This window comes from Schistocerca gregaria, chromosome 1 (genome assembly GCF_023897955.1).
Source record: "Schistocerca gregaria isolate iqSchGreg1 chromosome 1, iqSchGreg1.2, whole genome shotgun sequence".
Taxonomy (NCBI): Eukaryota; Metazoa; Arthropoda; class Insecta; order Orthoptera; family Acrididae; genus Schistocerca; species Schistocerca gregaria.
The window spans coordinates 859,889,265-860,033,443 of NC_064920.1; the positions used below are offsets into that span (position 1 = coordinate 859,889,265).

The 144,179-nt window shown below is 39.8% G+C and overlaps 1 protein-coding gene and 1 pseudogene across 1 annotated transcript; both read left to right on the plus strand.

The window, feature by feature from the left end:
* The first annotated feature begins 474 nt into the window (after positions 1-474).
* LOC126272840 (4-aminobutyrate aminotransferase, mitochondrial) lies at positions 475-93,928 on the plus strand. The gene is made up of 10 exons (XM_049976047.1): positions 475-701; positions 6,574-6,707; positions 18,028-18,195; positions 19,046-19,126; positions 25,187-25,385; positions 37,770-37,942; positions 46,338-46,475; positions 51,135-51,292; positions 54,361-54,629; positions 91,775-93,928. Exons 1-10 carry the CDS (start codon positions 623-625, stop codon positions 91,894-91,896), a joined length of 1,521 nt encoding a protein of 506 aa, XP_049832004.1. The 5' UTR covers positions 475-622; the 3' UTR covers positions 91,897-93,928.
* On the plus strand, positions 4,876-4,993 carry LOC126290582 (5S ribosomal RNA; annotated as a pseudogene).
* Positions 93,929-144,179: the final 50,251 nt, after the last annotated feature.

A 144,179-nucleotide genomic window follows, 5' to 3' on the forward strand; every position in this document is an offset into this window, starting at 1 on the left:
GATTTTTTTACGGAAATGTACATGTGAAGAGCTTTTCATTTTTTAAAAAATCAATTCTTTCATTATTTTCCGAAAAACTTACCTTTTACTACACTGATATCCACGCGTTGTACATCGTGCGCAAACTTACGATGTCCTCCTATTTGATGCAATAGGTCTATACTCCACAACATTACTACCTTGCAAGCTGCAATTTATTTCTCTCTATTTCAGAATTAAAATTCTTCTACTACATTAAAATAGCGCATTTTACTAGCTAATGTACATGTAGAAGCACAGTTGTAAATTCAACCCTTATGTGACCAATGAAAGACCTTAATTCCGATGCAGGCTTGAGAACTTTTACTTCAAGATAAATATATCAAGTAATGCTGCTACGTCGACTTAAAGTCGAGCAGCACACAATCAAGCGCCGTAAGTTAAACCGAGGTCAAATTCATAAACACAGTAATTTATGGCAATTGAATTATGTTCCCCTTCAGTAGCGTCACGTTACGCGGGTCGCTCAAACACAGCGCCAGTATCCGCCGAGCACCGTATCAGTACGCACGCCCGAATAAAATCAGTCTGCTTCGGCGTTTGCGTATTCAGTGTGCGACGCTCACCTGAAGGTTTAGGGAAGATGGCACAGCTATGCGGCGGAGGCGTAACGCCCGCAATTAATTTTGGTAGATTGTGTCTTAAGCAAGGGTGGAAATCAGGTAAAGACTAGACATTTGTTCTCTTAAAGATCTTTCCTAAATGACAATATGAGTCTTTTGAGAAAAAAATACAGTGAGACTGCATTTTCAAGTCGTCCGAAGACTGGGAGATGAAAAGCATCCTATAATTTGTTAACGCTTTATGCATACAGATCTTTTGAACTGTTTTAAGATGTACATCGACTAAACATTAGTTCCGCCGTTAGTCGTTCAGCATTTTGATATTTCAATGTGTTAATGCAAGTTATCGTTGCAAATACTGTAACTCTTTAAGTCGCACACACACAGAAAACCTGTTTGCCGCAGCACACACAATTTTTCTAGCGAATTTTATAACATTCGGAACAAATATATTACCTCTACTGTTGAATTCCTGTGTTGTTTATTTTATTGTGTAGTAGCTGCAAAGATTTGTGACTGTGCCACCAAAAAGTTCGGCTATTGTAGTTTCATGTATGTTGGAAAATATCGTAAATGATATCAATTTACATCGAATCATAAACAGTAATTACTTTGCAGATTTTTCCGGCTTCGCTGTGATGTACTGACTGTATGAAAAGTTGCAGTATTCTGTACGCTTTAGTTGGCTACACAAATGATTTTGAAAGAAGACCACATTCTGTACTTCCCATATGGCTATCAAAATTAAAGTTACAGTAGTCTTTTTTTTCCTGCAATCATTATCATTGTCATATTAATCCTTTACATCATCTGTATGTAACCGATTTTGATTTTTGCTACAACAGTGTTCAGTAGATAATATTGTTGGCTTACTATCCTATTTCTTTAGTCGGTTTTCTTGTTCCCACCCTGACTTGTGTTGAAACATATGCTATAATATTTTCTCATTTAAAGAATTTTTTTTATCATACCCTTAATTCTTGATTTTTGGTTACGGTCTGCAATTGTGAAAATGTCACTGACCTGGATATCTGTGAAATTAATAATCTCTAAAACTGAAATTCTAATGCTTGTTGGTGTTCAGTAATTGATGAGTTTAAATGGAATACACACTTTCATAGAATAATAGCAAAGAGTCCATCTAGCTTTGTACTTACAAATGTTCTTATTCTCTGGGTCTGATATAAAAATAATTTTGTGTTTTTCATACTGTCATTAATATCATTTAATGAACTATTTTTCAGGGGAAATTGTGCAGACATCTGTATTTTACTATTGTATACTCCAGAAATTAGCGTTATGAATGTTTTTGAAAGTCAGTAATAGAACCTCTTGCAGCATTTATTTACATGCTAAGAAATTATTTGTTGAAATTATTTAATATTTTTACACATATGGAGCTGATCTGTGGTGTAGACAACCAAGTGTTACAAAAATAATTTCCGTATAGACTTAGTGTTACAGACTATGGTTCAGAGTAGAGGCGAGTAGTATGACTTTGACTTTCGAAGCTGCCCACATTAATGACAGGAAATTGAAAAGCTTTAAAAATTCTAACTCAGTTAAAGTATCAGTTGTTATACACACATGAACCAATGCATTAGTATGATTCTGGGACTTATGAGGTATTCATAACATTTGGAACAAATCAGACACATAGAGAAATATATTTGGATATCTAGTTAGCAAATTATCAATAATTTCATCATGGGAAAGGAAAAGCAAAGATTAAGAAATTCACAGCAAGTAATAATTAAGTCATTGGTGTTAAGGCTCATATGAACAGTTGCTCAATATGGATGCAATCAAAATGGTTCTTACATTTGCATCTGAAGCATGTTGTGTAAATCCCACAGTATTTCATCAGGGCAACATTAGGTGCTTGCTGGTGGTGACTGCTGGGAAGTAGGATCTGCTGTATAAGCCCCTTCCAGCATGGGCTCACTAAGAATGTTGCTTTAGTGAAGAACCAGCAATTGCCACTTAACAACAGTCAGCAGCAACATCCTGAAGATGTTACACAGTTGTCTGAATGAAATATTGTGGGCTTTTTCGCAACATGCTCTAGTGGCAGATACAACAACTCTATATTCAACAGACTACCAAGAAAAAGTGTGAAGTGTGGCAACATGATAAAGAATGTTGATGTGACACACATTTGCAGTGTACCTAGTTACTCATGTAACATGTTCTTTCGGTATCTTCTTTTGCCAGAAAGACTTTAATAATCAGTAATGATATAACTTTATAAGAAAAGTAAACTATATGAAGTTGACAATTAAAGATCAAAATAGCGATGTATATATTGTGGATTTTTTTAGCTGAGAAAACAGTATTAAATAGCTTACTGACAGCCCCATGATTTGGTATCAGGGAGACCTCATCTGTGAGCCAGTTAAGTCGTTGCATAAAACAATGGAAGATTTTGATAAACATAATTGTGCTCATTGAGTATCTGTTGTCGCTCAGTTTGATTTGTGTCACAAAGCACAATATGATGATTTGCCTTGTTACATAATAGAAAATGATATAGCATTCCTTGAGTTTTCATACATGATCCTATTTGGCCTCTAATACACTTCCTATGGAGTGAATCAAATCACTCCAAAATTATTGCAGGCAACGATACCAGCACAACTGTTGCAAATTTGGGTCAGGAACTGAGTAAGAAAGTAGATAATGGGTTGGACTTAGTTGACTGACAATAAACGCAATACACTCAATCTTTAACAAGTGCAAGTAATTCTGTTAACGTTAACATTCTGACCCCTTCCAATACTTAACAATAAGACATTAGATTTGTGGATGGTTGAGAACCTTTCAAGAAGACAACGTGTATTCATGATCACTCCGGAAACTAAGAATAACTACAGACAATGAGCCATGCCTGGATAACAGTCAGTAAGACTAGGTTGTGGGTCAGTTATACCAAAGCTGATTTTTCTTCCAAATTATCATTCATTGACCATGTGTTGCACAATTTATTGGGTGCAAGTAGAAAGAATATTTTTATTCCAAAAGTGTGCCAACCAGACCTTGTGTTGCATTAATTCATGAACCGTATAATGGCCACTATTTAAAGTGCTGAAGGTTTTTACATGACAGTGCAAATGCACCAACTATTTCATGAAATTTGTTGGGAATATTTTCTAGTGTGAAAGGAACATATGGATCTATTTAGCACCAGTTAGAGGTACAATTTTACGTTGTGATGAAGTCATTGTCATCCAGAAAAATTGGCATTACTTCATAGCATACATTTTCAGCTGATTTCTGTTTTAATTAAAAAGAGCTACAATTGAACTATATATATTTACGTATCTAAGTGGGAGGCTCTGTGAGGATATGTGATGTCAATAGAACTATGTACTTGCAGGACTTCTTTGAACACTTCTCCTTGAGTCTTGAAAAACATAAGAAAAATTTTCCAGTATACTATGTTGTTAATACCATCTTATCTTTCAATATGTTTATTTTGATTTTTCCTTGTAGGAAGAAAGTGTACACCAATGTTTTGTTCCCCTTCCTTGCTCGTATCACTTTTGTTGACTGATCATAATTGGAGGAGATCTAGTTACAAGACTAGCACTTTGTCTCAAGGTTATATTTGCACAGTCCTTTTTGACCATCACTTACAATGTGAACTTGGTGGAATTAAACCTAACAATTTTCTATTGACACAATAAATGTCATGACTTATGCTACTATACTACACAGTGTAATATCCAGTGGTTGAAAACCACCTCCTCTTTGTTCCTTCCTTACAACAAGTATCATCTGCATGCACTCCACTTTCCTGTCCTATGCCTCTCCCTTAACCTGCTGGTAACTTTGTCCATGTTTAACAACAAATTCTCTTCCTTCTTTTCGTCTCTTCCCAGCAGTCTTTCATTTTATGATTGTTGCAGGCAATTTCTTTGCAGTACATATTTCAGCTAAGATATTCTGTTTCTAATTTCCATTGGTTTTCTTTCCTCTCCTTTTCTTGGAAGTACTTAATTCAAAATCCTCTTGGTCCATTTCACATTTGGCATTTTTCTCCAAAATCACATTTCAAACTATCCAAGCATTTTTCCTGTTTCTATTGGACTGCCCCTGATTCACTGACACATAATTTCAGAAAAAAACACTTGGCAAATCTTTTTCTTAGTTCTTTCAGAATTATGTTTGCTGATGACAAACATTTCACCTTTACAAAAGCTCATTTCGTGCATAGATGTACTTCTTACTTCCTCTTCACAGCTTCAATTTTCCATCAACAAACTTATTAACTGCCAACCGCCTTGCCACAGTGGTAACACCGGTTCCCATCAGATCACCGAAGTTAAGTGCTGTCGTGCTGGGCTAGTACTTGGATGGGTGACCATCCGGCCTACCAAGCACTGTTGGCACGTGGGGTGCACTCAGCCCTTGTGATGCAAACTGAGGAGCTACTTGATTGAGAAGTAATGGCCCCGGTCTCGGAAACTGACATACAGCTGGGAGAGCTGTGTGCCGACCACATGCCCCTCCATATCCACATCCAGTGATGCCTATGGGCTGAGGATGACATGGCAGCCAGTTGTTACTGTCGATACCGTTGGGCCTTCATGATCTGTTCGGGAAGAGTTTGTTTTAAACTTCTTAACTGCGTGAAATATTTTACTTGTACTGAAATCTTTCCTTATGGCATTTTCATGGAACAACATGGTTTGATCATTAGCATGCTTTATGGTTCCAGACGTCGCAAAAGGAAAGAGAATAAGAAATGTGGGATAAAGGAAACGTGAACATTTAGTGCTTTGGGAAAAAATTGTAGAGTATAGAAACAAATGATGGAATTGTCATAAAGTATGTCCAATGAAAAGTTACAAAATGCTCCATTACAACTGAGGAGAAAGAAGATATTTTGTCAGACAAAATAGAAGATACATCAGTGCAGAACTGAAATTCCAACAGGCTGTTAGATGTTTTGCTAGGTGGGAGAACAACTACTTTTGTCCTTTTTAGCACTGTAAGTGTCCTGTATGAGATTGATTTTATTTCCATTGCTCATGAATAAAGTTTTAAATTGTAAGTTTTGGTGCAAATTGTCATGAAATTATCACCGTGATATTGCTGTGATTGCAACTTATATTTTATACTTCTGATTTCTTAAAGTGGAAGAACAACAGAGAATTACTTACTATGTTCACCACAAGTAAGCTCTTCTTGCTCAGCAATCTATAATGCACTAGAATAAAAGCCTTCAAACAAATTAATGCAATCTGAGTATACACAATTTGCAAAAACTAGGAACTGAAGAGAACTTTAAACATGATAACTATTAACAACACTCTTACCATGTTACTAGGTGACAAACCCGACATTGCCTGGGTATTAATTTTGTCAATTTTCAATTAGAAACAAAATCTTATATATATTATATGTAATTGTGCTGTAGACTTGCTGTAAGATGATCCATGAGAATTTTTGTACAATGGCTGCAGCTGCTTCACATATCTACAATGCAATTTTGTGAATGTCTCTGTACCAACACATTTTCTCTTTTGTTCTTGTCTGCAGCGATTTGCAGTTCACAGCTGAAAGCTGTCAAAAGTGCTGCCAGGTGGTGAGGATTTCCTTTTTGAGTGAGCTGTAGCAGTTTCTTAATAGTAAAAAATATAAGTATTAAAAATTCATGCATAATGCTTAATTTTTTCACACATCTTGGTATTTGACTTAATGTGGTGGGTAGGTAGGTAGTACTTACCCTGGAAGCAATTGTTGCTTGACAGTAGGGGTATGTGTAGCAGGTTTGGTTGAAATCGCTCCAGTGCTTTGAGAGAACGTGTGGAAAACGCATACATATGTATATAATACATACATACTTTTTTATAATATGTGTGGATTACAGAAAAAAGAAGAGCCAGCTGAGAAATGCATAACAGTATCATTGTATAATGTTGTTAGTACCCTGAAAGTGTGTGTCACGTGATGTATATTTTCATAGGTTCCATTTGCCAAAACATTTATATAAGGAATGTTTCAAGCCTGGTTGTTGGAGAACCTGATGGACCAAGTGTGAAAACATCCATTCCAGGTCCAAAGTCAAAGCAGCTACTAGATGAACTAAGTGCTATACAGGTATTTTTACAGTTACACGATTTCAAACCTTTCCTCTAAAATATTTGGCGTAATTTATAATTAAATCTTTACACTAAGAATATGCTGTAACTTGTGTAAGTAGTGTGTGTGTGTGTGTGTGTGTGTGTGTGTGTGTGTGTGTGTGTGTGTGTGTGTGTGCGCCTTTGTGTTTTATCTCTGTTACAGTGGTCAAAACAAATATTAGATGAAATGTACCATACTATTGACATATAGTCTTTTAATTCCCCCAAATATCATACTCTAAAACTGTCTCTATACAGAATACAATATGTTAGAACAGTCAGTATAGAACTGCCTTGTAATTCTCCTCTGTACATTTGCATAATTAAAGAGCCAAGGTGTAGTAGAAATCCCTAGGTAACTCAGGAAATACTGAATTTAACTGACAAAATGAGAAATGCAGCAAATGAAGCTAGCAAAAAGAAGTACACACATCTAAAAAACAAACGAGATTGACGGAAAGTGAAAAATGTCAAAGCGGAGATGGTTAGAAGATATCTGCAAGGCTTTAGAAACACGATGATCTAGGGAAAGATTGGAAAATTAGAGGTTTTGGAGAAAAAGTAAGCAGCTCAATGAATACAACAAGTGCAGATGACAAACTTCTACTAAGCAAAGAAGGGAGGGCCAGGAGGTGGAAGGAGGGTCTATGTAAGGGAAACATACTTGAAGACAGAGAATAGGAAGTCAGTGAAGATGACATAGTGGATGCAATACTGTGGAAAAAATTTTCTAAGTGCAAGCCATGCTCCTGGACCATATCATTTCCCCTCAGAATTATAGAGATCCTTAGAACCAGCCATGACTAAATTATTCTATATTGTGTGCAGGACGTACGAGATGGGCAAAATGACCCTCAGACTCCAGGAAGAATCAGATAATTCCAGTTCAAAAGAAAGCAGATGCTGACAGGTGTGAATACTGCGGAACAATCATTTCACTAAGTTACATTGCAAACTACTGACGCAAATTATTTACTGAAATTGGAAATCAACTCAAAGGAAGTCAGTTTGGCTTCTGGTGCAGTGTAGAAACACAAAAGGTAATACTGACCCTGTAACTTGTTTTGGAAGGTAAGTTGAGAAAGGCAACCTGCATTTATAAAAATTTGCAGATTTAGAGAAAGTTTTTGATAACATTGACTGGACTACATTTTTTAAAATTTTGAAGGTGGCGGAAATAAAATACAGGAAGCAAAAGATTATTAAAAACCAGATTTCAGTTATAAGTTTTACAGGATACAAAAGGAAAGCCACAGTTGAGAAGGCATCAGATATGGTTGTAACCTATCTCTGATGTTGTTCACTAGGTACATTCAGCAAGCTGTGAAGGAAACCAAGGAAAAGTTTCAAAAGGGAATTAAAGTTCAGTGAGAAGAAATAAGAACTTTGAGGTTTGCTGATGATGACATTGGAAGAACACTGAGCAGAGCAGTTGAATGGAATAAATGTGTGTTGCAAAGAGCTTTGAAAGTGGATATCAACAAAAACAAAACAAGGGCAACAGAATGTAGCCAAATTAAATGAGGTGATACTGAGGGAATTAGGAAATAACTCGCTAAAAGTAGTGGACACTTTTTGCTATTTGGGCAGCTCAATAACTGATGATGACCAAAGAAGAGAAGGTATAAAATGAAGACTGGCATAACCAAGTAAAGCATGTCTGAAAAGGAGGATTAAATTATTATCAAATGTAAATTTGAGTGTTAGGAAGCCTTTTCCAACATTATTTGTCTGAAATGGAGCTTTACATGGAAGTGAGATGTGGACAGGACGTGGTTCAGACAAGGAAAGAATAGGTTTTGAAATGTGGTGCTGCAGAAAGATACTGAAGATTGGTCGGGTACGTCAGAGAACAGATGAGGAAAAACAGAACTGAATTGGGGGAAAAAAGAAATTTATGGCACAACTTGATTAGAAGAAAGAACTTGTTGCTAGGACACATCTTGAGACATCTGGTATAGTCAATTTCGTAATGGGAGGAAGTGTGAGAGATGGAGGGAGGATGGAGTAAAAATTATAGAAGTATACCAAGGCCTGAATAATACAGAAAGTAGCTTCCAATAGACATGTTGTGCAGAGATGGAAAAATCTTTCAGAGGATAGTCTAGAGTGGAGAGCTGCTTTAGATTTAGGACCATCACAACAAGAATTATTGCAGACAGAACATGGTTTTGCCCCTGTGGATTAACTCAGAAACAGGCAAAGTCCTGTTTGTTAATCTCTCTTGATATAGTGGTTGTTCTGTTCAAATGGCCCGTACTGCTCAACATTTATGGATTTCTGTAAGACAGTTGATGAGTTCCTTTGGGGCAGTTTACTACTCCTCAGGAAGAGCTATCCTCAACTTTGAAATAGTCATGGAACTGCTGGTTAACTGCAACATGTCTGGATTTTGATTAGTAGGCATGTTCAGTAGGATTAAAGTCTGAGGAGCAATGTTTACATTGTATCTTGTGGTTCGCTGATTAAGCTCCATGGGAATCTTCACCAACCCACTAGGTGAATATTCAATTCCTGTACATCAGTGTTGTCAAAGGGCTGTTCTAATTTACTTGAATGAGCATATAATGGCAATTGCTGATTTATCCTCGTGTCATTAGTTTGCCATCATGATATTGGGATGTTTCAGTGACAAATGTAAGATATTTTTTACATCTTACTGCCCTTCCATCTTCCCCCCCCCCCCCTCTCTCTCTCTCTCTTTCTTTTTCTCCCCCCCCCCCCCATATGTTAATATATTCTCATGTTGTTACTGAGACAAGACTGATGTCAGGAGTGGCCAAGATTTCAGCATGCAGGCCACACCTAGACTCAAGTGCCAAAGTGCTCAGCATTGCTTCACATTTACCCACTGCCATGCCATGCTGTCTGAGCGCAAGAAGGGGGAAAAGGGTAAAACAGCAAATACACTGTAATTGAATGGCAGTACAGTTGTACTGCTTAAGATTTGGTTTTATATTTCACATTTCCCAACAACATAGATCACAAACAAAACAAGTTTTAAGTATTATTTATTTTTGGTGCACTTAGACATAATTTTTATCTGGTACAAACGGTCAGCTTAAGGACAGACATAGACAGTTTCGAGTTTTTTGCTCAAGTTGCCATGTAGTCGTGACTTATTTATTTCATAATTGGAAAAACAGTCTTTCACACAAATTGAAATATTGTAGCACTTTTGCAATCTCATTGTGGAGACTTGGAAAATCTACCTGAGAAAACCAATGTAGACAGCCTGGACAGTTTTAACTTAAGAAAATTTTTAATTGAAACTGGAATTACCTTGGACATAAGTGCTTTCAACTGAAATGGTAAACGATTGTGATAATAGCTTGAAAATATATTTAAGATTGGCAGTGTCCTCAAAACATTTGTAAAACTATTGTTGTAATTCTTGCAGTGAACTGGATTGTCTTTGTCAGAATGTCTCCCTTCTACAATGCGATTTTCTTTTTAAAATGCATCCCCATCAAATCAGAAAGACATTACAATGCAATCTCTTGCTGTGGGCAACGTGCAATCAAGTCTACTTAAAATTTGAAGTCTGCAGTCCATTCTGCATGTTCTGATTTTTGTTCCTTCACTCCTTTTTCCTTCAGAAATTCAACAATAGCGAGATTTAAATCAAAAAATATTCCAGGCATGTCCCTTGCCTTAGTCAACTCATGTTTCAGTGATATGTGAAGTTTCCATAATCTTTGTTCATTTCCATTAAAAACTGTTGCAACTGAGAATGGAATAATGGTTGCGACTTCAGGAATTTTACTCTTCATACCTCCAATTTCTTCAAGTGCTCCATGCCTGCGAATTAAGCACAAAATGCTTCTTGCTGTACAGAAAAATGAATCCAGTTTGTCAATCATTGTAATATTTTGCTCTTTCATTGTCATATAAAAGTTTAATTTTTTTCTGCATGGCACTGTAATGTCATTTTGTAGCAAATAGTCACTTTTAAAGGATTGCGACGATAGATCGCTAGACTGCCTCTTGTGGTAACAGCCACTGGACCTGTGAACATCTTTCATACTACGAACAAATAGTGAAGGTTAAACAGTGGTGATAGCACAATTCTGTTGAACTCTGACAGTTGTGCCGACTGAAAAATGGCCGCCTCGCAATGCTAAATGAAATATGGCATTGTTCCAGGTACTTCTGAGAAGCAGTGAGCAAAGCTTAGTGACAAACTGCCTTGGCCCACCCATGGCCCACACACACTGCATGTGTGAAGTGTATGAGCATATATGTCATCTTCACCACAAAAAATTGCAAATAGTTATATTTGATGTTCTGTACCAAGTAGCCTTTTGCGAGGCTCTGTGGTAGAGCTCCATTGCATCATCTCTCCCTACTATGAACAGTCATCCCTGGCTGCAGTTGTGTTTTGACAGCTTTGCTCTTGTGTCATTTAAATATCTCCGTTTGGTTGAAAGTGGAAAGTGTCAAGAAATGGCATGAGCCACCTCATGTTGTGACAATGTCTCATCTTGATATAAGTTCTGAAAAAAATCAGTGTTGCTGAAGCACTGCACCAATTTACTCAATTGAAAAGTGATTTCTAACAGTGAACTCGGACACCTTCAAGTCCATACTTCAGCAGTGTCCTCACTTTTGTGACAGGAGCTCAATAAGTAATGAAACAAATTTTCCTGAAAACAGGTTGCTTTTATTCAGGATTGCAATACACCATATTATTCCCCACTCTTTTGGCTACAAAACTCTATTTTTCAATGTAATCTCTGTTCAGTACGATGGACTTATGCCACATCACTCCAAGATCCTGTAAGCCTGCTTGGTACAACTATCCTGATTGACATCAAAGCCAACAACATCTTGCTGCATCTACAACCTGCTCCTCATCCATGTACTGCTACCCACAGGGTGAATTATTCATTTGGCCAAACGGATGGAATTTGGCAAGTACAAGATTTGGGCTGTAGGGTGAGTGAGGAAGAACAGTACAGTGAAGTTTTGTGAACTCCTCTAGAGTGCACCATCTTGTGTGGGGCCTTCCATTCTCATGGAGATGGAGAAATTTGTTTGCATTTTTGTGGTGACAAATGTGCTGGAAAAAGATTTTAGGCTTGCAGTTGGTCGTCATAAACCTCATTGCACGATATTTCGGCTGGACAACTGCCAGCCATCTTCAGCTGAGCGAGGACTGACAAAGGCATTCTCCGCTCTGTCTTCTACAGTGCGCTGGTAGTACTGTCGCGCATGCGTTGCAGTCATGGAGACAGAAGGACCACACTGCCTAGCAACAGCACCCTCGCTGGTGGAACTGCAAGACTCAGCTGCCGTTGGTATTGTCGCTGGCCGCAGCTGTCGAAGTCTTCAGGCATCTTTGTCTCAAGAAAATTTTGAAGGTGATGGGATTCCATGTGAATTAGTAACCATTGTCAAGGCTGTTTAGATTTCCCACAGTGTGTATTTCAACGGATTCTTTGATAATGGAATCCCAAAAAGTTGTTGCTTTGGTCGAAGTCCAAGTTTTGTTGTGCTCCATTGAATGTCCGTTAAAAATACAATGTTCCGCAACTGCTGGCTTACTAGGTTGCAATAGGCGAGCGTAATGTTGATGTTCTGTACAAGGATCCCATCATCTCCAAAATTTGCTAGAGACGAAGATGTCGGAAGACTTCGGTAGGTGCAGCCAGCAACAACACAGACAGTAGCTGAGTCTTGCAGTTCCACCAGTGACGGCACTGTCGCTGGGTAGTGTGGTCCTTCTGTCTCCACGACTGTAACACATGGGTTGCAGTACTATCGGCGCACTATATAAGACGGAGCGGAGAACGTCTTCATCAGTCCTCGCTTGGCTCACTTGAAGATGGCCGGCAGTTGTCCAGCTGAAAAATCGTGCAGTGAAGTTTACAACAACTGGCTGCAAGCCCAAAATCTTTTTGAACAGTTGATTCGCCAGGAAAATTTCAAATTTTACAAACATACTGAAGTCATTTCTTTGATTTCCTGAGGTTGGACATCGAGCAGAATAGCCCCTTCAGAGTCCCTTAAGAGCATCGCTGTGACTCTACCTGCCGATGGAGTGGCTTTGGACTTTTTCTTGAGAGAGAGGTGGTGTGGCACCACTTGATGAGTTGTCATTTTGTTTCTGGTTCAAAGTAATGAACTTACTTTTTTTTTTGCCCAACAACTCATCATGCTTTCACTTACTGTCAAGTCTCCACAGTCATTTTGCAAGTGCCTATGAATATTTGCTACACTCTGGTTTTCCATGAAAAGAAACTCAATGACAGCTCTCTGCTTGGAATGCACTTCCATTGCAATTTCCATTTTGAAAGCTACATATAGCACTGCCACCTTTGGAACTTTATGAAATTATGGGGGCTGTGGTGGGAGTATTCCACTGTGTCCCACAACAGATTCCACTTTTTCATCTTAAATTGCCTGAGTAAAAAGGAAATGTTGCACTACATATTGAATGAATGTTATTAGAAGGCTATTTGGATTGTATAGTAATACTGGATTTGTATACACATCCTAATTATTATCCACAGGGAGCATGAGGACTGGAAATTTAATGACGGTATGAAGGTTAACTTTGGCTGTGGTAAAACATAGAACAGGATATTTTACATTATATAACCACCAATATTTTCCATTACTTTTTTATGGTGGCTTTGTAATGCTGTTCAAGGCCACAGATATGTTGATGTTACAGATGAATCATTTTTTTTTGTGTATAATGCCAAGATATATGCACAAGCAAAATGGCTTTTAAAATTTTGCTGATAAGAGGTAAATGCTGGGCCACTTGTCTAACAAGCGGATAGGAAAAGCTCAAGGTCATGGCTGATCACTTATCGTATCCTATCCTCGTACTTATATATATTACCATGAAAATTTCTATATTACTGTGGACTGATCCATGGATGGATGGATGGATGAATAAATAAATGATACAACTATTCAATAACTAATCATGTGAGCCAGTTTTTAAGAATTTCTGCTCTTTGTCAACAGATATTGTCTTAAAAGTAAGATGGTGCCATTAAAAGATAAGGCCATTTCTTTCATGTAGCTTCAGACTTGCTTGTTCCAAAAAATGTGAATAATAAGCACCATTGATAGTTTTTCATTAGGACACCTTTTGAACTAGGATCACTTTCTCAATTATAACTAAAGAAAGCATGTTTTTCACATCCTGTTAATATCTGATGGACAGGACAAATGTTTGTCAAGCTTCAGGGACTGCCTGCATAATTAGTCTGAAAATTTGTACACGTATTTAAGCAGCAGCAACAGGTTTCTGTATGTAGAATTAAAAGATTTGTCAGCACGATACAAGGAAAAAAAATGTAAATCATACATGCAGCCATATAAATATGTACAGTTCTGTTTAATAAAAATAGAGCAGGTGGTCATCCATGGCCCTGATGAAGGAACAATCCTGCAATCCTGGAATTTGTCTGAAATGATTTCAGAAACCATGACAGAATGGGGTCAATATCTTAACAACTGCACTTCCTCATTTGACTTATCCCTAGTGCAAAATTTTCTTTTGTTTACACATTCTTGGAACAAGTGCTTGTGCTATGTTGTGTTGTGCTCCTTAGGAATGATCATGAAAGTGGAAGGGAGGGAGAGGACAAATCTAATTGCAAGCACATAACCTGTACTTTTGATTTGTACATAGAATGCTGCTAAACTAAATGACACCACCTAATTGCTGGATACTTACCAAAAGCTTTGCTTACAGACAATAACCTGCAGTTAGATGATCAGGAAAATAAAGTATGTTTGCTCCAAACTTGTCACTTCTAATCAAAAGTGACAATGGAATGTGATTATCCATGAATACAGCATCTTTTTAGTAAATTGAGGGAAGCTTGTTAAAAATTAGAAAAAGAAGTATTGTAGGTATTGGCAACTGCCCTTCCTTCAGTCATTCATTTCTCCTTTTTTCTGGAAAGAATATGTACTTAACATATATGCACACCTTGTAAGCATTCTGAAGGAAATTTATCATCATTATTCACATTTACATTTTACAAAATTAATAACACACTTTTCATACAGTAATGGTGTTAGGTGAAGTCATACTACTATTGTAACAATAGTGCATCAGTGACTGCTGCAGCAAAAGAATCTGTAATCACATTCGCTCATTGGCTTTTGTAATGATTATAGAAGTCCAAATGGAAAATAAACAATTAAAAGGATAAATTGTGTACTTCCAGGCATCCTGCTATGTTATTTGCATTCTATCCACAGTATTCTGACGACCAGCCATCTGCCTTCTTCAGCTGCTGAGTGTTTTGCTGTTACGTGTAGTCACTGCTTGGATGCCAACCGGACTGTGAATTATTATTGATCTCGCTCTGCTATTTAGAGCAGAGTTTGACTTCTGACACTCGCTACAACTCTTGAATGCTCTATTATTTTTCTGAGCCTAATTACTACTCCATAAAATGGAAATACTTTCAGCATTATCCAGCTCTGGTAGATGTGATGGCCAGTGAGATCTTAATAAATTAATACTGGCTACCAAACCTTGTTCAAATTTATGCCATGATACCAGCATCATTGTATCGTTTCATTTTTTGGTTATACTGATTGCAGTGCTCAGTGATGGCTGACTTGATTTGAATTCCTCAATTGTTTTGGTAATCTGACTCACATAAAACATGCCACATATGCATGAAATGCGATACACACGTGACCTTGGAGACCTATATCGTCTTTAACATTACAAAAAATACTTTTTATCCTAGTTGAAGGGAACAACATAAAATGGTTGCTGTGTTTCAGTAGGAATCTACTGATCTTTTGGGATATTGGGCCAGTGTAAGGTAGGTAAGCAATTTTTCTGCTTTTTGTCCATGCTCTGTCTCAACCTCTTTCCTAGATGTTCTTAATTTTGGTTACATTGTTCATTCAATTTGCTGACCTGAGTACCTATTCCTTCAGAACACTCTTCATTGATGTTGTAATTCTTTGGTGAGGCTCTCCTTATCTTCAGCTTTATGGACTGGTCTTTAGTAATGTATTTGTAATGGATGATCATGGCTCGAGCCATATAGATGGAGGTCATTGTACGTAGGGTTCCTATGTACACTGTGACATAGGGATCTGTCTGTTCTTCTGCCAATGAACATGTCAAGGTAAGGTAGTTGGCCTTGTTTTTCTTTCTCTCTTTCTCTTTAGGATTTAAATGTTCTAGGAACTTTTCAAGCTTTTATGTTCCATTAAGCCTTGCCAACAATGCATGACATTGGTTTCCACTTGGTGAATTGTAGTGCCTTTGTTTCGAAGTGTTCCATTTGTAGAGTCACTATAACAGGCAATAGCAGACTACCCACTGCCATGCCATCAGTTTGTTCAAAATATTTTCTTCTGGATAGGAAATACATTGTCAGAAAAAAGAAAATCATTTAACTTTCCTGATTGGTTCAAAGGAATCAGAAAGTGGAACTCTCATAAAGAGGGAAATTACCAGCTGGTATGCAAGTCGGCCAGCATTACTAAGTATGGGTCTTAGAGGACTTTCTTTCTTGTGTACCTTAGAAAAGTTGTATTGGTTTGGTGGCATGAGTGCTTGGTTCCTAAGACCTTTAATGATATGTGGCAAGCCACACTTATTAAGAAGAGCCATCATCCACTGTATTTTACTTCCTACAGCTAAGGTAAAAAGTATTCTTTGTAATGTTAAAGATGCTCTAGGTTTCCTAAAGTTGGGTGTGTATCACATTCCACGCAAATGAGGCATGTTTTTAGGTGCAAGGAACATCAGTGACACACCAGATTAAAACAACCAAACGACTCAATTACTGCTGACCACTGCCACAAATGTAATCAAGAAATGAAATGAGATAATATCATTACTGTGATACAAATGCCGAGTTTCTGGGACAATGTAATTAAAGAATCTATCGAAATAAAAATGTCAGAAATCCTAATTAACAGGGTTGGACATTTCAATTTGAACTGGGCTTTGATCTGCCACACAAGTTATTAAGATCTTGTCAGTCACCATGTCCACCAGAGCTGTAAACTGCTGAGAGACTTTGTATTTCACAGAATATTGATGCAAGCACTGAGAAAGAAGAGCATCAAACAGTGTAGGGGGTGTTGGGGTCAATTTGGCTATAAGTAGTTCTGTGAAACCAACAATGGCTCAGTCTGGTAGTGGCACAGGTAGCATGTGCACATTATGGCAAATCTTGCAGCACCTGACGAAGCCGGATGGCTTGGTCATTGAATTATTTTTCATAACATTGAAATGAACTCTGAAGAAAAATCTGGAAGCACACTTAAATAAATCAGTAACACCAAGAAAACCTTTATGTTATTGACTATTGCGCATACCGGCTTGGTGCCTTGCTTCTTAGACACACTCTAGTTACTAGGTCACATTTGATAACGTCTGTATGTGGACATCATCAGCTTGGATTTTGGCAGCTAGAAAAATCTTAACAAATATACTCAGTATGCTATTCTTAGTGGGGCTCTTATAAGTTGAGGAAAAAGAATTAGATCTCATAATACACCTGTACTACTTAATTTTTGACTGCTTTACAGTAGTTTACATTACAGGAGAGCTGACCAAATCTGTATTTATACAGTGAGTGAAACTTGTGGTGTAACTATCCAAAAGTGTTGTAAACAAGCCTTATTTCTTATGCTAAACAGAAATCGGGTTGCCTTTTGGATACATATTAAAATACAGTGCTGCTGTTCAAGGCATCGCAGATTCATGTGGATTACCTTGTAAAGCATTTTTTTCTGCCATAGGAGAGATTGATTTTAATAGCTCGATTGCATAGCCTAAGTAGTTAAATGAATATGTACCACATTTTTCACAGAATGTATAACACTGACAGCACAAAGGAATGCACATGGTCGCCCATATACATGCACATATTTATAATGTCCACTATACAGGGTGGAGAAAAATTGTCACGAAATTTTAAACCTTGTTAGCTGATGCCAGTAGGAACCAAAATTATTAATGTTGTGTAGGTAAACAGTGCACCATTTTTGAACTATGGAAACTTGGTGCCATGTGCTCCAGTTGGTCATGTGTGAACTGACAACCATAGCACTGCCCATCAACTGATGAACAGCAATGGGGCAATCCCACAGCCAATCTGAGTGTGTGGCACCAATTTTCTGTTGTTTAAAAATGATGCATTGTCGACTATACAACATTAGTAATTTTGGTTCCTATTGGCATCAGTTACCCAAGGTTAAAATTATGTGACACAGATTTTCTCCACCCTGTATGTTAAGAGAGTATCTGCACTGAATTTATTGCAGCCACCATTTTCTTTCCACAGCAAACTGGATCAGTACAACTTTTTGTTGATTATGACCGCTCCATTGGTAATTATATAGCAGATGTTGATGGAAATGTTCTGCTTGATGTGTACACTCAGATATCGTCACTGCCTCTTGGGTACAATCATCCAGATCTTTTGAAATTGCTTGATAACCCTTTTAATGTGGTAAGTCATCAAATTTTATAAACATTAATAAATTAATGAAGAATTGATTAATTAATTGTGAGTTTTTTTATGCATTAAAATATTCATTCCAGGCAGCAAGGGGGGCAAAAAATAATACTGATGGTGTGAGAAGAATGAGGCCACTTGGTGAGGACATCATGTGTAGGGACTAGTTCTCACACAGTTGAAGCTTTTGTTTCCACAACTACTTATTAAATGCCATATCTCAGCACTTGCATTGTTGTTATTGCATATTAAAAGTATTCATAATTTAAAGAAACTAGTAATAGGGACAGGCTTACACAAAATGCTAGAGTCTGGTGCTAAATGTAGAGCTCATTGCCTCTTGTACTGTGGACCTGTCTGGAGTGTGTCATTAGATTCCTGTTCTCTCTCCATTATTCCTTTGTGTTTCTTGTGTGCTCACAATTCTGAGTATCAGAAACTGAAAAGAGAACTCTCATTATTAATGGAATACAGGAGTGTAATACAGCCATACAGATAGTCTGCAAAATATACACCTTATTTTGATCCATGAAACAAAAAATCTTATTCCCAGGATTAAAAGAACTGAATGCATAAAGGAAGAAAACTGAATATTTACCCAGGATACAGTCTCTTTCAGAGGTTGACTTACATGAAACACTAAAGAGAGCAAAATTGGTGGTTATCAAGAACATGTGAATGTGAGTCAGGAAAAATAGAGGGATGGGAGGAAGGGAGAGAATGCATTGAAAACTTGTGTGAATTGGAGACTTTTTTTTTAGTGACACATTCAGAAACTGTGTCAACAGTCTGGTTCTTTTTTTTTTTTTTAGATTTCTTTGACATTGTTCTATTTCTTTTTCAGAAAGCAATTGTAAATCGACCTGCACTTGGAGTATTCCCAGGATCGGATTGGCCAAAAAAAGTTAAAAATATCCTTCTTGATGTAAGTGAAACTATAATTCACTGTTGGGTGTGTTAATCAGTGAAGTTACTTTTTGTTTAATTTCATAGTGATTTTATGATTTGCCTGTCTTTCCATTTTTGCAGCCAGTCTCTGTTTTCACCTTCCTAAGGAGACTTTAATATTAGTTCCCATGGACTGCTGTATCTCATTTAATTATCCTGACTAATACACATTGTAACCACAATCAAGTCTGAAACTGGGAGCAGGGTTGTCAGTGAAATAAAAAATTTACCACTGAAACCATATTTGTTATGGAGACACAACAGAACTTTCTCGTGGGTGAAGAATGCTGCAATTTAAACAGACATTGAATATTCCAGAAAATGCAAACTTAACATACATAAGAAATTTTGAGGACCCTCTAGAAATAATAAATGTTAAAAAATTAATACTTGCTGGGAGTGATATTTGAAGTAGGGGCCCACAGCATGCCAGCCGGTAGTGCTAATCGCTACTCCATATTGCATGCAGCACAGCTCGTTGCATTGCTCCCTCTCCCGGAGAAACAATGACTGACTTCTTCAGAAGTTCTCATTGGCGCCAATTACAGCATCCTAGATAATGGTCCTCTGTATGGCAGTACTGAGGATCCTCTTGCTTGGGTTGTGCTGTCACATCTTCTTCACTAAGATAAATATCGAAGATTGCTCCTTCCATCAAAGCTCCACAGTCATACAGTAAACCTTCAGTTCCATTAACCAAGAAGCCCCCATCATTGATTTATGCCCCTTTACAATAGTAGGATCTCATATGCAGGACATGGAGAATGTGTCTGTGCTTTTATCTTCTTGATCTCAAGTCAAAATCATCGACTTGGTATGTGAAGTCTGATGTACGACAGAGCACATAATGTAACCCAAAGTAACATTTTAGTAATTTTTCTTATATCCCTGCACAGTCATAAAAATACATACCAAATCTCCCGGGGCTGTATTTCACTGCCCAGAGCTCAGAATCATAGCACATTCGGCCCTCCTCCGAAGTGTCCAAGGAGTGTGTGTCTTGCTTCATTGTTCCTTGTGATGAGGTGATTCATACAATCATCCTTCAAACGGAAACAGTGTATCCATTGTTGTTTTGGGCTTGCAACTGTGGAGCATGAAGCATGAAGAATGGTGTGAAGCCTGTAGATGATTGCCTCAATAGGTTAAATCTGTCACAATAGGCAGTATTGTATCGAAATCTCTGTTAGACATAAACATACATCAAGAGCATTTCTTACAATGTCTTGTTAAAGTATTCTGTGAGGCCATTCTTTTGGTGATGGTGGATAGTTTTCATTCTGTGGGTGATGTCACTATGAGAAATTATATATGATACTAGTCTCGTCTGGAAAAGTATTAAATAATCAGAGTTCATCATATGGGGGACTCTATCCTTTAAAATGATATCTTTTAGAAGGAACCTTGCAATTTCCAGAACTTCAGAAATTGGCACAAGTTAGTGATGTGCAGTGGAATAGGTAATCAGTGCAGACGTTTAACCACTGATACTTCTTTGTCAAACTGAGGAATCTCCCCAGTAGGTTGATCTCATCTGGTGTAATACTGCTGTTGCAGGCAGAATTCCACCAGATGCCGTGCAACTAATTGCAGCAAATGCTTTTGTCTCTAGCATTCCTTACAGTGGCTCACATGGTCTTAATGGATTGGTGGAGGCGTTGGCAGTGATAACTGCATCTATTTCTGTCTAGAGCCTTCATGAATCCCAGGTGAGCAGATGTTGGAGCATTGTTGAATTACTTCAGGATAAGTGGCTAAAGATGATCTGGGATGACAAGTAGCCATTTCTGCCCTACTGGATCATAATTCCTCTTATAAATGTTCCATTTATTAATTTTAATTCGCATTCAGTGATTTCTTCCTTCTTTAAGACTTCTATTGTTTTCAGCAGTGCCGAATCTTCTGCCTGCTAAGTAGCAGTATCATTTGATGAGATTTCATCTATGGTGCTGTGTTCCACCAAAAGATTCCTTGAAAGGCTGTTTGGTGTCCTTATATTTGTGCCCTCTTTTGTATACCAGTGTGATGGTGTACTCCAGAAGCCTCAGTGCCCGTCTCATCATCCAACTCAATGGATTCTACAAGACAGCAGTAGGTATAGAGAATGGTGGCCTGTCACAGTGGTGAATAGTTTGCCAAGTAAATATGGCTGGAGCTCGTCAATAATCCAAGCAGCTGCAAGACACTTTTCTGTGCTTTCTTGAATTTGCACTCGGACTGCTTGTGCCCTATATCCACTTGTCTGAGGAGAAGCTCTATCTCAGCTTTCTCATTATACATTGCTACGACTGTAGAAGATGTAAAGACCTCCTTAAAGACAAGGAAAGATCTTAGAGGCTCCTTGTTCCAAGAAAATTTAGCATCTCATTGTGGTAATTCTTGCATGAGATATACATTGGTATAGAACTACTTTGTGAATTGCCATTAGTATGAGCACATTTTCAGAAAATTTCACTCGTCACAAATGGGCCAAGAAGTTAGAAAATCTGTGACTGCTTTTATTTTGTCTGGACGAGGACGGTGTCCATCACCATTAACTAGGTGCTCCAAAGTTGGTATTTCTTGGGTGATGAAGAGGCATTTCTTCAAATTCATATGAACTCCTGCAGTCTGAACACACCTCAGTGTGATTGTCAAGCAGCTTACAAGTTTCAAATTTTTTGATGACATTTGACAATCTCATCCAGATAGCAAAACTACATCATCCATTTAAGGTGTCACAGCTGGTGGCCCACCATACATTTACAGGTTGTTGGAACATCACATTATCCAAACGGCATAACTTTGAACTTGTAGAGGCCATTGGGTGTTGTGAAGGTAGTCTTTTTTTTCCAGTCAGCCTTGATTTGCTAGTAGCCTTTCTGCATGGCCATAGTTTAGAAGTACTTTGCCCCTCTGAGGCACTAACAACCCCAGTTTCTTAACTAATAGTAGTAGTAGTAGTAGTAGTAGTTTATTCATCCAGAGACAATGTAAATTGCATGGATTTCATCAAAAAAATACATAGTATATATATATATATACTTCCACGTGGGAAAAATATATTAAAAACAAATATATCTGCTTGTGTCTGTATATGTATGGATGGATGTGTGTGTGTGTGTGTGTGTGTGTGTGTGTGTGTGTCTCCCTTGAAACCCACATCCTTTCGTCTTTCCCTCTTTCCTGAAGAAGCAACCGTTGGCTGCGAAAGCAGAAATTTTGTGTGTGTGTTTGTGTGTTATTTTATTGTGCCTGTCTACATGCACTTTCCCGCTTGGTAAGACTTGGATTTTTTGTTTTATATATATGGTGAACAATACTATACAACATACAGATGTGCATAGTAGACTACATCTATGTCAGTAAAAGACTTACAGAAAATATGGAAACCCTTCCCTGTAACTAAAAGTGAAATTAGAACCAATACAGAGTTTGCAAAAATATAAAAATTAGTGTAATCATTGTAATTTATAGCTGTCAGTTCTTTTGTGACACTGGGTGCTGTCTGAATTCCTCCAGTATACCTCTTCATCTGCCCTGTGGAGTACAGTCATGGAATCTTGCACCAATGCCACTTTTATTATCTGGTAAGTTCTTCTATATAGGTGAAAGAACTTCCAGTTCCTTTTCCCACCCTGGAACTCTTTAAATACTTGTTGACCACAAATAAGTCTCCTTTCTTATAATGAGATTCCATAACATTTTTATTTTGCCTTGTCAGTCTTTGCTCTGAACTTGCAATCAGATCAGCGTTTACTGCTTGAGGGGTTCACCCATGTTTACAATTATTTTCTGATGACCGTAACAATAAAGTGGGTAACGTCTCACGTACTACTCCCTTGCCTACAATCTCTAAAGGAGTCAAGTCATTATTCATACGTGGTAACACAATGAGGATGTTTTTAAATTCTTGTGCCTGATCTTTGCTAACCTTGTATGTTTACTTGTACAACAGGCATGACACAATCTTCAAAGTACTTACATTATGCATGTGGTAGAATTACACTATGGATGGTACTTAGAGGTTAGCAGTTGTTTCATGCCCTGACTACTGAGGAATTCTTTAAACTCAAAGCTTACAAATTATGGTCCTTTATCCAATAGTATGTGGTGGGTACTTGCAATTCAATAAAATAATCCTTATTTAGGCATCTAATAACTCTATGTAGTTGTAGTTTGTACTAGATATGGCGCTACCAACTTGGACCAGCATTCTAGTGCCACAGGTACATAGCTTACTTTTTACATGCACCTGGGTAGAGTACAAAATAAAATCTGCATCTAGGAGGTCCTGCAATCCCTTTGGTATAATAGTATACACTTTTATATTTGGAAATATCAGCATAATTTTAACTTCTTAGCATAATAGACAGGTCCAGATGCTGTTCCTTACCTTTCTTCCCAGTTTTTTTTAAATAGGAAATGTATATAGCCTTATGAGCAAAATTTACTAATTCCAAAGTGACCATATTCTTCTAGTATGTATACAATTAGGGCTTGGACAATTTTGTTTGCTACACCAAGCTTGGTGTTAGTAGTTCCATTCCACTACAACACACTGTTTTAAAATTTCCTTACCTATTTTTTTTTCCCCTGATATCACCCAGCTTTTCTTAATGATTAATTTGAATTTGGACTCTTTTGTTTGCAAATTCATAGTCTTATTTCCAACTACCTTTACTCCTTTTTATGCTCTTCTATTTTTGGAAAGTAAATTCTCATTTCTACTCTTGACCTTTCCTCGTCAGTCAGTTCTGTTGGAAGTAGTACATTTTGTGGACCTTTGATGTATTAGAATCCCAGAATTAAATTCTTGCAGGACAAAACTCACCACATTGATTTAGAAATGCCACTGCTTGATAATCTGAGTTGAAAGCTATTTTGTGCCCTGCTAAAAGATACTGGAAGTGTTTGAAGCCACATACTACAGCCAAAGCCATCTTTCTCAGCTACTGTATTATTACATTAATGTTTAATATGGACTCTACTTTAAAATGTGATGTTGTAATGTTTGTCTTCATTATTGAAGCCTCCCTGAAACATGTTGCAGCCTAATCCAAAATCCAATGCATCAGTACACATTTTAAATGCTTCCTCAAAATTAAGGTGGCTCAGACTTTTCACTCAACTCATTTTCTCTTTGACCTTATTGAAGGTGCTGATTCCTCTGGGACACCAGCCCTACTTAGTCTTTTCTTTTAAGAAATTTAATGTGTGATCATTTGATATACATCTGTCTGGTATAAATCTTCTATAAAATCCGACCAAAGCCAGGAAGGACTTTTGGCTGTTTTCAGTTTTGAGGCAGTAGACAGCACATGATTGCTTAAGCATTTTTTGGGTAGGTCATGTGAATAGGTCCTAAAATTTTATTTCTTTTGTCTTAAAGGTCTACTTCAACATTTTTACTGTCAATTCTTTTTCATGGAACATTTCTAAGACTCTTTGTAATAAACATTTGTGTGCTTCCCATCTTTCATTAAGAGTTAGCGTATCATCAACATAGAAAATCACCTTGCACAACAATTCTTTAGCAAGTGCCATATCAAGAGCTCTCATAAATACAGAGACTGATACATTTAAGGCAAAAACGAAGGCTTGAAATTGGTAAGATCTCCCTTCAGAAATAAAAACTGCATCATCCTTGATTCCGGGTGTAATGATACTTACCAGTATCTGTCCATTAGAACGATCTGCTGATAAACTTAGTGTTCTGTAATCTACATTAAATTTCTTCCATTGGTATTGATTAGTCTCTTTCCTCTCCTACTACTTGGTTACGGGTCCAAGCATATAACACTACTGGTACTTCACCATTTGGTTTATGCACGACTAGCAAGAGGTTGAAGTTAGAACAACCCCTTGGTCAGAAAATGAACATATAGTAGTTTTCATTTTAACTGTTAATATTTTCCCACCATTTCATAGAGCTATCATATTTATTTGGACATTTAAGCACTGTTCTTATATGTACAGATTGCTATATTTTAGTTGGATGCTTTATTTTAAAACTGCCTATTTTTGTGGTTTAACAGAAACTGTGTGTTAATTTTAGGTTGCCCCCAAGGGACTGAAAAATGTCACTACAATGATGTGTGGTTCATGTTCAAATGAAAATGCATTCAAGAACATCTTCATCTGGTATCGCAAAACTCAGAGAGGTGAAAATATAGATTTCACTGAAGATGAAAGGTCATCTTGCATGATAAATCAATCACCTGGCTCTCCACCTCTGAGCATTCTATCATTCAAAGGTTTGTGGTATTTGATAGCTTCACAAATATATTTGAAAATTAGCAGTAATACCCCCTGCAAGCACAAGCACAAGCATATGTATAAAGCAAACAGAATACAGCTTTCTTCTTATGCATTTGGTACAAGTTAATTCACACAACTTTTTGATAGCAGATATCCATTATCACATTGTATACTTTTCTCAACATTTTCTTCAGAGGTTGCAGTTTAACACATCCATTACATGCTTGTCATCTGCTATCCATTTATTAAGTGTTCAAAATGGAGGAAAAGTCAGCTCAGTTACAGATATTGACTTTGGGTGAATTTAACAACAAATTGCATAAAATTTCATTGATACTGACACTGCTCTATACCAGGGAAGAAAGTGTCACATTACCCACATATATAGACATTAATGTCATGGATATTAATACAGATACACACACATGAAGCATTTAGTTTAATCTACCATAGAAGACAGAGCTGAAGATTGTTTCATTTATTTTTATTTTTTTAACATACAGTATGATGTAATAGAGCTGCATTTCATTTCATTATTTACCTATAGCTGTCACTTCCAATGTCAGCAAAAGATTCTAATTTGGAATTACATCATGTCAAATGTAGTATTGAAGAATTGTTATCTTTTCAAACTCATTGGTTCCTTGGAAGGGTGGGGGGGGGGGGGGGGGGGCTGAAATGCACATAAAATACACTGCATGGGAAAAAAGAATATATAGCATCCAGAAGACATTGTCATATGCCAGTATTGCTTCTTATATGTACACATCACTGGCAGATGTGTAAACGATTAGAGATGCAATCCTCTCTGACAGGTAGACCGGCCACCAGAGTCTGTTAGTGTCATTCAGGTTTAGTGTTGTTAGAGGGCCTGATAGAGCATATTAGGGACTTGAACAGCACCAGCTGAGTTATCACTGTGAAGTTCTCAGAGATGCAGCATACTCATGTGAGACAACATTATCCTAACATTACAAAGTTTCAAAAGGACCTCTTTCTGGGTCTTCATTTGTAGGATCATGCAATATCCAGATTTGTGGACCATTCAGATATTATGACTGTGTGCTGATGTTGGATTACATAGGAATGTGAGGGCAGGCATACTTCTTTAGCATCTTTGACACTCCTACGATTCAAACAAACCTGTAACCATTCATGCTGCCCTTCTCTGTATACATTCATCATCCCCTGCTTGTCCTATTTAGTCCCACATCCTTCCACGATATTCTAATGTGGATGCCACAAGTGATTTGTAACCAATCCACCAATTGCAAAAAGTTTGAGGTACTATTAATATTGTCTTCAAGGTCATTAATATGCAGAATGAATAGCTAGGGTCCACACACACTTCCTTGGGGTACACCCAAAGTTTCTTTTACATCTGAAGATCACTCTCCATCCAAGATAACATGCTGTGCCCTTCCTACAAAAAATAATTCAGTCACAAATTTTATTTGATATCCCATATGATTGTACTTTTGACAATAAACGTGGATGTGGTGTTGAGTCACACTTTTCAGAAATCAGGAAATTTGCATCTACCCGACTACCTTCATCCAAAGCTTTCATTACATCATGTGAAGAAAGTGTGAGTTATGTTACGCATGATCAATGTTTTCAGAACCCATTCTGGTTGCCATGGAAGAAGTCATTCTGTTCAGAGATATCTCATTATGTTTCAACTCCAAATATGTTCTATGATTTTACAACAAATCATTAAGGATGTTGGGTGCTTTCTTCCAACTGCTGGGCATGGCTTCTTGTTCAAGGGTTGACCCAAATGTTTTCAGATTTTGTGAAAGATCATTTGACAATATTCTGCTATGGTAGTCGTTGAAGGGCTCACACATTGTCCTTTTGGCAGCCAAACATGTTCCTGTCAACCGCATCTGATAACCATAAGAGGGGATCCCATATTGCGCACCGAGCAAATTGTAACCCAGTTTACATCTGGGTGTGCCATATCTGTGAACGAGTAATGGACTCCCTGCAATATTCTGTTGTATCAAGCACCATTTGTCAGAGGCTAGTAACAGCTGGACTAGGGAATTACTGTTCCATGTGTAGGCTGCCATTAACACTGCCAGACAAATGGCTGTGTTTGGAGTGATGCCATGACCAGGAAGCATGGATGCCTGGCAAATGGCATCTGTGATGAATCAAGGTTCTGCACTACATTGGATGACCATAATTGGTGAGTTTGGCTGTGACTTTGGGAGATACCCTATTTATCCAATGTTTTGTAGAGGCACAACAATGTTACTCCTGGCATCAGGGAGCAGGGAGCCATTGGGTGTGACGTCAGTTCATGGCTGATAGAAGCAGAGGAAAATCTGATGGTGCAGCAGTATGTCATGAACTTCCTGCATTCTCGTGCAGACACTTGTCATGTGACAGGATCATGGTGCCTTTTCTCAACAGAACAGTACTCGTGCTCAACTGGCATATGCCTCTATGAACTATCTGCATGATCTTGAGATACTATCATGGATGACAAGATCATCATATCTGTCCCTGATAGAATGTGTGTGGGACCGGCTCAGACGTCAACCCCATCCCAATGCCAGTATCTAGAATATCAAATACCAGTTACAACAGGTGAGGTGCAGCTTGTCTAGAAGAGGATGCAACAGATTTGACATCTTTCCCTATCGAATCAGTGCATGCATCAAGGCCAGAGCTGGTGCAATGTCATACTGATAAGTTCTTTCTAAGTTAACTCAGATTTGTTATCACCAAAAAAGCATCGCACATCCTCTCAATATGAGAAATTTCATTTAGTTTCCTCCTGTCCTTCTGTGTGCTTAACTTTTTTCTTCCACTGGTGTGTATACAGGGTGATTCAAGAAGATAGGCAAATATTGTAATATGTTATTCTACTAGTAAAATTAAAGAAAAAGTTCATATAAACATAGGTCCACAAATGATTAGTTATGGAGGTGGCTGATGAAAGATTTTGCCTGAAATTTAGCAACTTTGCTACTATGAAGCCATCACATTACTTTACAAGGTTAAAGTAAAGCACAATTTCTATTTATTTTGTTGTTATTGATCTGGTGAATCTAATAAAACATCTCCCAGGTGTGTATCTGCAGTAGTTTTCCAGAACATCCAGAGAAGCTAAGATTATCTTTGTGAATCCCCCAGTGTAGCAACAGCATCCCAAATGCAAATCAAGAAGTAGTGGCAGAGCAAAACTGTTATCCAGTAGTATGGCGGAAGAGAAATTAAGACTGTGGGAGACTTTACATTTAAAGTCTGCTATATAATATGGAAAATCTGACTAAACACAAGAATTGATTAATATATTTTAGAGGCAATTAAAGATGTAGAAATTAGTCTTTGACAAAATACAGTACAATAAAAAAGAGATGCATTCTTCTTGGGTTTTGAAGAAACCATTATCCTTATACTGGAATTGTTGCACTTGTCCACTTGCTATTGATCAATTAAGTGATACTTCTAAACCCCCAGACTGAAGAGAGAAATTGAAGAAGAGCTGAACAAAGTTTTATCTAAATGATTAATCTGCAATTCACAATTTAATCCCTGGAAGAGGGTTCGTCAATCCACCTTTAAGGAACTTCTCTACTGTTCCATTCTCAAACAGCATGCAGGATAAACAAACTCTTGAATTTTTCCATGTGAGCTCTGATTTTTCTTATTTTATTATGATGATCATTTGTCTCTATGTAGGCGAGTGCTAACAAAATATTTTCACCCTTTGAGGAGAAAATTGGTGATTGAAATTTCGTGAGAAGATCCGGCCACAGTGAAAATTGCCTTGTTTTAGAGACTGCCACCCTGTTTCATGTACCATTCTGTAGTGATTTGAGAATTTTGGTGTCAATTCTAGAACCACTTGGCATTCTACTATCTTGAACACACGATATTTTAGATGTGTGTGTGGGATGATGGAATCCTACCTACAGAGTATCACATGTTTGTGTGTGTATGTAGGTTTGATATCGGTTGCGAGAAGAATGAAGATGCGGTGGTCAAACGGCACTGACAAGTACCTGTCGGGCAGTCCATGGATGTTTAGCGAGTGCATTTATGTAACTCTGTGATAATAGTGTCCATGACTATTGCAGTGAAGGGAGGACAGTTGAGGGGGGGGGGGGGGGAGGGGGGGGGGAAGAAACCTTGTTGAAGGGAAGATGTGTGTTAAGATTCATGTTGAGAATGGACATGGTTATTAAGCCAACTTTCTCTTATATGTAAATTAACTTTGTTTCTGATGTTTGGACACTCGAGAGACTTACTAACCAGTATTTATTTATGTGAAGAGTGGGATTGTTTAAAATGTCTGAAGTTCAAATATACATAATTGGTTGAATCAAATGAAACTTTGTACATCTACTTATTTTTATAAGTAGCAAAAGTAATGAGAAATTTCTGTAACTAACAACATGATTCAGAGAAGAAGAGAAAGAGAGTTAGCAGCAGCAGGCTAAGCACCAAGGAAGATTGGCCGAACATCTCGAGTAAGTCATCTCATTAAAGAAGTGGAAGTTTGCATACATACTTCAAACCTTTAAGCCGTCCAAACTGTTAGAATGCCTGTGGCACTCTCTGCTTTATTGTGCAATAATACATAACAAGCTGCTGCTCTTTGAACTTTTTCAATGTCCCCTGTCAATCCTATCTGATGTGAATCCCACACCCCACAACAGTACACCAGAAGAGGGTGGATAAGTGTACTGTAAGCAATCACTTCAGCAGACTCTTTACATTTTCTAAGTGTTCTGCCAATAAATTGCAGTATGTGATTTGCTTTCCCCACAACATTATCTGTGTGACCTTTCCAGATTAAGTTACTCAGAATTGTAATCCTTAAGTATTTAGATGAGTTTGCAGTCTTCAGATTTGTGTGATCTATTGTGTAACTGAAATTTAGTGAATTCTTGTTAATGCTCATGTGGATGCCTTCACACTTTTCATGACTGAGTCAGTTGTCACTTTTTGTACCATACAGATGTCTTGTCTAAATCATTTTGTTTTGATCATTTGGTGAAGTTTACATGATGGTAAGTGACAGCACCATCTGCAAACAATCTACTAGGACTGCTCAGATGATCTCCTAAACTGTTTATGTAGATTGGGAAAAATAGTGTCTAGAACACTTCCTTGGGGGAATGCCAGACATTACTTCTGTTATTCTCAATAACTTTTCATTGGTTACTGTGAACTGTGACCCTTCTGACAGGAAATTGTGACTCCAGTCACACAACTGAGACAATACTTCATAGTCATGCAATTTAATACAAGTTGCTTGTGAGGAATGGTGTCAAAATCTTTCTGGAAATCTAAAAATACGGAATCAATTTAGTGTCCCCCCATCAGCAACACTCACTGCTTCATGAGAATAAAGAACTAGTTCTGTTTCACAAGATCTATATTTCTTGAATCCTTGTTGGCTATTTGTCAGTAAATTGTTTTCTTCGAGGTGATAATGTTAAAGTGCAAAATATGTTCCAATATCCTACTGCAAATCAATATTAGTGATATAGGTCTGTAATTCAAGCAGATTACTCCTATTTCCTTTCTTTGGTGTGAATTGTACAACTTTCCAGTTGTTAGATACTGATCCTTCTATGATTGAGTGGTTGTATAACAGTACCAGTATGAAATGAGCGTTAAGATACTAATGTGTCGATAGGGAACATTTGTTGTGAACAAGCCATTTTTTTGTTTGGTTGGTATGACATCTGTCAAAGATATTTAGTATACATCAAGTCATGGAACAATCATCATCATCATATGTTTTCATCGTGTTAACAATGTCGAATTTTGTACCAGAAAGTGATGATTTGCAGAAAGCATTAATTTTCTGTTTTAATTTGGAAAAAAAAGTGCTGCAGAGTCGCATCAAATGTTTGTCGAGGCATATGGTGATCATGCTGTATCAGAAGCAACATGCAAAAGATGGTTTCAATGGTTCAGAAATAATGATTTTGAAGAAATGAAGAACGTGGAAGACCACCAAAAAAAGTTTGAAGATGCCGAATTACAAGCAATATTGGATGAAGATGATACTTTGAGTCAGAATCAAATGGCAGCAATGCCAGATGTTGCACAACAAACAATTTCTGACCGTTTGAAAGCTATGGGAAAGATCCAAAAGTGTGAAAAACGGGTGCCACATGAATTGAATGAAAGACAGATGAAAACTGAAAAACCATTTGTCAACTTTTGCTTCAAAGACATGAAAGAAAATCAGTTTTGCATCAAATTGTTACTGGTGATGAAAAGTGGATTTTTTTTAAGAATCCTAAATGGGGAAAAATCGTGGGTTAATCCGGGACAACCCTCAACATCGACTACAAAACTAGATCGATTTGGCAAGAAGACAATGCTCTGTGTTTGGTGGGATCAGAAAGGTGTGGTGTATCATGAGCTTCTAAAACCTGATGAAACTGTGAATACCAATCGCTACAGACAACAAATGATCAATTTGAACTATGCATTGATCGAAAAAAGACCAGAATGGGCCAGAAGACATGGCAAAGTAATTTCTTCAAGCGACAGTACACCTGCACATAAAGCAAAACTGGTTCAGGATACAATCAAAACACTTGGCTGGGAGCTGCTACCCCACTCGCCATTTTTTTTCCCCCCCCCCCCCCCCCCCGTCAATGGGACACACATTGGCTGAGGAACGCTTCGATTCCTACGAAGAAGTTGAATTGGTTTGCTTCAAAAGACGAACACTTCTTTGGCATGGTGTCCATAAATTGCCAGAAGGGTGGTCAAAATATATAGAAAGCAATGGTCAGTACTTTGAATAAAATGTTTTTACTTTTCAATTAAAAATTAGTGTTTCCTTTTCACAAAAAACGCTCATTTCATACCGGTACACCTGGTATGATTGCTAAATATGGAGCTACTGTATCAGCCGTACTCTGAAAGGAAACTGTCTGGTATACTATCTGGACTGGAAGCCTTGCCTTTCTTAAGTGTTTTAAACTGCTTCACTACACTGACCATATCTATTTCTAAGTTATTTGTGTGTGAAGGAATTTCAGAAAACCATGTTTAGTAATTTTGCTTCACCTGTTGCACATTGAAGGTACTGAATGCATTTTGCCACTGGCATACTTTACATATGACCAGAGTCTCTGTGGGTTTTCTGCCAGTTTTGAAAACAGAGAAACCATTAAAGCATCTCACGTTGAAATTCACACTAAATTTGGAACTTCTGTAGAACTTTGCCAATCTTGATATTTTTTGCATGCTTTTTTCATTGCTTTTGTAATAGTGTTCTGACCTGTTTCGTGTACTATGGAGGTTCACTACCATCCCTTATTAATTTATTTGGTATGTATCTCTCAGTTCCCATTAATACTATTTCTTTGAATTTAAACCACATCTAGTCTATGCTAAAATAGTAATGTTGGAAGAAGTGGAGACTGTCTCTTAGGAAAGTGTCAGGAAGAATTTTTATTTACTTTTTTTAAATATATATGTATTTTGTGTCAATTTTTGGTAAATTTGGATAGTTACTACCACCTAGTGGTCATTAATCCCTGTATCTCTCTCTTGATGTTCACTATTTGGTCGGATTATTTGTTGCTGAAAGGTCAAACATGTTTTCAAAACCATTTACACTTTGAGAAGGCTCCTGAACTAGTTTTTCAAAATAATTTTTTGAGAAGGTATTCAGTATGATTCTGGATGACCTTGTATCACTACCACCTACTTTGAACACGTATTTTTACCAACATATCGAGGGTAGATTGAAGTCGTCACCAACTATAATTGTATGTGTGGGGTACCTATTTGAAATCAGTGAGTTGAACCAGTTGTTCAACAACTCCCATGAAAACATAAAATTCACAGTTGAACACCAAACAGATGGCAGTATCAATTTCTTAGACCGTACCGTTAGAATAAAGAATAACAGACATCAGTTTGAAATTTATCGGAAGCCTACCACAACACACACTACAATCCACAACTCCTCTTGTCACCCCCACAGCCCACAAAATGGCAGCATTCCAGTACACAATCAATAGAGCTATCCAACTAAAACTCTCTGAAGACAAATGTGATCGAGAACTTGAAATAATAAAACAATCAGCTATTGCAAATGATTATAACAGCTCCATAGTAGACATTCTAAAACACTCAATAATGGCAAAAGCAATCACAACACAAAAAAGAAGAGAAAATAACATCTTCCACACAATACCCATTCTAGGTAACATTTCATATCAGATTGCCAATGTGTTCAAACAAAAATGCATTAGCGTATCCTTTACCACAGACAGCAAGACTGGACAGAAGCTACCTCACATCAGCACACGAAACCCACTTCATCACACAGCTGTGTACAAAATTGAATGTTTGGACTGTGACTGCTTCTACAAAGGCCAAACAGGTAGATCATTTGAAATTAGATTCAAAGAACACATGGTAGCACTAAAAAAAAACAACAATAAATACCACACATCAGCAATAGCCACCCACCTGCATGAAACAAACAAAACACCATGTCAACAACACAAGTATCAGCATCCTACACATCCAACCAAGAGGCAGAAAACTAGACATCCTTGAAACACACACACACACACACACACACACACACACACCTAATATTTACCATAAATAGTTATGTTACCATGACATCTGCCTAGAGTACAAGAGATTGACCTCATTTACATATATATCATCACACCAACAGCTTGTACCCCTTGTCAGCCTGAAACTATATGTACGTCAACTACTGGCACAAATTGTACATCCATCTGCATATTTTAAAGCATTAACCAATGTATTACCCCAACCTTTAGGCAGTTCTTACATGTAACAGATATAATCTTAATACTACTTGCCATGTAAAGTTTTCTCTCATGCAATCAATCTTTCCTCTCTCTCTCCCTCCCACTTTCTCTCCCTCTCCCTTTGCCTCCAGCCTCTTATATCTTATCTATTAATCCCAGTCGAAATTGTTATTTATGTATAATTTTACCAGTGTAGTCAATATGATTACTGTACTGAAAGTTTGTAACATTTCACCTGATTGTATAAATGAGTGTGAATTTTAAGCTATTTTAACTTTTCAAAATTGAATTTAATAGCACCTGAAGTATTTATTCAAATGCATGTATTCGACACCTCAAAACAAGCTCCTCCAAACCCTTAAAAATATCCTATAATAATGTTGTTACGATGTATATTCTTTGCACTTTGTGAAAATGTTTTCTCTTCTGCTATACAATCCTTGCACCCAGTAGTTTTCGGACACAAAATTTGCTTACAAAGTATGACAGTATAGACATAATGCGTTAAGACAGCTAAAGGAACCTGTGACCACTGGAGGTACTCTATTTTTTTTATTTTAAGTTTACTGTTAGATATATATTTAATTTTTTGTCAAAAGAAACCCAAAACCATGTTCTGAAATAGTGTTTTGTTTTCTCCACTAGACAGTGCCACAAGTTCCTCCAAAAAATAGTAACACACACACACACACACACACACACACACACACACACACACACACACACACACACACACACAATGTCATATTAACAGATGTAAATCCACCTGATGATGGAGGTTTAATCCTTTGAAACATGTCGTGGTGATAAATAAATAGTGACTAGTAACAGTAAACATGTTATTTCATTTAATGTCAGTAACAGTCATGGTAAAACCTATCCTAAAATGTTCGCATTTAAACTTATGCCCTAATGCACTCCCACACACAAATCAATGTTTTGTCAGTATCAGATACATTGGTACATGGCTCTTTACTAAAGTCCCAAGCTAAGAACAAAAACGGCAAACAACAAATTATCACTATCGATCTGAAGTACTTTACTTTCACCCTGCCTCTTGAACATGAGATGATTTAGAGCAATACATTTAAAAGCAGCTTTGCAATCACAAAAATTAACTCCCCTTTCATGCAAAATTTTGGCCTGTTGAACCTGAGAACATGTCTCCACAATTACAAAGTGCCCTGAAGCTAACATTGCTTCTCTATGATACATTGCACATGAACATGATTTGCACAGCCCAGAAAGTCTACAATGGAAAGGCATCAGATTAGCCACACATAACATAGAAATTTGCAGAACACTGTCAGCGTTAAATATCATGGCACTATAATCAATGATGGGCCCAACCTTCTCTTTGGCGCTATGTCCAATGTGATGTGCCCCAGAAGAAATAATAAAAATACTCCCGAGACTTGCTAACTGAAAACAGAGTAATTTACAGGATGACCCTTCTCGTGACCTGTGTCAGATCACAAATGGATGAATTACTGTTCCAGCCAAGATGAATGACTCAGTTCAAATTCCAAACTGAATGCCAACACTCGCCCAATTCAGTAGGAGTGTGAGGCACTAATTCCGATGTGATGCACTTCCCACCATCTGCTGACTAAACAGCAATCTCCGGGCCATTGACCCATCATTCAGATGACCTCATAGCTCTTGCCATGCTTCCAGACACAACTAGCATGTGGCCTGCTCTCACTACATGGCTTACTCTCCCCTCTGTCATCCAGACCCCGCCCCCTCCCCCCTCCCCCGAAGGCTCACGCAGTGCACGCTTAGAACTGCTATCCACACCTGGCATATCTAACCACAGAACAATTTTTATTTGCGTAAAGGCGCACTGATGCCAGAAATAGATATGGTCACATGTATGCATCGCAGAAGTACAAACTGAAAATCGTATGACAGTGTTAGATTTAAGATGAAGTGTAAGACATTACATGTTTTGAGAAAAGCATTAACTAGAGACATTAAAATTGATGACTATTTGTTACTCAAGGGGAAAACCTGTAGTAAGGTATTCGCAGTGGAAGGGATTAAACAGAAAAATCAATGGGGGATACATGAGATTTGCTTGCATAAATCTGTGGACAGTGGGTATATGAAAATAAAATGTTTAGAAACCCTTACTGGAGAGAAGGCTGCTGTACAAGAAATAAAATACAATAAAATATTGTGAATTTTCTTACTATGTAGCTTATCTTTTACTTGCAAACCAGTCAACAATCCTATTAGGATACTTCGTCTCTGAACACTCTATTCCTTTACGTTGTTTCAATTATTGCATAACTTTGAGGAATGTAGACCATGTGACCCCACACACCAAAATTAAAAGGTATTGTCATCTTATATTGAGTACTTTTTAATTTAAATGTTGTCATCATCATCTCCCGAATAACGTAGTGTGTCCTGTGGAAGTCCTGTTGTGGACATGAAGAGGGTAGTGCCTATAGTGTCAAATGTAGCAGTTTTCTAATTGATTCCAGTATTTTCTACTGTGACAACTCTAGTGCATCTAACTTCGGTGTAGATACAGGGGAATTTTTTGCTGGATGCTATTGCTAAGCTTAACAGCTGGATTGCAATAGCAAAACACAAGTTAGTTTCCCTGAAAAATGACAATAAAATAAGCTTTTAGAGTGTATGCACTGACTGCTCAGTTACTAATGAGCCTACATTATTTGTTTTTATATCTAGACTGTATGCTCAGTAATATTGTTAACTTCCACTGGTGATACATAAGATTTCATCAAAATAAATTAATGGTACATCTATATTAATGGAAATTCTGACATTCAGATTTTTACTCATTTGTTCTAGCCTTTTCATACAATATTTTAAGTCAATATTTTGCTTAAAAATGTTGTGGGAACCCTATGTAGGAATGGGTAATAACAGTTTCGGTTGTGTTGTGTTGATGTAATATGATTAATCATTAGCACCATCTAATGAAAGTAAAGGCAGAAGTGTTACTACCAGAGCAAGCCATTTACTTATTTTCAGAGAGAAGCATGACATATCTGGACAAGGGATATGGTCGGCAGTAAATTTTAATTAATTATCAAATCCTTAAAAATAAATGTCTCACTCAATCTCTTCTATAGTCTATTTTGCACATTCTAGTGTTGATTTGCCCCTATTATTATTTCCCATCTATCACTCCTTCCAGCATAAAGTTTACTAACCCTGGATGCCATAGTAGATGCCCCATCACCCTTAACTGAATGTAATTATGATTTGAATTATAATAGTGTGTTGTTGTCAAGTGATAGCATTCTCTCTCTCTCTCTCTCTCTCTCTCTCTCTCTCTCTCTCTCCCTCTTCCTCTCCCCTTCCCCTTCCTCTTCCCCTTCCCCTTCCCCTTCTTCAGTAAACCATAATCTTAAAGGTTCGATATGGATTGTTAGTAAGTAATGTCATTAACCTAGCTGCCCGAGTAATAATGATGCATTCTCATGTCTGTCTGAAGCTGCAATGAATGCCGATCACTTAGAGAATTCTCATAATACAGTTAAGTATCGCAACAGTTTCTATTTTCTTATATTCATTCTCATGTCTAAACTTTTGTTCATTTTTTACCTGCAGGTGCATTTCATGGACGCACCCTTGGTGCGCTATCTACCACACATTCAAAATATATTCACAAAATTGATGTGCCAGCATTTGACTGGCCAATTGCATCATTTCCAGAGTACAAATATCCTTTAGAAGAGCACAAGTCAGAAAATGAAGCTGAGGACAGAAGATGTCTGGCTGAGGTAAATACATTGAAAATTAAACAATACATACTACAGTAGAAACATGTAATGGACTCGTGCTTGGTGAGGAAACAAATTGTAAATGGTCTGACATCATCCGTTGGCATCAGTGACTTATGTTTTGAAAGATGCTTTCAATGCTGTTCTCTTAACATGGATTCCAAAACAGTGTTCCTTCTCAGTGTTGTGTTACTACTTTCCTACATTCCACTATTATGAATCCTCTGAAAAAGAGAAATTACATTACAAACTTTAGCTCATTGCTGCCTAAAGAAGAAGAAGATTAAAATCTGTTCTGGGAAAATAAAAATAATTTAGTAGTAAAGAAAAACTCACTACATAGAGCTGTTAACAAGCACACATACAAAAAAAGAGCGAAAACTTTGCTAGCTTTCAAACATATTCTTTAATGAGTTAAAGTACACGAAATTACTTCTGCTATGAGCAGAACGTAAGAGGTGCAACTATAAACTAACAGGACTGCTGCTGTAAAACATTTTATTTAAAAAACATACATATTTAATTATTGTCACCCTCAACATACTTCCCTCTTCTATCCGTACAATGCTCTATTCAGATTTTGCATTGATGGAAACAGTATTGGAAGTCTTCCTCTGTGAGCACCTTGATGACACATGTTGCTCTTTCTTTTGCTGGTTTAGCAGACTGAAATCTTGTTCCTTTTAATGCAGATTTGACCTTTGGGAATACATAAGTCATATGGTGCTGAGTCATATATAGAAAGAAACTTCCACATGGGAAAAATATATTAAAAACAAAGATTCCAAGACTTACCAAGCGGGAAAGCGCCAGTAGACAGGCACAATAAAATAACACACAAACACACACACAAAATTTCTAGCTTTCGCAACCAATGGTTGCTTCTTCAGGAAAGAGGGAAGGAGAGGGAAAGATGAAAGGATGTGGGTTTTAAGGGAGAGGGTAAGGAGTCATTCCAATCCCGGGAGCGGAAAGACTTACCTTAGGGGGAAAAAAGGATAGGTATATACTCGCACGCGCGCGCGCCCACACACACACACACACACACACACACACACACACACACACACACACACACACACACACACACACATACATATCCATCCATACATATACAGACACAAGCAGACATATTTAAAGGCAAAGAGTTTGGGCAGAGATGTCAGTCGAGGCGAAAGCGCAGAGGCAAAGATGATGTTGAATGACAGGTGAGGTATGAGTGGCGGCAACTTGAAATTAGCAGAGATTGAGGGCTGGTGGATAACGAGAAGAGAGGATATATTGAAGGGCAATTTCCCATCTCCGGAGTTTGGATAGGTTGGTGTTGGTGGGAAGTATCCAGATAACCTGGACGGTGTAACACTGTGCCAAGATGTGCTGGCCGTGCACCAAGGCATGTTTAGCCACAGGGTGATCCTCATTGCCAACAAACACTGTCTGCCTGTGTCCATTCATGCGAATGGACAGTTTGTTGCTGGTCATTCCCACATAGAAAGCATCACAGTGTAGGCAGGTCAGTTGGTAAATCACGTGGGTGCTTTCACCTTCCGGGTTACAGGACTGGAGTAGGTAGTGGTGGGAGGTTGCATAGGACAGGTTTTACACCGGGGGCGGTTACAAGGGTAGGCGCCAGAGGGTAGGGAAGGTGGTTTGGGGGACTTCATAGGGATGAACCAAGAGGTTACCAGGGTTAGGTGGACGGCGGAAAGACACTCTTGGTGGAGTGAGGAGGATTTCATGAAGGACTCATTTCAGGGCAGGATTTTAGGAAGTCGTATCCCTGCTGGAGAGCCACATTCAGAGTCTGATCCAGTCCCGGGAAGTATCCTGTCACAAGTGGGGCACTTTTGGGGTTCTTCTGTGAGATGTTCTGGATTTGAGGGGATGAGGAAGTGGCTCTGGTTATTTGCTTCTGTACCAGGTCGGGAGGGTAGTTGCGGGATGCGAAAGCTGTTTTCAGGTTTTTGGTGTAATGGTTCAGGGATACAGGACTGGAGCAGATTCGTTTGCCACGAAGGCCTAGGCTGTAGGGAAGGGACCGTTTGATATGGAATGGGTGGCAGCTGTCATAATGGAGGTACTGTTGCTTGTTGGTGGGTTTGATGTGGTCGGATGTGTGAAGCTGGCCATTGGACAGATGGAGGTCAACGTTAAGGAAAGTGGCATGGGATCTGGAGTAGGACCAGGTGAATCTGATGGAACCAGAGGAGTTGAGGTTGGAGAGGAAATTCTGGAGTTCTTCTTCACTGTGAGTCCAGATCATGAAGATGTCATCAATAAATCCGTACCAAACTTTGGGTTGGCAGGCTTGGGTAACCAAGAAGGCTTCCTCTAAGCGACCTATAAATAGGTTGGCATACGAGGGGGCCATCCTGGTACCCATGGCTGTTCCCTTTAATTGTTGGTATGTCTGGCCTTCACAAGTGAAGAAGTTGTGGGTCAGGATGAAGCTGGCTAAGGTGATGAGGAAAGAGGTTTTAGGTAGGGTGGCAGGTGATCGGCGTGAAAGGAAGTGCTCCATTGCAGCGAGGCCCTGGACGTGCGGGATATTTGTGTATAGGGAAGTGGCATCTATGGTTACAAGGATGGTTACCGGGGGTAACAAACTGGGTAAGGATTCCAGGCGTTCGAGAAAGTGGTTGGTGTCTTTGATGAAGGATGGGAGACTGTATGTAATGGGTTGAAGGTGTTCATCTACGTAGGCAGAGATACGTTCTGTGGGTGCTTGGTAACCAGCTACAATGGGGCGGCCGGGATGTTTGGGTTTGTGAATTTTAGGAAGTAGGTAGAAGGTAGGAGTGGGAGGTGTCGGTGGGGTCAGGAGTTTGATGGAGTCAGGTGAAACACTATCATATATGTCTGCTTGTGTGTGTGTGTGTGTGTGTGTGTGTGTGTGTGTGTGTGTGTGTGTGTGTGTGTGTGTGCGCGCGCGAGTATATACCTATCCTTTTTTCGCCCTAAGGTAAGTCTTTCCGCTCCCGGGACTGGAATGACTCCTTACTCTCTCCCTTAAAACCCACATCCTTTCGTCTTTCCCTCTCTTTCCCTCTTTCCTGAAGAAGCAACTGTTGGTTGCGAAAGCTAGAAATTTTGTGTGTGTGTTTGTGTGTTATTTTGTTGTGCCTGTCTACCGGCGCTTTCCCACTTGGTAAGTCTTGGAATCTTTGTTTTTAATATTTTTTTTCCATGTGGAAGTTTCTTTACATATATATATATATAATGTGGGTGGGTGCACGCGCGCAATATGAGTCTATATGTTGGGTTGATGCAGAACCCCTTAGGTCGATATTACACTATCATATTTGAAAGATTTGATCAAAGATATGATCACATATTCATCAAATTTGTTTCACAAAGATATTTGATATGGCACTAAAAAGGTATTACATTGTCATCATATTTTTCATCAAAGTTCAAGATTGCTGACAACAACAACTTATTTACCACAATTGTACTGTCTGCACATTTGGAAGAGAAGCGGGGAACAAAAACGTAATGTACCTGTGTGAAGCCATGGGTTTTATGGCGAGACAATAAAAGCATTCAATAAAATTTGTTAAGTGAGCTTCTAGTGGAGAACGTAAAGTTGTGCATAAATTACCTAAGAATGGATGAGCATACATTTCAGTATTTGCTCAGTGAAGGTCTCATGATATCACAAAGGACAATACTCACAAAAGAACTGCTATACCTCCAGAAGACAGGCTCACAGCAACGCTCCGATTTCTTGATACAGGTGAGAGTTAGTCTAGCTTACAGCACAGAACTCGAATTCCACAGTGCACATTAAGTAAAATAATATCTGAAACATGTGAAGCAATTTATAAAGCACTAAAGGGCCAATATCTGAAAGTAAGTAAGTGTTCAATACACTTTATTTGCATTAAGAACTATTTTTATTGTGTATTGCATTTTATATACAACAACTACAATATTAATATAAATGTATGAAGCTGATGAGGTGCTTTACAGTGTGAGTCATCCTGAGTACAAAAATAAGTATAAGTATAATTAAATAAGTATGTCGATATAAACTTTTGCTTTCTCTTGAGAGTAGCTTGAGCGGAGGCCATTAATTTTCTTTTTTATGTTGTCAGCAGTGCACCTGGGCCGTATCTCATGGCTAATGACCTCTGCAATTTTTTTTTAACTCTTTGTAATCTATTTTTTGTTCTCAGGGTGCCTTGCTGTAAAGCACCTCAGCAGGTTTATACATTTCTATTAATTTTGTAGTTGACGGCACACAGGAATTAAACTTCGCAGCCTTGTCCACAAAGACGCTACTGGTGACAGAATGCTGCAGCCATGCTAGTGCTCCAACTGGTAACTTTTCACATTGCAGTGAAGAGAAGACAAGTGACTTTTATGATCAAATTGACAGTGAGGCCGTAGATTTGACCAATTTATTTGATGATGGGTGAGATTTGACAAAGTTCCCTATTACATCATCAAATGTCTTTTAAATAAATATTTGACATATCAACTTACGATAGTATAATACCAGCTTTACTTGTTCTTCCACAGCTCAGGTGATTCTCTTCTCAGGGTAGTAATATGATTAATATTTTGACCTTCAGGAACCAATTGAAGATACACAGTTGAATGAATCTTGAAAAAGCAAACTGTGTATCTTGATTTGCCCATTAGAGCTTTTTTCGCTGTCAGTGAGATTAGGCCCTTCCAGTGCATGGACTGACACTTAGGTTCTTGATCATAAGCAAAAAACCAAAATTTTTCACATATTCACATGGCATTCAAAGTGTCAGTGCAAACATTTTCACAAGCTTCTTTTTGTTTGATGGTGAGAATTTTCGGCATCACATTTTCTCATGTTAAATGGTTATTTAAAATTTGCCTTACACATTCTTTGTTGAATGACATAGTTTGAGCAGTAGATCAAAAACTCAATAGAGCGTCAGATTGAATCAGATTACCTACTACTTTCAATATTTTCATCCATTTATGATGTTGAAGGGCATTCTGGGTGTGTGTCATCTTCAACATCTTCTCGACCATCGTGATATACTTGAACCACTCGAAAGCTCATGTATGTGATAACCAGTCTTTGCCATACGCTTTTCTTCATAAAAGATAGATTTCAGTATCAGTTTTTCCAAGTTCCATGTGAAACTTCATGACTGTTCAATGGCCTGTTATTACACTTATCTACATTTACATGATTACTCTGTAATTCACAATTGAGTCCCTGGTAGAAGGATCATTACACACCTTCAAGCTATTTCTCTACCATTCCTCTCTTGGATGGGAAAAAAATGAACCCTTAAATCTTTCTTTGTGAACTCTGCCTTTCTTTTTTATTATGATCATCATTTTTCCCTGTGTAGGTGGGAGACAACAATTATTATTATTATTTTTTTTTTTTTTTTCATTCTGAGGAGAAAGTTGGTGATTGAAATTCCGCAAGAAGATACTATCACAACAAAAAATGCCAATGGATGAAAATTAAGAAACACTGCATTTTAAGATTTCATTGTACTATTATTAGATCATAATGTGATAATTTCAGTTGTTCCTACCAATCAATTGAGTTCTTTAGGTTTGGTGGATTGCTGCTTCAAAATAATACACATTTCATATCATTCAAAAGGTAGGGATTACTGGTACAAACATTTATTTACGTTGTAATTGTACTGTTAAGTGGAATATTGGTGATTACATGTCCTACGTGAACTAAGGGTTGTTGCATCGATTGATGCAGTTAACCTCCTTAACTGATCTTTTACATAACGCCCTCACTTTTTGAGTATTGAGTTGTTAAATCCGTTTTCAGCCGGAGTGCTGCTTTCAATGTGACAGTATTAGATTATTAGAGATACACCTATTTGGATACGCCACAAGCCATTATGTGATGTCTGGCGAAAGGCACCTTGTGTACCACTTTCACTTTGCCCTTTTCCTGTTCCAGTTCCATTTGTATATGGTTCATGGGAAGAATGATTACTGGTAAACCTCCATGTGGACTCGACAGCATAATACAAACTTTTTATTTCAAAAGCATGAAATGTCACCTGTTTTGAAAGTTCTAGGAAAAAAATATTCTTGGTCCAAGCGGGATTTCACAATTGAGTTCTGTATAGCTTAACCAGTTTTTGAATATGTGAGAGTTATATTACCATTAAATTAAGTCTGTGATACTGATGATGATGATGATGATGATGATGATGATGATGATGATGATGATAAGAAATGGGAGAGAAATTTCCTGTGTTGAGTGTAATGAGACAACAAAAACAGGAGGTACTCAGATTACCTTTTTGATTAAAATCAGTCCAACTAAAACTGTTTTGTACAGCGCTTGTTAAAATAAAATATTATGCCCTTTCACTGTGAATTATACCTACACTATGTGATCAAAAGTATCAGGACACCTAAATGACTTGAAAGTTCATGGTGCCCCTTCATCAGTAATGCTAGAGTTCAATGTGGTGTTGTCCGCCCCGGTAGCTGAGTGATCAGCGCGACAGACTGTCAATCCAAAGGGCCCGGGTTCGATTCCCGGCTGGGTCGGAGATTTTCTCCACTCAGGGACTGGGTGTTGTGTTGTCCTAATCATCATTATTTCATCGCCATCGACGCGCTAGTCGCCGAAGTGGCGTCAAATTGAAAGACTTGCACCAGGCGAACGGTCTACCCGACGGGAGGCCCTCGTCACACGACATTTCAATGTGGTGTTGGCCCACTCTTAGTCTTAATGGCAGCTTCCGTTCTCACAGGCATACATTCAACCAGGTGCTGAAAGGTTTCTTGGGGAATGGCAGCCCAGTATTCATGAAGTGCTGCACAGGTATTGATGTCGGTCGGTGAGGCCTGGCACAAAGTCAGCATTTCAAAACGTCCCAAAGGTGTTCTATAGGATTCAGGTCAGGACTCTGTGCAGGCCAGTCCATCACAGGGATGTTATTCTCGTATAACCACTCCGCCATAGGTCGTGCATTATGAACAGGTGCTCGATCGTGTTTAAAGATGCAATCACCATACCTGAATTGCTCTTCAACAGTGGGAAGCAAGAAGGCACTTAAAACATCAGTGTAGGCCTGTTCTGTGATAGTGCCACGCAAAACAACAAGGGGTGCAAACCCCTCCAAAAAGAAACATGACCTCACCGTAACACCACCGCCTCCAAATTTTACTGTTGGCACTACACACACTGACAGATGACTTTCACGGGGCATTCACCATACTCACACCGTGCCATCGGATTGCCACAATGTGTGCTGAGATTCGTTACTCCACACAATGTTTTTCCATTGCTCAATCGTCCAATGTTTATGCTCCTTGCACCAAGCGAGGCATCGTTTGGCATTTACCGGCGTGATTTGTGGCTTATGACTAGCCGCTCGACCATGTAATCAAAGTTTCTCACCTCCCACCTAACTGTCATAATACTTGCAGTGAATACTGAAGCAGTTTGGAATTCTGTGTGATGATCTGGATAGGTGTCTGCCAGTCTCTGTCTGTCAAAAGACAAGGCTGGCCTGTATGCTTATGTGCTGTACATGTCCCTTCATGTTTCCACTTCACTATCATATCGGAAACAGTGGACCTAGGGATGTTTAGGAGTGTGGAAATCTCGCGTACAGACGTATGACACAAGTGACATCCAATCTCCTGACCACATTCGAAGTCCGTGAGTTCTGCGGAGTGCCCCATTCTGCTCTCTAATTATGTCTAATGACTACTGAGGTCGCGGATATGGAGTATCTGGCAGTAGGGGGCAGCACAGTGCACCTAATATGAAAAACGTATGCTTTTGGGTATGTCCAGATACTTTTGATCTCGTGGCCTACATGCCAATTAATTCTAATTCAAAAACCCATAGTAACCATGCAAATGTAGGGTTTTAACAATCATTGTATCTTAATTTGTGTGTACTAATGATGTTCTTACTGAAGACACCCCCCCCCCCCCCCCCCATTCATGAAATACCATTGCTGTCATTGAAGGAAGGTATCCGAGAAAAGTTGAGAGATCTGGGCAGTCATTAAATTTTGGGAGAATTGTATTGTTCTTGTAGTATCACAGAATTATAATACAGAAACACAGTGTTCTGTGTCTGTTTTTAGTTTACAAAAAGCTCAATGTAGTGTAGGAGATCTACAAATTAGTATATTTACATAAATGATAACAAATGTGGTGATGCGGTACTGCTGAGATGGTTGATTCACCATCTGTTGTTAAATATGTGGTGACCCTTATATGTACCAGCACCACATCTTCTCTCCTTTAGAAATGAAGGACCAGATTGTGTTCATGAACTCCACATCCAATAGTCCATGGTGTGGATGATGTGAAAAATTGTAACCACATAGTATGTGCCATTTCTGTAAATTATTATTGTTGCCCTCAATGTGACAAAATGTTTTATGAACAACAGGTTGAGGATCGTATCACTGAATATAATAAACGTGGGAAGAATGTAGCAGGAGTAATAGTCGAGCCAATACAAGCAGAAGGTGGAGACAATGCTGCCTCTCCAGAATTCTTTCAGCAGTTGCAGAGAATTTGTAAAAAGGTTGGTATCAGATAGCTTACAGAGAAGTATCAGACTATTTAGAAATGATTAACATGTACCTGAACTCATATGTTTATTTATTAAAAAATAGTTTTTTGTAATAAGTTGCAGTTATGTCATTTTACACTTGGTGCTTGCATCTCTGTAATGTATTAGATTTGTTCATTTCCAAATGATTGAATCTCATTATTTACAATTTGATGCTGATTCTGTTTATTTCCTATACTGTAAACTTGTGTCTGCATTGAAAATAATGAAATATTGTATGGAAAGTAGTGTGACTGAAGTTTGACTAATCTATTGCAACTCAACAAATATAATGTTTCCATGTGTTTTACTGAGGTACAAGCATAAGTGTAGAATGACATACCAGCAACAGTTTTTAGTTTTGAAGGAAAATTTTATGTACTGTGGCCAGTTTAAACTTATCCTCAGATGGTCATTGTAAGATGCTACTCTAATACACAAAATTTTGAGTCATGTGCACGCTATAACAGACATCCAGGGAATGACAATATGAAGACTATATTAACAAGTCAAAAGTAGGCATAGCATAAACATATATGAAGCAAAGGAAGGCATTTATCCTGAGAGCCTGAATAACAGATACTACTGGCTTGCCACTTTAGTTTGTCATCCAATGTTGGACTGATTTTTGTACAAGTGGCACAGAAAATGTAATGTTAGAAAATTGGTGTAATTCAGACAGATACGGAGCTTGTTTCAGTGTAAATCACTTCTGATGATAGTGTTGTAGGTTACCTGAAGCAAAAATAAAATGTATTGTGTATAGTATCTTGTTCCAGTTGTGAGGTTAAGACTGTCGATGAGCCACAATACTTTATTGTGGGGTATAAAAGGTGTTTGGTTTGAAGCCAATTTCTACCATATCATTGAACTTTGCTTCAGAATACTCTTCAGTTTACACGATCAATTGACATGTGCAGTTTCTGGATTATACTATGTCACTTCAAAGATAATCTCTTAGCACAGAGCAAGTGTATTCATTAAGTTATTCAACATATGTTTACACTCTAATGTGAACTGGGTTTCTTTGAAAAACTGTTTGAAATTAAGATGTGTTTATTTAGAGAGGGCATGGAATTGAAAGATGATCAATGAAAGGTGTATTATGATACTTCTTAAAACAACACATGTGAATACTGCCAAGAGAGTCAATGTAATATAAACGGAGCTAAATATGGGGAGGAATTGCAGTAGTGTTTACTACCCTTTACTAATGTTGGCTTTAGTTCAAATATGGATGACTAATGCTGCTATCAAAATCTGTGATTACTTAACTAAAACTATAAAATACCTGACAAATAGAAAAGTTAAATTTACAACAAATGTAAAAAGTTTCTACTGTGGGATTTTTATTATTTTATGAGTGAATAAATGTGAGGACTGTCAGATATTGTCTGATGCATCATTTGTAAATTACTGATTAGAGTAATACACAGAGGAATAAGAGAAAAGATGGATAGGTATTGGAGAAGTATCTGTTTTTTTTGTCAGAATAAACAAGAAATATACTAGAAATGAGCAGATCTAGGGAGTCCTACCTTGTTGGCGAGGAAAATACTGTAAAAAATTTTTGAAACACTAAAATTCAAACCACATTGGCTAATCAAAGTGAATGAATGACTGGACAGGACTGGCATAAAGAGGCAGTAAACTGGAGACAGAAAAAAATTAGAAGTTGAAAAGTTTTCAAGATAACACAGCTTCAAGAAGAAAGGAAATAAAGTGGACAGTAGAAGAGAGAAGAGGAAAAAAAGTGAACAGATGGAGCAATGGAGAAAGTATGTTTCTAACACAGTGGTTCAGATGTGGTCCTTTGATGACATCTAATAAAATTAGTAGTAAGATAGTAGAGAAGCAATTCTAACATTGTCCTGAATAAAGAACATCAAGCTGTTGCAGAGAAAGGCTGAAGAAAGCCTAACAGTGTTTCAGGTGGAGCTAGTTTTTAGAATAATTAGCGTGAAGTCTAGGTGAGAGAAAATCTACACAAACCACGTGAGGGTAAAAGGTGAAAAATCAAGAAAGCCAACATCTGGTTGTGAAGAGAATGGTTAACAATTCTCAGCACTGTTGTATATATGTTAAATAAGCAGTGAAGAAAGTGAAAGAAAGTATACTGCAATGTTGGAAGTAAGTACACAAGGTTTGTGAATTGAGGGTGATATCAAAAACCAGTTGAAAAGGGAAGGAAATGTAGATACAGTCTTAGGAAGTTTGTGGGAGGTAGAAGTGGAAACAGTGGACAGAAAAATGCTGAAAATTAATGTGACAGATAAGGTATGAAATGTAGAATCACTAGAAAGGAAACAGAAAAGTAGTCTGTGGAAACCCCTTACCAAAGAAGGGACACTGTAGTGAGATGGGCTGTAACATGCAAGGATAGTGAACTCAAAAGTTGAATGACGTGTAGAAGTGGAACATCATACAGGCAGCTAAGTATTTATTTATTTATTTTCTGTCCATATGACAAAAAGTTTTCAGACACTATCAGGAAAATTTAGATTACATTACACATATATAGTAAAATACTTACATTCTTTCATAACAACATATGGGTCAGACAAATGTCTGTACACATTATTTTTCAAAAGGGCACTACAAGTAGATTCCTCTATTGTGTAACACAATTTAGCTTATATTTATAATAGTACAGTACACACAATACAGTGTATAATTACATTCTTTCATATCACTGATTGATCGGAGAAACTGTCTATATGCACTGTTTTCTAATATGGCACTACAACTTTAAGTCCTCTGTAAAGTAACAACACTTCTCTATTAATAATTGCTCCAGTCTACTCTTTAGTATATTTATATATACTTTCTTGAGTTCACAGGGCAGTGCGTTGTAGAAAATTGCTCCCATTCTGTGTGGGCTGTGGTCCGTTGCCTTTTTATTGGCCACAATTCTATGAAAATTTTCCCTTTCCCGTGTATCATAGATGTGTACATTACTGTTTCTCATATTAAATTCATGATTTTGTTTCATGAACATGACTGTCTGCAATATGTACATGGAGTACACCATAAGAATTTTATATTTTCTAAGATGTCTCTCTTCTTTACCTTGGCTACCATTCTTACTGCCTTTTTTTGTAATCTAAAAAGTCTATCTATATGAACTGCTGATGCCCTACCCCATATCTCAATACCATACTGAAGGTGTGGATCAATTGACCCAAAATATATTTGCCTTAAAGTATCATGGTCCAAGAAGGCTGAGACCCTTTTCAGTAGATACACATTTCTAGTGATTTTCTTGCAAATATTATCTACATGTTCTTTCCATGATAAATTTTTGGGCATCGTTGTTGATGAACACTTATGTGAACTTGCATATGCAAGACCCAATGGGGATGTAAGTACAGTATCAGTTATGGTAGCATTATAACTGTAGATGAACTTCATTATTACTGTTTTGTCTTTATTTACAAGAAGCTTGTTTGCTGTAAGGTATGCGGACAGATTATTGAAACTGATCTCTGTACTGTTAGCTGCAGACTGTATATCACTGCCACAGCTGATGAAGGATATGTCATTGGCATAGCTTACATCCATGCAATTTTTGGGTTCAAATAAGTTATTTACATAAACAAGGAACAGAAAAGGCCTTAGTATGCTTCCTTGAGACACGTCACATTGAAGTGTCCTGAAGTTTGATTTGGTTGTTAGGAGCTGCTCATTATTTTTGATAAGTTAACTTTACACACTGTTTCCTGTCTTTCAAATAGGAGGTAAGTAGTTTCAAGGCTAGTCCTCTCAACCCGTACTCTTCTAGCTTACACAGAAGAATGGTATGATTCACAGTATCAAAGGCTTTACTCGTATCTAGGAAAGTGCCTATTACCTTGTCACTTTTGTCCAGCTTATTTAATATTTCACATATAAAAGATGCTACTGCTGTTGTAGTAGATCTCCCTTTTCTAAATCCATGTTGTAGGTTGTTTAAAAGATTGTGTTTGGTGAAATATGATTCAACTTGATTTAGTATTACTCTCTCTAACAATTTGTCAAGTTCTGAGGTTAATGATATTGAGTCAGGGGTTTCACTAATTCATCCCTGCACTCCTTTAGCTGTTTAGGTAAAATGTCATCCCAGCCACAAGACATTTTTGGTCGAAGTGCTGATATGATTGCTAGGACGTCCCTCTCAGTAATGCCATGGATGTAAAAGGACTGGCTAGATTTTCCAAGACTAAAATTTTTTGGCTTTGCGTGAACTTCATTTGTACCAACTGTACTGAACTTTTGTATAAATTTCTCACACACTTCTTTTGGGTCATTTATTTCTTCACCATTTTCTTTAATGTTATGTTGCTGTGTTCATAGGAATTCCGTTTCCCACTTTCTTTATGCATTATTTTCCAGGCAGAGAAACGTGTTTAACAGATTATGTAGGCTGTTTAATAGACACTAGCAACTGAATGAATTTTGTGGTGTATATTATCAAAAGAAATAAAGTTCACATTGTGTTGATGGATTCATTGGCTCACTGACACAATAAAGATTATAAATTAATTGGGACTACAGTACTGCATTGACTGTCACTTGATATTTTCTTGTCAAGCATTTCTGTGCTGTGAACAAATATAATTACTGCCATTAGATTTCAGTCTGCTTCTCTTTCAGTATGGCTGTGCATTTTTCGTGGATGAAGTACAAACAGGTGGTGGTCCAACAGGCAAAATGTGGTGCCATGAACATTTCAATCTGGATTCCCCACCTGATATTGTGAGTTTCAGCAAAAAGATGCAGCTTGGAGGGTACTACATGAAGGAAGAGTTTAGGCAAGTAACAGAATAGTGGTTTCCCTTTACTTTTAATTGTAACTTGTAGGCAATAATGATAACTTCTATTTTCTGAAAAATAGAACAATTGAGTCTGTAACACTAATTATTTGTGCTTTTATTTCGCTATTATTGTAGTGAAGTAAGTTTGTCTGGGGTGCACTATGTTTGTATTAAGCACTCTTCCATTCACTTGACCGGACACAGGACGGGAAAAGTGGAATACACCTCTGAAATCCAGTAAATAGAGATTTTTCAAACACAGATATTTGAAATAAATGTGGGGAAGAATTCATGCATGTTAGATACATTGAAAACAATAGTGTCTTAGATTGCCACAGAACCCACTGCACAATCCAAATAAATAATAGTAGTAAAGAAAATGAAACCTCTTCGTGTTCCATTAACAAGCCTAATGTCACAATCGACTCTTAGAGCTAATAAAATCAAACGTATCTCTCTACTTAGAATCTTAAAAATTCGTATTTCTTGACTATCTTACACATGCCGCACAGGTGCAACATTCAGGGTTGAGTGACCCATTTTACAACCCATGGTCACCACCAAGATTATCATACCATGGCACCAGTGATATCACAAATATTTGTCTTGGTCCAGTAATGGTTGGAACAGAATAATTATAGAATCTGCAATTGAATCAGAGGTACAATTTAAGAAGAGTGGAGTGCGCTCTCTCTCTCTCTCTCTCTCTCTCTCTCTCTCTCTCTCTCTCTCTCTCTCTCTCTCTCTCTCTCTCTCACACACACACACACACACACACACACACACACACACACACACACACACACACACAGAGAGAGAGAGAGAAAGAGAGCAGTGACAACATGTCATGAAATAATGAAATATGAAATGGATTACAAAGATGTCTAAAGTATTGAGAATCTGCCCTGAGGTTAAGTGACTGGAGGACCACAAAAGCTTTCTTGTTTTGTTTGTGGAGTGTTCCTCAAACCATTGTGGATAGTGCATTGACTTTCAGTGTGCAGGCCATGGCAGTGTTCTGTGGGTTAACAGAAAGATGCAGGTGGTTGAACAGAAAGTTCTAAAATTGTTCACCAGTGGCACATATAGCAGAAGCCCTATTTTACCCCATTTAAACATCCCACATATGAGAGAAACTCAACCACGTACTTAGTGACCCATTGAGAAGCAATGTCCATCATCTTGTGAAGTTTTTGTCTTACTTGCACCCTGCCACCATGTCCCAAAATGAATCGTGACTAAACAGTACAGGTGATATTTTTCTAAGCTTGCAGTGTCCAGTAGCAGTTTTATTGCATACACATTGATTACTGTGACCTATTGCAGTGCAGTCACTTTGGACTCCAGTGTTATGGGATGACCACTTTGTCTGTGAAGCTGTGTGTGCCCAAAGCTGTGGGTGGGTTTGCCAGCACTGTGGCAACTGCAGAGTCAAAAATGCCTGATCAGTAGGAATATTCATTACTTGATACCTTCTGTACAATACTTCTAGGACAGTGGGCCAAATGCCACTTGTGATTAGCAGGCAGTGAGTAACATACGTAGTGGGCAGTGATCTTTCTGATCCAACCTTGTCAGTTTGATGACACAGATATGCTGGGTGGCTGAGCCAGTGTGCATCGCCTGTGGCATGTGACAGCTGGTGCAGCGTAGATCCCCCATTGAACCCAGTACCCTTGGGGACTAACTGCAGTCTCAGGTTATGGAATTTGCTGGGCGGCTTCACCTTGATAGTTGCAGTTTGAAGCCCAGAGCCATCAGTTCTAGCTGACAGTTTGTAGATCAGCAGCTAGACGTTGATGCTGCTCACCAGCTGCTGTACTGTTGTCCAGTATTGAATTTGTGCTGATTTGACACACTGTGGCCTATATATCCATTAAGTTGTAAATGACTTTTTGGAGTGATGTATAGTTTCATAGTATTCTATTAGCACTGATGGAATGTTAATCTGCAATACTCCTCAATTCTTGCTTCTGTTGGTTAACCAATAACTGGTGAATTACTGTAAAGTTCATCTTGTGCCACAATGTCCCCTACAAGAATACCAACTACCAAGGAGGTGGTTAACTGTCTTGGCTCATATGAGTGGGAAGATTATGGAAAAGACAAGAAATAGGGTGCAGGAGAAACATTTGGGGACACAGCTAAAAAACATCATGTTGGCTTGGAACATGTCAGTTTGTGGGAAAGGAGGAGGATAGCACCTTCAGTGGGGGCAGGAATACAGTGGAGTGTACTACTACAAAAAGCATTGTGCCTGCTCACCACAACCATAAAATACTCCATCAGACTACTACACAAACTTGTCAGAGCCACCATCCCCTACCTGGCTACCCTGGTGCAGCTGAAGAACTAAATCCCTCTCCTCAGCAGACCAGAAACCATGCACAACTACCACTGCGGTCATTGTGTCATCACAATGAAACAATCCTACTGAAGTTTGACCCCATGGTTTCACCTTTAGTCTCCACAGCCAAATTCTGTCATTGTCAGCATCCTTCACCTAGATCCTATACCTTATGTATATGTGCAGATGGATATGTGTGTGTGTGTGTGTGTGTGTGTGTGTGTGTGTGTGTGTGTGCACGAGTGTATACCTGTCCTTTTTTCCCATCTAAGGTAAGTCTTTCCACTCCCGGGATTGGAATGACTCCTTACCCTCTCCCTTAAAAACCACATCCTTTCGTCTTTCCCTCTCCTTCCCTCTTTCCTGATGATGCAACCTTGGATCTCGAAAGCTGGAAATTTGTGTGTGTGTTTGTGTGTTTTTTATTGTCTCCTATCAACATACCAACGCTTTGGTAAGTTACAGCATCTTTATTTATAGATATATTTTTCGCACGTGGAATGATACTTTTTTTTTTTTTTTTTTTTTTTTTTTTTTTTTTTTTTTTTTTTACTTCCAAGACTGTCCCAACAAATTCTCTCTTACATAGTTGTCAATATTTTCATTATTTAATATGATTTGATATTTGTATATACTTTTTGTTTCTATAATTTCTTACATTTTCCCCTAATAAAATGTTCACTGTGTGCCTAATGCTGTTGTTTTCATTCCTTAACAGGCCTTCACAACCATACAGAGTATTTAATACATGGATGGGTGACCCTGGTAAACTACTGCTGCTTCAAGGAGTTCTTTCAGTTATAAAGAGAGATTCACTTCTCTCAGTTGTCCAGAAGTCAGGAGAGAAACTTCTCAATGGATTATATGATTTCCAGAAAGAATTTCCTGCTCTGCTTTTTGCAGCAAGAGGCCGGGGGACATTTCTTGCTATCAGCTGCACATCAACAAAGTTGCGTGATGACTTGGTGAACAGGTTAAAACAGAAAGGTAATTAGCTGTGTCTAAAGTGTTTGGTAGTAATCAGAGTTTGATGTCTCATAAGTCATCTTATCATTGTGTCCAATCAAGGACTGCTATTTCCTTCAAAACTGTTTAAATATACTATATGAAACTTTCCCAGCACAATAACTACTTATAAGGTTCCCATGTGTCCTATGAAACAATACAGTTCAATGAAGCAGCCAGTCAGCCCACTTCCCCCTCCCTCCCCTTCTCCTTCTCCTCCTCCTCCTCCTCCTCCTCCTCCTCCTCCTCCTCCTCATCCAGTCTCATCTGTAGATGACGCAGCTACCTCATTGAAGTAGTGTAGCTTCAGTGGCAGCATTCAACACATTGCCTGAGAACCTTTGCAAGCAGTTTTTAGATAATTCAAATAGAACCATTGAACTTTATTTTCATTTGATAAAAATTTAGCATCACTATACATACTGATGACAATCAGCTTGTAGATAGTAAACGACATACTGGCAGTTAAAAATATCAGTGAGCTACACAGACTTTGAGGAGTATAATTTATATGAACAAATGCCTGTAATTCATAATCCATAGACAAAGAAACAATTAGAACTTTCCACAAGTGACTGTACATTACCACAACTTGGAAGTAATTGAATGTGGCATTATCCACAATGCCTTTAAATACAAATATTATTGGCAAGGCTTTACTGTGACTGTTGTAGATATCAAATGAAGTAACCAGTTCACTGGTAACAGTCACTGTTTATTTATTTCCAAAATGTGTTTCAAAACTTATATGAAATACCTGAACTATTTTCCACCTCTTCTTCTTCTTCTCCTCCTTTTTGTTTTTGTGCCTGAATTTTTCTCTGGTTATTCTAAATCTACATAAATATTCTGTGAGCACCTTGCAATGTGTGGGTACTTTGTGTACCCTGTCCCTTTCCCCATTTCCTGTCCCAGTCATGAATAGTTTGTGGAAAGAACAGTTGCCAGTAAACATCCATGTGGGCTTGAATCTGTAAGAGTTATTATTACCCCTAAAATTAATTGCAACAGCATCAGACCTGAACTTTCATTCAATAGACTCAGCAAGTTAACAAGCATGTACTGATTATTCTTTCACCCTTTCACTCACAGGATTTTCTGTCATCTGAAGAGTTACAACAACTTGTGATCACTCATAAAATCGTTATCTTCCATGGAAACAATCAAAACATACTGTCAGTACCTCAAAATATTCTGATAACTGTAACAAATCTTCAATTACTGTAACATAGTTTACTTGTTAAATACCTTTCATAATGTGAACCAGGGAATTTCTTGAGTGTGTGCAAGCATTAGCAACTGAAAACAAAGTGTGATGGTGTTGTGGTGTATGATGACAATGAAAGGAGCCTGTGACCACTAGAGACAGTGTCACAGGTTACTCCAAAGTTGTAATATAACACATACACACCATATTAATTCACACAAATCCCCCTGATGATGGAGGTTTAAACCTTCTTCCCCCAAACCATATTTTTCTGAGCCTTATTATTCAGATTATTATTTACCTCATGGTATTGGTGAGAGTAGAAACAGTTTCAACAAAAAAATATTATTGAAAGAAATATTCAAAATTTACTATTCATGAAAATCATAGGCAACCCCCATGGGGCCCACAGCTCTTTCATGGGTACATCTCTGGTGTGCATGAGGCCCTGAGCCATTGCAACCTCTCTTCCCTCCTAGGATGCATTCCCTTTTCCTTATCCACTTCTTCCCAGTGTAGCTCCTGCCCATCCTGCGCCCCCCCCCCCCCTTTTCCTCCCTCGGGGTTTCCCTTTACAACAAATTGGCTGTTCACTCAATCCTGCCATCTCTTTACTGTCTTGTCTTGCTTTCCCACTCTCCCTTTAGTTTTCTTTGTGGTTTTGCTAGTCCCTCTTGGAGTTTGACATCCCTTCCAAAATTGTTTGTGGAAGAACCCCCTCTCTAGTGTCTTCATTGTGGGATTCACTGCCCTTCCCTCCTTCTCCCTACCTCCCCGCCATCTTCTCCCTCCCCTCCCCCCCCCCCCCCCTCTCTCTCTCTCTCTCTCTCTCTCTCTCTCTCTCTCTCTCTCTCTCTCTCTCTCTCCAACAAACACACACACACACACACACAGACACAGTCACCAGCACATTATCTAGTCCGTGTGGTAGAGCTGTTGGGTATCCTAGCTCAGCTGTCACTGCCTCATGTACACCTAGGAGTGGTTGCTCATCATTTTGGGACATGAGAACTCTTGGAAATGACCGCTGTGCCAGGTGGCCCTTGCTGCTGCTGGGTGGTGCCCACAAGGTTAGTCCCTTATCAGAGTGAGTGGTACCAGGGCAGACACTATACACATAAAGTGTGCTAAGCTCCACACTTCTGGCCACTCTTGCACAGCTATCTGTTCAGACAGAAATGGTTCTCTCTCTGCTCCTTCTTTTGCTTCCTCAGCCTTCCCCTCCCTGGTTACTCCCTATTACTTAGTTTGTTCCAGGACAGTCAGGAGGACTTTTGCCACTACCAAACCACTTCCTTTTGTAGAAAATATTGAAGATAAGTTTGGTGAAGATGTGATCTGATTCCTTACTGATAAAAAACTCTTGTGCTAATCGGTCAACTTCCCTTTGGGCTTGTGAGTGCTTAGGAGACATCCTGGAAAATAATGACACAAGACATTATTTTCCATAGGACCTCTTCTTTCAATCTGATGAGAAACTCTGGACTAACCTAGCATGGAGCAGCATCCATTCTGTCTGACAAGTCCAGAGAGGACTTAAGGATAATTGTGTTGATACCAGCACTTTCATCCTGGATTTTGAGAGGGTTACCCTTCCAGAAAGTAAAGATTATGGTTTCCCATTGCAACATGAAGCCTTTTATTCCAACTGCCATATAATATTTCTGGTGTCTCCATTTTGATCACACATTTCTGCAGCATGAGACAACTCCTAGGTGTGGTGACTGTGGCCGCCCTCTCCATGTGGGGAGTCCTTGCACCCCAGTCCCCAAGTGCCTGAACTGTTTCAGCCTGCATTCTCCTCACTTGCCAAATTGCCTAATCTATAAAAAGAAAAAGGAGATTCAGCTATTCAGAACTCTCGACAGTCTATCTTACTCTGAGGCTCGAAAGAAATTCGACCATGTCCACTTGTTATCTCTGCTTTTGTAGTGTCCTTTACTATTCCTCCTCCTTCCTCCTTACCTCTGTCCTGTCCACATTCTCTTTCCTCTTCTGTGGCATTTCACATCCCCTCCCTTCACAGAACTGCTCCTTCTCCTTAGCTAGAGAAGAAACCCTCTCGGAGCGTTCAGTGTCCTGCAAAAACTGGAAGGGAGGGAAAACAAGGGGGATTTTTTTTTTTCTGTGGAAAACTTGAGGAATTTTTGCATTTTGCCTAAAAATTCTGGAAAAGTCATGGTGTCTCATTTGATTTTGGACAGACACATTTAGTTGCCTTCTGCTTGGCTTGATGCAGTGCAGCACTCCCTGTTCACCCTCAGCTCCATACTGTGCAACTGCCCTCCACCAGGGTTTTGGCATCCCCCAATCTTTTCCCTTACTTAGTCCAATACAGCTGCTAGCCCAGCCTGGCTGAGTCCAGACAAGCTTTATCAAGGATCGTTGTTGTTGTTGGCATGGAATGGCATGTCTGCCTGACACTGCAGCCTGGCTGTGCTGCACTGGTTTGTTGTTGTCATGGTCTTGTGTGTTTTTTGACACATGACCAGCAAGAATCGATGGTATTTGATGTGTTTTACATTTACATTTGTCCAAATGTTCTGCCTTGTTTGCTAACAGAGTGTTATCACAAAGATGGGTGCTTTTAGGGAAGTTTGTGGCCTATTTGAATCCATTTATTTTGAACCAGGGATACTAAGATATAAGTTTGCATACAGTGCATTTGAAACTGATAGCTGATGGCACATACAACAGTAATTTTTATGTGCCAACAGCTATCAGTCTCATTGAGTTTTGGAGTGCAGCTGTTGGTTTAATTAACATCGAGCTGTAATCTACAATGCAACACAGGTCACTGGAGGGTGAGTAGGCACTGTGGTAGTCGGTGCCTGGTGCATGGGGGAGGGGGCTAACATTTCCAATGCTGCTACGGGTCTTAGTCAACATAAACTGCTTTCAGGGAGAGATGTAGGTGAGGGAGTGGGGTGGAAGTTACTCATAAGAAAGAAAAATAGTGTGGGTCACAAAAAGTTTTGGTGACTTCCCATCTTTGTGAACTCTTGGCCACTGTACAACCAACTTCTCGCTCAGAAATATAAGAATGCTGGCCTTCGCCAGTCATACGAGGGATGAAGCATGCTGGGCTCAAGGATACTAGGAAAGTTACAGTGTCTATATCCATGCTAATCACTGCAAGTGGCCACAGCTCCAGTGCTGTTGCATCAGGAATAGCCACTGTGGTTGCCACCTGCCACCTTTGGACACACTCAACTGATCGTCAACTCTGAAAATGGAGAGGACAATCCTGATGGTGTCTTCAACTCCACAAGACCACTGGAAAATGCAATTACCAGTTTCAGTGAAAAAAGTAGCATTTCTAATTAGCCTCTGTGTATTTTTAGTCCGCTGAATGTATCATACAGTTGCAGTGTGTCCCAGAAACAAGGTGTTATGCCAAGACTATCGTGCCAAGCACCTACTGCAGGAACTTCTGCATGATGGCCAATTATGCTTAGATACACAAAGAGGGGTGTCATGAGGAATGCAGAGATCCATTTGTGTCTGTTGGCTGCTGTGAGGCACTGATGTTTTTGGGATATTGGCAGGTTGTTAATCTATTACCAGATGTGTCCACAGACAGTAACATTGCCTCCAAAATGTAGCTTCAGAAGTCAAAGTAAATTATGGGAGTGTGTTTGGACTGGAGGTGTTTTTCACTAAACAACTACAGGAGATTGTTGCTGCCTGTGATGTGGTATGCTAGTTTGATGTGTTTATACATTTTTGGAATAGTATATTGGGCCAAGTTTTGAGCAGATATCTCACTTCAGTGTTTTTGAGAAAAAGTGTTGCCAAAGATTTAGTTCAAGCTGCAGCCCAGTCTGAGGTAAATCTGAAAAGACAAGTTGTTCAGGTGTGCATGAATGGCCTAATTTTAATACCACATTCTGAAGAGAGCTGAAAAGCAAGCCCAAAGTTGAGGGTAATCTAGAGGGTCCCATGCTTTTGGACTTTGCGACATGTAGCTTATATACAGTGTGTGATAGATTTGACAGGTTGTACTTCTGTTGCTCAGAATCTTGTTCATTTTATGAAAGCTTTATGTAATTAAAAAAAAATCCCTCCTGCCAAGCTGATTTCAACAGTATTACAAGCACCTCTGTTTTCCCACAGAGGTTTTGTGTTGTTTGATGGGTGTAAAATAAAATAGTGTCAGTCTTGGTGCAGTAGATATTAATAGTTGTGTAAAAATATGTAAAGGAAATAGAAACAGTAGAGAAGGAACAGAAGTAGGTATATCCATAAACTTAAGGTCACTACTTGAATTCCTAGGAGACATAGATACCAAGTAGTGTGTGTCTTTCTGGGGAAAGATGCTGATAGCTTATCTCACATTTTTTGAGATTGTGCATGCTAAGGCTGAGTCATTTCAGTCAGTTGCCCCTTGACTCCTTTCCTCTGTTCTTGTCTCCAGTCTATAGACAGAGAATTAATGAGAAAATTCATCAAATCAAAAGTTTGTGGAAACAGACAAGCTTCAAAACAGATCTGGATAACAAAAATCAGTTGCAACCTCCAGAAGTGGACATCAGGTAAGAACCTAAATAGGTCTGGGTCAGTTGATGAATTGGGGAAAAATACATTGGCTTTACGGAATGAGTGCCTTACATCTATGAAGAGCTGGATATCCAAAATCCTGGATAAATCACTCTTGGCTTGTTTCTTTATGAAGGGCATTCATCTCTTAGTCTTAGACTTGGCAATTAATGTTGACCATGAGAAGAGACAGTTAGGTATAGCATTGACACATCTTACTGCCTTAACTTTCTTTGGAGGTTGTGAGGCTGATGCTATTGCCATGAGTTCCAAAACCCAGTGGAGATAATGTCAGTAAATGAAATCCTCAAAGCCTTTGGTGGAGACTGTGTTTGCATCAATAAGTTCTGGAGGAGGGTCACTGGAGTCAAGAGTGGACATGAAAATGTGAAGACATTCATCAAGGTTGCTTGTAGTCTCTTCCATGACAATGCTAACCTTGAAAGAGTTTTCTCTGAAAACTTCATTGTAGTTTAAAAAATTGTCTGACACTACTGTCATAGCCATTAATGCTGTTCACAAGGCAGTCAAGGATGCTAGGATTGTTGCTCTGCAACTATCACAAGCAGTTAATACACAGCTTTTGAAATGCACTAGATAGGTACCATGAAACAGTATTGGAGAAAAGGACAGCTGAGACATCCTCAAAAGGAAATGAGAGAAAGAAGAAAGTGACCAGAAAAAAGCCAATGGCACTACAAAGCATGAAAACAAAATTCATAGAAGTCCTGAGAAAGAAGTGTATTATATTTTGTATTGCATTTATTGGTCCTGTTGTCTACAAAGCAGGTTATGCATAAGACATTGAACAAGTCAAGTTATAAGCATACAGCTGAAAATCATTTCTAGGCATATTTATTTAAGGTTACAGTAATACACTTTATACGTAAGTATTTATACAACACATTTCATAAATTTAAACATTCTTCAATGGAGTAAAAGCAGTGTGTCATATTGAAGTAGTAGTTCTGTCACTAAAAACTACCTGCTTGTGGCTTCACTTAATGTCCATGTATGCATCCTTATCACATTGGTGTATTACTATATTTTCCACAATCCTTGTGTTCAAATGGTATTTGGGTTATATTCTTAGATCTCTTTAGAAATGGTGTAATTTCTAACCGAAGTAGACAATGCTCTTCTATGTGCTCCCAACAACTGATTGTTCCTAATGTAAATGTTTATTAATATTTTACTTCCTTTGCAACCTAGTCTCATTCTACACTGCCCAGTCACATTAATGTGACCACCTGTCAAAATACTGAATATGTCTCCCAAGAATAGATCCATACTTGGGTTGGCCCATTGTAGTTTCATGAATGGCAAAATCACCCAGGGGATGCCATGAAAAAAATTCCAAGACCGTAACACTGAATCCTCCAGCCCGGACCCTTTTGACGATTGTTGCGGGATGTTTGCTTTTAGTCATTTCATGCTGCACATGCCAACAGCCATCTATCCAATGGAACATAAAACTTTATTCATCTGGAAAAGCCACCTGTCACAACTTATTGGGTGTTGAGTTGCTGTATTGGCATGAAAACTTGGGGTCTTAGTTGCTGACAAACAGCAGTCAGCATAGGTGCATGCACCAGGAGCCTGCTTTGGGGGCTGATACACAGCAACGTTCGCTGTATGGTGATTGTTGAGATACTGTTGGTAGGCTCTTAGTTCATCTGCATGGTCAGTTGCTCCACAGTTGCATGTCTATCTGCCCATACACATCTCTGCTGCCATTGTTCATTCCTTTCATCTGTGGCTGGTGGTGTACCACTGTTGCCTCAATGCCAATTTTGTATAGTGCCAATTTGCCATGCACAGTATAATTTAACCTCAGCAAAATGTGCACAGTGTAAAAACTTAGCCATACCATAAATACTTCCACTCTTGGCCCAAAAGCCAATGATTGTGCCCTTCTGGACATCAGATAAATCGCTGTGTTTCTGCATTACAATGATGACTGCAGTGTTTTCAGCATCCCCCAACATGCTTTGTATAACCCCCCCCCCCCCCCCTGCTGCTAGTGCTGCTGCCTGTGAATGGTTTTGCACAATGACATCTAACATAAGTAGATGATGGTCACATTAATGTGACTGGGCTGTGCCATTTTCCTGTTATTCCTTTGTTAAAATTATATTTTACCCTTATTCCTGTTGTCAGACCCTGACATGTTTATTTCTCAGTTAAAATAAACAATGTTGATTTTATGATTTTTTTATTTTAACTTAGAGTACCCCTTCCTTTTATGTTCCTATATATTGACAAAATTTGTGGATTTTATCATAAAATCGAACACTGGGAAATTGGTTAGGGTCTAAGCACAATCCAACCTTGTAACATCTGAACATCCCAAAATACTCTCTCTCTCTCTCTCTCTCAACAAACACACAGTCCTGATATTGCTCCAACTTGCTGTCTTCCTGACCACACCTCCTCTCACCCTCCAAAGGAGGAGAAGAAAAACATGCTTAAGTATTGGGACGAGATGACACCACCCCCCCCCCCCCCCACAACATCCCAGAGGGGTCTCTCTCTCTCTCTCTCTCTCTCTCTCTCTCTCTCTCTCTCTCTAAATCAATCAAGGTTAGATCTTACATTCATGGATGTCACTCAGTCCTTATTAGTGATGGACACTGACTTACCACAATGGTCAACTCTGGCCTCTTTGGTGGCCCTCTTGTCTCTTGTACTACTCTCCTCTGATGGAACTATGGTTATTATTGTCACTTTCTGAAATTGCAGCCTCTCCTTTCTCTCTATTCTATAGCTTGTGTTGTATTGCAGGACTCTCATTTAATAGATACTCGTTCAGTGAATATTTGTGGTTTCTAAACCTCTTGCCAGAACTAGGTCAGCCCTTTGCAAACCTCCAGTGGTGTCTGTACATTGATTCCAAATGAACATTGTTAGCTCCTGGATTTCTCTTCAAACTCCACTGGAAGTAGATGCCATCTGGGTCCACTTAGACTTGCAATATGCAATTTTTATCTCCTACCTCCCTCCCCCCTCCCTCCTCCCCCCAGATTGGCCTCCTATGCTTTCTGCTCTTCTTGCCCTCCTTAGACAGCTCCCTCCTCCCTGCCTTCTCCTTGGAGATTTTAATACCCATAACCCGTCTGTAGGGTGGTGCTGCGACCACTGACAGTGACAGGATTGTTGAAGGACTGCTGGCAAGGATTGATCTCTGCCTTCTCAAAAGTGGAGTTCCCACACCTATTTAATGTGGCACATGGCCCTTTCTCGGCCATTGATGTTTCCATCTGTAGCCCTGGATTCCTCTCCTCCATTCAATGGGGAATTCATGATGATTAGTGTGACAGCTATCGTTTTCTGACTGCCTTATCTTTTCTTCAGCATCAGTCAGCTGGAAGACCTTCCAAGTGGGCCTTTACAAATGAAGATTGGGATGCCTTTTCCTTGTCCACCATTCCACACATTCCACCATGTGACAGCATTGGTGAGTTTGTACAGAGTTTGACTGATGCCATCCTTTCGGCAACTACTTCAGTGATTCCGTCTTCCTCAGGTTCTCACTGATGGAAGACTGTCCCTTGCTGGATCCCAAAATTGCTAAAGGTGTTCAGAACTGCCATCATGCCCTCCAACACTATAAACAATATCCATCTCTCGACCACCTATTTTGCCTTTAAACAGTTTTGTATCAGGGCCCATTATCTAATTGAATGCCAGAAATGGATTTGTTGGGAATGGTATGTAGCTGCCATAGGGCCGCACACTCCCTTTGCAGGTATGGTCAAAGATCAGGTGCATTTTTGGCCAGCTGTCCTCCAACAAGTGTCCCGGGAAGTTTCCTGAATGGTGTTATCCTCGCCAGCCCGGACTCTGTCACAGAGCATTTTGCTTAGAATTTCACCCAAGCCTCAGAATCTGTCCACATTATGTCTTCTCAAACACCATCTGGAACAATTCCATTTCTTTCATTCCCATTCACCCAAGCCTTACATCACCCCATTTAGTGAGTGGGGAATTTGCGAGAACCTTTGTTCTGGGCCCCAACACAGCTCTTCGACTGGAACGGATGCACAACCAAATTCTTCAACACTTATCAATGGCTAGCCAGCATCATACATTTCCCCTTTTAACTGGCCCTGAAGCGAGGGGGAATTTCCATCCCAGTGGCAAGAAACAGTCATTATTCCAGTTTTGGAATTGGGTAAACTGCCTCTTCTGATGGACAGCTATTGTCCAATCAGTTTAACCAATGCCCTCTGCAAGTTACTTGAATCTATGGTGAATTGAAGGCTGTACTGGATTCTTGACTCCTTGAACCTTTCGGCTTTGACCCAGGGAGGTTTTCGCCAAGGCCATTCTGCTGCAGATACTTGTAATTTAGTCTGCAATCCGAATGACTTTTGACCAACATTGACACCTTGTTGAAATTTACTGTGAGCTTCATAAAGCTTACAATGCTGCATGGCATCACCACATCCTTGCCGCCCTACATGAGTGGGGCCACCATGGCCTGCTCCCGATTTTTATCCAGACATTTTTTTCCTGTTGGACTTTTCAAGTACAGGTTGGTGCCTTCCATAACACCTCCCACCTGCTGCAGAATGAGGTTATGTAGGGTACTGTTTTGAGATGTCATTCTCTTTTTAGTGGGTGTCAATGGTCGTGGAGGCTGTAGGACCCACAGTGTTTCTCTCTTTGTGTGATGATGACTTTTGCATTTATTTCTGTTCATCCATAATGAGTAATGCTGGACACAGACTGCAGGGAGCAGATACATGGAGTGTAGGTTTTGGGCTCTCATTCCTGTCTTCCAATTTTTGGCTGACAAGATCTGTGTTATGCATTTCTGTTGTCATCATATAGTGCATCTCCATCAGGTTCGATACCTTGATGGCCAGTGGACTCTCATTATTTTTTTGGACTGTTCATTGACGCCCAGGTGACATGGTTTCCCCACCTTCATCAACTAAAGCAGACATGTTGGTTGCAACTCAATGCTCTCTGGTGCTACACCGAGCGAGGTGGCGCAGTGGTTAGACACTGGACTCACATTCGGGAGGACGACAGTTCAATCCCGCGTCCGGCCACCCTGATTTAAGTTTTCCATGATTTCCCGAAATCACTCCAGGCAAATACCGGGATGGTTCCTCTGAAAGGGCACGGCCAACTCCCTAATCCGATGAGACCGATGACCACACTGTCTGGTCGCCTTCCCCAAACAACCAACCAACCAATACCAAATGGAGTACATACCACTCTGCTGTGCTCTGGTACTACAAATCATTAGTCAAGTCATGATCAGATTATGGGAGTCTCATACATGGCTCAGCATCACTTTTGACATTACAGATGCTGGACCTGATACACAATTGTCGGTTATGACTGGCAGCTGACACCTTTTGGATTAGCCCCATGATCATCCTCCTAGCAGCGGCCGATGTTTAACCATTATAGGTTCTGTGCCAACACTTGCACATTATGCAAGCACTGCTTCCCAGAACACCGAAACTGCTATCTCCTCTTTCCAGATAGAGAGGTCCAAATCTCTCAACAAAGGCCCAGGTCTGGGGATATGAATGCCATTCGCATTGGGTCCCTCTTTTTCAGAGCTCCATCTTTCCCCTCTTACCATCTCCTTTCTGGGACAGCTCACATAAACCTCTGTGGTTCATCCCCTGTCCACAGCTGTCTTGACCTATCACAATGCGTGAAAGACTCTGTTCTACCCAAGGCCCTCCTGAGCCAATTCTTCTCTATTCTTGACACAGAAGTAGTTTACACTAATGGCTTGCTTCATGCGAGAGGTAATGAACTCTATTCCTTGCCAGATGGATGCAGTGTTTTCACTGTGGATTTGGTAGCCATTTGTAGTTCTCTTGAGCTCCTGTACTGGTGAGTCCTTCATCTGTGAAGACTCACTTAGCAGATTAGAAGCTGTTGACCAGTATTATCCTTGTCATCCTTTGGTCCTGACTATTTGTGATTCCCTTTTCCCCCTCAAATAAGTGCTCTTTGTCTGGAACCCGGGTTATGTTGGGATCCATGGGAATAACTAACTGACACGCTGGCTAAATTGGCTACCGGCAAACCACCTCCTGAGATAAGTATTCTGGAATCAGACCTTTGATTGGTATTATGTCATCAAGTTCCAAAGATCTGAAATATGGAACAGCATACTCGGACTTCGACAAACAAACTATTAGTGATGAAGGAAACAACAAATTTGTGGAGGTCCTACATGCGGGCCTCCCAGAAGGACTCCATCCTCCTTTGCCAGCTTCAAATTGGCCATACTTGGTTGTAGATTGTATTTTATTGGTCCTGTTGTCTATATAGCAGCTTATGCATAAGACATTGGACAAGTCAAGTTGTAAATATACAGGCTGAAGGTCATTTCAAGGCATACATATTTAAGCTTACAATAATACACTAAACACATTTCATAAATTTAAATATTCTTCAATGGAGTAAAAGCAGTGATGCTGTAAATATGACTTTAGAGATTTTTCAAATTTATTGATCCCAGTGATAGATTTAATGGTTTCAGGAAGTTTGTTATAAAGCTTAACTCCCATGTGAAAAGTACCTTTTTGGCACAGTGCCGTGCTGATTTGAGTCATGTGTAAGTTTCTGTTTTGACTGGTAAAGTGCTCATGTACATCAGTTTTTTTGCAGTCTCCGGTCCTTGCCTGTTGTTGTTGTTGTTGTTGTTGTGGTCTTCAGTCCTGAAACTGGTTTGATGCAGCTCCCCATGCTACTCTATCCTGTGCAAGCTTCTTCATCTCCCAGTACCTACTGCAACCTACATCCTTCTGAATCTGCTTAGTGTAGTCATCTCTTGGTCTCCCTCTACGATTTTTACCCTCCACGCTGCCCTCCAATACTAAATTGGTGATCCCTTGATGCCTCAGAACATGTCCTACCAACCGATCCCTTCTTCTGGTCAAGTTGTGCCACAAACTTCTCTTCTCCCCAATCCAATTCAATACTTCCTCATTAGTTACATGATCTATCCACCTTATCTTCAGTATTCTTCTGTAGCACCACATTTCGAAAGCTTCTATTCTCTTCTTGTCCAAACTATTTATCGTCCATGTTTCACTTCCATACATGTCTACACTCCATACAAATACTTTCAGTAACGACTTCCTGACACTTAAATCTATACTCAATATTAACAAATTTCTCTTCTTCAGAAACGCTTTCCTTGCCATTGCCAGGCTACGTTTTATATCATCTCTACTTCGACCATCATCAGTTATTTTGCTCCCCAAATAGCAAAGCTCCTTTACTACTTTAAGTGTCTCACTTCCTAATCTAATTCCCTCAGCATCACCCGACTTAATTCGACTACATTCCATTATCCTCGTTTTGCTTTTGACTCTTTCAAGACACTATCCATTCCGTTCAACAGCTCTTCCAAGTCCTTTGCTGTCTCTAACAGAATTACGATGTCATCGGCGAACCTCAAAGTTTTTATTTCTTCTCCATGGACTTTAATACCTACTCCGAATTTTTCTTTTGTTTCCTTTATTGCTTGTTCAATATACAGATTGAATAACATTGGGGATAGGCTACAACCCTGTCTCACTCCCTTACCAACCACTGCCTCCCTTTCATGCCCTTCGACTCTTATAACTGCCATCTGGTTTCTGTACAAACTGTAAATAGCCTTTCGCTCCCTGTATTTTACACCTGCCACCTTTAGAATTTGAAAGAGAGTATTCCAGTCAACATTGTCAAAAGCTTTCTCTAAGTCTACAAATGCTAGAAACGTAGGTTTGCCCTTCCTTAATCTAGCTTCTAAGATAAGTCGTAGGGTCAGTATTGTCTCACGTGTTCCAACATTTCTATGGAATCCAAACTGATCTTCCCCGAGGTCGGCTTCTACTAGTTTTTCCATTCGTCTGTAAAGAACTCGCGTTAGTATTTTGCAGCTGTGACTTATTAAACTGATAGTTCGGTAATTTTCACATCTGTCACCACCTGCTTTCTTTGGGATTGGAATTATTATATTCTACTTGAAGTCTGAGGGTATTTCGCCTGTCTTATACATCTTGCTCACCAGATGGTAGTTTTGTCAGGACTGGCTCTCCCAAGGCCGTCAGTAGTTCCAATGGACTGTTGTCTACTCCAGGGGCCTTGTTTCGACTCAGGTCTTTCAGTGCTCTGTCAAACTCTTCACTTAGTATCGTATCTCCCATTTCATCTTCATCTACATCCTCTTCCATTTCCATAATATTGTCCTCAAGTACATCGCCCTTGTATAGACCCTCTATATACTCCTTCCACCTTTCTGCTTTCCCTTCTTTGGTTAGAACTGGGTTTCCATCTGAGCTCTTAATATTCATACAAGTGGTCCTCTTTTCTCCAAAGGTCTCTCTAATTTTCCTGTAGGCAGTATCTATCTTACCCCTAGTGAGATAAGCCTCTACATCCTTACATTTGTCCTCTAGCCATCCCTGCTTAGCCATTTTGCACTTCCTGTTGATCTCATTTTTGAGACGTTTGTATTCCTTTTTGCCTGCTTCATTTACTGCATTTTTATATTTTCTCCTTTCATCAATTAAATTCAATATTTCTTCTGTTACCCAAGGATTTCTACTAGCCCTTGTCTTTTTACCTACTTGATCCTCTGCTGCCTTCACTACTTCATCCCTCAAAGCTACCCATTCTTCTTCTATTGTATTTCTTTCCCCCATTCCTGTCAATTGCTCCCTTGTGCTCTCCTTGAAACTCCGTACAACCTCTGGTTCTTTTAGTTTATCCAGGTCCCATCTCCTTAAATTTCCACCTTTTTGCAGTTTCTTCAGTTTTAATCTACAGGTCATAACCAACAGATTGTGGTCAGAGTCCACGTCTGCCCCTGGAAATGTCGTACAATTTAAAACCTGGTTCCTAAATCTCTCTCTTACCATTATATAATCTATCTGATACCTTGTAGTATCTCCAGGGTTCTTCCATGTGTACAGCATTCTTTTATGATTCTTGAACCAAGTGTTACCTATGATTAAGTTGTGCTCTGTGCAAAATTCTACCAGGCGGCTTCCTCTTTCATTTCTTTGCCCCAGTCCATATTCACCTACTACGTTTCCTTCTCTCCTTTTTCCTACTACCGAATTCCAGTCACCCATGACTATTAAATTTTCGTCACCCTTCACTATCTGAATAATTTCTTTTATTTGATCATACATTTCTTCAATTTCTTCGTCATCTGCAGAGCTAGTTGGCATATAAACTTGTACTACTGTAGTAGGTGTGGGCTTCGTATCTATCTTGGCCACAATAATGGGTTCACTATGTTGTTTGTAGTAGCTTACCCGCATTCCTATTTTCCTATTCATTATTAAACCTACTCCTGCATTACCCTATTTGATTTTGTGTTTATAACCCTGTAGTCACCTGAGCAGAAGTCTTGTTCCTCCTGCCACCGAACTTCTCTAATTCCCACTATATCTAACTTTAACCTATCCATTTCCCTTTTTAAATTTTCTAACCACCTGCCCGATTAAGGGATCTGACATTCCACGCTCCGACCCGTAGAACATCAAACTTCCTGGCAGATTAAAACTGTGTGCCCGACCGAGACTCGAACTCGGGACCTTTGCCTTTCGCGGGCAAGTGCTCTACCAACTGAGCTACCGAAGCACGACTCACGTGAGTCGTGCTTCGGTAGCTCAGTTGGTAGAGCACTTGCCCGCGAAAGGCAAAGGTCCCGAGTTCGAGTCTCGGTCGGGCACACAGTTTTAATCTGCCAGGAAGTTTCATATCAGTGCACACTCCGCTGCAGAGTGAAAATCTCATTCCGTAGAACATCAGTTTTCTTTCTCCTGATAACGACATCCTCTTGAGTAGTCCCCACCCGGAGATCCGAATGGGGGACTATTTTACCTCCGGAATATTTTACCCAAGAGGATGCCATCATCATTTAATCATACAGTAAAGCTGCATGCCCTCTGGAAAAATTACTGCTGTAGTTTCCCTTTGCTTTCAGCCGTTCGCAGTACCAGCACAGCACCAGCACAGCACAGCAAGGCTGTTTTGGTTATTGTTACAAGGCCAGATCAGTCAATCATCCAGACTGTTGCCCCTGCAACTACTGAAAAGGCTGCTGCCCCTATGGTTCATGGTCCTTGCCTATTACATTTAATTTAAAGAACAAAAGTGTTTCCATAATGTATACACACGGTAATGGAGGAATATCAGATTTCTTAAACAGGGGTTGACTCGGGGTCATCTCCTCCATCATGAGGATCCACCTCACTGTTGTTGTGGTGCCCAAATGATGTTGGTCTGCATCTTGCTGCACTGTCCTAAACTAGCTGCCGTGTGGCAGACTCTTGATCTTCCTGACATTCTACCCCTGCTGTTAGCGGACAATGCATCAGTGGCTGACCTGGTTCTCCAGTTCATTCATGAAGGGGGTTTTATCACTCTGAGGGTTGCCGCCTCAGCCTTGTCAGCCCATTGAGGGGTTGGCAGAATGCCTTGTTACCTCCTCTGCCCCAAACAGGTAATGGCTGTCTGGGTTTGGTGGTTTGCTCCAGCCCTAAACACTATATTCTTTTGCTCTTCTTCCCCTTCTTGCACGTTCTGTTTTACTTGGTGTTCTTCCTGTGTTTGCCTGTGCTTCTATCACACTGTTCGGGTCACTAGTTTTTTCTGTGTATTGTTGGATGGGGTGCCTCTTATCCTCTTGTAAGTTGATGGGTTATAACCCCCATTGCATTTTATGACTTTGAGGGCCTCTGGTAGACCTTGGGAATTTCTTTTCTTGAGTTTTGCAGAAAAGTCCCTTCTTTGATGTGCAGTTTTGGTGACTTGGCTGTTCCAGGTAGGAGGAACCAATGGCCTCGTAACTTCGCCCCTTTAATTGTTAAACCAGCCATCCAAAACCATACGCACTTGAAAATTCAATCCACTAATAACTGTTTGCTTTAGAATAGATGCACTATACTTGAAATCCTTAGTTTCTTGTTTCTATCAAACATTGGAAATTTAGTATTTTGAAAGGTACCTCTATTCATAATTTATCACTATGCTGAAAATTGTAGATCATTCTAATCTTTAAATGTAATCCTGTCAAAAATTCAGTGTCGTCTTCTAGCCCTAAATTTGTGTTTCCAAAAATGTGTAATTTTACTACAACAATGTTTTCATTTATGAAAAATCTCAATTAGAAAATTTAAGCTATGGAAAATCCAGTATGTAATGTAACACACATGCACACACTCACGCAAACGCAACTCACACACACAACCACAGTCCCTGGCAGCTGAAGCCAGGCTGCGAGCAGCAGTGAGTTATGGGAGAGGCAACCAGGTGGTGGGGATAACGAGGCAGCTGGGGTGGGGAGGGTTAGTGGGGTAGCGGTGGGGGACGGTAAAGTGCTGCTTGTGGAAGCATACAGGGACAAGGTGGAGAGAGGGTAGGGCAGCTAGGTACTGTCGGAGAGTAGGGAGCAATAGCAGAAAAGGAGTGAAGCAAAAACATTGAATGGGTTCCTTAGTGGAATAGAAGACTGTGTACTGTTGGAATGGGAATAGGGCAGTGTATGGTCTACTTACAAGCCACACTGTATCAACCATGTTGGCTGTGCACAACCGATGGCTACAATACTATGCTGAGTTGGTACAGCATCTCATGTCCCCCATTACTCCTGCCTATATCATTAATCCTGTACATTCAAATTGATCACTCTTTGTGCATCACTATTGCGTATTTTTGCATGTTATTTCTCATACCTTTCCTGTGCCACACAAACTTGTAATTCATCCTACCAGTCCCTCCCCATCACCTCACTCCTTCTCCTCTCTATTGCAGTTCGCATTTACTGACTTCTTATAATCTAGTCACACCTGCCATCCGCTTCTTCACACTTATCCACCCACAGACCTGCAACCTACAGTACAATCTTTTTATTTATTTTTTCTTTGATCTCGTTGTGTCTTCAAGCCAATTAGTTGGTTTTCACCTTTCGCTATTGACCACTCCCTCAGATTTCATTTCATTTCCCCTTATTTCATCCATTTCTTCATTTTGTGTTTGGGTGTACATTTGCAAATACTTTTAGGATGTAATGCTATGTTATTTACATACTTTTACGCATTTTGATCCACCACCATGGATACTCACTCCTTTCATCTGCGTCAATACAGAAAAGTTTCCTGATTCCTAGCCAAAACCCAGTCCCACTATCAAATTAACTATCTCCAGCTGCCACCCTTCCTTGCACAGTGACCTCCATCTGTTCAGATTCCGCCAGTCCTTAACCCTCGCCAACTTAGTCCTGCAAAACCATGTCAATGATGCTCAAACCTTCTTGCAATACATTCTCTCCATGCGCAAAATTCTCCTGCTATACAATCTCGTAACACATTAATGCTCTTGCCCTCCAGGAACTAAAGCAACATGCATAATGCCACCTCAAAAAACTCTCCACCCTCTTTACTACCTACTCCTGCCTCGTACTACAACTATCCACCAGCTCAACAACTACCTCCGAGCCTCCCCCAAGTCCCCTCATAGCTGACAAACCCTGTCTCGTACACCTACTACTGTGTACCACCACTATACAAGTCCAGACCCAAAACACAGTCATGAACATTTCCTCAAAAAGCCTTAGACCAACAGAAGTATCAGTCCTTTCCAAATGCCTCATCTTTAGCCCCACTCCCCAACTCAATCATGCCGGACTTGTTAAAGAAACACTTTTTTGCCACCTACACTACCAATCAGACTGAGCCAAAGACCAATGTTGAACCGTGCCTGACTCAGCTCACGCCTCCATTCACCTGTGATCCATCCCTACTGCCCCCAAATCACCTGTCATTAACTTTTCAGAGTTGCTTCACGTAAAACCTTGCCTCACCATCATTCCCCAAATTCCTCAACATTCAAACTAACCTTACATCTACAGAAAGAACCACCTTATAATCCACCTGCTGAAAAAGGGCCCATCACTGTTGTTTTGGAGCGCAAGGATTAGCTAGCAGGAGGACTCTGCCAGCTGTCAGATTCATCCACCTACAAATACTGCCACAGTGACCCAATTCCACAAATCTAACAAGATCTCCCATCTCTCCTCAAATCCTTAGGCCCATCCCAGAACCTCTCCCTGGAATCCATCTCTCTCCTCACCCTTACCACTACTTGCAATCCTACCTTCTACATGCTTCCCAAAGTCCATAAAAGATACCAACCATTTCCACCAACTCTCCACAGTCCCTGGTCCTGTGCCACATCATGCCCTGCTCGTCACTATGCTGTCACCTCCCTTAACACCAAGATCTCTAATGCTCATGGTGTTACTGCTATTAAGCACAGCCTTTCCCAATGCCCAAAGGATTCCAAATCTACAGCCTTCTTCGTAGTCACCATGACCAACTATATCCTCACCCACAATGAATTCTCTTTTGAATGCATCACCTGCAAACAGATCCACAATATGGCTATGGGCACACTTGTGGCACCTTCCTATGCCAACCTATTCATGGGCTAGAGGAATCCTTTCTAACCAGCCAGAATCCCAAACCCCTCACTTGGTTCAGATTCATTGATGACATCTTAATAAACTGGATTGAGAAGACCTCCAGATACTCAACACCTTCTCCCCCTATTCACTTCACCTAGTCCTACTGAACCCAGCAAGCCACCTTCCTTGTTGACCTCTAAAGATGGCTACATCAGTACGCCTAATCATATCAGACCTACCAACCATCAGCAATACCTCCACTTAGACAGCTACCACCCATTCTACACCAAGAAATCCCTTCCATACAGCCTAGCCATCCATGGCCATTGCATCTTTAGTGATGAGCAGTCCCTCTCAAAATATACTAAGGGTCTCACATTGTACAAAAACATATCTCCCATACCTTATCTCTCCACCTCCCACAGTCTCATTGTCTGGCCACCAAGAAGAAATCCGCTCATGATTCAGTACCATCCAGGACTGGAGCAACTGAATTACATTCTTTGCCAGGGTTTTGACTACCTCTCGTTGTGGCCTGAAGTGAGAAATGTCCTGCACACTATCCTTCCTACCTCTCCCATGGAGGAATTCCACCACCCACTGAACCTACACAATATCCTCATCCATCCTTACCTTATGGCTCATATCCCTGTAATAGACCTAGATGCAAGATCTGTCTCATACTTCTACATCATCTACTCCAGTCCAGTCACAAACGTCAACTATTCCATCAGAGGCAGGGCTACATGTGGAAACAGCCATGTGATCTACAATCTAAGCTGCAACCACTGTGTTGCATTGTATGTGCGCATGACAACCAACAAGCTGTTTGTCCACATGGACAGCCACTGACAGACTGTGGCCAAGAAACAGCTGGACCATCCCATTGCTGAGCATGCCACCCAACACAACGTTCTTCATTTCAATGACTCCTACACAGCCTGTGCCATCTGGATCCTTCCCAACAATACCAGCTTTTCTGAATTGCGCAGGTGGGAACTCTCCCTGCAATATATCCTATGTTTCCATAACCTTCCTGGCATCAACCTTCGTTAGTCATTGTCATTACCCATCTTGCCCCTTCCCTGTTCCCATCCCAGAACTACATGGCCCTCTATTCCACCAATGCACCCTCAGTCTTGATTCTCCTCCTCACCTTTTCCACTACCCCAGTAACCAATGCCATTATGTACTGAGCCCTACGGCTTTTACAATAAAGTAAAACATGTAAATAAATTGCCAAAGAAAGATTAAAATTTATTATCCTTCCAGAGGACTAACTAGGCCTGTGACAATAAATTCTTCAAATCTTGGAATAGTATTACCTGTTCTCAGTTGGAATATGAAACTGACTCTTCTAAATAATCAGAATGAGAGCAAAGGTCCAAGCCTCCTAACCAAAGTTAAGTGGCTTACCATGCGTACACTGCTGTGTTCAGTGTATTCCATACTATGGTTATTGTCCTTATTTAATAACAAATTTACATGCCCATGTTAAAACTATTTCAAATTTTCACTAAATGATTGCCCCAGAGACTGGACTTTGGAGAATGTATTCTTTGGATCAGTGCAATCACTGTCTAAAACTGAGTGTTTCTCTGGGATTGCCGACTTTCTCAGCATATTCCAATGATAAAATCTTCTTAGGTGATTAACAGAGTGGTGGCATCATCTTGTCACAACATTTAGATGAGTTTTGTACCCATCATCTTCAGCTAAAGTGTTGTCTTGCTGTGTTATGCATATCTATGTAGCCACTGGAATGCTGACCTCTTCTGTGTGCAAACCAATAACACAATTCCAAAAGAGGGTGCCATGCTAGTGGTGGGGGAATGTTGCATGGCCCTGCTGTGGGCAGACAGTACTGTTGTCTGTCCACAGATGTCACTACATTCAGAACGGAGTGTCCCTATCTTATTTTCATAATTGCAAGATCAAATGCTGTGCTGATTTGAAATCGTCCACCCTGGTTTACTGAGTTGTTGTGCAGGTGTATTTCTACTGAGTCTTTGACAATAAAACTCCAGCAACCATTGGCACTGCATAGCTTCTTCTTTTGTTCAAAATCAAAGGTGTGTTCCTCGTTAATTCAATGCTCTGCAACTGAAGGCTCACCTAACTACCCTAAATGACTGTTTCTTATGTTCTGTATGGCACTGAGATGCACCACTGTGTCTTTCTGATGTACTGCATCAGACATTTGCACTCAGTGCTATAAACATGTGGCATCTGTAGACCTAGCTAGTTTTTGCATAGCCAAACATGTTGCATGGAAAACGGCATTTGTTTGATGTTTTCTCCAATATTCTTGCAATCTTGGCTGTTGGTGGTCCTTCATATGCAGGAATGTGACACATTTGATTTCTTCTTCTTCTTCTTCTTCTTCTTCTTCTTCTTCTTCTTCTTCTTCTTTCCTCCTATCTGCCTTTAAGGTGCATCTTATTGTAACCATTTTTGTGGAAAGCACTGCGCAGATGCTGTAACTCATGCGGCAGGCTCATCCTACTGCAGATGGTCCTGTTTCTGTGTGGTTGGTATTGAGTTGCACTGCAATATATTCGGAGATCTCTGAGCTTAAGATAAAGGTCCATATGTGTCTTCTTCCCATAAACCGAGTCTCCTGACCTGTTGTCTGGATTTCACTTGGTCAAAATATCCAAGAAGGGTAGGCTTCCATCATGTTAAGTCTCCATAATGAACTTGATGCTGGCATGTGCCATTGAGATGGTATTGGAACTCCTGCAGGTTTTCTATGGAGAGAAACATCAAATACAGATTGTTTTCTATGCAACAAAGAAAATTAAGGACATTCTTGACACAACCAAAGACAAGTTAAAACTGCAGACACCAGGTGCTTGTAGCACTGAGTGTAAATGTGGGATGTTGTGCATCGAACAGACACAGCAATGCATCTCAGCTCCATATAGAACACATTGGAAACAGACAACTATAGCATGTTGCCCCACCACCAGCAAGGCACTCTCTTCTGGAATCATGTATTGGCTCACAAATAGAAGTGGTCAGCAGTCGAATGACTATATAGATACACAGAACACAACATCCTGACACTTTGCTGGAAGATGATGGATGCAAAACTTGTCAAATGTCGCAACAAGATGATACCATCACTCAGCTGACCAGGCAAGAAGATTTTACTATTGAATGTTTCTCATAATTTGTATAAATATATTTTAGGATGTAGCATTATAAATAGCCTTCTTCTTAAAATTGTCACTGTAATCACAGTACATCTTCAGGGACACACTTCAGAAATGTTAGTCAGTTTTGAAGTGCTGTATTTCAGATAATTTGATGCCGGATATGAGCCACAATTGCTCTCAGCTTCCAATATAATTGTCCCTGATACCACTGTAAAAGAAAACAGGATTCATAATGTTGTCTGAATATTTTTAGAATATATTTAAATTTCTTATCATCTACCACATGTCCTTGATAAAATTCTTCCCATTGTTTGTCTAGTAACTTATCCCTGAACAGTGAGCATTTATGATTATATGAATCTGTACCTTTACCTTTTTAGTTAAATTGGTTGATACGGATCCTTTATTGTTGCCATTTGACTAACATGTTCAGAGAACCACATACTAAGTGATGCATGCATCTTTCATAAAACTCAATTGTATTTAGAAATAAATTAATAATTACTGTTGCACTATGTTCTCCTATTCTTATTCTAAATGTTACTTTTTGCTAGGTGCTCTTGATAAGTACTATCTGAAATGAAAAAAAAATATTGATATTTCTACGTACCACGTCTTTCAGTTGTTTCCATTAAGTTTTATTCTCTCTAATTGCTTACTGAAGTTTAAACTGTTTCATAGAATCATAAATGCTGACTTGGTCCATTCTTCACAGATAATTTACTGGGCAAACAATGGAAGGAAGTTTATCAAGGACACATGGTAGAAAAGAAATTCAAATATTTCATAAAAATATTCAGACAACACTGTGAATCCTGTTTTCTTTTACAATGGTATCAGGGATAACTACATTGGAAGCTGAGAGTGAGGGTGGGTAACATCTGGGGTCAAGTTATCTGAAATGCAACACTTCAAAACTGACTAACTTTTTTTTAAGTGTGTCCTTGTAAACTATTAGGCCTGCGATCTTGTATGTTTCAGTGCATGTTACTGAAACACAACACTCAAAGAACTGATCAATGCAGTATTCGTTTAGGTCTAAGACCCGGAATTTTAGTCTACTTTCTGTTTGTGTTGCAACTCCCTCTTTTCTATATTATACATGCCATAATGTAGTATTAACTTGAATCCAACAAGGTGCATATGTTCAGTTTATGTGACTTCCAAATGATGGTTCATTGTGCAAGATCTGTGTCCCTGAAATTTTTTCAGCTATCACTTAAGTCTCCTACTCACAAATTATATAAATTTATGTTTTTAGCATATCTCCATGCACACACACAATTCCACTTTTACATGCTTACTGTCAGCATCCCAGGTTGAAGATGTACTGTGATTACAGTGACAATTTAAAGAAGAAAGCTATTTATAGTGCTACACCCTAAAACAGATTTTTACAACACCCTGTTGACTGACTCCTGAAGCTCAGCATTTAGAGTTGCATAAGAATACATCATACAGGACTTGTCATCTCACTCAGAGTGACACACTCAACACATTAGTGTCAGAAGCATTCTCAGGTTTGTTGAATTGAGCATACAGTTCAGTTACTGATATCATTATTATTATTATTGTAATTATTATTATTATTGTAACAATAACATCATCTTGAAGCAGAATTTCCCTCAGAGGTCTTAAATCACAGTTGAATTCACTGAGCTCATCACCTGGCTTAAATTTTTTTACATATTGTGCAAGTTCTTAGAGAGGCTTTTATCCTTTTGAAGTGTCAGAACATTAAAACATAGAAGTCCTCTGGGATTGTACAACAGTTTGATATTAAGGATACTGGTCTGTAGTTCTGTGCATACAATCTCTTTATCTCTTCTATTTGCATGAATTACTTGTGCTCGTTTCCAGTCACTTGGGACTGTTTGTTATACAAGAGGTTTCTGATAAATGCAAGCTAAGAAAGGGGATAACTATACAGTGTCCTCAGTGTAAATCTAATAGGAATTTCTTCAGTGCTCTTAGTATTCACTTTGAGTTGTCGTAATTCCCTCCCGGTGGACACTGCTTAATTGTAGGCAAATTCAGCACTGGACTGGAGTGTCTGCACACATCAGTGACACTGAGGGGCATTCCAGTAGATTAGATTAGATTAGATTAATACTTGTTCCATAGATCATGAATACGACACTTCGTAATGATGTGGAACGTGTCAGGTTAATGAAAGATGTCTGTACAAGATATTACATTACACAAAATATTGCATGACACTAATGCTTAAGTTAGTTTTTTTCCCTCCCTTAATTTATATCTAAAAATTCAGCCAATGAGTAGAAGGAGTTGTCATCTAGAAATTCTTTTAATTTATTTTTAAATGTTGGTTGACTATCTGTCAGGCTTTTGATGCTGTTTGGTAGGTGACCAAAGACTTTTGTGGCAGCATAATTTACCCCCTTCTGTGCCAAAGTCAGATTTAACCCTGCATAGTGAAGATCATCCTTTCTCCTGGTGTTATAGCTATGCACACTGCTATTACTTTTGAACTGGGCTGGATTATTAACAACAAATTTCATAAGTGAATATATATACTGTGAGGTTACTGTGAGGATCCCTAGATCCTTAAATAGATGTCTGCAAGATGACCGTGGGTGGGCTCCAGCAATTATTCTGATTACACGTTTTTGAGCAATGAATACTTTTCTACTCAACAATGAATTGCCCCAGAATATGATACCATACGAAAGCAGTGAATGAAAGTAGGCATAGTAAGCTAATTTACTGAGATTCTTATCACCAAAATTTGCAATAACCCTAATAGCATACGTAGCCGAACTCAGACGTTTCAGCAGACCATCAATGTGTTGCTTCCAGTTTAACCTCTCATCAATGGACACACCTAAAAATTTTGAAAATTCTACTTTAGCTACAGACTTCTGTTCAAAGAGTATATTTATTATTGGAGTTGTGCCATTTAATGTACGGAACTGTATATACTGTGTTTTATCAAAATTTAAAGAGCGTCCGTTTGCTGAGAACCACTTAATAATTTTGTGAAAAATTACGTCACTTAGTTCTTGGTTTTTGGATGTTATTACTATACTTGTATTATCAGCAAAAAGAACTAACTTTGCATCTTCATCAATATGGAATGGTAAGTCATTAACGTATATCAAGAACAGTAAAGGACCTAAGACCGAACCCTGTGGGACCCCATGCTTGATAGCCCCCCCCCCCCCCCCCCCCCCCAGTTTGAGGAATCAGCTGTTGTATTAACATTACATGAACCACTTATTTCAACTTTCCGCATTCTTCCAGTTAAGTATGAATTAAACCATTTGTGCAGTGCCCCCCTCAAACCATGATGATTTAGCTTATCTAAAAGAATTCCATGATTTACACAATCAAAGGCCTTTGAGAGATCACAAAAAATACCAATGGGTGATGTCCGGTTATTCAGAGCATTTAATATTTGATCAGTGAAAGCGTATATAGCATTTTCTGTTGAAAAGCCTTTCTGAAAACCAAACTGACATTTTGTTAGTACTTTATTTTTACATATATGGGAGGCTACTCTTGAATACATTACTTTCTCAAAAATTTTTGATAGAGCTGTCAGAAGAGAGATTGGGCGATAGTTGTTGACATCCGACGTATCCCCCTTTTTATGCAATGGTTTTACAATGGCATATTTCAGTCTATCGGGGAAAACACCCTGCTCCAAAGAGGTATTAGCAGGGCTATCCAAGCTGGACAGGTCTCAGTGGAGGTACCTGATTAACAGTGTCTCACAACTTAGAGAAGAGAGGGCTGTCCCCATCTTTAAGGAGTGACTCACTGAAAGTGATGTATATGCATAGACACCTCAGAATCAAGTACAGACACATGAAAATGTCAGTGTACCTGCACTTGACTTTGAAATCATTCAGAAGTCATCAGTTAAGGACTTTGAAAATCAGCCACATACTACAGCACAGCATCAGAGGCCCACTAACACCCAAACCTCCAGATGTCAGAAGCTCAGAGTGGTATCAAATGTTGTATGTCTATAGAGTATCAACCAAAACTCTGATTTAGTTTGTACTATGTGCTATCATCCAGCAGAATTGGTGTAAATGTTAACTGAAAGTAACGCCAGAACTATGGAGCACAGGAAAAGCATAACTGAGTCACCAGTACTCAGAGATTCCACGGGGAAGTTAGATCATCATACCAAGGAACCTCAGTTCAAACCAGGACTATTTGGAGTTTATAGCAATGTTCTTTTGGCAGTCTGCTTTCTCTTAGCTTCTTTGAAAATGGTAAACCTAGTTTCACAGAATATACAGTCAGTGCAGAAAAAAATAGAAAAAATTGCATGACACATGCGGAAGTAATAATAATAATAATAATAATAATAATATCTAGATAAAACTAACTGTAGTAATAATAAGATCAATAATAAGTATGACAGACACACAGCGTCATTCATTCAGGAACAAAGGCTTCACAATAATGGTTGCATACAAAGAAGTGTGTGAATCAAATTATGTTCGTACACCAGGCACATTTGATGAATTGCACATTTGCGCATCCACCCTGTAGATTATAGCATGAATGCTTGGGTCTGAAACTTTGTCAAAATGTCAAAGAATATGGATTCATCAAAGAGTTTCGCCATTATCCAGTCGTGGTGGTAAAATTATAGAAACTTGGAGAACACAACTGATTGTATGTGAGGGACTGTAGCTTAAAAAGATTACTGTGTTGTTGCAGACTAATCTCTTCCAAAGAATCTTGAGTGGTATTGGATATTTTATGAATCGTATGTGTCTACATTCTGAAGAAATGAAGACCAAGTGGTTGACAAATGGAGATTGTGTTTGCTGGAATTGTGTGAATTGTGATTTGGTCTTCCAGTAGGTTACTCGTACATGCAGGCCACAAAGAACGCTAGTCTTTGTGGGGCCTGTAAGAATCCACTATTAGCAGAAGTTTCTCTCCACTGATTCGTTCTACAACTGCTTCTTGTTAAAATGTCCTGAACAGTTCTTTGGTCACTTTGCCGGAAAAATGAGAGTGGATGGTTAGATTTGGTTCTGGGAATATGGACTGACATGTAGGAGTAGTCAAAGGACAAGGCTCTTGAAGGATAACAAACAGCTTTGGAGCAAGTTTGCCCATCTGTGAAAGCAATGGAATAACTGTATATACAGGGTGTTGCAAAAAGGTACGGCCAAACCTTCAGGAAACATTCTTCACACACAAAGAAAGAAAATGTGTTATGTGGACATGTGTTATGTGGACATGTGTCCGGAAACGCTTAATTTCCACGTTAGAGCTCATTTTAGTTTCGTCACTCCAACGTGATCAAATTGAAAATTTTCACAATCAACATGTGTGGGCTGACGAGAATCCGCATGCAATTGTGCAATCACGTCATCAACACAGATTTTCTGTGAACGTTTGGGCAGGCATTGTTGGTGATGTCTTGATTGTGCCCCATGTTCTTCCACCTACCCTCAGTGGAGCACATTATCATAATTTCATACGGGATACTCTACCTGTGCTGCTAGAACATTTGTCTTTACAAGAACGACACAACATGTAGTTCATGCAGGATGGAGCTCCTGCACATTTCAGAAAAAGTGTTCGTATGCTTCTCAACAACAGATTCGGTGACCGGTGGACTGGTAGAGGCAGACCAATTCCATGGCCTCCACGCTTTCATTTATGGGGGCATTTGAAAGCTCTTGTCTACACAACCCTGGTACCAAATGTAGAGACTCTTCATGCTCATATTGTGGACGGCTGTGAGACAATACGCCATTCTCCAGGGCTGCATCAGCACATCAGGGATTCCATGCAACGGAGGGTGGATGCATGTATCCTCGCTAACGGAGTACATTTTGAACATTTCCTGTAACAAAGTGTTTGAAGTCATGCTGGTACGTTCTGTTGCTGTGTGTTTCCATTCCATGATTAATGTGATTTGAAGAGAAGTAACAAAATGAGCTCTAACATGGAAAGTAAGCATTTCCGGACACATGTCCACATAACACATTTTCTTTCTTTGTGTGTGAGGAATGTTTCCTGAAAGTTTGGCCATACCTTTTTGTAACACCCTGTATATGGGTTGTCACATGAACAGACTGTGAAACTCCTACAATACCTTTATAATCTCTAGTTACAAGACTGCATCTCGGTCATCTCCTTGTTGAATCCACTTTCATCAACAGTGCAGATATCTGCATCTGTGTGGGCTGTCTTGAATGTACGAGTTGCCTGTTGCCAGCCCTCTACCATTTTCTGGATGTCGTTTCTGTTACAGTAAATTTTCACTGATTCGACTTCACAGCTTACAGTGTTGTTTTTATGCTTCCAGCTGGGGACCCATCTGTCACTGGCATCAAATTTTGGGAAATTTAACTGTCTTTTTTTTGCCCACATTTTGATGCCTACATTGTGTAGACATAGACATTTCCGGTGACTGTGTTGAAGGTTTCAGTCATATGCATTGTAGTATGTTTGCACTTCTCCATCACAGACAGCTCTCCATTTCCCCACTGATCTTTCCATTCATACAACATACATGGTGCAGGACATCTAGTGCAAAATCTATTTCTCATTGCAGGCATCATGTCATGTGCAAATTTTTGAGTCAGCTTCGGCTGTTTTTTGATGTTAAGGCAATATTTGATCATTTTGACTTTCTCCTTTCTTGAATAAAATGCTACCCTTTTCTCCTTCTGTGATATTTCATAATTTCTATTGCTTGAGGGCCCTTCTGGTGGTGACATTGAAGGCATTGACTCTAGTCCATTCCCTTGGTCACAAACAAAAGATCCTACTCCACCTGATGTGCGCTCATTGATACCTAATGTTTACTCTTCGATGGCATTTGATGCATTCCATTGATCAATTATGTCCAGTAGGAATGCTGCACAATTTCTCTTGCCTTCAGTTATTTCTGTTGACACTATGCAACAGTTTGATGAGAATGTCAGTATGTTCCACAGATTCATGTCGCACAACAACAGTACATGTAGCATGCAGAATGGATAGTAACTGCAGACCTTTGTGTGGACATACATGAGACTCCAGTCACAACATGCACATCTGATGTGCTGTGGCACTGCCATTATTATTATTATTATTATTATATTGTTATTATTATTAATAATACGTCTGCACTTGTGATGGAATTGTTTCTTTATTCTACTGTTCCGATGGTTTATGTTTATCCTATCAAACTACAACTGCATTAGCTACTTCATCGTGAATGATGTCTCCTCTGTTGCACATGTCTGACAGAACACCACACCTGTCTATACGAGTGTGCTCTATCCCGGCTGCAGTTCAGATTTTAATGCATTTCTTGTTTCCATCATTATCGTAACATTTGGAAAACTGTAGCCCATGATCCAGGAGAGACCTTTTCTGCATCTGCTTACAGTAAACTCATTTTAAAGTCGCCAACACACCTGCATTATGTGGTTTGCTACCCCTACAGCGAGAACAATGTTACTAAATAGGGCTAAGAATGTGGTGGCTGTTTTTGTCAATGAGAGATACCAATCCTCTCCTGTCACTCACGTCACATTCAAAGAGTTGCAGTGGAAGTTCTCATGCCTGCTAACATTACAGTGGGTTCCTTACATCTTCCACTGCTGGATGCAGGTACACTGACAGAGCTTTTCCAGGTATTTCCCCACCTATGAGGAGGAATGGATGACTTCAGTGCACACAATTTGCTGTGGGGCTTAATTCTACTGGAGACTGTGACATAATAGTGTGTTTTATGCTGAAACCATTTACCCATAGTCTGTGTTTTTTTGACCTTGAAAAGATGTACACCACCTCTTTGAGGTACAACATCCTTAGCCAGCTTCATAATGGGGACAACATGGGTGTCTGTCACTTCTTGTTCAGTCCTTCCTTCCTTGTTCAATGCTTTTCATATTGCATTGGTAATAGCTTCTCTGACACCTTTTTTTTTTTTCCGGGAGAATGGGATCCCTCAAAGCACAGTACTCAATTCAATCTGTTTGCAGTGACTATCAGTGGCCTCTCCACAGCAGTCACAAGTTCTGTTAAAAATTCTTTGTTTGTGGATGACTGTCCAATCTTCTGCTCTTTCTCCAGTCTTAAGAAGGCAATGAGGCAGCTACAGTTGACTACCATGAGACTGAAAAGTTGGGCCAATAAAACTGGTTTTTAGGTTGTCACTAGAAATGACTATATGTGCTGATTTTTATCTGTGCTTATTGAAGTTTTAACCAACCAGAATCCATGATGGGAACATTTTTTTTTTTTTAATTTTGAGGACAATGAGCACTTTTGTAGCCTACTACTTGACACAATATTAATTTAGCTTCTGCACCTGAAAGACCTGCATACAAAGAATGTCAAATCATTGAATATTTTGAAATGCTTCAGCAGAAAGGTGTTGGGAATTGACAGGTCCTGTCTCCTGATGTTCTATAGAGCATTTGTCAGGTCACAATTAGCTTATGGTGTTGTGGTTTATGGATCAACACATACTTGTTCTGAATACCTGGAAACATTGAGACATAGGGAAATGACAAAGCAGCCAGAGAAGTGTGTAACTGTGGTGGTGTATGTCGATGTGCTGTCCTATTACTTACCTTCATCTCATTGTCGGACAGAAAAATCATGTGTCAGTAGCAAACAACAAACTGCAGTCAGTGAAATCAACGATGCTGGTATGATGGACTTCATGACAACCACACTGATTTGCTCACAAGGCTGTGTACAGGATATTGCCCATTAACCCAGGGTTTTCTCCTCACCGATCAATCCCTCCATGAAGTTTCTGGGTGTGCCTCGTTCATACCAGCATGTTGTGGCTACATGTATTATATATGCTGACATAAAGACAACCCTCAGTTTAGCTGAAGATCTGCCCACCTTCCTTACCGTTGCTGACACCAGTGTGTCATGGGTTTTCAAATTTTGTGAACTGTCAGGTCTGACCCCTTAAGTGCTGGGGAGGGAAAATCAGCATGCTCTGAATGGATAGCTTGTGCAGTCAGTTTACCATTTTTATTATATGATTTTTCAGTGTCTTAGTTTAGTGTATCATGATGACATTTTTGTTATTTAATTGTTAGGAGGACTTCCATGCATTATAAGCACTCCAAATGGTATTGGGGGGCTAGAACAGATTTGTGGTTGTTCCTTACTTGTCACAAGAGGTAATTAAAAGGAGACTTGAACCAACTTTTACATTAAGGATTTTGATTTTATGAAGCCACTTCATCAATTTTATCTCATTTCACAACCTCTCCATAAACCTTCTACATCTACATCCATACTCCACAAGCCACCTGACGGTGTGTGGCGGAGGTACCTTGAATACCTCTATCGGCTCTCCCTTCTATTCCAGTCTCGTATTGTTCGTGGAAATAAGGATTGTTGGTATTCCTCTGTGTAGGCTCTAATCTCTCTGATTTTATCCTCAAGGTCTCTTCGCGATATATACGTAGGAGGGAGCAATATACTGCTTGACTCCTCGGTGAAGGTATGTTCTCGAAACTTCAACAAAAGCCCGTACCGAGCTACTGAGCATCTCTCCTGCAGAGTCTTCCACTGGAGTTTATCTATCATCTCCGTAACGCTTTTGCGATTACTAAATTGTCCTGTAACGAAGCGCGATGCTCGCTGTTGGATCTTCTCTATCTCTTCTATCAACCCTATCTGTTATGGATCCCACACTGCTGAGCAGTATTCAAGCAGTGGGTGAACAAGTGTACCTTGTTGGCTTAATTACTTAAATCACTGTGGTAGTCAATTAGTCAATCTGTCTTTGGAGACAGAGAGGGGGGGGGAGTTGGTTCATCACGTACCCTCTGAGTTTTTACTCGCCTCGAAATGCAAGGATCGCACTGCCGATGCCAGAACTGTAACCTCCCTATCTATGCCGAGGAATAGGTGTCTGTCCAGTCTGAGGCACTGAGACTTCAGGCAGTGGCTACTAAGTGAGGTAGCCTTTGCCATGCTATGATGATGCCGATAGGAGAGCCTCTGATCACAGTGAATAACAACAAGATGGAAGATCAGCATTGAAGAGGATCAAACTAACCCATACTAGTGGCTGTGTCAACACTGACTTCTCAGCAGATAGAAAGTAAGTTATTAATGCCAAGGGTTACAATCCCATGGCATTTGTCTTTGGGTATGCTATAGTATGAGGGTCGGGCAAGGAGAAATGGAGGTAGAGATTTCGCCCAGCTCTTGGTATGCTGCAGAACAGATGGAGAAACTTTTGCAATGACAAATCCACTGTTTTCCATTGAAAAATTGAGAATAAGTTGCTGCACTAGAGAATATGAGAAATAGATCTCTGTTGATCAAAACTTTGCTAAGCAACCACAGGCATTTCAGGTCTTTGATAAGCTCACAAATATATCAGTTACTCTCTCTCCTCAAAGAACTCAGCAGGATTCAAAGTGTAATATTTCATCGGAACCTAACACTGCAAACATGTGAAGAAATGCATCTTAACTTAGTGTCATTGAGTCTGTTTAGTTCATCACATCCAGTGAGTACCTAAGGATAATAGATTGGTCACTGGAGATTTCATTCTAACCTTTGATGTAAATGTTTTAACTGAGAAAGCTAAGGTCATGGTTTATAATGTGATGTTGAGCAACATTTTTCTCCTCCTGTGTGCCATTTGAACCCCTACTTGTGTAAACTGCTCAGATAACCATGCCCCTTGTTTGCCAACATGTTCAGTTTTCAAGAAGGAGAAGAAACTCAAGGAATGTAAAATACTTGACTGTCTGTCAAATCAAGACGCTAAAAAAAGTTTGAATGACTCCGCCTAGTCAATATGTCATACTTTACAAACATTGTGCCAAAATCCATGTGTAGCACGATGATGAGGTCTCAAATAGTAACTCCTGACCTTCGCCACATGTCAGTGCTGGGAAGGGGACATCAGCTCCCTCAGTCCCTAGACACGTGGCAGTATTCATGACCATCTCCTTGGCACAGCTGAAGATGCCTCATCCTCTTCCTCCCAGCTTCATCAGAGGACACCTGCAAAGGTGCCCTCCCTTTTAGGACAAAACAGAGTAGCAGTCTGCCACCAACGACTAGCTGATAGCCATAGTCTGAGAGTCATAGAAAAGTACAGGCCTTTTCTATCTCAGAAGACAAAAAAAGGAAAATTCTCACAGAAACTGAAACTATACAGGGACGAGAAAGAAAAATCAGAATTTAAACTGAATTCTACTGCTTTGGTTGATTTCTCCCCCCAGCCCACCCCTCTATGAATACCATTACTGTATGTGTATGATGACCTTCACCTGTGTATCACTCTTCATCATTGTGCACCACAGTGTGTTAACTTCAGAGTGCCATACAGAAAGTACATAACTGGGCTCTGAACCATTGATATCAATCTTCTACCACAAAACTTGGGTCATGCACTTATGTAGATACTTCACCTCAGGAAACAGTTACTTAAAGTCGTTGTAACTTTCAGATTTTTAGGCCTTTTTTTGGACAATAATTTAATGTGGTCACCCTATGTATGCTAGCTGAAAGCAAATTGCATAAGAAAACATAATGCCCCCAGATTTATCAGCAAAATCTCCTGTGGCACAGATTGCACACCTCTGAAATTCTACAAAGCTTTAATTTGTTCCTTCCTGGACTATGGATGTGTTGCTTACAGATTGGCTGCACCATCAGTATTGATCTTGTTATACCCTGTTCACCACAGTGGTATGTGGTTGGCAAATAGAGCTTTCCTTAAGAGCCCTGTATACATCCTTCTGGTATCCCACCACTGAGGCTGAGCAACTCTTGGTGAATGATGCGGTCACAATCTGTCAGATGCCTACCCATCCGTATCACTCAGGTGTCCCACAACCAACAATTCAGTCAGTTTGTGAATCACCCAAAAGTGGATAGACCACCTGAGATATTACTGGAAGCTTTATGCAAGGACCTCAGACTGTTCCCTCTTGTCTGGGTACAGTGTTTCCTCTCGGCACCCACATGGAGTGCAACAGGGCTTATGATTCAGATGGACCTCTTCCTTGTCCATAAAGAAAATGCCAATCCCACCATTCTCGGATGCCTGTTCTGTTTGTTTTTCGACTATTTCTCAAATTTGATGTGCAACTACTTGGATGACACATGCAACATGCAAGGAGACACAATAAGTATTCTGTGCCAAGTGCATGCAGTGCATATACTGCAAATCGTTCACCATATCGCGGGCTCTGCGTTAAATTAAAACTTACCTTAAAGGACTCCTTTTTTGTAGTGATTCCATGAGCTGTTTAAAATGCATATCTCAGTCCTTCCACAAAAATGTTTTGATTACTAACAGCCCAGACTTGTTAGTTGATCTCCTCAGTGCTGGAATGGCAGTAATGTTCATCTGGAGCAGAAATGTACTTGCTGACAAATTAGCTAAAGAAGATGTGCAGGATACAAACTTGAACTCATAGTAACTGGCACAGACATAAGACTGTAAACATGACACCCATGTTTGAAAACATGGGATATGGAGTGGCAGGCTACCATAACCCTCAACAAGCAAAGTTTAATCAAGGGGAACACCAAGGTGTGGCACACTTCCCTCCAGACATCCAAAAAAGATGCCATTGTACGGTGCCAATTGCGTATTTGCCACACCAGATATTCCCACAAGTTCCTCTTCACCAAGAGGACTTCCATCAGTGAAGCTGTGCTAGTCATCTCATGATAGTCCATATTCTCACTGTGTATCCTATTGGCTGATGTGAGATGAGCAGTCATCCTGTCTACCTCCCTACCTCAGGTACTACGATGTTCCAGATCCACCATGCTGAAATTTTCCTGGTTATATTACATCAAGTTCTACATGAAACTAAATAAATCAAATTTCAGAAATCAATTTTGGAGCCTAATTTAAAATTTCTAACAGTGTGAATTCTCTGCAAAATTTATTGGATTTTTAAATTTCTTTAAGTAAAAAATAAGTTGTACACAAAGCAAGGAGAAGCAGGTACATTATCTTCCTGGGAAACAGAAGAAGAAACATGTCTGCAAATGATTTTCACACTTACCTAATATTATTAGTAAAAATTAGCTAATGAAGTCCTACATCATTTCCTGATAAAAAGTGGGTTTTATTACGAAATTTAATGCATGTCAATCAATGTTAGGCTGGGGCATTTGGGGGGCTGGGGCATTTGGGGGGGGGGGGGGGGCAGGGTTGTAGCACATATCACTGAGGTGCATGGTCCGAGTAGCCTCGAGCTACTTTCTGTGTCTGCACTGTCATGTGTTTTAAAAAATTCATGGTCATATTTTGTCCGTTTAAGCTAATTAGTTCTCTAGTCAGTACAGTAATCATTTCCTACCCCATTTGAACTCTACTGACTATGACAACCCTACTTACTGTAACCTTCAGGAGCACCTACAGTTTTAGCTGTCAGAGTTTTAACTTACTTTTAGCCATGTGAGTTGAGCTACTGCCATGCAAATTTTCTATCACAACACCAAGGCCACAATTCCTGGAGCTGTAAATTCTGCTTTTCTCATACAAGTGCAGCGAGGGACTGATAGCAAATATGTTCAATCGCTTTAAACCCATAATAATAACAATAATAATAATAATAATAATCATACTGTTGTGTACATAGTTCCATGTAGTCAGCGCGTACACAACTTTCCCACTAGAATGCGCCCCACTAAGCACAACAGTGCAGGCACAGCGCTCGTCCATCTCCGCACTACGAGATGGCACTGCCTTAGAGATGGTCCAAATTCTGCTTCCACCGATCCGCGTAATAATATGCAATGCAGCCAATGAGATTGCTGCTAACGTAGAACCTTTTCTCCTCGCAGATCACACTCGCGCAGTGATACGTGAACGCGCGAGGTATTATAACGTGTGTACAGACCTCCAGTTAGCCAGTCTGCATTTGTCTGTACCAGTCTGCATTTGTCTGTACCAGTCTGCATTTGTCTGTACCAGTCTGCATTTGTCTGTACCAGTCTATAGTCAAGTTTCAGTCTGCGCGTAATATTATCATATTCCTGTACATAGCCATGAAGATAAATGTATAGACACTTTGTCAAGTATCAGAGATATGTGAGAATAAGATTAATGTACCAAGACCAAAGGAACTTCAGATTGTCAATTATAAACAGCATCTAGAATCAAGTTACGTAATGTCTATGCTTTTTATAATTTTAATAAATGTGTGTGAAAATTAATCAAGTTCTGTTTAAAGTTGGTCACCATCAATCTGCTACTCTAAGCGTGCAAGTGGCATTTCTATCGTCTGACCTAACGACAGAAGATAAACACGCCACAATAAGACCACGAGACATATTGCTGACACTCGTTACAGCATCAAGTCAAATAATCTGATGGTGTGTGTACCGAAGGTCTTACAGTACACACACCACACATACCTTATACACAACTCTGCCTGTGGGGAAAGCCTTCATCCCCCCACCCACAAGTATGACATACTGACAGTAAGGGTGATGGTGGTCATCCTGTTGTGTGGCCCACATTCATCAACATTCTCTTAATCATTTTCCAATGCCAGAAGTGATTATTTCAATATCTATCATTCATCATTATATGTAGCATTCAAACATTGGTATGGCAGTAGTATTTGTTTGCACAAATGTGTTACTAAATATGGAATTTAATAATTTGGGTCTATCTGTTGTCTTTGGTTTCAACACCAGGATAATCTGTTAGGGGTCTTGATTGAAACTTTTCTTTTAATTTAGAATCAGAACTTCTTGCTTGTTGATAGCACAAGCTGCTATTTTCTTCAAATGTATGATTTCTTTTTAACAGGAATACAATCTGGTGGATGCGGAGAGTACAGCATTCGTATACGACCAGCTCTGATATTCCAGACCCAACATGCTGAAATTTTTCTGGACCAATTCCGACAAGTTCTACGTGAAACTAAATAAACCCAGTTGTGGAGATCAGTTCTGGGGCCTAATTTTAAAAACCTAATAGTGTGACTTCTCTACAGAAATTTATTGGATTTTTAAATTTCTTTACATAAACAATAAGCTGTATACACAGCTCAGAGAAGCAAACAATTGTAATACATTATCTTCTTGGAAAACAGAAGAAAAAACATGTCTGCAAATGACTTTTTAATACTTACCTAATATTATTCGGAAAATTTTTAATTATTCACTGAAGTTGATGTGTACTACATTAATAGAGCTTTATTTACTGTCACGACAAACATTTAACTATTTTTATTATTAATTTTTTTAACTGTTTTACATTTGCTGCTTTGTTGGCATAATAATGTCTTTGTGTTGTAAAATTTTTGTATTGATTTTTTATGATTGTGAGATTTTAACTCCTGCAAGATTGTTGTGTTCAGTCTTACAAAGAGTCTGTTGTTGAAGACACCAAAGAGATTAACCAGTGCAACTAAAAGCGAAAGCCATCTAAAAAAAAAAAAAAACTGTAAATGTTGCCAATATTCCTGAAGATTGTTTCCACAGAGATGGTGTAAGATAGTGTAACATTTGATAATACTTTTAAAAACTGACAATTCACTTATATCATAAATAAGATTCTGCAATTTAAAGACTGTAATTTGCATTTGCTGATTTTGTTTTATTTTTTCCATTGTACTTTTCATATTTTGTGTGTTGCACAAAATTCTTATGATGAATGCATTTTTTTGTTTAGCATCTTATCTTGTGCTTTAGTTCATGTATGTTGTACATATATTTCCCATGAATTAGTGTTCTTCCATTGGTCCAATTTTATATTTTTTACCTACCTATTGTCATTACACATGGTCTGTTCAATGCCGAATGCTGAACTGTGTAACAAAATTGAAGAAGTAAAAGTACAAACGAAAAAATATATATAAGAGCCTCACAAAATCCTGAGATAAAATTTTCTTTTATCTCCTTGCCACAGTTCACATTCTGAAATAAAGTTCATCACTTTTTGCTTCTCTGTAACCTGTTTATGAAACTGATTACTAGTCCTAAACATTCTAGTAAAACATCCTAGAGACAGTAGTTCTATTATTTATTGGCAGCTTATGATATCTGATATAGACTGCTGGAAAAAATCATTATCATAACTTTTCCTTCTGTGTTTCAAGAATGTGTCATTAAGCTGTTCCAACTTCACAGTGGTGCTCCAAACGTTGATGTTACGGAGATATAAACAGTTAAAATAATGAAAGGAGTAGAAAAGGCTGAATGAGAAAAGTACAAAATGAATGTAACTTTTTTTTAGTTACCATGGAGCAGTCAATTGGCACATTATTTGCTTTCCCATGTGTAAATGAAGAAAATAAGCTGTTTTGACTATACATATATGTCACCAATAGATATTAAGTGTGGTAGTCTTCCAAAATACTGATGTTTCAGCAATACTAATTCATGTGTCATGTTTTGTTTGTCAGAGAGAGAGAGAGAGAGAGAGAGAGAGAGAGAGAGAGAGAGAGAGAGAGAGAGAGAGAGAGAGAGAATTAGCATACATAAATGCCTTGTATTATATAGAAAGTTTATTTACTCCCGAGTATTGTAATTACTTCTGATAGCTAGATTTTATTACTCTCTGTTATGGTATTGTATTTATCAAAATAATTGTTAGAATTGACACATAATATGCAGACTGCATCAAACAGTTAATGAAGTCAGTATCTTAATTGAAACTTAGATTTCATGTTCTATTGATTGGTCATATACTGAATGATGCTGAGTTAATTTGTTTAAGGTAGTTTCACTGTATAGGACTGAATTTATTTTGACTGTGCTTTTTATAATTTTTCTTTTAAAGAAAGTAAGATATTGTTAGCTTAATCAGCCCTCATTGTCAGTAATTTAGTAGACTGAATATGAAACGCTTGTGTTCATCAAGTCTTCCAAACACAGCCATATATTTATATGATACAGTAACATCATTGTATATTTAACAAAAAAAATTGAAAAATAAAGGTCACATTTTGCTGGTAAATTATTTAACAGTAATTTTGAATTTCCTAATGATATAAAAATGTTTGTTACAAATACAAGCTGTAGCCAAAGTACAATCTCATACACTTTTCATAGAATTATGGTACTGGTACTAAAAACTTCAATTTAAAAGTTCATATACTTGGGTGAAACTGGTAGCCTACCTACTTTTACCTGCACAGTTATCCTCAGTAGCAGTGCCTCCATCAAAATTGGCTGAAAATTGGTGGTAGGTATAATTTACTGTCAATAATGTAGCTCACTCCAAAAATTGAAGTTCAGACACATTAATTTCTCGTGGATGCTGAATGAACAACTGTTTGTGGCCGATTGGAGTGTAATCTATTTTAATTACAGTACAGATAAATGAGAAGCCACTTACTGCACTTCGTAGATGTCCTGAAATATTGTTTGAGTGCAGTGACCTAACACTGATGTAATTATTTACAGACCTTCATATGTGGTAAACAGACATAATTAACAGTCACTAAATAAAACTCTTAAAGGACTATCCTTCAAATGTTAACGTCATATTGGTACAAACATGATGTGCACAGTAATTATTATTTGGAAATAACACAGTTCATAGTTTGATCTTATTGTACAGTTTTCACTAGCCATTGTTGAAGTTTAAAACACTGTCAAGGAAAATAATCAGAGATTCACCATCAATCATTAAAACCAGTCACTGAATAATGGAACAAACTCTCGGATGCAAAATTTATGTAGCATGCAGTGCATGTGCTGACTTTTGCTCTAAATTGTGTACATATTTTTGGACACAGATGTTGCCTTTTCCGTAACTCACCACACAGATAACTAAAACGGCTACCAACAGTGCCTCTTTTGTAAGTTTACAATAGCAGAAATTGAATGTGTCAGTTCTTGCATGCATATTTTTCACAAATCATAATTTACAAAATTACATTTTTGAGTAACTAAATAATGGATCTCTTCAAAATGAACTTCGAGATACAGTAATAATTTTTTGTTGACTTTTGCTGGTTATTCTATTTCAGTAACAATGTTTTACCTACAATTATTAATTATCTTGAAATTGAGTGTAATTGTCACAAACACATTTTATTTACTGAATGTATGAATACTTTACTTATTTCTATAGCTTTTTATCTACATTATCAGGAAGAGAGTTACTGGGTATATGTTTACATATGAATAATGATAACAAAATGTGAAATTATTGAAATTTTAAGTTACTGTGCACATGCATTATAAATGACAATATTGAAGATATGACAAAATCTGTAAAACTTAAAAACCCAAAAGAATTGGGGGGGGGGGGGGGGGAGTAAATGTAACATATATAAACAATTTAGCTGCTTTGTCACATCACCCTCACACTGTGTTATGTAAATAGATATTGCCAAATAGCTGAGTATGTAGTCCATTGTCTGGACGATTAGCTATAAATTGTTTGCAAAACATATCATACACTGAGATTCAATATTATTTTAGGTTACTGAAACTGGCCCTAAACCTACAATACAAAAAAAATACAAACTGCTCAAAACATATTTGCATACAAAATCATACACCATATAAGAAAACATATCTCGTTATCAAAATTTCTTTTTTAAATTCAGTTAATTTTAATTTGTTGTCCCTGAAAATCAGAAATTATGTAGCAAGAGAGAACAAAATTGGAAAGACAACATGTTTTACTCTTTGTTGTACACAGACACAACAGGAAACTGAAGGAATTTTCTATCTTCCAGACACTTTACTAATTATTTATGACAGATACACTTTTAACTGTAACACTTAGGTGCAAACTGATCCACATCTCTCACAGGTCCAAATTGTTGGGCTATGTTATGTGATCTCATTAGTGCCCTTGGTGGGGGTTACCCTCCATCATTACACATGGAAGGAAAACAAAGAAAATATCCTGCTTTAGTACACTAACAATTATCACAATTACACCCACAAGTGAACGTTTCATTTTTGAAATTACACATTCATTACACAAAGTTATATACATATATGTGGTATCTGGTAGAATTGAACATTTATTTCCACATAAAACACCTCTATACAGGATAGCTTGCAAGGGTGGAAGGTTAACCAATAACTGTTAAGAGAGCCATGTAATTGTCTATATCACTAACAACAAACAGTAACTATAATGACAAATACTAGTTACAGGGAATGTTAATGCACCACTGTACACTAGTATTTGCAGGGACAGAATGAGATGCTACATGACTCCCCTCCTAGTGTTAACGATATCGCAGGTTAAACTTCAAACACCATCCTGCACACTTTACCACCGCTTTCTTGAAACCTGGCATTGTACCACTGGAACCAGTAGTTCGAGACAGATGTGAGAGGCCAGTCTTCAGTGTAGTTTCCTTCTCCGAGACACCTGGCATCTGTAGAGTCTTGTGATGGCTGTGGGGTATAGGGACATTTTCTGGTGCTACATTCGTATCTCCTCATTCACCTCTTGCAGTACTTGCTGCGTTCAATGTGTCAAAAAATGCAGGCTTGAGTCAGTAAGAGCATAAGAAAATGTGTGTGCAGTTCTCAAGGAGTGTCGCCCAGCCTGACTTCTTGGTGCCACTGGTGTAAGTTGGCGTACGTGCGCTCGTAATCTGGCATGCCATACTGTGCAAGAATTCCCCAGGCAGGCGTAATGTTTGCCCATACACTATCTCTGTTGCTGTAGTTTTTAGATTGCTTTTGAATGATGCCCATAGTCAGATGAGTACAATAGGTAGTGCCTCCATCCAATTCTGCATCGTGTGACAGCTGCTTTCTGTTGGCGACGCACGCTTTCAGCTATACCGTTGACGCAGGATGATAGGCTATGGTGTGTATGTGCTTCATGCCTAATAATGTAGCAAATGCTCTGAAAAGGTAGACTTCAAATTGTCGTCCCTGGTCTGTGGTAATCGGTAGTGGTATGCCGAATCAGGTGATCCAAGTGATCCAGCTGTGAAGTAATATCTGCACCACAGCTTTGACATTGATATCCTTCAAGGGGAGTGCTTGAGGACCCCTGTTAAATCAATTCACAACTGAAAGATGACAATTGTAGCCTTCTGAGACTGTGAGCAGGCCTACAATGTCAACATGCGTATGTTCAAAATGAGTCGGCAGTAGAAATGTGCCTAGCAGTGCTCCGACATGTTGTCTAATCGTATTCCTCTGACATGCAATGTATTGCTTGACAAATGTTTTGCCGTCTACATGTATTCCAGGCCAGGTGAAACTTTGTTTGACCATCTAATACTGGCTTGTATTCCTGGATGTGCCAGATTGTGTAGTGATGCAATTGCTTATGCTCAAAAGTGTTGCAGCACAGATGGTCATGCTTTCACTCTAGATAGGTCACAATACAATTCAACATTCGCTTCATGCATCATGACACATTATAAATTCAGTCATCCTGGTTGTTTCAACAAATCTTGTAACTCATTATCATATTGACGAACCTGTGCAAGGCCATCAAAATCAATGGTAGCCGTTACAGCTGTAGAGTTTATAACACATTTGACATCAAATGTAGATGTATATGGGCACTTCTGACACCAATTGTAAATGTATATAGGGTTTGGGAAAGGAGAGAGCTGATTGTTACATATGCCTCGTGATGAAAGGGTGCAGGAGGTTGAGCAGTCAGGATTAGAGAGTGGGCATCCAGGGCTGCCCTTAAATAACAAAACAGGAAATTAGGTGCAATAAAGAGGATGTATTTCAATGTATGGTGTACAAGGAGCGTACCTATGGTCGGAAGTTACCAGTTTTAGGCCATTCTAGGAGGTCAAACAATTAATTGAAATGGGCAATGTAAGGGGAAGCGGTTCCTGTTAACGTACATTGGTGGCCGTTCATGAAAAGCAGAGCCAGAGGTTCTGCCTTCTGAAGAGACGTCTCTTCTGCTTGAGGTCTGGATTACATTAGAGAGAAGCAAGTGTGTTCTGCACCGCAGGATGCTCCAGCGTTCACACACGTGATCGGTATCCCGTGTATGCTATTGGCTAAAATCAATGACGTGAATTCACTAGCAGTTTCAGCAGATGGCTCAGGGTGTCTTCTGTCAGCAGCTTTAACTGGACAGAACTGCCTCGGTTTTGAAAGACAAGCAACTTGTGTCACGTAGACATGGCATGAATTACTGTGGGTGAAAACTTGTAAAGATTCCACTGGGCCTTTGAAATAAATTTCTTAAACCAATTCCCTAAAATATTCCTTGACTGGCTGCCATCCTGTACACAGCTTAAACATGTGAGCTGTCGCCTTCATAGCCTCTACACACGATAGTGCATCCACTGGTGTGTTCAGATTCCCATGTATATAAACAATGCAGGTGGTGAATTAGCTAATGCAGTCTAAATCGCGTAGTTGCCTCGGTGATGCATTCTCTGGTTTTACAGAAAAGGCTTGTGATCTGCATAATTAGTGAACTGTTGGCCCTGTAGTAAAATGCCTGAATTTTTTGACTATGGTATAAGCTGTATACAGTTTGCGATCATCAGCTGCCCAACGTTGCTGTGAAGGTGACGACTTCTGACTGAAGAATGCTGTGGGCTGCCAACAATGCTCGACTTGTTGCAGTACAGCGCCAACAGCCTTAGACGAGGTATCTACCATAAGTGTGAGTAGAGTCTGTGCCACAGGGTGTGCTAATTGTGCAGCCTCTGCAGTTGCTGTTTATACAGCTTGAAAAGTGTCATCTGCTTCAATTGTCCAATGAAACTTGTTGTTTGGCTTTGGTGTGCCCTTAATAAATTCATTCAGGGGCGCAGTTATCGATGCGTATTTGTATACTGATATTTGGCAAAAATTTATGACCCCTAAAAGCCGGTGTAGCTCTCTGATTGAGGGTACCCTTTTATGGCTCCCACTGTATCTATCGGTGACTGAATACCATGCGTGTCTACGGTGTAACCCAGAGATTGCACTTCCCTCGCTCCAAAAGTACACTTTGAAGGATTAATTATTAAGCCTTGTGTGTGTAAATGATTAAATGTCTGAGCCATATAATGCAAGTGTTCTTCTTCTGTAACAGAAATCACAAAAATATTATTTATGTAAGCATAACAGAAATGAAGGTCCCTATTGATCTCATCCATGAAACATTGAAACATCTGTGTTGCATTACACAGACCAAAAGTCATCCTACTGAATTCGAGCAGACCAAATGGTATGGTCACTGCTCTCTTGGGGATATCTTCTACAGCAACACGGATCTCATAATATGCCCAGACTAGATCAGTAGTGGAAAAATAGCCTTACCATTAACGTTGGCAGAGAAGCCTTTTATATGTGGCACTGGGTACCGATCCGGGATGGTCCTCGCATTGAGCTTTCAGTAATCACCATACAGATGCCATCCATTCTTCTTTGGTACCACATGGATTGGGGCTGCCCAACTGCTACTCAAAACTCTGCAAATGCCCATTGACAGCATACTGTGGAATTCTGCTTCATCACTCGCAACTTTTCTGTTATCAAATGTCTAGGCCTAGGGTGAGATGGTGGGCCTGGCATGCTCAAAATGTTACGCACCGTTGTATGTTTAACCAGCGAGGAGTAGATAACTGCTGCATCATTTCAGGAAATTCTTTTAGTAATCGTATGTATGGCATATGTCCTCTACCATACGTACCGATCAGAGTGACGCATCACAGCTTCCCAGGAGTATGCAGATTTGCAGTGGAATCCTTCAGCTACTAGCGTCAGAGGTCATGTGTCAGATCATAAAAGGATAAAAAAATCAGCTACTATAATAAGCTGTGATATATCTGCTACTGTGAAGCACCACTCAAATGTACAGCATAGTCCAAGGTTAAGCAATAATGTGGCCTAACTATACGTTTTAACCTTAGAGTTGTTAGCAGCAAACGGACAAGAATCCTCACAGCTCTGTTGTGGTACACAAGTTAGCGTGTACATGGATGCCTCTGCCCTTGTGTCCACTAGGTATTTTACTTTTGTGTTGTGGTCTGTGACAAAAAGTCTACATGCATTACCGGTATGAGTAGTTGTTGCTGCTATGTTTCCCAGTTCATGTTTCTACTTGCATGGTGGTGTACACTTCCACGTATCATTGTTGAATTTCTTGTGTTACCAACACAAATTTTGTGCCGATGGGGAGCGTTTACAACTTCTTGACAACCGTCTCCTCGGTTGACGATGTGTATGCATTGTTCGTAATGTGGCTACTTGTGACCGGAGCAATGTAGTGTCACTGCAGGCATGGTGTCAGTGTTGCCACATTTGTTGTGGGCTACATCTCAATGAGCCTGTGAACTGTTTGCGCCAGTGCATTAAAATCATTCATGCACACTATCAGAATTTTTTTAATGTCAGACGGTAATCAGGACAACCAAATATTGCACAGCTTATGGTCACTCACAGTGTCACTTGCCATTATGCACAAATGGCATAAAAATTGTGATGGGGTTCGATCACCAAGCTCCTCAGTGTGTAAAAGCTTCTCTAGTCACTTTGCTTCTGATTGTGATAGGCGCATCGCTAGCACATTCTTAATTGACAAATACCGTTTGGCATTTGGTTGTGCAGCAAGGGTATCTCGTATCTCAGCAGCTAAGTCTTCTGTTAGTGCTGAAACTACATAGCTATACTTCGTTAGGTATGCTGATATCTATGCCAGGATGAACTGGCTTTGAAGGTGCGCAAACCACAAGGCAGGTTGTGTTGTCAGAACAGTGGTGGTTTAATTATAATACTGTTAACTGTACTGCTTGTGGTGACTGGCGGATAGATCATTTTTGTGCAAGAATGAGCATAGCATGGCTGATGCGGAAGTAACGAACATTTGCGTTATGATACAGTGTGGAAAGCTGAAGCTGACATGGTTTATGTTGTTGTGTAATTGTGGGGGTCAATAAATATGTGGTATCTGGTAGAATTGAACATTTATTTCCATATAAAACACCTCTGTAATTGATAGCTTGCAAATTAAGGAAGCTGAACAATTAACTGTTAAGACAGGCATGGAATCATCTATATTACTGACGACAAAGAACAACTACAATGACAAATACTAGTCACATGGAATGTTGACGCACCACTGTCATCGCGTTTATGGGGACAGAATGAGATTGCTACACATACATACATACTATTTTTTTAATTTGACATAACTCATCATCTAACATAATGTAAAGAGGATGGAGTCCGTTTCATGTTAGTCTGTACTTTATCTCAAATACTATCTCACTTCACTGAACTCAAAAGTCAAGTTTTCTGTCAAAATTTGCAAAATGCTATGTAATATTTCCATACTTGTTATCTCATTAATGTCTAATCTGGTCAGCATACTCAGTTTACAGTCACTTTTGAATTATTTTCACTTCATTATCAAAACCTTTGTTCCTCTATTGATCATCATTCTCATTGGAAAGACAAATAGCGATTGCCAATAGCAAGCAAATTAGGTACACAGCAGAAAATTATTAGTATTTCATCAAATTATTACTCTTATATTTAATTTTTCATTTCTAGTGTGATACATTAAATACAAAGTAACTAATTTCTGCTTCCATTTGGATCATTATCCTCCCAATTATTTGGAGGACAACCATTATTACTTCTTGCATCTGCTCTAGTCTGTGATAATGTATCCTTTAATGGTTCCTATATTCAAAGTTTCTCTCACTACCTACTACTCTGGGCCTGATTCTTTCTACTTTTCCCACATTGTTCAAAAAATCATTTATTTGGAAACTTATTTTCTAATGCCATAATTATTGATTCTCTTCCCAGTTATACTTTGATTTGTTAATCCAAAATTGACAAAAACCTTTAATAGTATCTCTCCAAGGATCATATATGTCAACATCCAAAATTCACTGAAAATTCTCTGTTGTTCACCTCCAGAACAATATTAATTTAAAAACAATTTCTGAAACTCTTCCCATGAACTACAAGATTCTGTAACTTAAGGTGCCCAAACATATGCATCAGACTTCAGAAATCCTCTTACAAAAGACTTTTTTCCTTGTCATGCAACTTTCAAGCAATTGATTAAACTTCTTTATCAGATAATGGTTCTCATATAAATGAAAAATATGTCTAATCCCACATTAGCAAATTCTATGAAGCAAGTAGGAAAACAGATTTCTGGTAGCTACTGCACTTTCGTAGTTTTGTTGAGAAACGCCAGTTGCAAAATGACTGTATGGATGCTGTGGCCTATTTTGCATCACATTTTAGTTCTATGTGATGATGCTTTACTGAGTGTATAAATGTTTTGATGATGCCATTAGGGCTTTATCACATTATAATATGGTGTAGAACAGGTACGCTTTACCTTATTTTATCTGTACATTTCTCAGTTTGTATGAGAGTATATTGTGATACGAAATGCTATATTGTTTCAAAAGATAGACTGCCCACTAGGTGTAAAATTTTTTACATTGCAGATCTGAAGATGGTCATTACTGACTGAAACCGGTCATCATCAAAGGAATTTATATTGTGATCAAAGACTGGAATTAAAAAAAAAAAAACATTTGACATTTGACTATGTTGCAGCTGGTGAAACTGTTTTCATTGCTTGTTTCATGGCATATTTTGAAAATAGAATAAAAAATATTTTTACACTTTATCATGTTCTTATAGAAATATTAACGACATATTTGAGCATAATTTAAATTACATTAGTTTATAGTGTATATTAAGAAGTAAAAGAGGGATGAACAGCTGAAATATATTCATAGCCACATGCCTCTTACAGCATAAAGTGTGCATATTGTAGTAATTGGTATTTAAATATAACTCATCTGAAGCAGTTCACAATGGGTCCACCATGTTCACTGTTTTCCAGTGTAGTACACCATCCCAGGGACAGAGGCCAGCATGGAGCTTGAAAGCCAAAGCGGCAGATGCCCAGCAAATAGGCCATTGGGTCTCAGAGGTAAGCAATTTCAGTTACTGGTATAAAATGTTAAATAGTCTAAGTCCAATGTATTGGACACTAAGTCTTGTAGGGTTAAGTGTTTTAATTTTGTGTACCAATTTATTCTTCAATTTGTCTAAGGAGTCAGGTATTTCATTCACATTTTCTTCATAAATACGACACACTTGAGCCTTAGGAAGTATTGTATATCTCCACTTTTATCTACTTCATTATAACCATGCTTGTACCTATTTTAGCAGCATTTTTAGATCTATACATGATACACTCACTGTCATCTTTTATCTTGGACAGAGCACGTGATACCTTACATACCAACCGTATTTATCAATAACTTTTGCATTTACCACAATTATGGGTTTTTTACTTAACATACACTGGTCTGTCTAACTCAGCGAAATGAGCTCATATGCATTCATGATGACAGTGAACTACATATAGAGTGTCATAAATTTAGATGTATGAAGATAATCTGAAGATATTAATTAAAATTTGCTGGAACTAGTTGTCTACAGAAGTAATTACTACAATCTGGGAAAATAACACTTCTCTAACAAGAAGATTAAATGTTTCAATATACGAGGTCACCCTCCTGCTGACAATGTGAGGTAACCATAAACTATTTACTTTTTGTACTGTTATTAAGTTTTATATAAGCATTATATTTTTCACCAAAATATAAATTAATGTAATATGTTACATTTATTTTGAAATGTGTTTAAAATTTAACCAATATCTAATACTAATTTTTTATATTATCTGAATCTTTGAAGATTCTTCTTCACATGATCACTAAATAGTGATTATTTTCAATACAAAACAAAGTGTATCTGCTGAGGTTTATCATATTTATAATGGGTATCAATGTTTCTTCACCTGTTCATTACAGAGAAGAAGAGGTTATAAGGATAACACTTTCATTCAAAGGGAAGTTACTCAATTGAAATTTATTAAGTCAATCAGGGGCAAAATCTGTAATCATACAGAAATTATAAGTTATAAATTACTATTTTTATATAGAACTGATTGATTTTTTAGTTTAAAAATGTGTCCCAATTGCTACTGACTAAATATACCTCTATACAAATATATAAAGTATTGCTATATAACACAACATTACGAAAATTTGAACTAAATACAATGAAATAAAACTTGAAGAAGAGTATGGTAAAAAATTTGGAAGACCAAGATCTGCTTTTATCAGATGTAATAATATGTATGCCAAAAGAAGTACTATGAAGGAAACTACCTGAAATAAACTGAAGTAGTTTCAAAACTTGTGGTAAAGGTAAGGAAACAAAATTCACAGAAGAATTTCGAAGAAAATTAAGAAAAATAAGATCTGCTTGTTGTTGTTGTTGTGTTGTTGTTGTGGTCTTCAGTCCTGAGACTGGTTTATGCTGCCCTCCATGCTACTCTATCCTGTGCAAGCTTCATCTCCCAGTACCTACTGCAACCTACATCCTTCTCAATCTGCTTAGTGTATTCATCTCTTGGTCTCCCTCTATGATTTTTACTCTCCACACTGCCCTCCAATACTAAATTGGTGATCCCTTGATGCCTCAGAACATGTCCTACCAACCGATCCCTTCTTCTGGTCAAGTTGTGCCACAAACTTCTCTTCTCCCCAATCCTATTCAATACTTCCTCATTAGTTATGTGATCTACCCATCTGATCCTCAGCATTCTTCTGTAGCACCACATTTTGAAAGCTTCTATTCTCTTCTTGTACAAACTATTTATCGTCCATGTTTCACTTCCATACATGGCTACACTCCATACAAATACTTTCAGAAATGACTTCCTCACACTTAAATCAATACTCGGTGTTAACAAATTTCTCTTCTTCAGAAACGCTTTCCTTGCCATTGCCAGTCTACATTTTATATCCTCTCTACTTCGACCATCATCAGTTATTTTGCTCCCCAAATAGCAAAACTCCTTTACTACTTTAAGTGTCTCATTTCCTAATCTAATTCCCTCAGCATCACCCAACTTAATTCGACTACATCCAATTATCCTCGTTTTGCTTTTGTTGATGTTCATCTTATATACTCCTTTCAAGACACTGTCCATTCCATTCAACTGCTCTTCAAAGTCCTTTGCTGTCTCTGACAGAATTACAACGTCATCGGCGAACCTCAAAGTTTTTATTTCCTCTCCATGGATTTTAATACCTACTCTGAATTTTTCTTTTGTTTCCTTTATTGCTTGCTCAATATACAGATTGAATAACATTGGGGATAGGCTACAACCCTGTCTCACTCCCTTACCAACCACTGCCTCCCTTTCATGCCCCTCGACTCTTATAACTGCCATCTGGTTTCTGTACAAATTGTAAATAGCCTTTCGCTAACTGTATTTTACACCTGCCACCTTTAGAATCTGAAAGAGAGTATTCCAGTCAACATTGTCAAAAGCTTTCTCTAAGTCTACAAATGCTAGAAACGTAGGTTTGCCTTTCCGTTATCTTTCTCCTAAGATAAGTCGTAAGGTCAGTATTGTCTCACGTGTTCCAGTATTTCTAGTGAATCCAAACTGATCTTCCCCAAGGTCGGCTTCTACTAGTTTTTCCATTCGTCTGTAAAGAATTCGTGTTAGTATTTTGCAGCTGTGGCTTATTAAACTGATTGTTTTGTAATTTTCACATCTGTCAACACCTGCTTTCTTTGGGATTGGAATTATTATATTCTTCTTGAAGTCTGAGGGTATTTCACCTGTTTCATACATCTTGCTCACCAGATGGTAGAGTTTTGTCAGGACTGGCTCTCCCAAGGCCGTCAGTAGTTCCAATGGAATGTTGTCTACTCCGGGGGCCTTGTTTCGACTCAGGTCTTTCAGTGCTCTGTCAAATTCTTCACGCAGTATCGTATCTGTCATTTCATTTTCATCTACATCCTCTTCCATTTCCATAATATTGTCCTGAAGTACATCGCCCTTGTATAGACCCTCTATATACTCCTTCCACGTTTCTGCTTTCCCTTCTTTGCTTAGAACTGGGTTTCCATCTGAGCTCTTGATGTTCATACAAGTGGTTCTCTTTTCTCCAAAGGTCTCTTTAATTTTCCTGTAGGCAGTATCTATCTTACCCCTAGTGAGATAAGCCTCTACATCCTTACATTTGTCCTCTAGCCATCCCTGCTTAGCCATTTTGCATTTCCTGTCGATCTCATTTTTGAGACGTTTGTATTCCTTTTTGCGTGCTTCATTTACTGCATTTTTATATTTTCTCCTTTCATCAATTAAATTCAGTATTTCTTCTGTTACCCAAGGATTTATGCTAGACCTCGTCTTTTTACCTACTTGATCCTCTGCTGCCTTCACTACTTCATCCCTCAAAGCTATCCATTCTTCTTCTACTGTATTTCTTTCCCCCATTCCTGTCAATTGTTCCCTTATGCTCTCCCTGAAACTCTGTACAACCTCTGGTTCTTTCAGTTTATCCAGGTCCCATCTCCTTAAATTTCCACCTTTTTGCAGTTTCTTCAGTTTTAATCTACAGGTCATAACCAATAGATTGTGGTCAGAGTCCACATCAGCCCCTGGAAATGTCTTACAATTTTAAACCTGGGTCCTAAATCTTTGTCTTACCATTATATAATCTATCTGATACCTTTTAGTATCTACAGGGTTCTTCCATGTGTACAACCTTCTTTCATGATTCGTAAACCAAGTGTTAGCTATGATTAAGTTGTGCTCTGTGCAAAATTCTACCAGGCGGCTTCCTCTTTCATTTCTTAGCCCCAATCCATATTCACCTACTATGTTTCCTTCTCTCCGTTTTCTTACACTCAAATTCCAGTCACCCATGACTATTAAATTTTCGTCTCCCTTCACTACCTGAATAATTTCTTTTATTTGATCATACATTTCTTCAATTTCTTCGTCATCTGCAGAGCTAGTTGGCATATAAACTTGTACTACTGTAGTAGGTGTGGGCTTCGTATCTACCTTGGCCACAATAATGCTTTCACTATGCTGTTTGTAGTAGCTTACCCGCATTCCTATTTTCCTATTCATTATTAAACCTACTCCCGCATTACCCCTATTTGATTTTGTATTTATAACCCTGTATTTGCCTGACCAAAAGTCTTGTTCATCCTGCCACCAAACATCTAACTTTAACCTATCCATTTCCCTTTTTAAATTTTCTAACCTACCTGCCCAATTAAGGGTTCTGACATTCCACGCTCCGATCCGTAGAACGCCAGTTTTCTTTCTACTGATAACGACATCCTCTTGAGTAGTCCCCACCCAGAGATCCGAATGGGGGACTATTTTACCTCCGGAATATTTTACCCAAGAGGACGCCATCATCATTTAATCATACAGTAAAGCTGCATGCCTACGCAAAAAATGACAGCCGTAGTTTCCCCTTGCTTTCAGCCGTTCGCAGTACCAGCACAGCAAGGCCGTTTTGGTTATTGTTACAAGGCCAGATCAATCAATCATCCAGACTGTTGTCCTTGCAACTACTGAAAAGGCTGCTGTCCCTCTTCAGGAACCACACGTTTGTCTGGCCTCTCAGCAGATACCCCTCCGTTGTGGTTGTACCTACGGTACGGCTATCTGTGTCGCTGAGGCACACAAGCCTCCCCACCAACGGCAAGGTCCATGGTTCAGGGGGGGGGGGGGGGATCTGCTTGTAAGAAATGTATAAATGTGTAAGTGGAAAGGCGCTTTCAACAGCAAAAATTACATTTAAGCGAATAAGAAATAAAGCAAGATAACACTGAACCACATAGTGAAGGTAAAGAAACAAAAACAGCAAATGTAACTGCCCAGGGAATTTGGGAAATTAATTTATACTAATACATATCCAAGAATAACTTTGTTGTTGTAGAAGAAGAGAGTAAATGTCCTGAAAATGTGGATAATAGTTTAGAACAATGTGAAAATTATTGAAAAATTAGTAACATCGAGAGTTCGTGATATATAGAATCAGAAAAATATCACAACAACAATATAGGGCTAATGTAGAGTAATGAAATTTCCAGAATACATCGCCTATGTAATATTTTTAAGAATTAACGTTCCAAGCTTAATGAAGCTGCAAGATAATCCATTCCAAATATGAAATGCTGGTGCATTAACAACCTGTGTAACTGCCAGAATGTTGAATGCAACCATGCAAATGTTCTTGCACTATGTTTTACAAGCGCCAAATGGCAGTTTGTGGGATGGAGTTCCAATGCTTGTTGCTCTTGCTCGGTCAATGCAGTGGCGGTTAATGCTATTTGTGGATGATGATGGAATTGTCGTCCAATAATGTCCCATACGTGCTCGATTGGATACAGATCTGGTGATCAAGCAGCCCACGGCAACCCATCAACGCTCTCTAGAGCATGTTGGGTTGCAACAGAGGTGTCTAGGCGAGCGTTATGCTCTTGGAAGGCACCCTCTGTAATGGCGTTCATGAACGCCAGTGAAACAGGTTTCATCGGTTGAATCCCCAGACTGAAGCACACATTTGTAGTCAGGTTGCATGAGATAACCACAAGACTTCTCCTGTTGTCATATGAAATCACACTGCAGACCATAACTCCAGGTGTAGGTCAGTTGTGTCTAGAACACAAATATGTTGCATGCAGGCCATCAACTGATCCTTTTCTAACCAACATGCAGCCATCACTGGCATTGAGGCAGAGCCAGCTTTTATAAATAAATAATAAATAAAAAAAAAACACACACCTTCACCTTGCCCTTCAAAGGGCTCTCACTTGACTCCACTGAAGTCGCAAATGATGGTGGTTTAGAGTCAATGGAATGTAAATTACAGGGCTTCTGGCTCAGAGATATCCTCGAAGTAACCGATCTGTAAAACTTTATTGTGTCACTGTGGTGCCAACTGGTGCTCAAATTTCTGTTGCAGATGCAGTATAATGCGCCAGACCCATATGCAGACCAAGATGGTCTTCCCTCTTAGTAGTGCCACAAGGCAGTCTGGAGCCCAGACTTCTCGACCGTACATTCTCGTGACCACTGCTACCAGTAATCAGGTACAATGGCTACTTTCTTGTCAAGTCTTTCTGCATGTCGCAGAAGGAACATCCAACTTCTTGCAGCCCTATTACATGACCCTGTACAGATTCAGTGAGTTGTTGATAATAGTGTCTTTCTGGGCGTAAAGGCATTCTTTTATAACATCAACTCACCACATCCAATCTCAAAAGCAACTAATGCTCAAGACCATTACAGCATGCCTTTAAAGCAAACGTGATTTGCATCCTCATACTGGCGCTACTAGTGCCGCTCTCATGCGACTGGCGCGAAATTTGACCGCTATGGTCGCAGGTTCGAATCCTGCCTCGGGCATGGATGTGTGTGATGTCCTTAGGTCAGTTAGGTTTAAGTAGTTCTAAGTTCTAGGGGACTGATGACCTCAGACGTTAAGTCCCATAATGCTCAGAGCCATTTGAACCATTTAGCGTGAAATTTGAATAGACAACATCTTCCTGATGTAGAAACATTCGTACTGACTTTCATTCATATTGCACACCTGATTTTTAGTACTATTTTCCCATCAGTGTGCCATTGCATGTGTAAACTGATTAATATGTCATGTAGGAGTTCACATCGTGCAGTTATACTTACACTGGTTTGTCATAATCATTACCCACTGAGAGTGTGTTTAACCTTGAGAGATCATCTGCCACAACAATATCAGTGCAGTGAAGATGTTAGATATCTTTTTTGAATTGCACAATTAATCTAAATGGCTAGAACACTGTGGGCAACAGTCTTGTGCTAGATTGCGAATGGAATCTGCCAGAGACCAATTGGCAGTAGAGATGGTCATAGGTCTGTCCTCCACATCGCCAATAAAATGTCACATTGCTTCATACATCGCCAGCAATTCCCTGGAACAAGACAACCACTTACCCTTGAAGTCGGTCACCTTTTTGGAAAAGAAGTATATTGATTGTTATATTCCTGATGCCAACTGTTTGATAACCACTCCAGTCGTGGAATCGCTCGTATCTAAGGTGAGGGCAGGTATGCAGTAGATAGTAACTGAGGCAACACCATAGCCAGAGAAAGGCAATCTTGAATTTGTTCTTGTGCCTATCGGGTGTTTGCCTGATAACACATTCGTCAGTGACTCCTAGATGGCAGCTGTGCCAGGTAGGAGTCTGTGATAAAATTTTACCATGAGAGAAGTCGGCTTAATTCTTGAAAGTTCCATGGCCTCGGTAGTCGACTAATGAGCTCAAGCCTTGTATAGGAGGCTGTATGCCACAATTGGTAACTGAATGGCCAAGGAAAGTAACCTTTGAGTGCTACAGTTGACATTGATCATCATTGAGTATGATGCCAAGCACGTTTAAGGTATCGAAACGTAGTTTGATATGCTCCTCGTCTTTGTGTTGAGAAATAGAGAAAATTAAAATATCACCCAAGAAAGCTTAGAAAAAGGAAAACCTGAAAATAACATTATCTCTTAACCTTTGCGAAGGTAGTACTGCATGTCTGACTCCGTATGGCATGCAAAGCAAGACATTGTGGTTACCTTCTGGAGGTGGAGCCCCTCCACGCCCACACCGGCATGATGGCCAACACAAGAGGTCTACTGCCATCTCTGCATAAGGGTTAGTATTCACTAAAGTGAGGTGTCGCAGGATGTGGGTACTGCGATGTTTGCGTACGTCTGGTTAAGATTAACCATTAATACGCGCTCATCTGGAGATAGAGTGGTCGAAATCTGACGAAGGGTAGCGGTTTTAACGGCAGAGGAAAAAAAAGTGCCAAGGCAAGAGCCAAGGGAAAAAAACCTCTGCGATAGTTAGGTCGGGTGGTAAGAGCAGTAGCGGTTGTCTTGCTGCTTGCGATAGGTTGTGCAAGGATAGGCTTTGTTAGTAGTGGGTATCATGCTTGTCGATACCTTGGCGTTGTGCGTTGTGCTGCTGGGCGGCTGGCGCTGGGTGCTGGTACAGAGTCCTCGTTCAGCGTCAGCAACCTGCAACAGTTAGGTTTGTTATCGATCTTGTGTCCGATAGGTCATATACCGGAAGCACAGTGTGAGGGAATCTTGGCAGCTTGTTTGTGCGCCTGTGGGCGAGCTCGTCGGTGTCCCTGCTGTGGCCTGTTGGTCGGCTCTAGTAGCAGCTGGTAGTTGCCAGTCAGTGTTGCTGATATGCAGGGGCTTACCGACGTTTGTCGCTGTTTGCGTATGTTAGTTTACCATAGGTGGCTATGCCCTAGATAGCAGTGTCTGCTATAAAATCTTGCACTCACCTTTCAGAGAATCTTCTCCTGCAATGGCTCACACACTTGCCCTGTTAGAAAACAAATAATGGTTCTCAACTAGCTAAGCTGTAGTAGAACTAGTCGCTCTAAATGAGTCTAAAGGCTGCATCGAATGTTTTCTAGTATCAGGTTAACTGGGCTGCCAAATGATAAATAGACACCGAATGAACATAATGATGTATTATTACTTCTTTTTGATGTATGATAACAACCAAGTCAATACCCATCTGAAGTTACAATTTCGACATTCACACGCTATCACATTCACTCTTAATAGCCAGATTATCATGTTTAACCAGTCCCGTCAGCGTAAAGTTTACAAGCAGATGTTCTGTGTTTCTGAATGATCCCTCTATATTCCATAAATCGGTCACTTGAAATGTTCAGTTCTCGTTTACGACTTGCACAAAGCGCCACGCAGATTTTAGTTATTCGTTAGTCACAGATTGCACAGAATTTACGGAATTCGCACGTTTGTCTTTATCGGTCGTCTGCGATTACCTTACAGCACTCCACAGTCAATTTTAACTCATAATTCATCAAAATTACAACCACTTTTCAGTACTCCTAGTATATGCATCACAAAGCTATAATGCCTGAGCTCGAAATGAATTCTAGACTCCATAATATATGTGTGAATCTTTTCGCTTCTGATTGGTGAAGAGACATTAAATCCGATCAGTTTTCTATATTAAACCACCCTATCCTGCATCTTTTACTATGAAGAAATTACAACATAATATGTTTTTGGAGCGATTTATTAAATGCACAAATTTAGAAAACCCACAAATACCTATCTAAATTGTCTGGTATGTTTCTTGTTTCTCTAGTACCACAAACTGGTGGATTATACATGACAAATTTCCCCTAAGCACATAACTCATGTCATAAAGATACAAATTCCTATGCTATCATTTACTCACTTAATAGACATAACAATATTCATTTATCAAATTATTTTGCAACCATACCTTCATTCAGATTAACAACTAAATGTTTTAAATCGCAGTAATTAATAAAAGATATCATATTAGCAGAAGATAAAATATAATTACTAAAATACAAAGGGTACTAGGAAAGTTTTGCAATACAGCTTTATTTATTTAATTTTTTCGACGTAATTTCCGTCATGTTGAATACACCTCGCCATCATCCGAAACCAATCCCTAAACCAGTGCTCCCAAGTTTCTGTAGGGAGTAAGGCGCACTCATTGTTCCAAGCTCTCAGGAGGTCCTCATCACTTGAAAACTACACTCCTTTCAGCTTCATTTTTCACATGCAAGAAGAGTGAAAGTCACAAGGAGCTAGGTCTGGACTGTAAGAAGGGTGCTCAAGAAGTTTCAGTTCTGTACTCCGCAAATATTCAGTGCATGCTTTGGCGTGCTGAGCTGGAGCGTTGTCGTGATGGAGAAACCAAGTGTCAATTCTTGACTTCAGTTGCAGGTTCCTCAAAGGCTGGATGACTCTGAGCAGGCATTGCTCAGTGTACCACTTAGTTGTTACTGTCTTATGTGTGTCCAAAACAACATGCTCCACAGTTCTATTCGGTTTGAGAAAAAACAGCTATCATCTTCTTCTTTACTGATCGGGATTTTCTGATAGCTACAGGTGTGTCGTCATCTTCAAACACCCAAAGTTTATTTTTAGTCTTAGTAGGCGTGTGCCAAGTCTCATCACCTGACACGAGGTTATTCACATATGAGATTGTCCCTTAGAAAACCTCTTTAACATCTCCCGGCACCAAGTCACATTCCGTGTCATCAGTGGCAGATACAGAAAAACCGCAAGGAGGAGGCGCTAAAGATATCTTGAGTGTAGTGGACAAGGGGCTATTTTTAGGAAATATGGTGCGAAATTGTGATTTAGTGTGTTCCAGTGCACGATGCACCAGCCTCATGGCATACGGCGGACGAAGGCTGGCCAGCGCGTTATGCAGGTGACACAGTTTTGCAACGAGCGTTGGTATGTGTGTATGTACGCAGCAGCCATCAGAACGCAACATTAGCAGAATTACGCAGGCGAGGGCCGCGTGTGGCGCGGTTGCGTTAGCCAACTCATCGAGAACCTTCTAATAAACAAGCCGCCGCGGATTCAGCAACGGTCTGCACTATTTAAGGGCATCAGAGGTGGGCGTCGGCATTCGGTTCGACCGATTGGGCGTTCGGTCGCTTTTACGTCGTCGTCATCAGTGACACTGTCCCCGAGGACCGGCCGGTGGGGGGGGGGGGGGGGGGGGTGGCCACTGCTGCACCGGCGACTCCCGGCATCGTCACAAGCTGGGCCGTGCCTCGTGCCACTAACCTCCTCCCACCCGCGCAGCCGCTGACCGAGCGTGGTGTCGCGTTCCCCGGACTGCGTGGATCAGCACGTCTCCACTATGACACAAGCGGTGAGGCTGACTGCGTGTCATCTGGTTTTCTATCAGTCTATGCGGCGCACAGAGAAAACAAAGTTTCTTTACTTACAAATGATCATGATGGTGCATTTAGCCCTAAGGTATCATCTACCTGCCTATAGGTCACTCACCTGTCCTTGTCTAACATTTTCCTCACAGCATCAATTTGTTCCTCCGTAACTGATGATCAAGGCCTTCCCGTCCTCTCGGAGTCCTCGAGAGTGAAATTTCCTCTTTGGAATTCTCTGCACCACCTGAATATACTTGTACAATGTGGACACACATCACCAAGTTCAAGAGTCATTTCTTCAAAGCAATGTTCTTTGTTTAAACCACGCTCGAAGGTGTACCACAAAACTGTACGAATTTCACTTCGTGAGCACGATGTCATAGCAAGCATTTAAAACAAACCATGCTAGTGAACAACTGCGCGCGCAGACTTGGCACGGAGGCTACAGTACAAGTATCAAATATTCTCAGAACACAGCCTCCTGCGGCTTATTTTTGCGTCATATTGTAAAACTTTCCTGCAGTGCGTACGGCGGGAGACGAGCTGCACAGTTGATGCTGCCTTGGCGCACGTGCTTCGCGCATCAAAGACGGCCAATCAAATTGTGAGCTTTTGCTTACGTTACTGTGGGAACGCCACAGTGTGCTGTAGTACCGGGCGACCGCTGCTCGTTCGCTTCCTGTCCGTGTCGAATACTGGCAACTGTGCTGCCAGCTGTCAGAGCTCTTCTTTCGACGTAAGAAGTATTGTACCCTTTTTTACATTGTTTTGACTGGTTAATGCTTCCTATGATGATGACACCACTCAGCTACAGCTGCAGCAATTACGATCTGTTCCGTCGTAAGCATACATCTGCAACAAAAACTGTGACTTCTCATCACCTGTAGGAAGGTATTGGCTACCATAATAATTCCAAGGCTATGCCACAGAAGGAATTCATAAAATTCAGAAGGGATGATAACAGCTATCCTCTTGTTTCATGTCTTCGCCATGTTATATTGTTGCTGGCTGGGTGGACGAAACAGTGTCTTAATAATGTCGACATATTGACCTAGATTTCTTAGTAACGTCAGAAAAATGGAGCTGTCATCAGAGTGCCATGGTTGTTGAGAATGCCCCTGCGATAGCAAACCACACAACCAGCTGTGGTGGGCAGTTTGGATTGTTATTTGAAGTTAATAGGTTGTTGTTGTTGTGGTCTTCAGTCTTGAGACTGGTTTGATGCAGCTCTCCATGCTACTCTATCCTGTGCAAGCTTCTTCATCTACCAGTAACTACTGCATCCCACATCCTTCTGAATCTGCTTAGTGTACTCATCTCTTGGTCTCCCACTATGATTTTTACCCTCCACACTGCCCTCCAATACTAAATTGATGATCCTTTGATGCCTCAGAACATGTCCTACCAACCGATCCCTTCTATTAGTCAAGTTGTGCCACAAACTTCTCTTCTCCCCAGTCATTTTCAGTACCCCCTCATTAGTTATGTGATCTACCCATCTAATCTTCAGGATTCTTCTGTAGCACCACATTTCAAAAGCTTCTATTCCCTTCTTGTCCAAACTATTTATCGTCCATGTTTCACTTCCATACATGTCTACACTCCATACAAATACTTTCAGAAACGACTTCCTGACACTTAAATCTATACTCGATGTTAACAAATTTCTCTTATTCCAAAACGCTTTCCTCGTCATTTCCAGTCTACATTTTATATCCTCTCTACATCGACCATCATCAGTTATTTTGCTCCCCATAAAGCAAAACTCCTTTGCTACTTTAAGTATCTCATTTCCTAATCTAATTCGACTACATCCAATTATCCTCGTTTTGCTTTTGTTGATGTTCATCTTATATCCTCCTTTCAAGACACTGTCCATTCCGTTCAACTGATGGACAGGCTCTTTTGGGACAACTGTGATGCAGAAGAAAATTCTGCAAAAGTGTTCGTGCATGACCCGTCTGGACAGGTTCCACAAGACAATGAGGACTGGTTCGGCAGAACTGTATGCAACGTGATACCCATGACAAATATCGAGCAAAATTCCATTGTGTCTATCCGTGAAGGTTCGTTGAACGGCATCTTCTTAGTATGCAAACGAGTTGCAATTTTCACCAAAGTCACCAAGCCTGCCATCTGGGTTCAGAGGTCATCTTCTGTTTCTAAAGACAGCTGCTGATTTGATGAAGACAGCTAGCCTCGCCCGTATGATGGAAGCAGAACATCTTTTCCAGAATCGATCGTGGTGCTCTGGTTTGGACCAGAGTGAAGGTGTAAACTAGGTGCTCAGACGATTCTGCGATGGTGTCTGATGCAAATTTCTCGAACTACACAATCGAATGGACAACTGTTGTGTTCTCATTAAGCATGCCTTACATGCAGGATGCGGCTACTAGGGTAGTGGAGTATATATTGTGCGCTCATGTGGGTTTTTTAGGACAGAGAAATCCCTTACAATATGAAGCCTTCAGAGTCAGACAGAGTAGCATTCGTCATAGCAGACTGGAGAAAGAAAATTTTAACATAATATTAGTTAACTGCAAGAGCACATCGAAAAGACTGTGTAGCTAATCTTGCTTTCAGAGAGTAACAATGCACACATAGTACTCGGGACAAAAAGCTGGCTGAAACCCTATGTGAAATTCTAAATTCCGATTGAATGCGTATCGGAAAGGGAGACTGAACGCTGGTACTGGAAGGGTGTTTATAGCCACAAAAACTACGATAATATCTAGTGAGATTATTACAGGTACGGAATGCGAAATAATTTGGGTGAAGACAAATGATAAAAGTGGATAAAAAATGGTTATTGGATGCTTTTGTAGACCCCCTGCTACAGAAGCAGTAGTCGCCGAACAATTGAGGGGAAACTTGGAGAATATTTTACGCAAATTCCCTGGTCATGTTATTGTTTCAGGTGTAGATTCGAATTTACCAGCTATATATTGGGAAACTCAAGTGATTAGGATGGGTGGTAGCGACAGAGAACCATTTCAGATTCTTCTAAGTGCTTTATCCGAGAAATATCTTGAACAGTTACTCGGAGAACCAACTCGTGAAGATTGCATACAAAGAAAGGCAGGAAGATCTTTCTCCTTAGCAAGAGCGACAAGAAACAGATTTCCGATTACCTGAGGGGTAAGTACGCAAATTTCATCTCCAACACTAACAACGTTGAGTATCAATGGACAAAGCTCAAGAGAATTGTACAATAGGCTTTACACAGGCATTTACCTAGCAAAATTGTGAGGGATAGAAAAGAACCTCCATGGTTCGAGTGCCATGTTAGAAAACTGTTATGAAAGCAAAGAGGGCTTCACTACAAATCTAAATGTAGCCAAAGCCTCCCAGACAAACAAAAACTAAACGAAGCCAAAACTAGCACAAGGAGAGCCATGCGTGAAGAAGAGTTCAGCGAATTAGAAAGTAAAATTCTGTCTACCAAGTTGACAGAAAATCCTAAGACGTTTTGGTCTTATGTTAAACTGATAAACGGATCGAAGCCATCTGTCCACACGCTCGGTGACTAAAATGGCATTGAAGTAGAGGACAACATAGAATGGCCGAAATATTAAACTTCGTTTTCCAAAACTATTTCACAGAGGAAGATTGCACTGTAATGCCTCCTTAAAATCGTAGCACGGACGAAAAATGTTTAGTATTGACATAAGTGACTGCGAGATAGAAAAGCTCAGTAGAGAGAAGGTCACTGAATCTGATGGGATACCAGTGCGATTCTACATAGAGTATGTGAAAGAACTTGCCTCTCTTCTAGAAGCGGTATGGTATTCCATAGTTCTTTGGAAGAGTGAGGTGCTTCTAATGGTTAGAAAAAAGCACAGTTTTCAAAAAAGGTCGCCAAACAGATGAACAAAACCACAGACGTATATCTTGGAGGTTGGTCGGTTGTAGAATTTTGGAAAATGTTTTATGGTTGCATATTATGACGTTTCTGGTGGCTGAAAATCTCCACTGTAGAAACTAGCAAGGGTCCTGAAAGCAGCAGTCGTGTGAAAAACAGCGGGCTCTGTTCGTCCACGAAACGCAGAGAGTAGTAGATACAGGTGCCCAGATAGATGCTGTGTTCCTTAGCTTCCGGAAGGCATTCAATACAGTTCCATATTGCCACCTATTAAAAATACGGACGTATAGAATACCAGACCAACTGTGATTGAACTGAAGAGTTTCTAGCAAACTGGGAACATCGTCTCATTCTGGATGGGGAGAAGTCTTCAGACATAAGAGTAACTTAGGGTGTTCCCCAGGGGAATGTTATAAGATCATTTCTTTTCATAACATATGTAAATGACAATGTAGGTAACAACGGAAGCTCGACGAGGCTTTTCACAGATGGTGCTGTTGTGTAAAGAGTAATCGTGATGATAGGAAATCGTGGCGAGATGGGGAAGACCTGCAGAGGAGTGATGTGTCGAAGCCACGAGGCGGGTCTGGCTCACAATTGTCCTCCTCAGCTGTTAAAACACCGCTCTCGTAGCTGCCACAACACTTGCCAGTTTAGCTGCTAGGATTACAACAGGACACCATGTCTTGTAAAATTTCTTTGTAGCCATTTCCTGGGTGTACCATCTCAGGATGTAGAGGCAGAGAGCACTGTAACAAATGAATGTTGCTACCACTGGAATAGTCCTGTTGCCTCTGATAAGCCCTTGCCCTCTTCCAGTCTAAGAACTAGCGTACTCAGTTCAATGCAGACTCCATATAAGTTGCAAGTTGGCATTTATCACGTTAAAAATCCCGATATCAGAGGTGAAATATGTGGCAAGTTGGAAAAAATGCGGTGCAGTAGTGCAGTTTAGAACTAGAAACGTACAGGACATTTGTTTATTATAAACTGAGCTAGCAACCTGGACATTAATTTTAACCAAACATACTTATGCAGTCTTGCACTAGCAGGAAACTTCTTATCACTTTTCACGAAACTCATGTAAATCTTGCGAATCAAGTTGGCGGTGTATCACTCGTGAAGGATGAAAAGGTAACAATAGGTTTCGAAATTGCAATGAAAGTGTTATTGTTGCTTTACTTCATCTGCTGGAATGGTTGTCTCTGTATAAGATCTTGGGTACTCTTGTGGCAGATGCACACATAGATCGAAGATCGATTGTGAACTGATGTAGCATGCTGGATACACTGGTGTCGACGATTGTAATCTCTTTTGAGCTTATTGTCTACTGTTTTGTTCACCAAAACGTTTGTGAAGTTGTGCTCTACATATGTGGGTACATATATAACTGTGAATAATGAAGGGTTCAAACCAGGTGTATGATAGAGGACCATAAAGTGGTGACCCCATACTGAACGGATTTTTCTCATTTTCCCTGTCGTGCTACACTCCATTCGCAAATGAATCCTGCCGACGTAAAGAAGGAAGATCCAGTTTTCCCTCCTCTTCTGGTGTTGTACAGGCGTCTGCTGCTCCTGCATACGTCGAGAACGGCACCAACGGTAACAGATTTTCAAACTTTCAAATTCCGCCCTTCTGTCCCACACGAGCACAACTTTGGCTTAAGCAAGTGGAAGCCATTTTCAGGCTGTATGGCATTGTGTCGGATACTGACAGTTTTGCTTTGTCTATTTCTCAGCTGGACGATATTTTGGCCCATCAATAGTATGCGTTGTTCAGAAAAACTGTGTTGCAGCGTTTCCTTTTACCGGCAGAGGCGCGGTTGCAGCGTATTGTAGATAATGAGGTTTGTGCTAGTGATTCCTCCATCCAAGTGCTCCGTTCTTTGCACGCGTTGGCGGGAAATGAACTGTTGTCTGAACAATCGTTACAGCTATTCTGGCTCCGCAGGTTGCCTCAAAATGTACGGGCTGTCCTTTCTGCTTTCTCTGACTTCTCTCTAGATGAACTCACGCGCTAACCTGACACTGTGGCAACTGCTTGTTCAATTAGTAATTCTTGTGCTGTGACGAGTAGTGTTCTGGACGGCGGCCACGAACCGAGCATGCTAGCATCGGCATCTGCCTCCGATCCCTGTATTTCACAGTGAGCAGCCCATGCCGCGGCTCCAGAGCCACCTATGATGAAACTGCACAACGAATTTGTCAGGCTGAACGCACGGCTTATTCTTGGTGTTGGTACCTCAGGCGTTTTGGAAAAGCTGCAAGACAGTGCGTCCGTCTTTGCAACTATCCAAATGCTATCGACGAGCACCCAGTGGGCGAGCGCACTCGTCCAGATTACTCACAAGGGAATCTCCCCATCGCACCCCCCTCAGATTTAGTTATAAGCTGGCACAGTGGATAGGCCTTGAAAAACTGAACACAGATCAATCGAGAAAACAGGAAGAAGTTGTGTGGAACTATGAAAAAAATAAGCAAAATATACAAACTGAGTAGTCCATGTGAAGATAGACAACATCAAGACCAATGCGCGCTCTGGGGCGCCGTGGTCCCGTGGATAGCGTGAGCAGCTGCGGAACGAGAAGTCCTTGGTTCTAGTCTTCCCTCGGGTGTAATGATTATTTTCTTTATTTTCGCAAAGTTATGATCTGTCCGTTCGTTCATTGACGTTTCTGTTCACTGTAACAAGTTTAGTGTCTGTGTTTTGCGACCGCACCGCAAAACCGCGCGATTAGTAGACGAAAGGACGTGCCTCTCCAATGGGAACTGAAAACATTTGATCGCAAGGTCATAGGTGAACCGATTCCTCCAAAGGAAAACACGTCTGATATATTCTATACGACACTGGTGACGGCATGTGCTTCACGTGACAGGAATATGTTGTCGACCCACCTAACTTGTACACTTGGCGAATGGGTAAAAAGGCTCTTCTATCTTGCCCGATTTAGGTTTTCTTGTTGATGTGATAATCACTCCCAAAAAAGTGATGAAAAGATAAAAGTTTGTCACATAAACTGCAACAAATGAGTGCAACAGTTTCACAGTCGCACAGTTTTCCCTGTGCTGTGTCAAAACATATGTTTTGACGTCGTGTGTTTCGATGTTTGTTTAGGTGTAGCGTCCCCATACTACGGCGCAGTTACCTCGCATCGGACGGACGGGCGGACAGATAATAATTGTCTGAAAATAAAAAAAATAAAATTTTCATTCGAGGGAACACTTGACCTCGCGTTCCGAATTTGCTCATGCTAACCACGGGACCACAGCGCCCCTAACCTGACATTATCATTGATATTGCATATGTTCCGCATGGACTACTCAGTTTGTATATTTTGCTTATTTTTTCATAGTTCCATACAACTTCTTCCTGTTTTTTCTATTGATTTGTGTTCAGTTTTTCAAGGCCTATCCACTGTGCCAACTTATGAGCGTCTACCTCGTCCACCGAATGCTATGTGTAGGCAGTAGACAAATCGGAAAGATTATTCATTACTGACAGAACTTTGGGGATTCATTTCCTTTTGGATTCTGGCTCGGAGACTAAAGTTGTTCCATGAGAGGAAGATCACTGCCAACAGTCCTCCGATTCACATGCAGCTCCTATTTGATGGTGGCAAATAATTCGCGCATTCCCACGTTTGGCAAAAAGACTTGAAAGTTGACATTTGACGGCGAGTTTTCCCCTAGATGGACATTTGTGATTTCTGATGTTTCAGCCTGATATTAGGAGCAGACTTTCTCAAGCACTTTTCTTTGCTCCCTGATTTGGTTCACTGCTGCCTGATGAATATACGTGTGTCTTCTGAGCTCGCGACTGCGCCTGGCCGCGTACTGCGGGATGCCGCCGATTTCGAGCACGTGAAGTTTTTCCTACCGCGACACATGAGTTGTTACCGCCTCCGTTTTCGCCTGAATGTGGATGCGAACTCGTGTGCGCTACGCGAGAAGACGTCGTCGCCGTTGCGTGACAGTTCCGAGGTTGCTGCATTACAGGTGGAATTTACGACGCTTAATGCAAAAATCTATGCCAAGGAAGTACAGAATGTTGCTACACTACGCGAAGAAAACACCGATTTGAAATTGAAGGTGGCAAAACGGAAACAGCAGTTGGAGAACATACTCGCGGAGCTACGGTGCCTGCGTGATGCAGCCCTCTTCCCCCTCCTCTGTGTCCCCTTCCCTTGACTCACCGTGACCTTGGTAAGCTGATTCTTCGAGAGTTCCCGACACACAGATCCTGCTGTGGCCCAGGGTACAGTGGAGCGCTCCACTACGCACCACATATGCACTACTGCTGGCTCACCTGTGGTTAGTGGGCCTAGGCGCTTACCTCCTGAAAGATTACGCGCCTCTGAAGATGCGTTTGATGAAATGATTTCTGATTAAACGATGTCTAGATCACACAGTGCCGTTGCAAATGGTAAAATAGAAAAACGAATCATGGCACATTTTAGGGAATTATAGGGGTCTCAACGAACGCACCATCCCTGTCAGATACCCAGTTCCCAATGTGTCTGATTTCAACAATAATTTGAGTGGTGCTAGTTTCTTTAGCGTCACTGATTGCACCAAGGCTTTCACACAGATTCTGTAGGCAGATCGGAACAAACATAAGACGGCTGTGACAACGCCATTTGGTCTTTTCCAACACAATGTTATGTCTTTTGACCTTCGAATCGAGGCCCAAACTTGGCAGTATTTCATGGATAAAGCACTGCATGGGCTGCCTGTCATTTTCTGTTATGCTGACGACATACTGGTATTTTATCATACAATGGAGGAGCACATCAAACATTTGTGTGCATTACTATCAAGATTGGGCAAATATGGGATCAAGATATAGACAAGTGAGTCTTTGGAAGACAGAAGATTGAGTTCCTTGGTTACATTATCACACAATCTGGCGTTTCTCCAAACCCAGTTAAGGTAGCAGATACCCTGCGGATGCCACTTCCTATAGCTTTTAAAGGTCATTGCCGATTTCTTGGAATGCTCAGTTACTTCCGCTGACATTTACCACAATTAGCTGAGGTGCAAGGCCCTATTAATGAATTCTCTATGGATATCCAACACATTTCCAAACAGCATAATGTGGTTGCTGACTGTCTGTCTCGTAACTGCACAACCATATATGATATTGATTGGGCAGCAGTGGCTGCCGAGCAAGAGACTGGCCCGTTCTTCCTGAATTGCCGATCAAACGCTGCTTCCACTGGACTGCATCTAAGGCAAGTGCCACTACAGGACCTGCACTCCTCATCTGGTGTGACATGTCAGCAACAGGGCCAATCCTTTCATCCCACCTGGTTGGCATCGTGCTGTTTTCTAAGAACCGTTCAGGGCTCAGGGTATCCGCAAAGTTGATATCAGATAAAGTTGTGTGACCAGATATGCAGAAAGATTGTCATCGTTGGGTATGAAGCTGCATCCAATGTCAGAAATCTAAGGTCTTCTGACACATATTTGCCTCTGTAGAAGCTTTTCCTACACCATTAGGGAGATTTGGTCCCCTCCATGTAGATATTTAGTGCTGACCTCTACGGCCCTCAGAGGGCTTCCGTTTCTTGGTTACTATGGTGGACCAATTCTCTAGGTGGCCTGAGGCGATTCCTGTTTCTGACATTCCCGCGTGCTTGCTGTTGTTTGCTCTTAGTTTTCCCATTTCGGATTCCCCAGCTGATATCATGAGATAGAGGCAAACTGTTTTGATTGTCAGCTGTTTGAGGAACTCTTGCATTTGCACAGTAATGGGATGGTGGAGGGTGTGCACCTGCACTTTAAAGGCTGCTCTGTTTTGTCAGGCAGAGTTTTGGACCACTGCACTCCCATTAGTGCTACTGGACTTAGGGTTTGTTATCAAGGACGATTGGGGATATTCCTCCACCCAGCTGGAGTACGGCGAGTTTTTGAGGATACCTAATGAATTTTTTCCCCTACTCCTCCTTCACGTTTATCAGTTGGAGAATATTCCGAATTTTTGCAATACTGTGCTTCCAAATTCACAGATGTATCCTTCAGCATATAAATCCTATCGAACACGGTACTAAGCTAGTTTTCTAGCACAAGGACTCTTTACTTGTAAATTCATTTCTGTCAAAGATGATCCAGTCAAGCCACCACTTGCCCCCCCTCCCCCCCCCCCCCCCCCCCCCCCAGTATGTGAATCACTTTCGGATGATTGATGAAAAAGAGAAACCTTCAGAGTTGATAAGAATGGAAAGCGGGATACGATATCGGCTGACCACCTTAAACGGGCGTACATTGAGGATGAACAGCATGCCTTTCAGCATGAGTTTTTGTCTGCCCCAAGCCATAGGGATCCCTTGACTGAGCATTTATACATTCTTTCCCCTTCACAGGCTACCCAGCAAGTAGTGCAGACATGCTCCGGAAGGCCAGTGAGGTGTACGTTCCCGTGGATTCCTGGTGCGCCTGGTTTTTCACGCCAAAATTAATAGAGAGATCCATGTATGAACAAATAATTTCTACGTTTTCCTGCAGGCTGCAGGATATATATTACTTAAGTGTCTATGTTGTTTGATTCAGTGTGTGTTTTCTTGTATCAACAGTTCTTGATCCATTGTACTTTAATCTACTATTACCTTGCTCTCGTAATATGTTTATCTTTTATTGTATTTTGCATTGTTTTTCATTCATAGCACTTAGTGTTCCACAACGTTGTAATATTATGCTGCTGTTTTTTGTGCCCACTATTATGAACATTTAGCAAATATGGCTGAGCTACAGCACTCCCAAAAAGGGAGGACTGATGTGATGGATGCACACATACACTGAAGATCGGTTGTGAACTGGTGCACTGGTATGGACGATGTGCAGTCTGTTTGGAGCTGACTGTCTAACGTTTTGTTCACCAAAAAGTTCATGAAGTTGTTCTCTGCATATGTGGGTATATGTATATAACTGTGAATAATAAAGGGCTCATATCAGAAAGTGTGTGTTACAGGATCATTGAAAGACGTTCTCCAAACTCTGACTGCAGAAGCAGCTGCCGGCCGGAGTGGCCCAGCGGTTCCAGGCGCTAAAGTCTGGAACCGCGCGGTCTCTACGGTCGCAGGTTCGAATCCTGCGTCGGGCATGGATGTGTGTGATGTCTTTAGGTTAGTTAGGTTCTAAATTCTAGGGTACTGATGACCTCAGAAGTTAAGTCCCATAGTGCTCAGAGCCATTTTTGCAGAAGCAGCTATCAGTTTCTTTGTTAGTCCAGCATCCCAACCTCTCTCGGACGAAGTTCTTCAAAAAATGGTTCAAATGGCTCTGAGCACTATGGGGCTTAACGTCCGAGGTCATCAGTCCCCTAGAACTTAGAACTACTTAAACCTAACTAACCTAAGGACATCACACACATCCATACCCGAGGCAGGATTCGAACCTGCGACCGTAGCAGTCGCGCGGTGCCGGACTTCAGCGCCTAGAACCGTGTGGCCACCACGGTCGGCGGCGAAGTTCTCCTGGTGAGAATGGTAACCTTATACCATAGGCATAATCTATGGTCTTACATGGTAACGGCATCTCAGAGTGAAAATTAATAATGGCAGATCAGCAATATGCAGATTTTGTATAACGAACACCCTTGAGTACTGGCTGAGCTATAACAAAATCAAGCACTACAATGCAAAGGAATTTAAAATGGAAAACTTTGACGTACAGTACTGATTGATCGAACAAAAACTTTAGAAGCTATTCTTTTTTTTAATTGTACAATAAAGTATTACAACTACTGATGTGCTACATACTAGATTATTTTTATAGTTTTGATTGTCGCCTGAATGTGTCCATTTTCAAGTATTTAGATTTTATGAGTTTGTGTGCTTTCAATCGTGTACTAGGAGCGTTAAGCGCCTAGATAAGTGGCAGAGTTAGCACCTACGTAAGGAGTGCATAGAAGCAGACAGTAGAGACTTTTGCAATGGTTAATTCTGTAGCGACAGAGCAGCGATTACATCTGCTGGTTTAAGAAAACTGTCTGCTCAGTGACGCAAATGTGCTGCAGGATTATCTTTGAGCTCATGTCATTCTGAGCTCCAATTGTATTCAGACGTTTTCTTGTGTGTTGCTTCCAAACACTTTCGTGTACATACTCGGTATTTGTATTTACAACCATTACAGCAGCATCCTCACCTGTATCTTCTCCGCGTTGATGACCCGTGACGAATGTCACCACCTACTTCAGATTATCCTGCATTCATCATCTCATTTTACATGTGACAACAATGGAACAATCTCGCAATTATAGTGTACGAATACAAGGCAGTGACTTATACAGTGTTCAGTTCGGTGCTGCACATCGACAGGCAAAAGCCCTCGCCTTTTGTAGCACATGAGAGTGACACTTTCGTGTGCAGGGCTGATGTCGACAATGCTCCCTGCATATTCGGACAATATACATCGACTACCGATCTTCTTTCGTGGGATGTATGTAGAAGGAAGCTATATATTCGTTGACTCGTCTACAAATATATCCATCTCGAACTTTAACAATAAACCATACTGTGATACGAACATCTCTCTTGCAGTTTCTCCCACTGGAGTTAGTTGACGATCTCTGTGATGCTTTCCTGTCTTACTAAATGAACCGGTAACGAAATGTGCTGCCTTCTTTAGATCTTCTCTATTTTCTCTATCAGTTCTCTCTGATACAGATCTCATGCTGAGGGGCAATATTTAAGTACTGGTCCAATGAGGTTTTTCTAGGCGACCTCATTTGTTGATGGACTCATTTTCTGAGGATTCTCCTAGTGATCACTCAGTGTGGCACAGTCTTTCCTGCCATCGCACTATGTACATAACCCTAGATGTTTTACGAAAGAAATTGCTTCCAGTGATTGTCCTGTAACTGTGTAATCGAACGAGAGAGGGTCTTCCTGTCCACGTATTTGCAGTACGTTACATTTGCTTATGTTGAGGGTCAATTGCCCCTCCTTGTACAAATTGGCATGCAGTGACTGGCAGACTTCAAAGCCTGAGAAATCCTGAGTACAGGTCAGCTAGAAGAAGACACAGGCTGCGTGGTGGAAAAAAACGTGGGCATTGGAGTGGATTTGGAGGGTAACTGCCATTGAAGAATTAAATGAATAAGGAAAATGTTAAATAAGAGAAACTTTAAATGAAAATTAAATCAAACCAGTGACAGAGAAGCGAGGCACCTGGTTTTAAAGAGAAAAAGTAGACGAGCGCATGAGAAAGATGCATCTTCGCTGCGATATTTAGTAAAGAAGTTGTTGAAAGTCCAATGTTGTAGATATACACCGAAGTGCCAAAGAAACTGGTATAGACATGCGTATTTAATATGTAAGCAGTCAGAATATGGCATTGCAGTCGGCAACGCCTACATAACACAACAAGTGCCTGGCGCTGTTGTTAGATTGGTAACTGCTGCTACAATGACAGCTTATCAAGATTTAAGTGAGTTTTAACGTGGTCTTATAGTCGCCGCACGAGCGATGGGACACAACATCTCCGAGGTAGCGATGAAATGGGATTTTCCCGTACGACCATTTCATGAGTTTACCGCGAATATCAGGATTCTGGTAAAACATCAAATCTCCAACATCGCTTTGGCCGAAAAAATATCCTGCAAGAACGGGACCAACGATGACTGAAGAGCCTCGTTCAACATGATAGAAGTGCAACAGTTCCGCAAATTGCTTTAGATTTCAATGCTGGGCCATCAACAAGTGTCAGCGTGCGAAGCATTCTTATGGGCTTTCAGAGCTGAAGGCCCACTTGTGTACCCTTTATGATTGCACTTCACAAAGCTTTACGCCTCACCTGGGCCCCTCAATATCGACATTGGACTGTTGATAACTGGAAACATGTTGCCTGGTCGGATTCGACTCATTTCAGATTGAGCTGATGGACGTTTAAAGGTATAGAGACAACCTCATGAATTTATGGACCATGCATGTCAGCAGGGGACTATTCAAGCTGGTAGAGGTTCTGTAACGGTATGGGACGTGTGCAGTTGGAGTGATATGGGACCCCTGATACTCTAGATACGACTCTGACAGGTGACACGTACGTAAGCATACTTTCTGATCACCTACATCCATTCATGTCCACTGTGCAATGCGGCTCCCAAACGTCCAGAATTGCTACAGAGTGACTCCAGGAACTTTCTTCTAAGTTTAAACACTCCCGCTGGCCACCAAATTCCCCAGACATGAACATTATTGAGCATATTTGAGTTGCCTTGCAACGTGCTGTTCATAAGAGATCTCCACCACCTTGTACTCTTACGGCTTTGTAGACAGCCCTGCAGGATTCATGGTTTCAGTTCCCTCCAGCACCACTTCAGACATTAGTCGAGTCCATGCCACATTGTGTTGCGGCACTTCTGCGTGCTCACGGGGACCCTACACGATATTAGGCAGGTGTACCAGTTTCTTTAGCTCTTCATTGTAAAATTCCTTTCAAAAATTAATAACGCACTACCTTCTTAAGTTATTCAAAGAAACGCAGTCTCAATGGAAAGGTCTCAGTGACTACTATCAAACTGTTCTAGCCCGTGAATATAACATATTTTAAATTACAGGCTGGAGAGTATATTCCGTGCATGAAAAAGTGCATTTTCTCGTAGATAAAATATGAAACAGTGAAAGTAGCGACAGCATTAGTAAACAGATGTAATTTTGGATATATAACCGTAATTAGTTTAATTATTTAATATTTATTAATGATATAACGACGCAAAATAAAGTCCACAAAAGAAAACATTATTTAACAAAACCTTTAAAGCTACACAAAAACTATGAGAAGCATAGAAGAGCTGATGAAATTTGCTTCCGAATTCTACATCTACCTCTATAGACACTTCGAAAGCCAATGTACGTCCACGTAGGAGGAGGCTAACCTGTACTACAACTAGTCATTTACTTTCCTGTTCCACTCGCAAATAGAGCGAGGTAGAAACGACAGTCTATTTGGCTCCGTATGAGCCCTAATTTCTTGTGTCTTATTTTCACAGTCCATACGCGCAGTGTATGTTGACAGCAGTAGAATCGTGTGCCAGTCAGCTTCAAATACCGGTTCTCTAAATTTTCTCAATAGTGTTTCTCTAAAAGAACTTCACCTTCCCTCCAAGGATTGCCATTTGAGATCCCGAAGCATCCCCGTAACACGTGTTGTTCGAACCTACCAGTAACAAATCTAGTAGCCCGCCTCTGAATTGCTTCAATGTCTACCTTCAAACCAACGTAATACATATCCCAAACAATTGATCAGTACTCAAGAATAGGTCACACTAGTTTCCTATATGAAGTCTCCTTTACAAGTGAATCACTCTTTCCTAAAATTCTTGCAATAAACTGTAGCCGACCGTTCATTTTCCCTACCACAGTTCTCACATGCTCGTTCCATTTCATATCATTTTGAACGTTACACCCAGATATTTAAAGGACTTGACTGTGTCAAGCAGGACACTACTAATGCTGTATCCGAACATTATGAGTTTGTTTTACATACTCATTCACATTAACTTCTGCAGATTGCTGTCCACTCTGTCTGCAAAATCATTTGTGTATGCAGACAACAACGGTGGTCCTATCAATTTCCCTGGGGCACTCCTGACGGTACCCTTGTCTCTGATGAACACTCGCCGTCGTGGACAACATACTGTGCTCTATAACTTAAGAAGTCTTCGAGCCACTCACATAGCTCAAGAAGTCACCGAGCCACTCACATATCTGTGAACTTATTCCACATGCTCATAACCTCGTTAACAGCCTTCAATGGGGCACCATTTCAAACGGTTTCTGGAAATCTAAAAACATGGAATCTGCTTGTTGCCCTTCATCCGTAGTCCACAGAATATCATGTGAGAAAAGGGCAAGCCGGGTTTCGCACGAGCGATGCTGTCTAAAACCATGCTGATTCGTGGACGTAAGCTTCTCAGTCTGAATAAAGTTTGTTATATTCGAACTGACAGTATGTTCAAGGATACTGCAACAACCCAATGTTAGGTATGCGGTTCAGTTCTTTTACGCTCATCCTATCCTGAAGTCACAGACGCTTTTTTTTACAGTCGCTTGGGACTTTTTGCTGGGCGTGAGATTCACGAAAAAATACAGGCTCGGTAAGGGCCCAAAGTCACGGAGTACAAGTTGTAAAATTGAACTGAGATTCCTTCCGGACTTGGTGATTTATTTACTTTCAAATCTTCCAGCTGTTCCTCTACAGCAGGGGTGCGTATTACTATGCCGTCCATACAGGAGTCTATGTGATGGTCAAATGACTGTATGTTTGAACGATTCTCCTGCCTTCCTTGAAGGCGAAATTTAAAGTTGCTGTTGTTTTGCTATCTTCAACTGCCACACCAGACTGATCAATAAGGGTCTGATTGGAAGCCTTATATTCGCTTAGCGATTTTACGGAGGACCAGAATTGTGTTGGGTTGTCTGCCAGATCTTTTGCTAAGGCATGACAGTGGTAGTTGTTGTATCCTTCTCGCATAGATCTTTTCACAGACGCACAAGTCTCTATAACTTTCGCTTGTTATCATTTGTGTAGTCCCTTGAACCGAGAGTACAACAGCCTCTGCTTCCTCAGCATCCTTCAAATTTCGTTATTAAAGCATCGTGGGTCTTTTGCATTCTTTATTCACTTACTAGGCAGATAACTCTCCAGACCACGATTTACAATCTGCACGAACTTTGCCCATAATTCTTCTACGGCCACCTTACTGGAACTATGTGATGTCAATTCACTGTCTAAGTGAGTTGCTGACAACTGCTTATTTACTCTAACAGAAACATTCTACTAGCCTTCTCGATTGGTTCATTAACTTTTGTAATCATAATTACTATAATGGCATCATGATTGCTAATCGCTGTTTCTATGCTGGAGTTATCGATAAGGTCTGGCCTATTTGTAGCTCAACGTCTAAGCTATTTCCATTGCATATGGGTTACCGAGCTACCTGCTAAAGGCATTTTTCAGAAAATACACTCCTGGAAATTGAAATAAGAACACCGTGAATTCATTGTCCCAGGAAGGGGAAACTTTATTGACACATTCCTGGGGTCAGATACATCACATGATCACACTGACAGAACCACAGGCACATAGAAACAGGCAACAGAGCATGCACAATGTCGGCACTAGTACAGTGTATATCCACTTTTCGAAGCAATGCAGGCTGCTATTCTCCCATGGAGACGATCGTAGAGATGCTGGATGTAGTCCTGTGGAACGGCTTGCCATGCCATTTCCACCTGGCGCCTCAGTTGGACCAGCGTTCGTGCTGGACGTGCAGACCGCGTGAGACTACGCTTCATCCAGTCCCAAACATGCTCAATGGGGGACAGATCCGGAAATGTTGCTGGCCAGGGTAGTTGATTTACACCTTCTAGAGCACGTTGGGTGGCACGGGATACATGCGGACGTGCATTGTCCTGTTGGAACAGCAAGTTCCCTTGCCGGTCTAGGAATGGTAGAACGATGGGTTCGATGACGGTTTGGATGTACCGTGCACTATTCAGTGTCCCCTCGACGATCACCAGAGGTGTACGGCCAGTGTATGAGATCGCTCCCCACACCATGATGCCGGGTGTTGGCCCTGTGTGCCTCGGTCGTATGCAGTCCTGATTGTGGCGCTCACCTGCACGGCGCCAAACACGCATACGACCATCATTGGCACCAAGGCAGAAGCGACTTTCATCGCTGAAGACGACACGTCTCCATTCGTCCCTCCATTCACGCCTGTCGCGACACCACTGGAGGCGGGCTGCACGATGTTGGGGCGTGAGCGGAAGACGGCCTAACGGTGTGCGGGACCGTAGCCCAGCTTCATGGAGACGGTTGTGAATGGTCCTCGCCGATACCCCAGGAGCAACAGTGTCCCTAATTTGCTGGGAATTGGCGGTGCGGTCCCCTACGGCACTGCGTAGGATCCTACGGTCTTGGCGTGCATCCGTGCGTCGCTGCGGTCCGGTCCCAGGTCGACGGGCACGTGCACCTTCCGCCGACCACTGGCGACAACATCGATGTACTGTGGAGACCTCACGCCCCACGTGTTGAGCAATTCGGCGGTACGTCCACCCGGCCTCCCGCATGCCCACTATACGCCCTTGCTCAAAGTCCGTCAACTTCACATACGGTTCACGTCCACGCTGTCGCGGCATGCTACCAGTGTTAAAGACTGCGATGGAGCTCCGTATGCCACGGCAAACTGGCTGACACTGACGGCGGCGGTGCACAAATGCTGCGCAGCTAGCGCCATTCGACGGCCAACACCGCGGTTCTTGATGTGTCCGCTGTGCCGTGCGTGTGATCATTGCTTGTACAGCCCTCTCGCAGTGTCCGGAGCAAGCATGGTGGGTCTGACACACCGGTGTCAATGTGTTCCTTTTTCCATTTCCAGGAGTGTATGTACATATAAAATTAAATTCATAGTTTATGCATGATTTAGGAAATAGAAGTGCGTGATCTTGACTTAGATCAGTGCAAGGATGTAAGTAATGATGGCCATTGTCGCATGGGTACTTCGAGTGAAGTTTGTGAACAGATGTGGCGAATGTGGGTTTGGATGTTGCCTCATATGTGTAACAAAATATTTTCTACGCGTTTGGTAACGGATTTGTAAGAAGTTTACGTGTGATGACCACAAGGACTCTGGAATATCTTTAGTTCGTGTGGACATAGAAATCCACATTGGCCAGACTGCTAAGTGGGGACTTGAAGTATTCTTTGCTTAACAGTCGCAAAGACTCTGAAACATTTGCAGTATGTGGACTCTGAGTAATTCCAGGATAGGCTGCTTAGTCAAAACTTTAAAAAAACTGTTCTTGTGTTACCTTTGAGAGTGATCAACACTTAGAATATTGTTAATTCCCGATCAAAGAACTTCAGCTTAAAAATATGGTGAAACTACATCAAAACTTTTTCTTGGGTTTACGAAAGTTTAAGCGAAAACGTGATGTTGGTCAGTATAGTAAAGCCCTTGCACTGACAGATATTGATTGTCAATAGCATGAAGAAACATTTTCGTTTTATGCAATAAACTCTGTTTCTTTACAAAATAATGTAAAACACTGTATGATGTGCATTACTTCGCCACAAATTCCTACCTACATATATATAACTTGTTACTGATTTTATTTATTGTTAATGGGGTGGATGTGTTGGTTGGCTCCTGGACAGTGGCACAGCCAATAATTTGAAATCTAACCACATGTAAGGAGGCCCTAAGAACAGAGCTTTTGCTTGCTTTTATTCAATTTTTTGTTTGTTTGTGCTAATGTACTTGGGGGTTCATGAGTCGATGTTCAGTGGAAACAACAGTTATTAAGTTCACCATCATACAATTATTCCTCCAGTACGAATCAGAAAGAAGAGCAGTGTGAACATTCACTGTCATTTTACATGCCATAATTTATTCTACAATGTCATAGTACATACTCTGCAAACCATTGTAATATGCATTGTGAAAGGTGCTTCCAATTGTATCATATATCAGGATTTCACCTGTGTGTTTATAAACAAATATATGAGGAACCTGTACATTTATAACGTTTCACACATTTTGTTGATAATAAAGAGCTGGGTGCTCTTGTTGCTGGTATACAGAAAATACTTCTTACAACTGCAGTCTGGTTTGGTAGATCCTTTTTATATCCGTTTCATCGCTTTAGAGTGTCATCATCATCTTCATGGTGCATTAAAATATAGAGATCTCTCTCATCTGCAGCAAAGGATTTGTTTTTTTTTTCAGTCCTTGAAACTATCGATTTTTTCTGACTGGCGATGACATTGCATTTTAAGAAGCTATGTTAATGAATAAAAAAAGAAGAGAGAAGTAGTACAGAACTGATGCGGAAATTATGAAGGCTTATTGAGAAAAAATTTGGTGTGCATTGATGAAATACTATACAAATTGTAACACTTCTATTTGACAATAAGGCACTACACACTAAAACAGCCACAGAAACGTAACAGCTATATATTTGGAAAGAAGCATAACCTTTTCACATTTGCAACTTGATAGATATCTGGCGAAATTTTTCAATCAGTCATCCTTTCTCCAATTTCTTTCGCAATAGCCACTTTAGTCTTCTTAAGGTCAGGGAATTTAGCTGTTAATAAAAATATTATTCACATGGGGCCAATCTATGTTTATATAACGTGAAGTAAACATCAAAGAAAGGCTGATTCATACTAAATGTCAATGGAAAAAGGGGGTCACATCATGTCACGTCTTGTCAACGTCAGGATGTATTAACATTGGATGTCATATCGCATCCATTTGCTTAGACCAGTATTGAACAGTGAAAGTGCGCTTAGGAATACCATTGAGAATACACACAGTTTGAGTGTAGTATCGGAATTGGGAAACTGATAGCGATAATGTTTATTAATGACCAAAACAAATTCATCATGTATGATCTTAATCAGTTTTGTGTGATAATGTGCTGAGAAGTGAAACAGCATTTTAAAACACTGATTTTTATTTGATAGGGAAAATATCTATCCACCTCGTAGATCACGTAACTAATGAGGAGGTATTGAATAGGATTGGGGAGAAGAGAAGTTTGTGGCACAACTTGACTAGAAGAAGGGATCGGTTGGTAGGACATGTTTTGAGGCATCAAGGGATCACAAATTTAGCATTGGAGGGCAGCGTGGAGGGTAAAAATCGTAGAGGGAGACCGAGAGATGAGTACACTAAGCAGATTCAGAAGGATGTAGGTTGCAGTAGGTACTGGGAGATGAAGCAGCTTGCACAGGATAGAGTAGCATGGAGAGCTGCATCAAACCAGTCTCAGGACTGAAGACAACAACAACAGGGAAAATATATGCATGCAAACACAGCAAGTAACATTGATAAGGGATTAAATAGAGCCTGTTTGACTTATCCATTATGTAGCGAATAACTTAATAACAACCGTAGTTTTCTCCTTTAATAAAGCTGTCTTATTTACTTAAACAAATGTTGTTTAACGACAATTGCTTCATCAACTTGCACTTTTAATTATACACAGTGCAGGAGTCACCTCTGTTCTCTTGTTGTAAACTCTAAATCATTCTTCGCTTTCAGAGATCTGGCCTCGCTTACACAAGAACAATCAATAGAAAAATATTAAAAGCACATGGAAAATTTGCAATTTGCCATGTAAATGAAGCAAAATAATAAAATAAACTTTAAGAAGAAAGAAAAGCATGAAATTCTTTTCTATAACTTGAGGGAGGGCAATGACAATACGTTAAATTCCAACATTAGCAGACGATGTGACAGTTCCCACCCCCAAGGGCTCCGACAAAACTATATTTCCAAAAAACTTTGACATTGAGGTGATGTGACATAAAGTGACTTTCTTTGCCGTTGATGACCGGCGTGAAAGTCGGAATTTGAAATGTATTGGGGAATTTGTTGATATGACGTGACATAACATTCACTGAGGTGTGAATCAGCCTTAATGCATCTGTCTCTGCAACTCAGTCCACACATCAACTGCCATAACTTATTAATAACTTCCATTATAAAGTAGAAAGCATTATGCTGTTTTGAATTGCATTAGGTTGTTTTTTGACATCTCTACTTATACTAGAGGGGCTGTGGAATTACATCTGTAACTCTAACTTCACCATAATGTACATATGTATCAATTAATTATTAGCCTAGTTCTTTGAATCCTTCAACAGAAACAACATTAGAATATCTCATATCTTTACCACACATTAACCACACCTTACTAAAATGCAATTTTTTGTTATGCCCAATGATTGAAGAGTTTGTTATAAATGTGTTGCTTTAAATGATTCGCTCCTGAATGGAAATATAACTAAGTTAAACAGGTTATGCACAATCTACATCGACATCTAGGTAGATTGATTGATTGACTGATTCATCTGTATAACAATATACATGGTATGGATATCATCAAACGTTTGCACAACATTTATTTTTAAAATAAACATCCATTTTACAGAATTTATTTCTCCTATACTTAGTCCTACTTTTCTAATAATATCATAAATAGTTACTTAGTAGAATTTTCATGAACATTAAGTTACATACTATAAATATTTTGAATATCATTTAGAGTGTAGTAGCTACTATTTAGTAAATACTTTTTAGGCTTTGTCTAAAGGTGTGGGGATCACCTACATCATTTCTTTCTCATGCCAGACTGTTATACAATTTTATTCCATAGTATAATAGACTACATGGAATTTTTGACTTGTTTCTTCTGTTTAGATGCATACATATCTGGATTTGGTTCCAAGGTCATGTATTGTGCTGTTTGTGGTGTAGAGATTAAGATTACTCTTACATACATTGTGTTATTATAGACGTATTTGCACGGAAGTGTCAGGATCTCTAGCTTTTTGAATAATTCTTTACAGTGTGTGCTGTTACAACTATTTATTACTACTCTTACAGGTCTTTTCTGCATCATGAAAAGAGTCTGTATATTCCCTGCTATTATTTTCCGAAGACTTAGAGAAAGCTTTTGACGATGTTGACTGGAATACTCTCTTTCAATTTCTGAAGGTGGCAGGGGTAAAATACAGGGAGCGAAAGGCTATTTACAATTTGTACAGAAACCAGATGGCAGTTGTAAGAGTCGAGGGACATGAAAGGGAAGCAGCGGTTGGGAAGGGAGTGAGACAGTGTTGTAGCATCTCACCGTTGCTGTTCAATCTGTATACTGAGCAAGCACTAAAGGAAACAAAAGAAAAGTTCGGAGTAGATATTAAAATCCTTGGGAAGAAATAAAAACTTTGAGGTTCGCTGATGACATTGTAATTCTCTCAGAGACAGCAAAGGATTTGGAAGAACAGCTGAACGGAATGGACAGTGTCTTGAAAGGAGGGTATAAGATGAACATCAACAAATGCAAAATGAGGATAATGGAATGTAGTCGAATTCAGTCGGGTGATGATGAGGGACTTAGATTAGGAAATGAGACACTTAAAGTAGTAAAGGAGTTTTACTATTTAGGGAGCAAAATAACTGATGATAGCCGAAGTAGAAGGGATATAAAATGTAGACTGGCAATGGCAAGGAAAGCGTTTCTGAAGAAGGGAAATTTGTTAACATCGAGTATTGATTTAAGAGTCAGGAAGTCGTTTCTGAAAGTATTTGTATGGAGTGTAGCCATGTATGCAAGTGAAACATGGACGATAAATACACTCCTGGAAATTGAAATAAGAACACCGTGAATTCATTGTCCCAGGAAGGGGAAACTTTATTGACACATTCCTGGGGTAAGATACATCACATGATCACACTGACAGAACCACAGGCACATAGACACAGGCAACAGAGCATGCACAATGTCGGCACTAGTACAGTGTATATCCACCTTTCGAAGCAATGCAGGCTGCTATTCTCCCATGGAGACGATCGTAGAGATGCTGGATGTAGTCCTGTGGAACGGCTTGCCATGCCATTTCCACCTGGCGCCTCAGTTGGACCAGCGTTCGTGCTGGACGTGCAGACCGCGTGAGACTACGCTTCATCCAGTCGCAAACATGCTCAATGGGGGACAGATCCGGAAATGTTGCTGGCCAGGGTAGTTGACTTACACCTTCTAGAGCACGTTGGGTGGCACGGGATACATGCGGACGTGCATTGTCCTGTTGGAACAGCAAGTTCCCTTGCCGGTCTAGGAATGGTAGAACGATGGGTTCGATGACGGTTTGGATGTACCGTGCACTATTCAGTGTCCCCTCGACGATCACCAGAGGTGTACGGCCAGTGTATGAGATCGCTCCCCACACCATGATGCCGGGTGTTGGCCCTGTGTGCCTCGGTCGTATGCAGTCCTGATTGTGACGCTCACCTGCACGGCGCCAAACACGCATACGACCATCATTGGCACCAAGGCAGAAGCGACTCTCATCGCTGAAGACGACACGTCTCCATTCGTCCCTCCATTCACGCCTGTCGCGACACCACTGGAGGCGGGCTGCACGATGTTGGGGCGTGAGCGGAAGACGGCCTAACGGTGTGCGGAACCGTAGCCCAGCTTCATGGAGACGGTTGCGAATGGTCCTCGCCGATACCCCAGGAGCAACAGTGTCCCTAATTTGCTGGGAAGTGGCGGTGCGGTCCCCTACGGCACTGCGTAGGATCCTACGGTCTTGGCGTGCATCCGTGCGTCGCTGCGGTCTGGTCCCAGGTCGACGGGCACGTGCACCTTCCGCCGACCACTGGCGACAACATCGATGTACTGTGGAGACCTCACGCCCCACGTGTTGAGCAATTCGGCGGTACGTCCACCCGGCCTCCCGCATGCCCACTATATGCCCTCGCTCAAAGTCCATCAGCTGCACATACGGTTCACGTCCACGCTGTCGCGGCATGCTACCAGTGTTAAAGACTGCGATGGAGCTCCGTATGCCACGGCAAACTGGCTGACACTGACGGCGGCGGTGCACAAATGCTGCGCAGCTAGCGCCATTCGACGGCCAACACCGCGGTTCTTGATGTGTCCGCTGTGCCGTGCGTGTGATCATTGCTTGTACAGCCCTCTCGCAGTGTCCGGAGCAAGTATGGTGGGTCTGACACACCGGTGTCAATGTGTTGTTTTTTCCATTTCCAGGAGTGTAGTTTGGACAAGAAAAGGTTAGAAGCTTTAGAATTGTGGTGCTACAGAGGAATGCTGAAGATTAGATGGGTGGATCACATATCTAATGAGGAGGTATTGAATAGAAATGGGGAGGAGTTTGTGGCACAACTTGACTAGAAGAAGGGACCGGTTGGTAGGACATGTTCTGAGGCATCAAGGGATCATCAATTTAGTATTGGAGGGCAGCGTGGAGGGTAAAAATCGGAGAGGGAGACCAAGAGATAAATACACTAAGCAGATTGAGAAGGATGTAGGTAGGCTACAGTAGGTACTGGGAGATGAAGAAGCTTGCACAGGATAGAGTAGCATGGAGAGCTGCATCAAACCAGTCTCAGGACTGAAGACAAGAACGACAACAACATCCTGTAACTTAGGATTGAATTCATGTATCCAAAATAGTCTACTTTTAGGTATGAAATTCTGCATACTGGTGCAAGAATTCACAGGGCATAATGTGCTGAGGACAGCTTCTTTGCCAAAATATTCTCACATATTCACGGGGCAATCCACATTCATCCGCAAGAATTTTGTGTCCGTTGCTCAATCCAGTACATCATTGCTTACTTCCAGTACTGTATCACTGTTTTTTTTTATTGAGTTGGAAGTTTATGCAGTTTGTCTTTCTTTCATTTATATTTACTCTATTCTGAAAGGTCATTGAGGACATCTCTGAGAGCTACATTGGATCCTTATGCTAACTGAGTTGAATGTTGGTCTTTAATAACTAGGGTGCCATCATCAATAAATCATATTTTTTCTACATACGTGATGCTCTGTGGGAAATCATTTATATGTATAAGATAAAGGATTGGGCATAACACAACTCTGGGGAACACCTATATTAACATACTTTGGACCTTTTCTACTAGTCTTTTAGAGATATGTGAGATTTCAACTTTTTGCACCTGTTTTTTGAAGTATGACTTAAACCGATTCTGTGCCATACGCTTTATTCCTAATATTACTAATTTCTATTGTAAATTTCTGTGGTCATTTGAATCGAATGCTTTCGACAGACCCAGAAAATGCCTGTTGCATTCTCGTCCTTGTCTAGTGCTTTGACCACAACCATAGTAAACTCTTCTATAGCTGACTGTGTACTTCTTGTGGGCCTGTCTTGACAATCTAATAATAAATGTATACCAATGTGATTTTGAGCTAGGCTTATTCAATGTCGATTACATGTCAGACCATAGAGTTATTTGGGTGAAACTAATTACTGTATAACCAAAAGAAGTTCAGGAACAAACTCAGTGTGTGAGACTATTTACAGACAGAAATTTTAGCAAATATAGAGAAGAACTTAAGTCTATAGATTGTAACACTGTTATTCATTCCTCCAGAAATGTTTGATGAAGCCTTCAGTACTTTCCTCAGAATCATTTCTGAAGTCTTCCATACATGCTGTCCACTGGTTTAAAAACAAAAAAAGTCAGGAAACCTAACTACTCCACTTTACAGAAGTGGTGTTCACTTCAATTATAAAAACTGAGACTATTGGTAATGTCACGATAAGGTAAAAAAGGGAGCAGTAGATAAAGAAACTAAAAAACCTGAAAAGAAAACACAGGTCTGAAATTAAAATAGCCAAGTGTAAGGCAAATGGTGATTTAATTAAAAAATCACACAATAAATGTAAGGCTGCATGGAAAGTAATAAAAGCAGAGATAGGTATGGATATAAACTATAAAGACAACACAAATGCTGCTAACATCACTGCTGATGATTTCAATCACTTTCTTATCAACTCTGCCAAACTTAGCCTCTCAACTCAGGGCAACCAGAATTCCAATTCTACACATACACCTATTTCTCAGCCCACATCTGGCAGAAATTTTCAACAAGACATTACAAACATAGTGTCAGCTTGTAATGGAGAAAAGTACAAGTAATTGATACAATTAAAGCGACCTCTAAATTAGGATACTCCAGATCTGAAGATGTTTATGGCCTGTCAAACTTTGTAATTAAAAAAATTGTAGATCTCATAGAAGCTGGTTCGCAGTAGAGCTTCTGTTAAGTTTGGAAGGTAGGAGACGAGGTACTGGCAGAAGTAAAGCTGTGAGGAGGGGGCGTGAGTCGTGCTTGGGTAGCTCAGTTGGTAGAGCACTTGCCCACGAAAGGCAAAGGTCCCGAGTTCGAGTCTCGGTCCGGAACACAGTTTTAATCGGTCAGGAAGTTTCAATCCATAGACATCTCTATCTATACTCAGTAGGTTACAGTCACCTCCAACTAGTAATGCATGATATGGATATTTACGAGTTTCTACCCATAGTCAGTCTTTGAATGATTCTAGAACTGTCACAGCAGAATCGGGAGGCCAGTAAAAATATCTAACAATTAGCTTGGTTGACCTAGACATTTTGTACACGACCAGATAACTTCATTGTCACACTCAACTTAGAACTCAGTTGATACAATATTGTTGTCAACTGCAATGTACATTCCCTCTCCTATGGCCTCTAATCAGTCATTCTGATATACGTTTTGTGACTCACTAAATATCTCCCAGCTTCTCACTTCGAAATCCTGCCAGCTCTCGGTCCCGAGAATAATTTGAACGCAAGAACTTTCGTGGAAGGCAGTAAATTTGGGAATTTTTTTACGATATACATACAGAGTAGGTTTACCTGTATTTGTCTACAACCGACGGAAATTTATTCCGGACATCGCTGTTTAGATTCGCTGATTACTTCAATGTTTACACTTTAGTTTCAGTCTTATTACTCACCATACTTGCATCCTCATGCTGCATGGTTATAAACACACACATTGGCTGTAGTTTCACACTGATAAAGAAGTGTTTAATGTCTCTAGGATCAAAAATTACTAGTGACTTCAATGTTCAGCCACAAAACTTGGGAACAAGTCACACTGTGTCCACTCCATATCGCATTTTGTGCTCGCTTATCTGATTAAGCAGGAACATTTCTAATCTGTTAGGCCCTTCATGTATACGATATACATCTACTGTGGTCCTATTTGGTAATGGGCCCATACACTTTAGAAATATGCTAAGATGGAATGCCAAGTGTCTTGTAGGCAGTCTTCCACGTGGACGCCAACATTAGTGGGTCTTGGAGCATGCTGCTTTACAAATCTGAAATTAGATTGCTTTTCAGATTGAATCTGTCATTTTTCGGAAAATTTACTGTGCAGTCTCGAAGTCTCTGTCGCCATAGCAACCCTATGTGACTAGTGATGTTATGGAGTGTTTTTTTTAATCAAATTTGCTCTCACAAAGTTGGCATAATTCAATTGGTTCGCGAGTCCTTCTCAAGCACCTAAAAACGTGACGCTACAGTTCAAACGCACTGCGGAAAATTTAAATGCAACGTATGTGTTTGAAAACTTGTGAAACTCCTGCAACACTTGTCACATGTAACTACGAAACCCATCATGAGTATTATCGCTGCAGAGGGTCATAGTGCTGTGAGCAGACTGCGATGACAATGGAGAGGCCGGCAGTGGTGGCAGAGCGGTTCTAGGTGCTTCAGCCCGGAAGTGCTCAGAGCCATTTTTTGACAATGTAGATCTCTGTCAGTTCTTTTGGTAATCCGGGATCTTCAGTAATCTGCCTTTCTTACAAAGTCATGGATGTTAGTCAACACAGGCTTAGCCTAAGAGAACAATAGCATGTCTCTGGCGAAGGGGAGGTATGCTTTGCAACACAACTTCTACTAGACGAAATATCGAATTCCGAAAACCAGTGTATTGATCGCCTTGTCTCCTCCAGCTATAAATACATATACATTTATGTAAATACTCTGACAACCGCTGTGAGGTGCATGACAGAAGTTTCTTAGCTTTAGAATAGGCGTTTCGTTTTTTCCCATTCCATTAGCATTTGAAACACAGGAAGAACAATAATTTAAATGTCTTTATGCATACTACAATTAATCTAATCTTGTCATCATAATTCCTACCATATGGGTACGTGAGAAGCTGTAGAGGGCTGAAATGTGACTGGTAGAGAAGACTGAGAAGACAAGCCTTTTGCACGAAATTTCAGTGAGGTTCAGGGTCTTCATAAATGTCCCTAGAACTTACCTAGGTCTTGCGGGCATATCGACTGTGATACGCATTGCTTGTGAGAAAGGAGAGAAATATCTGTGGAAGAATAAAAGTTTTCAGTAAATTCTGGGGTATGATACTGTAATAAAACAAGTCCTGTTGAGATAAATGTACTAACCGATCTTGGGTCATATGAAATAACCAGTTCCCAAGTTGAAGAATCAAAACCCAGAAATCCACTACGATATAGCTATATGAAAATGTATAAACATCAACATATATAAACACTTAATATAATTACGATGATGATTATTGAGTTCTTAAAAAGATAAGCACTGATAAAGTTATTTGTACTTTATTTTTAAAATGTTTGTTTCAAAGGTAATTTTGCACAAATAGGTCGACAGATGATAGTATTTTCTTTCCTGTATGTTGTTAGAGGTAAATCTTTGTCTTTGGCTAGTTCGTAGTACAGGTTTGAAGGGCGAGGATGGAGTACAAGTTATGTGTTTATAGTGTTAGCATGGTTGTTGATGTTGATTTGTATTGTGAAGTAAGTGTTATATTATTTAACGAAATGAATCCTAGCATCCTCTAGACCAGTATAAAAAATATGGCATTTCAGAATGGGCTACAAGGATGTGTCTTTTTATGTTTTGTTTAATATTATTTTTGCATATGTATTGAATTTTAATGTTGCCCCTTTGGATCAGAATACTTTATGGAGATGTAAAAGAAGACTTTAAATATCACAATGTATGACCAATTTTTCTATGTAAGTTGCTACATAATTCAGATTTTTGAAAAATATGTAAGACTGAGCAGTCTAATTCTGTAACAGCATTTGAAAGACTTGAAAAACTATTTTTGCTATGTCATTGTACAATCCGTTGTGTGAAATGGAAACTAATGAAGGGAAAATGTATGTAGCAGTCAGTAACTAAAGAACAAAAGGAATGATAAAACTGATGGACTAGCACTTAGAACAAATGGGCATAAAATCTTATGTACACTAGTTGCCAAAGAGGTATACTTGGTGATGGTAGGTATCATGAAGGACATGAAGATATTAGTGAAAAATGGAAAAGTCCTTGCAAAATGTTGCTGCACAAATATTCCAGTTGTGTTCTAAGCAAAAGAAGTAAGTTTCTAGCTAAGTATATTAATTTTGCTCTGTGATCTAAAGTACCTTGCTATATTTTTTTTAAGCACTTCAAATAACTCTATATGGTCTAGGATGTTTTCTTTTGGTCATAGTGTGTAACCAAAAAGTAATGTTTCAGTCATCAAAGTCATATTTATAGATGCTGGTATATAAAGGAGTATAAGGAAAATGTTTTTGTATAGTGGTTACTTGCAGACATTTGTTGATCACATTACTTTTAGGTTTCTTAAAATGTCAAGACATTCTAAAAAAAAACAGGTACATCTCCTGTGTTATTACGATAAAATCAATAAATCAACGAATGTAGTTATATGTCAAAGGACAGAGTCGCAGGTAGATATTTTTCTTATGGGCACAACGTTTTCATATCCATTTATGGCATATGACATTTGGCGACAATGTGAGGCCTACAGAACATGTAAAAGGTCAAATTTGTAAATGTTTTGAAACTTTGCAGGAAAAGAACTATGTAAAGCCTTATTTTGGTCTTGTCCTCATTTGAATGAAGTAATGATACTAAGGTGTTCCAAAATGTTATATATTATGTAATGAAGAACAAATGAATATTGATTTGTTATGCTCCAGATCATGTTGACATAAGAAATTTCATTATTTTGTACCAAAATTTTTCTTTCATTTTATGTTTTCAAATTTTATGCAGGTTATTGTAATTAACTGGTTATGTTGAGATCAATGTACTAACCATCTTAGGTCATATGAAATAACCGGTTCTCAAGCTGAAGACTCAATACCCACAAATCAACTACGATATAGCTACGCGAAAACGGATAAACATTAACATATGTAAGAACTTGATGTAATTTCGGTGACGATTATGGGCTTCTTAAAAAAATAAACAGTGATAAACAATTAATTGTACTTGTACATTTGCTTCTCTCCCTTTTCCTACTATCGAATTCCAGTCACCCATGACTATTAAATTTTCGTCTCCCTTTACTATCTGAATAATTTCTTTTATCCTATCATACATTTCACCGATTTCTTCATCACCTGTAGAGCTAGTTGGCATATAAACTTGTACTACTGTGGT

What these genes read in the sequence shown, in the direction of transcription:
- LOC126272840 (XM_049976047.1), top strand. Translation starts at nt 623, where the DNA reads ATGGCACAGCTATGCGGCGGAGGCGTAACGCCCGCAATTAATTTTGGT. An exon ending in TAAGCAAGGGTGGAAATCAG is followed by an intron (nt 702 to 6,573) that starts GTAAAGACTAGA and finishes ATATTTTCATAG; the next exon opens with GTTCCATTTGCCAAAACATT. An exon ending in GAGCATTCTATCATTCAAAG is followed by an intron (nt 25,386 to 37,769) that starts GTTTGTGGTATT and finishes TTTTACCTGCAG; the next exon opens with GTGCATTTCATGGACGCACC.